Below are 141,486 nucleotides of genomic sequence, written 5' to 3'. Positions count from 1 at the left end.
AAAGTGATAACTCTACAGAAAAAAAAGCCTAATGTGTTTCAGCTTCTCTGCCTTGGTGAGCTGGAGCCCTCCCTTCTCCTCTGCTTGCAGGATCTTGGCTGCCAGCTGCTCTCCAGCTTTCACCCCAAGGGGAGATGCATTCACCACAGCAATAGTCAGGAAGAGGAAAAGGGCCTCTGAGATCATCTGTACAGGAGGTGGGCACAGCTCAGGGGTCAGTGGCCTGTTAACAGCCCTGGAGCAGGGCAAATCTGGAGCAGCTTTCATTAGGGACATGAGTTCTCACATCCTTTCCACACATTCTCCCACCCATCCATGGAAATGCAGAAAGAGGTTGGCAGTACCAGCCCTGTGCTTTGACAGCAGTGCAGATTTGGGCAGCTTTTCCCACTAACCCCCAACACCTGCCCCCATGTCTCACTGCAGTGATATGGGAGGCCGTGCAGAGGATCATGCACTGGATCAGGATGGTGCTTCCTTTCTTCTTCTCCAGGTGCCAGGCTGATACCGCCTTGTAGCACAGTATCATGCTTTCCCAAGACAACAGCTTGCATGAAGCTAGCCTGGGTGTTTCTGCACCCTGCACCACTAAGGATGTGTCCTCAGCTCTAGTGCTGCAGGCAGCAAGAGATTATGCAATGCAATCAAGAGGTACCCATTTCTCACCATGGGGTGGAAGGCAGCATCTAAAAGAGAATGGGCAGCCTGTGACCCCAGGCAGAGCCAGGCTGGGATTCACTAACCTGTAGTCCTGCCAACTCTTCTAGTGAGCCTCATCCCCTTCATACAGGTGGGCAAAGGTTCTGGAGTCCTGCAACACAGGAAACCTCATGTGGTCACTGCTTAGGGAAAAATCCTGCCTCTTTGGTCCAAAGCAAAGCAAAAATGAGTTAATGTGGATTTTCCTGTAAACCGGTTCCAACCTGGCCCCTAAAAGTGACAACTGGAACATGTCATGGTCCTGCTGTCCTTCCCCAGAGCAATGCTGCAGCAGTTTGTGCTTTGCTCTTTCCTCTCCAAGGACATGCTCAACCCTGAGCATATTTTTTTCTCTGCTTTTTTTTTTTTTTTTTTTTTTGTATTAGCTGCCTGTGTTTCTGATCCATCGTTTCTGCAACAGTGATACTGTCTGTAATCAGCTCTCTGGGAGACAGACATGGCCACAGGGTGAAGATGCAGGAGCACCAGGGACTTGAGGATACACGTTATTAACATTTCCTGAAATATGGGCAAAACTCCTGAAGCCTTTGCTTGCTGGAGCCTCTCCAAATGACTCTGACCAAGACCTCCCCACCTGGGTGAAGATTCTCTGGCTTTATACAACCCCAGCACATGGACACACATATACTCCCGTGCCCACAAGACACAGATAGCTGTGCATATGCAAGCACACATGGCCATGCACACACTTGTACATACACACACACACACACCTTCCTGTGAAGGCACACTGCCATGCGTATACAAAAACAGAAAAGCAGAGGTGGTCAGTTGGTGATATGAAGCATTTCACGGTGATAAGCCCGGAGTCTGACCCCTCCACACATCCCCTTTCCCCAGGCAGAGGCAGCGCCCCAGCCCCTCTACATCAGGCGGGTGAATGGATGCTTAAGAGCCCTGCAAAGGGCGAGTCCCCAGCACCGAGACCAGCAGCTGCACAGGTGCAGCACACCACAGGCAGAGGCAGCAGTGACTGCGACGGACAGCCGCCAGTAAGCAGGTATCACCGCCTGAGGGGTCACTGGCTTTTCTCCTGCAGGCACAGGCAGACCTGTGTCCCGCAGCCCTCGCTGCCGCTCACTCTCCCACCAGCAGCCAGACTTGGTGCTGCTCTTGTCATGGCCAGGCACAGACCCGTTCCTTCTGAGGCTGTCTAGAAGACATGTTTCTTCTACAGCAAATTTCAAGCAAATAATGACACTTGGTTTGAGATATTTTTCTTTCAGCAGCAAAAACGTTCAGAGCAAATATGTTTTTAATAAACATTTTGACTGAAATTGAGCTCTTCCCCTGCAGCAATTTGATTTTTGGCATAATTGCATTTTTCAATAGGAAAAATGAGTGTTTGGTCAAGTGACTCAGATATCAATGAGCATCTCATTTTGGGTAGCCAGGCCCTGTAGGTGTGAGCAAAAGCTCTGGGCTGACACCAGTGCCTGCCCAGCACAGGCTGGCAAGGGGGGGTGCAGGGCGTGGCTTTACTGCTTGCTGGCTCCTGAATTCCAGATCTGCAGGTAAGCACAAGGGCAGGCCACCACCCTGGCTCCCTGGGCGCTGCTGCTGCCTGCATCCCTGCTTGCCCTGCTTGCTGTGTGGTGGGAGGCTGCGTGCCCGGCCATGTCCCGTGCCTGGCCATGTCCCTTGCAGTGAGCAGGGTCCTGCTCTCTGTACAACCTCTGGCAAGTTGCACACCTGCCTGTGATTGGCCTCCACCTCTTATCTCTGGAGCTGATAATATCAGTCCTGGTGTTAAGCAGAGCTTGCTGAGCTGTGGTGCTGCTGGGGCTGGGACACCTGGGCTGGCCACAGCCTGGACCAAAGTCCCCACAGTACCTGTCATTGCTCTACATCAAAAGCTGCTGGCATGAAAATGGCTGGCATTTCTCTTGGGGCCATGCAGGCTGAAGGCAGTCCAGATCTTTCCTGGTCCCTGTGTTTTCCAAACAGGCTGCTGTCCCTTCCTTTGGTTTTCTCTCTCCTCCCAAATGCAGCAGTTTCTTCTCCTTCCCCAGCCACATTCAGTCTGTGCAGGCTGCACTGAGGCAGAGCATGTGGCCTTCGTGTCCTGGGAGGGATGTTGGGGCTCCGCTGCTTCGCTCTTCCCTGGTCCTGGAGAAAGCAGCCTCACGCGATGCTCAGGCTGGCTGGTAGCTCAGAGGCCTGATGGTAATAAATGAGTCAGGAGCACATCTGCACGCAGCGGAGACGCTCCCTGCCAAGTCGCTGCACTGCAGGACCACTCTCATCTGTCTCTCTTTAACAGGAACAAATGGAAATGAGCGAATCAATTAACACAGCACATTAGCAAAATGTCAGAGCCTCCCAATCGCACTTAACCCTTCCCTCTGCCAGCCTGTGCCAGCAGCCCAGCAGGGGCTGAGTCAGCAGCGTGGGTTGTCCCAGCCAGCCCCTGGCCACAGTGGCTGCAGCCAGCAGGACCTCTCCCCACCTGCCCAGGGAGCAGAGGCCGTGCTGAGGCCCCCGCGGGGACCACCTCGCTTGGGGACGGCACAGAGGTGGGGAGCTGCCCAGCTGGGCAGTGGCTGGCTGCCAGGTGGGCTGCAGCGTGGCACAGCTGGCCTGCGGCTCCCGCTGGCCCGTGGCTGTGGGGAGGCAGCTGGGGGCAAGTGTCCTCTGATCAGGGCCAGGAGAGGGAGGTGTCTGGGTGCCAGTTCCTTTATGTCCCCCAGGCTCAGCCTTGCTTGGAGAAACCCCTGTGCGAGTGTGATGTGGCCAAGGCATCTTACAAGTGCTGAAGAGGAATGAAGGAGAAGGGTGCTGAGCTGGGCTAAGCCAGGCCAGCAAACCCGCACAGGGCTGGGCTTTCCCACTGTAGGATGCAGTACAGCTCTGAGCCCCTGTGCCAGCCTGGGACAAGGGCTCACCAGCTCTGCACATCGCTTGTTGCTGCACAGCAGCACTTGCACATGTGTGCGCAACAGGAGCATCAAGCCCTCTCCCCTCCTCATAAGCAACAGGAGAGCTGTACTAAGACATAATAAACCCTCATCAGCTAATTAATAATTAGAGACACTTATGCCTGAAAGCCTGTCTCCATTGGTGGGATGATGCACCTCAGCTCTCCTGCGAGGCACAAGCAACAGGATAGCCAAACCATGCTAGACTTCTGACATATGCCCAGGGTGCCAGTGGTCCCAGTCTGCAGGACACCGAGGGCTCCTGTCTCCTAGACTCTACCACAGGGGACAAGGCATCTCTCACTTGCTCCTCCCAGGACATGTTTAGGTACAAACCCCGCTATGCCAGGGCCTGGGTGCCCATGGTCAGGATGCAGGCAGGGTCTCACCTCACCCAGGGGAAACAGGGCATGGCCATGTGGCTGGCTGAAGTCCTTATACCGGGTGGGAAGCGCAGCCAGAATTGCAAACTAGTCCCTCCATCCTATGGGATGGAAACAAGGCTCCAAGGTCCCAAACTGGGTTGAAATGGAGATTCCCCATGTGATGGCCCAACAGAGCTCTGGCCTGCAAACAGGAGATCTGACAGGAGCAGCTGTGCTTGGCATCTGCATTCACTAGCTGCATTCGTGAGCTTGAGATTTTCTCAACAGAAGTCTTGGGCAGGGGGTGGAAATAAAAGAAAACTTGCAACATCCATAAAAGAAAACCACAGATGTTGTGAGCAATGGCTGATCCTTCAGCAGGTGTCTCTGAGCACATCTCCATTGTCACCCCATCTCCCCGTGAAGGCACCGATGCACTCGCACACCGACGTGTGTACACAGACCCACGCTGCCAAGTGGCTTGTCACCCACCTCTGCGCGCAGGCACGGGCACGCACAGGCTCTTGAACAGCACTGCCAAGTGCTGCGTCTCCCGTCTGAAACGGAGATGGAAACTTTCTGAGAGCCACTCAGAAACACTGGGAAAAATGCTGTAAATAGCCCGAGGTTCAGCACACTTGGAGGAGGAGAGAGAGCAGAGCTGTCTTTGGATAAGAGCTGTCATCTCACACACCCAGGAGCACCTGCAATGGCAGGATGCTCTGGGAGGGAGGTGGGGATCTGGGGAACAGCCTCTGTATTCTGGCGTCTGCTTGCCTGGGTCTGCCTGTCCTCTCCTGCCTGGGAAATCAAGGCAAAGCTGTGATAAGCCCCAGAAAGCCAACACAAGGGCTATGAATGACTAGGACACCTCTCCAGCTCTGCACCACCCACCAGCCATCACCACCTCTGCCCAGCCTAATGGCCAAGGGTCACCTATACAGACCTGCCACACCTCCCTCTCCCCATAGACACAGGTGTAGAGCTCTCTGCACCTGGGGCTGGATCAAGCCAGATCCTTTCAGAATTATTTTGCCTGCTTCGGAGCTTGGTCCAGGGATAGCCCAAAGACAGTGCAGGATGTCTTCCGTCATGCTCATGGGGACGCTTTGAAATGCTCCAAAAGAAAAAAGCAAGGAAGAGCCCTTCTGAGCAGATGCTGCAAAGCAATCCCGCCAGCCAAATTCCTGCATTGTGGTGCGGGGTGATTACCCGCCATCAATGGCCTCTAATCCACTGCCATCGATTCCCACAGGAGCGCCTGGCTCCATGCTCCCTGCTGCATACAAATCCTGCCTGCAGAATAGGGATGGATTGTCAAGGCATCACCTCGATTATGCGACATGGCCCTGATAGCTCAGGGGACTTTGTGTCCAAGGCTCCCCAGGCCCTGGAGAGCATGAGGTGTGAGAACAGCGATGCAAAGCCAAGGGCACTGAAACAATCATTACCATGAATTAATGTTCTGCATGTCTATGGGCTCTTCCAGCTGGAGATTTCAAAGCACTTTGCAGGCACTACTGAGGAGGAGCTGGGTGGACACAGCATGGAAAGAGGTATCCAAGCTCAGAGTGCTGCAAGGCAGTGATGCCTGGGGATGCCACAGTCCTTTGCCTGGTCCCTCCCAGTTCTGGGATGCTCTGTAGGGGCTGTGCATGACTTACTGGGGGCATCCATAATTTGTGCCTGTGATCCCCATTTCAGCCCTGTCATGCTCCTCTGCAGGGGCTGTCAGGGCTCAGGGCCGATCCGCATCAGCGCTGTCATTAATGGGCATAGCAGGGGCCCGGCTGTGCTGACTGACACATCAGACATCAAAGCTGTGTGAAACCTGGCAGCACAGTCACGGAGCTGTGTCCAGCCCTCCCCGCAGCCCCGTCCTGGGCAGAAGTTGCCTCCTCCTTCTCCTGTAATTTCTGGGCACATGAGACTGGTATCAGTAATGGATACCAGTCAGAACTGGTCCAGGCTGACTGAACTCTTGAGTGCTGCCTTACTCCTCCCTGTGTGTGCTCCTGCCAGCTGCCTGCAGCACCCCTGTGCACCCCTATCCAGCACGAAGAGCCCAAGGGGCACCTGGGTCAGCCTGAGACCAGGGATGAGGCACTGGCCTCTGTGCCTGTTGCCTTTGGCTCCAGCCCTGCCTGGCCTTCAGCCACCCAGGTCACGCAAGCAGGGACAGCTTGGGCTCCAGGGCAGCCTGCTTTAGAACCCAGAGCCATTGCTGCAGTTCAGGGTCTGACCCTTCTCTCCCAGTGGGCTTGAACTACGTCCTGAGATGCCCACAATCGTCTCACACCTTCAGACAAGAAAACAAAACACACCAGCCCTACAGATCCATGCTTGGCATGTTTTGGCTGCAAACCTGCAGGGAGCCTCCCCACGCAGTGCAGGGTGCATGCCTGCCCACTCTCTCCACACCTTGCTCCCCTCCTGGCAGAAAACATGCAGGCAGAGCAAGAGGAGGGCAAATAAAGTCAGGAGAGGAGATGGGGCTGTGAATATCAGTCCCACAGGTATCCATGGTGGACTGGCTGGCTGGTGGCGCCTCCTTGCTGATATGGGGCAACCAACCCTATCCAGGGCCACATCAGGTTCCGTGCTCTGCAAGTGATTATGCACAATCATTTATATATATATATATATATATATATATATATAAAATAATATTTATATATATATAAAATCATATTTTATATATTTTTATATATATATATATATAAAAACCCCATGGTAAGATTCTTATTTCCAAGCATGTTCTTAATCCTTGACTAATCTGTTTCTCCCCTCATATTTTTTATCTATCCATCTATCCATCTTTCTATCCTTCCCCCCTCCCTCCAGTGCTTCACCCTACCTCTCTCCACAAAGATTTTTCCCCACATCCAGTACGTCTGTATGTAGCCATCTGTTTGTCTGTCTCTCTAGCCATCTGGGTGTCTGCCTACAGTGTTTGCTGTGTCTCTAAAGTATATACAGGCTGCATGTATAGATCTATCAATTGGAGGTCTACTTGCCAGTCTCTTTAAACTGTGTTCTGTGGGCTTCATTAACATGCAAATTAGCAAGATCTGACTGGCTCACTTAGCTGCTACTTCTCTTAGACAGCCATGCAACAATGCAAATACTAATGAGACTCTGGAAATGGCACTTGCTCTATTGCTAAGCAAGCATGCACACAGAGCAGGCTTTGGCAGTTTCAGGCATGCCATCCATCCTTACACCTGCTGGAGGACTCAGGACAGAAGGGATGGGTGATGGATGGATGATTAGGGGCACTGGTGCGGAAAAAGAGGAGAGAATTCCTGCTCCGATAGGGATGCCAGCGCTCTCAGCCCCAGGATCCTTGTCTCCAAGATCCCTTTGTCCTCGTTGCTACATGCTACTGCTCTGGACCCCAGCCACCGATGGGATCCCCCTGCTCAGGAGCACATTGGCCCCAGCATCCCAGCCAACACAGATCCTCATGGCACTGTACCCGCTTCCCACCACGCCAGCATGCTGGGTTGTACTTTCAGTCTCTCTTGGGTTTGAAGGCTCTGATGTACTTGGGTTATATATCTCTCCTCCACGCTGTGCTCCCTTTCCCCAGATGGGAGATGGGGAGCTGGAAAGCTGTGGCATCACTGTTCTTGCAAACTGCCAGACCTGTCCCCCAGCATGGAGAAGACAGAAAAGCTCTTGGGTAGCTGGGTGCAGCCAGACTCTGCGGCAGGGCTCAGGAGTTGCTCCTGGCTCCTGGTCCCCTGGTCAAGAGCCATGCCAGCTCCTGTGCTCTCCTGCTTTTCTCCCTGCAAGCAGTAACATGAGTCCAGGTCACCATGGGGGAAGTTTGCTGTTACTCTTCAGCTCCATCACCTCCTCTAATGATAATTCAACCATACACCTCCTTGTAAAACATCTAAAATGATCAAACGCTGTGCAGTGAGATGAAGGCACCTCATCTAAGGAACCTGGTTTCTGTATTCCTTTTTATCCTGGAGATAAAATAAAGAGCCATTTGCTCTGGCTGCCACTGCGGTCTCTTGCCTTTCCTCACCCACACCGCTACCCAGCCCCTTGGGAAGTAACATTGCAACAAACCCAGGCTGCTTCACCCCCCAGTCCTTTTCATCTCGACCCCGACTGCTGTCGCAGGAGAAGCACAGACCGGCTCTTGCAAGTGCTCACCAGTGCCCAGAGGGATGTCCCTGTCTCTTCTCTGACAAGGTGATGTGGTTGCGTAGGTTCCTACAGCTGCTCATTGGTGGCAAAGCCAGAGCAACCACTGCGTACATCCTCCCCTTCCTAAGGACAGCACTCTACTCCCACACCAAAAGATGTTCACCACTGCATTGTGTACTGCCATGAGGGAGGAAAAACATCCTGGGATGAGGGGGGTGGGGGATTTTAAGGAGACAGAGCTGAGGCCAGGGCAGATGCTCTGGGGCTTGGAGATGAAGCACACATGGGAAGCAGATGGCTGAATGGGGAGCATGACAAACCCCGGGCAGGAAGGGCGTTCCAGAGAGCACCGTGGTCCATGGGAAGAGCCACGTTTCGGTTTGGGAGGGGATGAGGTTCACTGGGTCTAGAGCTGGCCCAGTTCATCACAGACTCAAAAGAAGCCCACAGCATTTTGGTGACTCTGTGCTGTGGTTTCTAGGGTTCTTTCTCCCTCCAGAAATGGTCTTACAGAAATCTTCTCCATGGAGTTCACCTCTGCCTAGCAGTCAGACCTGCTAAGGTAAAAGTTTAAATACAGCCCAGGAGGCAGATTTTCCTCCTGGCTTATGGACAAGTGCCTGAGTTTAGGCAGCGCATTTGTGGTGGAAGAGGGAGGCCAGGAGCTGCTGCTCTTGTTGTGCAAATTGAATTGGACAGATACAGGCTTTCTGTGCTGAGCTAGCTCTGCAAATGTCTCTGCTTCCACTTCTGCAGCCTGCACCTGGGCACAGCTGGGGCACTAAAGTCTAGCAGGTAACAGGGCTGTTTTCTGCTGGATGCCAGCTAGGTCGTGCCAATGCAAATGCTACAAAGGCCCCTGGCAATTCTGGCTCTTCTGCAGCTTGGAATGACCCACCCATTGCAAATAAAGTTTTCAGACTAGGGTCCACATTCCCTGCTCAGGGAATTCCGTGGGATACTGGCCACACATGCAATGCATGTTTGCAAAGCCTGGCTGTGTGGGGAGCTCCATGGATCGGGCACAGGCAGTTTCAGATTCACCTGTCTGAGGAATATCTTGGATTGCTTCTCCTGGCAGGAGAATCCCACTGCAATGCAAGGCAATAGGGAGGAGCTGTTCTCCATCAGTTGTCTCTGCTCTGTCCCTAGCTTGGCAGTGCCCGTTGCTCCGCTAATGCATCCATGGAAGGGAGGGATCCATTTTCCAGTCCTAGACTTTGTAAACTTAGTGCTTCTACCCTGAGAAATACCATTAATCTGTCAAGAAACTGTGGAAGCCTGCTGTGGGGGGAATCTGTAGCAGGATAAATCTATCTGGTGAAATTGCTGTGCTCCAGGGACATCGGCATAATAGCACCCTGTGCTTGGCTGCACTCTGTGTTTGCACATCACTACCCTTAGCAGTTATCCAGGTCTCTCCCCGCTCAAGTGTGGCCTCCAGCACTGGGCTGGTCTCCTCGTCACGATGGGCTGATGCTCATGGAGAGACTGGGCCTTCAGTGAAACGTGCCCCGTTGGAGAGTGTGTAATGAATACTCCCAAAGTGAGATATTCCCTTGCTGCTCTAAGCTTCACGCTCCCACCCCAGCCCCCTGATGCTTGGTTGCCCCTTGGCTTGGTTCTAGTACAGCAGCCATGTCTCTGGCTTGGCCTGAGGCTGCCTGGCTGCAGAGATGTGTCCTGAGGCTTTGTGGATGTTCATGAAAGGACAGAAATAGCTTCTACATTTTGTGATTTCAGAGCAGCTTGTTAACAGATTTTAAGCCTGCATAAGGCCCAAATGTCCCCACATTGCCACTGCAGTCCGGCTTTCAATCAGCCCCTGGCTGGAGATGCAGAGCTCCCTGTCTCCTATGCCAAACAAAAGCTTGGACCAGACTCCTCTCAGGTCAGACCTGCATTACAGCCAAGAGAGATCCCTGCTCACTGTAAAAGGCAGGAACCCACCCTAGAAAATTGGTTTACTGTGGCCAGAAACTAGCCTTGATGCTCTTGCCTTGCTCCTACCTTTCATTCTCCTCATTTTGCCTTTAGTCCAGTGTCTAGGATCTGACAGGTTCCCAGTGTACCCAGCTGACTCCTCACTGTGTCCCATGAACTTTCCTTTATCATTGCTCAGCATGGTTATCATCCCTTCCTGGGGACTGCGAACACCCCACTTGCTGGCAGAATGAACAGCCTATAAAGGGCCATGGCATTTGGCAAGGTTGACAGTCAGTGGAGACCCTGTTGGGTGGAGAAAGGTCAGTGCAGCCCAGTTGGGTTGGTAAGAGCCAACTCAAGGCATTTGGGTTGGGGAAGAGCCAGGACAAGCCTTGTTGGGTCAGGCAGGCAGGAGCCCCACGGTGTATTTCAGCTGGCTGCTGTCCCCAGGCATCTCACCAGAGGCTGAGGCTGAGATGAGCTACTCCAGCACTGGAGGCAGAGTCATTGCAGCAGGGACCTGAGCCATCTGGCACCGGGAGTGTCGGCTTTTGACTTGACCAGGTTTAGGGCAGTGTGACCACACTGCATGGCATGGCAAAGTATCACCCAGCAGTGGCAGCAATTTGGAGATAAACACATTCACCTGCCTAGGAGCCTGGAGAAGAGGTGGGGGGCACTGGTAACCCCCCTTTGTACAGCTCCTCCTAACTGTAGCACACACTCACATGCACACTGCACACCCCGGGCTGGAGCCGGACAGATTCTGCCTTGAGACAAAACAGCCAAGAAGCTCGCCAGTCATCTACAGGCTGTAAAATAATAAGGGAGGAAGGAAAGCAAGTGACACCTTCATTTCAGCTTCTGTCGGTCTTGCGCTCCAATCTCTGACAGACGGAGAAGGGGCAGAATAAAACATCTGCTTAATTTGACCTGTCGACTCTTCAGGGAGAATTGCTCGCATCCGCCTATGCGAAGGTCACCTCATTAAGAGGAGCGAGAGCCAAGTCCCGCACCTGGGGGAGGCTGGGTGACTCCAGCCTGCTGAAGGGTGACCTTTTCTCCAGGCGTGTGCGGTGTGGGAGGAGACGGATCCTGGCACGCGTGCTCCGACCCAAATGGCAGTTAGTTTCGCAGACACTTACACGTCCCGAGCACTGGTTTTGAACTTTTCATTCTCACAAGCTTGTCAGCTCTTGAAAGCTGTAAGTGCCTGCGGTGTGTCTTGCTCGCTGATGGGGTGAGCATGACGCTGGTGCAAAAACACTCCCTCCCTCACTGGCAGGGCTCAGGAAAAGCAGGATCAGTCCCAAGGTTCCCACCCACAGGAAGGCAGGAAGGTCTGGGTGCATCTTGGGCCCACCAGAGACAGACCTTTCTTTCTGCAGCGTGTCTAAGCAGGGCTGTGCCCCAGTTCCCCAGAAAACAGCCTGGCTGTGCCCCAGGCACAGTCGATGAGTGGCCTGTGGGGAGGCAGCATGTGTGCACGACCCTCCAAAATAGCCCAGCATGTGGTGCAGAGCGAACAAGGGAGTGCAAGCCCCATGGGATGCCTGATGGGACCCTGAATACAAGCCCTGCTCCCACCGCCAGTGCTGCTCCTCGTCCCAGTTGTGTCCCCACTGCTTGCGAAGCCCCAGCCACCCGCGCCCCACAGGCAGGGGGGCACTGCAAGGCCAGCAGCAGCAACTGCGCTGCAGGAAAGCAAATGATGCCTGGCTTCCCCCGCTGCCTCAGAGGGGATTTTTTTTGCCGTTCATGTTATCACCGAGCTGGGGAAGGAGAACATCAACTTTCCTTGCCAGCAAGCGTGGCGTTCAGAGTGCCACACTCCTCCGGCAGCTCAGCAGAGCGTGCTGGACTGCAGACCTCCCTGGAGAGCTGCCCTTCCACCCCTTCCCAGAGCAGGAGAGGAGAGGCATGCCCGCCTCCTCCCTTGCACTGCCCTCCACAGACCTTAATTCTTTCTCCTCTGATGTTAATCTTGGAGGTGGTGCACAGGTCAAATTTAATATGCTATCCTGGGGGAGTTTCATTTAGATCCAGTGAGAGGGAGACCGGAGATTCAATTAGGGTTTCCCATGTAGTCCGAGAGCATCACCACCTTCAAAAGGCAGCAGGCTCTGCTCAGCAAATGCCAGTGGAGGAAGTTTCCCACAGACCTGGCTTTTACCCTTGGCTGTTCTTGCCCATACCTGCTGCCTCTCTGCCCCACACCGCTGTGCCCAGCACAAGCCCCCAACACAGCCACCATGCTATTGCCCATGGCCACTCTTAGATGCTGTTCCTGCCCCACATGCCTGCCCATGCATGCCTCCTGGCTCATGTGCACATGTGTGCCAGCATCCAACCCTGCACACTAGGGTAAGAGCAGGTGGCAATGGCAACGGCATGTCCACCTGCTCCCCCCTCTACCTCAGTTTCCCAGTCTGCTGAGTAGCACTTAAAAGACATAGGGGAGTACTTATGGATAGTTCTCCTATAAGATCTATGGGAGGGATGCACAGAGACCCCATTGGCACAGGGGTATCCATCTGAAGTATTTGTTGGGGGTGTCAGAGGTATGCTGATGATGCCAGGTAGACAGGTCCCCCCGTGACGACTGAGAGGTCTCATCCCCATCCACTGCTTGGGCATGTGGCAGCAGCACCACCCATAATGCGAAAGGACAGGCAGTAAAAGACTGTGATGGGGATCATAAACATCCATTAAACCAGCTTTTAATCTATCCTGCTAACAACAGGGATGCCGGTGAGCGAGAGACAGGAGCCTGGCAGGCTGCATGCAGGGAGCAGGTGGCAGGCAGATAGCAGGGCACTCCGGCACGCTGCTGCAGGCTCTCGCTGCCCAAGGAGAGAGCAAGCCATCTCTGCAGAGCCTGGAGCCAGGGACAGTGCCCGGCGATGGGAGGGCATGCTGCCACACCGGCTCCTCTAGGGAAGGAGCTCCAGCCCAGCACACAGCCCTGGCACCAGCTGGACCAGACCCAACGTGACACTGATTTACCAGGGGGAAATACAGTCTGTGTCCAGACAAGAAGGTGAAGCCACAGCCCCTCTTCCACCAGCGTTGCTCCAGCAAAGCAGAAAGCTGCTTTCTGCCTTCCCTGGGTTGCTGGGGAGCAGAGCCACATCCTAGCCCTCAGAGGCTGGTGGTTCATGAAGGAAAAAACCTGGCCTCTCTCCACCGTTGCCCAAACAAAACCCCCATGTAAAGCCCCCTTGTGTTGCCACTCATGCCCTGGTGTATGGATGGAGCTTTTGCATCCAGCTTGTCCTGCTCTGCAGGGGCAACAGACTTCTTGCAGCTCCTCTGGGTAACAAAGTCATCCTCTTTCCTAACTCCTGTTGATGAGTTTCTCTCCACTTAGCGTGCAATGTCTTCATCTTCCTCCCTGCCAGCACCACCACTATTTACAGCTGTATAGCATGGAGCAGGTCACACGTGGTGTCCTTCCTCTGTTTCAGCATATGACAAAGTGCCCCTGGATTGCTGCTGCCTCTGCCATGATGCTCTTTACTGGAGCCAGAGCCAGCTGCAAGATGGCAACTCCCTCCCCTGGGAACCTGGGGTCTTCCCAATGCAGGCTTTTCCACAACGTACATGTTTGGGGGTGGGAAATTCCACCCAGAAATATCAAAATGTTTAGCTGGGTTTTGATGCTGCTGAATCATTAAACAGTAAAATGCTAGATAGAATAGAAATGTATATTTGAAGTAATATGATAATAGAAAAGCCCAAATGGCATGAAACCAAATGATAATGTCAAATTGAAATGTTCTTCTCTCATTGGAAAGAATCCTTTTGACGTTATTGAAACAAAATGTGAAAGTTGAAATAATTTGATTTGACACTTCTCCATAGAAAAAAAAAATCATCAGGATCGACATGTTCCCAGGAGATGTTCAGATTTTAAAAGCTGCTCTGCTGGAAAAATGTTGCCAGACAGAAATAAGACAGAGCAAAGGAGCCAGTTTCTCCCTCTGCCCCTCTCCGAGCCAGTGGTTTGACACAGAGGGAAGATTAAATGCAAGGGATGTTCAAAAGGGAAGAGCAGGTTCTGCCCTCGACTCCACTCGTTCCTCCCCTGCGCCCCGGGAGAGCGGCCGGCCGGCAGCCTGACCCCGCACCGGCCCTGCCAGGGCCACCCAGCCAGGGACTTGTATTTCACCCTGCGCCTCCTGCCGTTCCCTGTTCCTTCTGGGCGGCAAGTGCTGCGGCCGCAGCGCCCTGGCTCATGTGGGAGGTTATTCTGCAGCAGCCAGGCTGGTGCTCTAGGATTTCATAGCGCATTGACTTGCCCAGTCCTGCCTCTCAACATTTTTATATTTTTTCGTGACCCCTCTTGAGTCCGGCACACCTGCCAGAGCAAGACTTGCTCTGAGATGCTGACCTGGGTGGTTTGCACCCTTCCAGCACTTTCTGGCTTGCCCAGTGGGGAGGGGAGTGGTGAGGGGTGCTCAAAGGCAGTGATGGTGAGATCCACCCCTGACTGCACAGGCTTGATAACCTGGTATCAGCCCTCAGAAAATGGTGCCCTTGGGGCGTGCAGAGCCCCAGCCAGGATCACTGCCCCCAACCCCCATCCAGCTGGCTTGAGCCCCCTGCCCACCCCGCTGCATTACTGGGTCTCCAGGGCATTCCTGGGAAGGCAGGAACCCCGGCAGTGCCAGCGCAGCTCAGGCAGCAGGTGCCTGCAGCAGAGCTCAGCTCGTGGCACAGCGGCAGAGCAACCCTTGCAGCCCGCCTGCCCTGCAGCGGGGTGGGCGCCCACAAAACCCAGCAGCAGCCAGGTTTTCTGCCTGTGCTGGGTGAGAGCAGGACGCAGCCGGGGCCAAACCTCCCTACTGCCTTGCTCCCACCTCCCCAGGCTGCAGAGCTCGCCATGGCCGGCGCTGGTGCTAATGAAGATTTCCTGGAGCGCTTGCTTAGCAGAAAATGATTGGTTACACCCGAGCTCGTAATTAAAAAAAAAAGAGAGCGAGTGCACTAATGGGTATTTATTTGACTGTTACCTTGTCATGTATTTATCGATGCAGATAAATTCAAAATCATTAAATGCTTTACGGGGCCTGACAATTTACAGCCCCTGTCAGCACTCCGTGCCCTGCCTCTGCAGCAGCAAGCAGCTCCGTGCGGCGGCATGGCTGCGGGCAGGGGACAGATCCTGGCACCCCCTGCCTCGGCACGGGGGCAGGAGCCAGTGGGGGCAGGCAGAGGCAGGGAGCCAGCAGCCCAGGACTGTGTAGCATGTAAAAAACGTGCTGAGGCAATGCTGTGTCACGATCTGTGCTCCACAGGGACGTGTGGCAACAACAACAGGTCTCTGCTTGGGGCTGGAAGCGCAGCCAGGTTTGATGGGCACATTTGGTGCTACGTGGCGGGTAGGCAGTGATTTGAGCTGTATCCCCAGCTCCCCACAGCCCCCATCCCTGACTCAGACATCCCTCTGCAGATGACAGCCCCAGGCAGATGGGACTGGAGATTCCTCAGGGGCAAGGTGGGGCTGAAATAATTTGTCATCTCTATGTGCAAGTGGAAACCTTGAGCCAAGCACACAGGAGCTGTCTGGCATTGCTCAGAGGCCAAATATGAGCCAACATGAGCACAGCACAGGGGAACTCTTCTTCTGCCTTCTTCCCGGGGGTGGAAAACCCTTTCAATGCCTCCCCATCACAGCCGATGAAGACAGCAGTGGATGAAGCAGGGATGAACAGTTTTCTTGGCTCTGTAACAAGCAGCAGGGGCAGCCCAGAGTAGCCACAAATCTCAGGAGAGCATCTCTCTAGAGGCTGATCAGGTGTGCAAGGGGAGACAGGGGCATCTCCTGACTCAGTGTTTGCATAGCAACAAGGCCCTGCCTTCATGCTGATTATACAGCCCCTAATTACCTTATTATTCCCATTAGCTGAGGTGGGGACCCCCTCCTCTTGACATACTCACAGGCAGCCTGGGACTGGGCTTGAGTGTGGGTATCCCAGTGCTCCAGCTGCCTGTCACTAGCATTTTACAGACCCATGTAACAGAGCTCATGTGTGGCAGCATCTGAGCCAGCACACCTCCTGCCCCCTAACTCCAGCTCCAACATGCACCCATGGGTGCATACCTGCACAGCATGATCTGCCTGTGCACACGCCTGTGCATGTGCTGAGTGCGTGTGCATGCCTGTGCAGGCACTCTCCATGTGTCTCTGTGTGCATGGTGCAGCAGCCTTCCCCCTGTTTCCCTTGGGATTCTTCAGGGAGGTGGTTTTCCCCAGAGAAGCAATGCTCACTCTGCAGAGCAGCTGTTCCCCCCCAGGATCCCCACAGCATGGAGCCAGTATGCAGCAGCAGCCCTGATCTGGGGCAGAGACACAGCTGCTGTGGCACTCACCCTGCTGCCAGGCCACCGCGTCCCCATGGCCCAAACCTGTTCCCGGGACCGCATCCAAACAGCATCGCTTCCAATGCACACTCAGCACCTGCCTCTCCCCGACCTCTGTCTTGACACCGGTATAGCAGGGTGGACCCCAGCTCCCCAGCTCAGACCTGCTTCTCAAGTGCAGCAGGGGCCTCCGGGGGGGAACGTCTTCATCAGAGAAGAAACTCTGCAGTCTTTCAGTGTGGGGAAGGGTCAGGCTGGCATCAGCACGGGGGTGAGAACAGCTGGTGATGCTGCAGGCTGGCCCCAGGCACAACTGGGAGGCACCTCTGCCTGAGCACCCTGCCTCTGAGCAGGTTGAGCTGGCTGCCTCGCTGCCCTTGCTGTCTGCAGGCAGCCTGGGAGGCAGGGGCACAGGGCGCTCCTGCCTGAACTGCTCTCCCCTGTTCGCCAGCTGCAGTGGAGGGACTCCGTGCTAAGTGCTAACCGCAGGAGGACCGCCCTGGGCTGCATCCAGACCAGCTGGGGTGCTGAGCATCCTCCCAGCAGCTCAGCATCCACTGACAGCAGCAGATGCTGCATGGGCTCGGTGAAAGGCTCTGCGAGAGCCGCTCTCGTGCTCGGAGCACGCGGCATGGCAGCTTGGACGGCATCATTGTTCGGGAGAAAAAAGGCAAGAACTGGGGCTGTGTGCGTAAGTAGGTCACACGCGAGGCTGGAGACAAGGCCACGGGCACAGACTGCAAATGCAAGAGGGAGAAGAGAGGGAAAAGGGGGGTGGGGATGTCTGGAAATGGACAGTACGAGTGCTGTGGGGAGCTCACAGACAGACAGACAGACAGACAGACAGACATGCAGAACCATGTCCCTACCAGCTGTGCAAAGCCACAGAGGTCTCTACTTATTTCTTGCCATCAGCAGCATCCTCACTTTTTGCTCAGTTGCTGCCCTTGCAGTGTGGGAGACAAAGTCCTGTCCTGACCCCCTTGCCCAGCACAGCCCAGTATTGGAGCTCTTGCCTGCTGGCATCTGTGTAGGGAGGATGCTCACAGCTATGCAGCCTCTAGCTGTTCTCACTGCTGCGTGCATGACAGTCTTTATCTTCATGAAAGCTGCAAGTCAAAATTTTACTGTGACATGGAGTTGCACCAGGGCTGGGGGCAGAGAAGCAGCTCAGCCACCACGATTACAGGGAGCCACATCCCTCTGCCTCACAGGGGTGCTGGGCAGCCCTTGTGCCCCCATGTCGGGCTGGAGGGGCCAGTGTGACCCCAAGACACGCCACTGTGCTGGGAGTGCACGCAGGGGCTCCCCTCCCTCCACATCCCAGGGTGGTCCCGAGGCCATGAGTGGGTAATGGGTAATGAGCACACCCAGGACAGCGTGTCTGTGCGGGACCCACACCAGCAAATGCCTCATCTGACAGCAGGGTCAGAGAAATGCTCCCCTGCTGTCTCCCATCGCAGCACCTGATGCTTCAGCACATGGTTAAACCCTGCATCCTGCAACCTCACGGGTTGTGAAATGCTGAACACAGGCAGAAAATGCCTTCCTAGCCCCTGTGGCGATCAGCTGGTGCCCCTAGGCAGGAGGTGCAATTAACCTTCTCTTGACAAGAATAACTACCAATGTTGTTATTGATCATAAAATTATCTGGCACTTTTCAAGCCACAGCCACAGGACTGGAGTGGAGGTGGCGCGGCATGGGAACAGAGCATGCAGAAATGAAGACATAGCATTTGCAGCATCCCAACATGCTCGTGGTGCACGTGGAGGAGAGCTGGGAGACATCTCCACAGCACCCCACACCAGCCCTGCCTGCATGGACAGTGGGGCTGGCTTCAAAGTGCAAGCTGGGCTCAGGTGCTGCAGCTCCCCAGACCTTGCAATGGTCTGGCCGAGAGAGGTGCGTGAGTTGAGACACATTAAAAAACAGCAAGAATTGGGAAATTGCTAGGACCCTTGACAAAGCTTACAACTGAGTATGAAACAAAGCAAAGCCACAAAGCAAAGACATGAAAAAAATCCCTGGTCTAATCCACTGCTCTAATTACTGGGCAATGCAGCACAAAGGAAAGGTGAGGCTTCATCTTCCAGAAGCTGGGCTTGACCATAGGTTGTGCATCAGGCGTCGCAGCGAGTGAGAGATTAACAGGAAGTTTCCTAATTCCAAACCTGTCACCTCATACACATCTTACCCCATAGATGAACCAGGGACAGGTCACTTTGGGATGAATCAGAGTGAATCACATTGGACAGTCCTCGCCATACCCAGCCTGCGGAGAGCCACGGGGTGCCTGCATCCCTGCCTGGTCCAGCTGCGAGCGGGGCCATCCCAGACACCAGGGTCTGGCCCCTGGATCAGGGCAGGGTACAAGAACCAGAGGAGTGTAAAGGGGTAGGGTGTCGTGCTTTGGCATCTGGAGTGAAACCGCTGCAAACAGTTTAATCACTGTGTAATTATATCAAAGCATTGGTCGTTCACTGAGTGACTTCTGCAGAATGCTGATCTAGGGAAAATCTTTCCCTTTTTTGTAACAGAAACCAAGAACATGGAAATCATCAGGGTAAAAAATATTTCAGGTCTTGGTTAGGAAAATCAGGCTTTGGCCATTTCAAAGCCAGGCATTCTCACCATTTTCTGCCCTGACAGCTTTTGTTTAGTTTTTTTTATTTATGAAAGGAAAGGGTTTGGCAGGGAGGGGGGAATTTGATGGCAAGGCAGGGAAAATGGAGATAAAGAAGACTTCTTCACAAAATTTGCAGTGGAAAATAACCAGAGGCTTGGGTTGCTTTTTTTTTCTTTTTTTATCTGCCTCTTTTGAACTTCGTTGCTGGAGGGGGCCACTGCGGCCTGACACCTTCCACCCGGTGTGCTGGGGGCTGGTCTGCGGGGCAGCACACGGTGGGGATACTGCGCTCCCACCCCTTCCTCCCCACAGAGCCGGGGGCTGTCGGCAGCACAGCTGCCAGCGCTAACCCAGATTCCAGGGGCGTCATGCTGCCGCGGCTGCTAAATTGGCAGCATGTAAGAGACATGTCACCTGGGTGACAGGGTGTCTCTGACTGCGGGAGTGTTTGAATACACTGCGCCGTGTGCTAAATACTCCCATCATTACAACTGAGCCAGGGAGACAGAGTAGGAAAGTTCCCAGCGGTATTGGGAGCAGGGATGGAGGCTGGATTTGCAGAGTGCAAGGGGCAGTGAGCACCCCCCTTGCACTGGCACCCAGTGCCCTGCTGTCCCCATCCCCAAGCCCTCCTGGCAGAGAGGGTTACAGAGAGCTCTCAGTATCACTTTCTGGAGAGAGGTTGGGCATCTCTCCAGGAGCATGCCCTTGCTCTCTCTCCCATCTCCAAACTCCCAGAGGCTGGTGGAAGAGACAGTTATCTTCTGCTGAGGGCAAATAAGGGAGCAACTAATCACCCCTTTTGTTTAGAAATAGCTGAGAAACCACAGACAGAGGCTGGAGTCGGAGCCAGGCTATGTGGAGCCAGGCGATGTGGTCAGAGGGGTTTCCCTGGGGGAGCACAGATGGGAGGGCAGGGGGAGACACGTGTCCAGGCAAGTCAGACACAGATGGAGAAGGTAGCCGGGAAGCCGAGGAGGCAGCCACCATCGCCGGTAGCCTGACCCTGGGGGATGGTGCTTTGGGCAGCAGCAAGTCAGAGAAGCTGCTTCCCACCACCTGAGCCCCTTGCAGACGTGCTCTGGGAAAGCAGGTGTTGCAACAAAGAACCATGCATGGCGTGGGAGCCCCTTCCCCTCTGTAGCATGACAAGCCAGCAAAGGTCCATGTCGGCTGAGGCCGGGGCTCAGGAAGGGACAGTGCTGCAGAGGCTCGGCAGTCAGTGGCTGCTGGTGGGCTTCATGCACCAACAGCACCTCGTGGGCTTCTCCATGTGCACCTTCACTGGAGAGCTGGAGGCTTCCCGGCAGGGTGTAAGCACCCGTGTTGGCTGCACCAGCCCTGTGCTGCCTCTTCTTGAGAGAAACAGCACCCACCACTCCCCTTCTCCTCTCTTACACTGAAATCCTTCCAAGCCGCCGGCAGAGGCCTTTCCCCAACCTTCCTGCAGAAGGGTGGTCATTCGTCATGCTTGTGAAGACCTCCCTGCAGTGGATCCACCACAGCCCCCTCCTCTCTACCAGGCGAGCAGAAGAGCCCAGCACCCAGCCCCTTGCCCATGTTCCCAGCCCCACTGCACACAGGTCAGGCAGCTGAGTTGCCTGTGTCAGAGAAGTGACCCACACTGCAGGACAGGAGATCTGCAGGGCTTCAGGGGGACAGGCGGTGGCATCCCAAGTGGCCAGAACCCCACACGGCAGCAGCACCACCAAAGCCAGTGACTCCCCTGGGCAATCAGGTTTCCAGCCTCAGCACAGACACTGCTGCTGGACAGCAGGCAGCCTCCATGTGTGCTCGGGGGCTTCAGCCACACTCCTCAGGATCCCACAAACATCAGCAGGTCCTAGGTCTGCTCCCTCTGCAGCCGAGCTCCAGCCCCTCGCCCAGCTAAAGGTTGTAGCTGAAGGAGAGAGACCGAGCAAGAGGCTCACAGATGTGTATTCTGCTCATTGCTCACAAATACTAATGGCCCAGAGTTATTAATATTGCCACTGTAGTCATATCTGGGTAATTACTGCCATTAACCACCAGCAGAACTATTGAGTTCCCCTAATCAGTGCATTATAATAATTGGGACCAAGTGTTTTATAGATCCGGTCACTAATTCCTTCCTAGCACCTCTCCCTCCCTGGGAGCCGTTGTTCCTCCCTGCTCGGCTGCCAGCCACCTCCCAGCCCAGGGGCTGCTCCCTGTGCTGGCTGCTGGGGCACCGCAGGTGGCCCCCAGGCCATGGGGTAGATGGCAACTTGTGCAGGGATGTCCCATGCCTCTATCCAATGGGAAATCACGGCTGTAGGAGATTTGGGTGTCTAGGTGCTCTCTGCTCGGGGCTGACCTCTGCGCTTGGTCTGTCACTAACAGACCCATCAAGCTGTGAAGGTGGAGGTGGGTCTGCAGGCAGGGCTGGCAGGAGGGAGGATGGGTCCAGGACATGTTGTCCAGCAGTACTGCAGCTCCCTGGCACTGGGAGGCAGCGGGACTGGAGGGAGTGCTTTGGCTGTTCCCATTCTGCTGGGACAGAAATCTGCTGTGGGTGAAATTAATTGCACAGTCTGCTATTTACACAGATTTCCTCTTGCTCTGGAAAGCTCTTCACTACTGCAGCCATCTGGACCTTGGAGCCCAAATCCCCCTTGGCCCGGAGCGGATGGCTGTTCAGGTAGTGATTCAACGGGTTGCATAAGATGAGCATCTTCTCCTCCACAGTCCCGGATGCACCGAGCTGAGTGGGCAGCTGCCTTCACATCGCCACTGCCTGCCACCAGTGCGGGCAGGAGCCCTCCTGCCTGCCCCCGCATTCTGTGAGGGAGGTCAGCCCCTTTCCCAGCCACCGAGCTGAGTGGGCAGCTGCCTTCACATCGCCACTGCCTGCCACCAGTGCAGGCAGGAGCCCTCCTGCCTGCCCCCGCATTCTGGGAGGGAGGTCAGCCCCTTTCCCAGCTCTGCTCAATCTGCACCAGCAAGCCCTTATTCTCCCCAGGTGGTGCCAGGGGCAGGCAGAGCCAGCCTGGCTCCAAAATCAGCAGAGGCACCTGCCACACACCTTTGGGCTGGATCAGACGGAACCCTGGCAGGGAGGGCTGGCATATGCGGGCAGAGCGGGTCTGCAGCCCCAAAGGCACCTCTGTCAGGGCAACAGACCTGTGGCTCACTCGTGGTTGGGAAAGCAAAACCATATGTAATTTAGAGCTGGACTGCAAACGAAAATCCCTGGAAATGCAAATAAATAAAAAAACCGGGGGGGGGGGGGGGGGGGGGGGGGGGGATGGATTCCTGGGAGGGGAGTAAACAAAAGGTTTTGTTGTAACCAAGCCAATGCATTTTCCTCCAACCACAGCTATTTCACAGAATTTTTTTGATGTTTAGAAAAACAAAATTAAGGGAAACTTTGAAACAAAGTCATTTGGAAGAGGAAAAAAATCAAAACATTTCACTCTGAAAAAACTGAAATGAAATGTTTTGAGTGGGGGTGGGGGGTGGGGGTGGGGGGGTAGGGGGGGCGGGCGTGTGTGTGTGTTTCCCTCCAAACAAACCATTCAGTAGAACTGATGTACTCTTCCAGAACATTTTGGTGTTGTCAAATCTAAATTTTTATGGATTTTTACAAAATAAAAGCACCGTCTCATCTCTAGTCAGCCGGAGAGGTGAGCTCCTAGCAGGCAAAGAGATGTGCTCTGTCCTTGGTGGGAGCTCCCTGTGTTTTTGGGGCGGCAGGTGTCCCCATACATGGCTGTGGGTCCTGGGCAGAGAGGGCGGCCCCTGCAGAGCAGAGAGCAGCGCAGGAGCTGCGCTGCAGAGCCGAGCTCACCCTCCTGCGCTCTCGCCCCGACGGGCGATGACGGGCCAAGGGACGGTGCTGTGAAAGGGAGCACACGGCCCTGTCACCCTGGGAGGGACGAGCCAGGTAAGAGCCCCTTCCCAGGTCCCCCAGGATCGGGCAGGTGAGAGAATACAGCGATGCAATCAATAGTGCTAATTGCAAAGGCAATGTCTAGCAGAAATAAGATGGTTATTCTGCATCACTGGACACTCTTACAATCAAATTGTCCACAGACAATTAGCTGAGCAGGAGAAAAAGGAATTAGATTTCTAATTATTCTGCTGGTGAAAGGCATTTCAAAGCACTGGAGGACTGGAGGAGGGAAAGGTTTGCGTCTTTGCTGGACTGCAGGAGCTGCCATCCCTGCTGTCATTCCCAGAGGGTTAACTGAGCCAGGGAATGGGGATTGCAGCTGGGAAGTACAGACGGTTTCTTGGGAGGCTTTGGCCAGTGCTTATTTTTCACGGCTGGGTTATTTATTTCTTTTATTCAGCTGCCTGCATGACTGAGCAGGAAGCGCTCTGTGCTTCTCTCCAGGCACTCACATGCTGGCAGTGCGCTCCTGCAGACCCTTGGGCATCACCCAGCCCCATCCTGGGCTGAGGGCATCTCCCACCCATCTATCGCCCACCCTGCTGAAGGACCACCTGATCCCCCAGCATGTTCCCAATAGCACCGTGCCATGCAACGAGGCAGTGGGGCAGGTGAGCAGGACCTGAGCTCCTGGCCCTGAACTCCCATCCTACGACTCCTTGGCAAGCCCACGTCCTGCTAGATGGCACATTGAGGAAGGCAGGGGAGGAAGCACTAGGATTTCTCTGCTGTTATTAATGTTCATGTTGACTCACACTAGTGGGTGTCAGACGACTCAAGGGAGCCTCCTGATGCTGCAGCTCCTGGGGCTGCATCGTGAGGACAATGGGAAGTCCTCCCGCCTCTGCTCCCTGAGCTGATGGGGAGCATCCATGGCATCCCTGGCACCTACAGGGTCTGGCTGCTTTGGAGGGTGTTCTTGGACCATAGAGGTCCATACACCCACTTCAACGTGCTGGTTGCCCTTCAGTCACATTCTCATTCAGCAGGTGGGTACGGTGTAGCTGCAGCATCCCAGGAGGGCCATAACCCTCCCTCAGGTGTAATATCTGCATCAATGCTGATGGCAACACACTGTCCTTGTGCAGGAAAAGCTGTGGGATGAGGGGAAAAACACTTTTTTGGGTTTTGGTACCCACCAGTGCAGAGAGCAAAGAGATCTCGGAGCAGTTTCCCTTTCTTCCATCTCTCAGCGTAAGTTCATCATCCAGCTGCTGATCACTGCAGAGAGGAGGGTCCTGAGCAGTGCCAAGGGGACTTTCTGAGAGGCTTTCCCTGCCTGTTTTTCCATATCCCCGCAGCCTGCTGGAGGGTGCTGGGCTCAGAGCACCCTGTCCCTGCCAGGAGAGCAGGGCTGGCCATGGGAACAGTGCAGCTCAGCAGGACACCCCACAGGGACCCTTCTCTCCTGACCACACTGGTACTTTTGGATCCAGCATCCTCACGGTTACAAAGATAACTCCAGCCGCTCTCCCTCATGATGCCACAGACAGCAGAGCCACCAGCATCCCTTTCCTGGACCCCAGGCAGGACCCACAGCAAGAGCTGAAGCATCAGTCGTCTACAGAGGCCATGTGGGTCTCTCCAGCCTCACCACTGGAGAGGTGCTATCCCAGGGTACGAAGACCTGGAGCAGCCTGCAGCAAAACACTGGCAGTGAGATTTAGTGGTCTGGTGATCTGCTGCTATTGCTCCTCTGAGCACAGCTGGTCCCTGCTGCAACCTAGAGCTGAACACTTCCACCTGAGCAGCCTAACCATAAAAACAAAAGGGGAAGCAAAGTCACCTGAAAGACTGTGTGTCTGCAAGTTAGCACACTCATACTATCCACCAGCGTGGACTCAGTGGAGACCACCATGGTTTTCTCATGCTGAAGGCTGGATGTCCCGTATCCTCACACAAGCTGCCCCGCACCTCGGACGTGCCGACACGCTGCCCATGGCTGGGCTCACTGCGCAGGGGCTGCAGCGTGGGTGCAGGCAGCATGGTGAAGGCTCCCTGCCTGCCATGGCAGAGACGAGGGCAGCCTTGTCTCGTGTTTTCAAAAGGATCAGCCCCAGGTGCTGAGGCTGCCGTGGGAGTACAGTCAAATATAGCCACACATATGCATATTCTCATGCACGCGCGCACACACATACACATATATGACTTCCCTTTGCCTTTGAGTCACCAGTGTTAGAAACCTTCTCTGCCAGGAATCTTCTGAGAAATATTCCCTCTCTCTTTGTCTGTTTTTCCCTTTCTCTCTCTTGCATATGGGCTAATTTTATCTCCTGTCTTTCATCTGCCTCTGTATCTACGACTCCTGACAAAAAAGAGGTTTTCACAGATTTTGCTAGCGCTCACCAGCTCTAAAAGCTTTCATCTCCCTCCGACAATGAGTGCATGTCATCTGCTCGCTCCAAATTACAGCGGAGGCCTTCACACTCAATCGGAGCATTTTCTGCCTAATTTCCCAGGCAGAAAGATTAAGTGTGGGCTCGAGGCTTCTCTGGTGTGATCCACAGAGCAACCCGCCTCCCAGCTCCCAGGGCTGGCCCCAGGGAAGCCAGGAGCACACTTCACCTTGCCTTCTCCAATGCGCAGTCTTGAAAGAAGATGTGCAAAAGCGGTATCTCCAGAAAGAAATTCCTGACTCCACATGCTGGAGGGGGATGCATGAGCAGGGGGGTGCCTGAGCAGGGGGTCTGCCAATGTGCACAGAGCCCTGAGGTCTGCCTGTCCAAACGAGGGGCCAGGTGTAAGAGCAGCTCTGAGCTTTGTGGGTTCAGAAAGCCTGTCTGCACCAAACCCACCCTGGCAGAGGCTGGTGGAAATCCAGGTGGCGACTGCAGCTTTTCTGTGCAATGCTCAGGCTGTCTGCAGGAGCAGCAGAGAGAGGAGCAGCAGGTGAGGGGCTAGCTCCCCGTCGCCACTGTAGCGTTTTCATGGGGCACAGCTGAATCAGCAGGTCCCAGGTGGGAGTTAAGTGCCATCCTGCCCTCACCGCAGAGTTCCCTCCGGGCATCTCCTCTCTGCAAGGCTGTATCAGGAGGAACACAGGCTGAAAACAGGATGAACTGGGCAAGCAGAACCCTGAGCAGGGATCAGACAGTACCCAGGGCATCATTTCGGGTCCCCAAATCCCTGCATCTCTTTCCCACTCCTGGCAGGCATCCCACACTGCAGGGAGCTACCAGGCCAGTGCCTGCGGCACTCCCTGCAGCACCGCAGAGCATCTCCCCAGTGCAGGCACACTGCTGGCCCAGGCCTGGCCTCCCCTGGCAAAGCACACTGTCCCTGGGCACCAGAGCAGGCAGTTCACATGGTCCCACCACCAAGCAGGAAGGATGCTGTGCTCAGCATGTCCAGTCTTTTTTGGCAGAGGGGGCGGGATAGGTTTGAGGGGCATTCATCAATGTTTATGGCACACAAAGATGCGCCAAGATCTTATTATAACAAAATTTCACTGGGGCACTGGCTGCAAGGGCAGCTGAGGACCACGAGGACTAAGACCTTTCGCCCTCCCCCTGCAGTGAACCGCACATGGCCAAGGTCTGACTTTCCTCCCTCTGTCCCCATGGTCAGGAGGCTGAATCTGGGCACCCCTTTGCAGTGCCAGGACATTTCAGCTCGCCACCTCCCTGCCTCTCCCAGCACTCCCTGTCCAGTCAACTGAAACTGAGGTGAAATGACCCATTTATGTTTTGCAGCCTCCCCTCCATTCAGCTGTGCCATTGGCAGACACCTCGCACAGGCAAGGAGTTTGGCCCAAATCCCCATTGTCTGACACAGCCAGTTTTGACAGCCGTTTCCAGGCTGTTGATGTTGTCTCTGGGTGCTTTGCAGCCACATCTCTGCTCTGGTTACTGCCAGGGTGAGAGCTGTGCTGTCCACACCAGGACCTCCCAGGACCAGCCCCTTCCCAACAGCCATCCCACTTCACGCAGGCAGGTGCCACCCAAGCATGCTGGTGAGGCACACTTTGTTCCTTGACAGTGATGCTGGTTCTGAGGACGGCAAAAAAGCCAGCACAGGGATGTCAGGTAACACGGTCGGGTTGCTCCAGTCCAGGGACAGCCCAGCCCCCTGACCATACCAGCCACCCACCCCTCACAATTTCCCACCCAGCATCTTTGTCCTGCCCCATGGGTGAGACAGTCAGATCCCATCCCCTTAGCACTTCTGCATCTGCTCCCAAAGCACATGTATGTGGCTGCAAGAGAAGTGTTATGTGCTGCTGGAGTGAGGGCACACACCTAGTGCCGACTGGGGACTCCCAGGCAAGGAGCCCTCTCCCACCATGGTCAGGGTGGTGTGGGGAGCCAGCAGCCCCTCCCTTGGCTCCCCGGCAGGCAGAGCACGAGCTGAGATGGAGTGAGGAGCAGGCGGCACAATTAGCTCTGCTCAAAAAGGTCAAAACACTTATCAGACACGAACAGCAAAGCTAAAAATACACTTGGCACCTCCCTGGCAATTCTCTCCCGAGGAAGTGACAGCCGTGGCTGGTGGGGAAGGAGCTGTGGGATGTGAACAGGGCTGCTGTGCTCCTGGATGGGTGCCTGGATCTGCAAGGGGAGTGTGTTCCCTTTCTCCCATCCCTCTGTGTGAGGAGGGAAGAGCAGAGTGACACCACCACCAGAGGCATTAGAGGTGCTCCAGGGTGAATGGGATGGTGGAATAAGGCAGGAGTGGGCTGGTGCTGCAGCCTGGAAAGCCAGGCTGAATGTCAGGCTGTGGAGGAGGTGGGGGGTGGGGGGGTGGGGGGGTGGGGAATGCACGGGAGCTGAGACATCAGAGACCAACAGGACAGAGGGAAGAGCAAGGAGGCAGCAAGATGCGACAGATGATACAGGTGGGAGCTGGAGACACGAGACACACTCCCTTAGCAAAGAGCTGGTGTGATTGCCCCACCTCACCCTGCTCCTCTTGCTCTCAGGGACCCTTCGCAGGTAGCCAGGCTGCAGGATGTTCAGGCAGTGCATTTTCCTTTGATGCTCCCAGACACACTCAGCCAGCCAGGAGACGTGCCCCCATGGCCCCGTGTTGGGAGGAACCACACAGCATGGCACGCAGCCCTGCCGGGGCATGAGGACTTGTGCAGCCAACAGAACTGCAGAGTATCCCACCCCCTCCTGGGGACAAAGCTCCTGGAGAAGAGGTCACAATCAGCACAAGGAACTACTCACATGCCTTAAGACAGGCACCATCTGCCCCAAGCCCCTTGGATGTGAGTTTTTTGTTTTCCATCATGGTGCAGCAATACATCTACTAACACCTCTGGAGCTGCCCTGCCTTTGCAGTGCTCAAAGCTATGATGGGAAGAAAATTCTCGATGTTGCAACTCTTGGTCCTGTCAGTGGCTTGAGGTAGGAGCATGCTTGTTCACACCCCTCTGAGCACAGCTCTTTCCACCTCAGCTCCTCCCTCATCCCAGCACTACAGCCTGGGAAGAGCTCCAGAAATGAATGGCTCCTCTGACACCCTTGAGCAACTTGGCCTCCCAGTCCTAGCAAAGAGGGTGTGCAACCTGCTGGCCTCACAGGCAAAATTCAGTTGTGCCTCTTGGATTTCATAGTTAAGGCTTTATTGCTGGCAGAGGCTGAGAAGAGGCGGTGGAGGCTGTGGTCAGAGGGCTCGGGGGTTGCTCTGGGCTAGCACGCTACTCCCTGGCTCCTGTGGTCAACAGGGAGCCCAGCCCAAGGCTCAAGGCCATCCCTCCACCATCAGTTCCCATGACAGAGATGCCTTGGGTGGGACTGAGGGATGAGAAAGTGGTACTTTCCAACCAAAATTGTTCCAGTCTGGTGCGTGGGAACACACAGTGTAGGAAAGCCCTGGGACACCGGTGTGTCTGGGGATGGGGACCCTACCGGGATGTGAGCAGCTCCCTGCATGAATCAGGGATGCACAGTCTGTGGTGACAGTGAAGAGAAATGACTGTGCCAGTCTGCAGCAGGGCTCCCGAACGCTGTCACTGCCAATCGCTGTCACCTCATAGCCTTGAAGACCTCACCTGGGCGATGGTTAAGCTCCTGGTCTCCTTGTCTCATTAAGAAAGGTTACCATCATTATCACTGCATTTACTCCTCCCCTGCACTGTGCAGGCAAACACTGGCCCTGCAGCAGCCAGCACTGCCCCTGCCGGGACAAGATGCCAGTGGAGACCAGCTGCACGCGCAGGGTCTCCAGCCGAAGGGTCTCCAGCCTTCTCAGGATTTCCTGGGGTGCCCAGGTGGCTGGGACCAGCCCTAACAGCTCTTGGATATCCTGGGCTACAATACAGCGAAAAGGGGCCAGCTGCCCCCATCAAGGCAAGCGCTCACCCTGCTCTCCTCCACCCTGGCACCCAGTGCATCAGTTCCTCTGGTGCGCAGCCTGGGTTACATGTGTCTCATGGAGCACAGTGCAGCCTGCCTCCACATTCCACTGACATGGGGCTACCTCGTGCCCCTGAGAGTGCAGCCTGGGCTGCCTGTGTCCCTGCCACTGAGCCCTGTCCAGCTGCAGACCTGCAGCAGGGAGGTGGGCTTCCCCGCTCCCTGCTCCATCAAGCATTGCTGTCTTCTGGGAGCTGCGGAATGCTGGTTATGCCCGGGGCAGGAGGGGCTGCGAAAGGCACTCCCCAGGGACAGAAGCCACCCAAGCCCCTCTGTCCCCCAGGACCAGTTCTTGTGCCCTTGTGCCCTAGAATAGATCTTGTTCCCTTGTACACCCACCACTCTCCCTGTGCCCTGGTTGTGCAGGGGACACAAGGACCTCACCATGTCATCCCTCTGCTCGTCTCCAGGAAGAAAGGCAGGAGGGAAGAAGTACTTACTGCTTCACCTCCACTTTACCCTTCCTTTAGGTGAGGGCTTTCAATTTCCTTTTAGGTCCAGAGCAGCAAACACTAAATGATGTCAGATCCCTCGGTGCAAAGCCAGGGGATCCCCCAGCCTCTGGCTAAGCCCTGTTTGAGCGACAGCCCAGTACCTGCAGGTCAGAGACCTCCCTGGTGCCGCTGACAGCTCTGCTAAAAGCTCTTTGTTCCTCAACCCCTAAGGCCCCACTAAGTGGCAAACAGCACAGAGAGCATCTGCAGAGCCCATTGGGAGGGCGTCTGGGCAGAGGGACACTCTCTGGGCTGTTTTCCCTGCTCCTCTCAGCAGTGAGGGGCCACAGGCAGCATCAGGGCTCACCCTGCCTGCTTGGTGGGGTGGTGGGTTTACCCACAAGCAGGCTGAGCCCTTAGATCAGGAGGGCTGGCTCCTCTCCCGTGGGTGTGATGCTTTCCATGGATGTGCATGCAGAGGGGAAGGTGCCATCTCTGCTGGCAGTCCCTGCCACCCCTCGCCCCACGTCGGCTCCCCTGCTCACTCCCCTGCACCTCTCCCATTAGCTCCGTGCAACAGAACCTGTTGATTACAGATGTGAGTGCTACAGTTTGCTCTCCCTAATCACTCACTTGGTGCTTTCCCTTGTGGAAGAGCCACTGGAGAGCAGATGTGATTAGCCACCGAGCCAGGGCTCCTTTGGTGGGCGCCTACACCTTTAAATCAGGGAGGGGAAAAAAAAAAAATCCTTAGCCTAGAGGGCAGTGGAACAATTTTGACTTTAAAAAGAGAGCTAGACAGAGAGAGCGAAGTGAGCGTTAACAACTCCTGATCCAGTCCCTGGGCATTCATTAATGTTTCATGGCGCTTTCAATTATTGCCTCCTCTGCCACTGCCATCATCTGTCTCTTCAAATCGACGGTATAATAACCACTCAAGCAGAAATCCACTCTGCTGTCTGCCCGCCGCTCCCCTCCCAGCCTCCACAACTCCCTCTCTCCAAGCTTTTCATCTGCACCTCACACAGCTCACTCTGGAAATGTCTTTGCCCCTTCCCCACATGTCGCGGGTGGCCGCGGCAGAGGACACGCTGGGGGGGACACGCAGGAGGCCAGGGATGTGTCGCACCCTCCTGTTTCAGAGCCAGGCTTTTATCAAGCAGATCCCACCCCACAGCAAGGGGTTTGAGCAGCTGGTTTGGACACACACTCTGGGACACGGGGGGGATCTGACACCCTCACTGGGGTGACTGAGCCCCCCAGCCTGCGTGCACCCCACGGCACCCACCCCACGTGCAGGACATATCCCACCCACCCCATGTTCCTGGTCAGGTGGCACACAAGGGCATGCAGGCAGCGCATGTACCGCACACCCCTGCACACACCCCTCCTGCTGCACCCACACACACGTGAGCACACGTGAGCCACGGAGCAACACGGCTCTGCCCGCACAGGCAGCGACGGGCAGGCTGCCTGCCTGCTGCACGTACAGCCCCGAGCTCAAACCCCAGCACAGGCTTGCACCCCAACAGCTGTGTCCCAAATCCATCCCTCCCCTGCAAACTGTCCCCACGTTGCTACCTGAGCCCTTCCAGGACGTGGGAGAGCCCCAAGGCAAGCGTGGGCTCCATGGGCTCCATGGCCTGGGAGCCTCTGGGTGCCGAAGGCAGGGGAGGAGCAGTGCTGGGGGAGGCTGACAGAGGCCAGGAAGCCAAGTCTGTCCTTGCGTTTCCCTGCAAGATGTCCTGGCTCAGCCAAGGGAGGTCTGAAGAGGGTTAGAGGTGGGTGAGGAGCAGCTGAAGCACCTACGGCAGCTGTAGGTTGTGTGTCTTGCCCAGCAGTGAAATCACACAGCTCAGCCTTTCAGTGCCTGGATAGTCTCGGGTCTGCCAACACCAAGGCTGCAAAACTTACACAAGCCACATAAAACTTGTATTTGCCTTGCCCAGTCTTCAGTGTCACAAATACAGTGTCCCTGGGGCTTATTGCCTCGGGGTGAAGGAGCCAGACCCTTCAGCTTGGGGCAAGGATTTGTGAAGGACCAAAACGTGGTTCTGCTCATCATCCCCCAGCCTGTCTGGACACATCATTGCTATCTGGGGTGGGAGGAAGGGCTTGTGGCTTCCACCACAGACTGCGATGAACTCAGAACACCCCATTTTGTTTTCAGTGTTTCTGCTCAGGAAGACAAAAGCATTTTGCTTAGATGAAGTCATGTCCTTCAATCCCACCCCTGTATTCACACCTCACGGAGGTGTTGGGACTTTTTAACATTTACTATTTTCTCAGAATGGAAATAGTGTTGAAATGTCAAAATTTCCAGTGGGACATTCCCTATTTAACTGTCCTCTCTGGGCTTGGATTTACTGCTGACAACTGAATCACCCACATCTTGTTGCTATTACCATAAAGCTCTTCTTGCTGCTGGGGTCCTCCCCAGCTCTGGCATCCAAGTGCTGTCCAAGAAGAAGAGGATGCTTGGAGATATACCAAGACCCTCTGAGAGATCTGGTGACAGGCAGACATGCAGAGGCTGGGCAGCATAAGGATGGAGCAGCACCCCACACCCCTTTCTGACCATCTCAGTGGCCAGGCTCTGCTGCTTGTCAGAGCCGGCTTGTGCTGCTGCTCCTCCCCAGGACAGGTTTCCAAAGCAGGGTCCCAGCCCCCTCACTGGTCTCCTGCCACCAGCACTCCCAGCTGCTCCCAGCAACTCCAGCTTTGCCTGCTGCTGGGAGGCTGGAGGCACAGAGCTCCTTGCAACCCCTCACTGCTTCTCCCTTCCTCCCCCTTACCCCACCGTGCTGGTTTTCCTTTTCAATCTTGCTTCTCCCTTTCCTGGAACTTTTCTGGCTGGAGAACGGCTGGAAGGAAGCGAGCAGGTACTTGGCCCCGGGTAGCGGCTGGACTCAGCGTGAGGTGCTGCGATGCACAGGAATGCCCCAGCAGGATTTTTACTCTCTCTTTTCTTTTGCTCTTCTAAAGATATTTTGGAGTTCTTCTGATGGGAGCCAGATGTGCCCCAGATGTTTCTGCTTAGCAGAGTGCTGGCCTGCATTCTGCACACTCTTGAAGTATGTGCATGTGTTTTGGTGACATCGCCACAGCCCTGTTCACCACGGTGCTCCCACGCACTCGCACCGCTCACCTCGAGTGCGTGCAGAGCTGCTAGGGGTGCAGCACACACAGGCAACCACAAACAGGCAGGGGCACACATGCATACCCTGGTTTTACCTGTGCACATCCTTGCACATGCTCTCACATGTATGTTGCATGGGAAGCGTTCAGGTGCACGTGTGTGCCTGCACATGCCCCTGGGCTTGCACCTCCAGATACCTTCTCTGTGTGGCTGCAGGCCACAGTTCTGGGCATGGGCAGATGCTGCACGGGCTGCCCAGCAGCTGTCACTCGAAGCAGAAGTTTTCAAGCTGTGATGGAGCCTTGCCCCTCTCCAGCCCATCACACTGCAGCACGGCGCTGTGGCCTGAGCAGGTGGGCAGGGGGGTGGCCACCAGCTTGTTCTGGCAGAGGCTTCGCCTGACAAGTGTGGGCAAGCGCCATCCCTCCAGAGGCACGTGGCAGAGCCGTGTCTCCCACTCCCTGGCGGGGCCCGGCAGGAGCCGAGCTCACTTGTCTTTCTCCGTGCGATCCCTCAGAACAAGAGCAGGCAAAAATCCCCTGTCAGTGACAGCCCCTGCGATGCCTGGCATCTTCTGTGGAGTAATTAGCTACAGACACTTTCCTCCATCATTCACCTGCCTCTGAGCAGCTTCCAGCCCACCCTCCCTCCAGACACACACATGTGCACACAAGATGTATGTCATTGCAGTATTTCCCCCACGTGCTTTCAGAGATGGCCTCCTGCATGCCCTGGGAGGGGGGGTCCCAGAGGGACGCAGCCTGCTCAGGACCAGCCTGGTCCCAGAGCTTCCAGCACTCACTGGGATGGGCCATTCAGCCCTGGGCTTCCCCACCCCCACCCCCCCACCCCCACCCCCATGCAGCAGTTGGGCTGGCTGGAGAGGGGTGAGGATGGGGTTTCATGGTCCCAGCGCATTGGGGTCCATGACTGACAGGTGCTGGGGGATGTTTCCTGGCTGGACCCACAGTATCACAGGAGGGAGGCCTCGGTGCCTGGGGACCAGCCCTGCCACGGTCAGCATCCAGACCCAGGACCAGTCTCCTTGTCCCAGCTCCAGTTTTCTTTCCCATTTATGGACTTGTGTTGCAGTTCGCAGTTCATTGTGCAGCATAAATCTCAGCGATGCCAGATGACATTTAAGAGCAGGCAGGTGGGGATGGGGGGGACAGCAGTGTGGCGGGAGTTGGGGGAGCCAGCCCATCACAGCCAGTGATGCTAAACCTCAGATGAACCTGGAGCAATGCGCCTGCTCCTGGAGCTCAGTAGTGACCTTCCACATGCCAAGCCAGAGAGCCAGTGCCGATACCTGGGAGCAGGTGGGAGTGCCAGGCTGGGCACCCCAGCACAGAGCTGTGTGCATGGAGGGGTTGGCAGTGCCTCTCCCTCACCACCCCCTCTGCTGCCTCCCCCACTGCTCACACTCCCCCTCTCTCTCCTAATCCCCACAAATGCTAAGATATTTAAATGTGGTATTTTCAAATCTAATCAGCGTTCCAAAGCTGTGCTGCCGCCACTCAAATTTAATTTGATCCATTTACCAGCTTTGTGGTGCATCTAATCAAAGAGAGGGAACAATTAGGTTAATGTCAGGGGTCACCTCGCAGCCTCCTGCGCCACTCAGCAACAGGAGGCATCCACAGCGAGGCTGGTCAGAGGAACAAAAGCAGGACCCAGGGGTCTCTGGGGCCCAGGCTGGAGATGGCCAACAGAGTTGGAAGGTGTCCTGGGCCATGCACATCACAGGGGTGGCTCAGAGGAAGCCAGCCTGGCCAGGGAGGGTAGGATGATGTGTCCCACTTAGCTTCAGTGTGAGCAGAGATGTGGACTATTCAGGCCAGTCTTGCATGAGGGTGTGCATCCTGCTCCAGCCATCACTTGAACCTGTCCCTCCCTAGAAGAGTCTGTCCCATGATGTGCTTAACCAAGGACTACTACTGCTACTATTTCAGCTTGGTGCACAATAATCTGGATAATATGAACTTCGAGCCTCTCCCAGCATCCACACCTGGGCTCTAAGGTAGGGTTGGTAGAAGTTCAGGTAGCAAAACCTCAGCCAAACTGTCTCCTAGTTTAACCAAAGCTGTAGTGCCATATCATGCCTGGGGTGAGATCACCTGGATGAGAGTGGCCATCACGTTTGCCAGTCGGTGTTGGACAAACCAGATTTAATGAGAAGGACCAGACAGGGTCTCAGTGCAGACAAACCAGACAAGCCTGGTGACCAGGCAGTGCCACCAAGCCCGGGCAGAGCAAGGAGCCCCTTGGGGCTGTGTATCTTTCCCCTGCCTTACAAGGGGTCATAGCTTTAAACATGGAACTTCTCCACCATCACACAGTTCATCTCACAGGCTCTCTGTGCTCTTCACTCAGCCCGCTGGGAAGGGTCACTGGAAGGAGCAAGGGATGTGGCATTTGCCCTCCTGGGGTACAGACTCCCAGCTGGTGCTGGGCAGCTCTGAAAGTGCTGCACGTTCCTGGGCCCAGACAGTCAGGAGGGGATGAAGGTGAAGGATAAGTGTCTCTGGTGCCACGTTTTGTAGCCCCAGTAAGGGCAGAGCAAGGGAACCCTCCCTCCTCCCTGGCACTGAGCAGCACACTTTACCTTGCCCTGCCCCTGAAGCCTCAGCCCACACCTCACCCGTGGAGGTGTTCTGGGCTTGTTGGACTCAATTTACCCCCAGTCCCCAAGCCCTGATCCTGTTGCAGGTTCTTGGTGGTGTGGACATGAGGGGCCAGGGTGGGGAGCGGGGATGCTGGGGATGCTGCAAGGGGCAGAGTCAGGGCAGCAAGACCCCCAGTCACAGCACTGGGAGAGGGACAGAAAGAAATGGGGGGAGAAAGAATTAACAAACTTTGGGTAGATTTCATGTTTCTTTTTTTTTTCTTAATACATTCTTTGAAAGAGTGGAAGAAGTGCAGGGGAGGTAGGTGTGGGGAAAGAGCACACGTGATGCCTGCTGTCCCCTCTCCCTGCCACAGACCTGAGCCCAGAGGGGCCCACGCTGGAGTGGAAGCATCCCAGGAGATGTCAGGTGGGTTCTGGGCACTCTTGGGGTGCAGGGGTGGCATCCCAACAAGTTTCTGCACCCATAGTCCTCACCGACACCAGCACCTCTGAATACCCAGTAGACGTGCATGGCCCTCCTGCTGCAGCTTTGGTGAAGTCCCTGGTCTGAACTGGGGTGGAGGTTTAGGAGCATTTAACTTGAAATGCACTGAATTGAAAAATAAGCTTTTTTCCCACCACCCATGAAATTCCTAACCCAAACTTTAATTGCTGTTGTAGAAAAGCCTCAATCCCTCAAAACCACAAGAGGGGGGGGGTGGGGAAAAAAGGAACAAATACACAAACAGAAGCTGTGAAAAGCTGGGGCAGAAAACAAAACCTACAGAAAATGGAAATAAAACCCACCCAACTTTTATTACTACAAAATACGTTACTTTTTCAGGATTTTCATTTTCACCAGAAGAAATCCTCTGCTAGTCCATGAGTGGCCCCAGCACCCTGATACATTCCCCATGCCTGGGCTTCCTAGCGTCCCCTTCCCCAAGCCACAGCCACAGAATTCCCACTGCACTGCTCCGTGCCAAAGAGAGCCATGACCCTGGCAATGGGCTCACACCAGCTGGTTTGGCATTGTACCTCCAACTTGGCACTGAAAGGATGCTGAGAGGGACAGCAGAATTAGGAGGTGGTACTGGAGAGGGGGCCAGCCCTGTGATAGCAGTCCCAAGCAGATATGTCATCCCTGGGGAAGGAAGGCAGCACAGGCAACGTGTTCCCACTGAGCCCCAAGGTGCAGAGCGCAGATCCAGCACTGCCTGTGGTGGTGGGGCTGAGGGCATGTACATACGCATCTGGCTGCACCCCCGCATGCTTTGTGCATTTCCAGTGCTTGCTGTGGGCATAACACTCCCGTAGCACTACCTATTGCTCCTACAGGACCAAGCTCACTGGGATGGAGAGCAGAAGGGGAGTCAGAGTGGAGGCACAGGGCTTTAGCACTGTCCCCCATGACTTTCCAATCCCCCCATGTCCCAAGGACCCAGATGGATACTTCCAGGCCTGAAGCATGCTCATGTGCTCTCCTGGCTCCATCCCACATGCCCTCTCTCCCCACTGCTCTAAAATCCCTTTTCCCTGTGCATCTCCAGGAGTGGGGCACACATGTCATCAGCCATGGCCCAGGTCTCACATCACCGCTGACCTCTCGGAGCCCACGCTCCCTAGGACAGCAGTGTAGCACCTCACTAAGCCATGTCCCAAGCCGCGGTGGCTTTTCATTCCCCAAACGGGTGGTAAGGATGTTTCTGCACTGTGTGATTTCAATACACATGCTTTGCAATCTGTTGCAGAGTAGGGGTACTTGGCAAGGCTCCCCTGACCAGACTGTTCAGGGACTCTTGGGCTCAGACACAGCTGGGGTTTCCCAATACAGAGTGGGCTTAACACAAGGGAGCAAGGGGATACAGGGATGCTGGTCCCATGGCCCCTGCATGCTCAGCTGGGTGAGGTTCTGCCCAGCACCCCCTCACAAACCTCCTGCCTCTTCCCGGCTTGCGGGTGCCCAGCAGTGTTTGATACCTAACCCCGCACCCAGCAAGCTGTGCCCTGCTGGGGTTTGAAAGGCAAAGGACGGAGCCACCAGATAGCAAAGGGGATAAAAGAAGGCTACAGGGAAGGAGAAAAAGCCTGCCTGAAGTACAGGTGGCCCCAGAGGCTTTTAAGCTTCATGTTTCCCCATTCCCTGCAATGACAAGACTCCAGCTCCACCGCGGTCCATAGGGAAATGGGCAGCTCCATGCTGCCATGCCCTGCACGTGCAGAATGGGCTGAAGATCCAGGTCTGGTTACCAGCCTGGGTCTGCTGTGCCTGGGGCTGTGTGGACCCACATTGCTGAGGGGCAGCTCTGGTTAGGGACGGAGAGGCTTTCTGGAGAAAGTGAGCTGATAAATGCAACAGCACTCGTCTGTGTCTGACCCAAGGCTGCAGTCTGCCTCCCATTTCCCACATCCCCTTCCCCACCATGAGGGTGCTTCTCCCACAGCACATATCACACCCCTGAAGCCAGTGGGTGCTTTCTAGGTCTGTCCAGGGAGCATTTTCTGGCAGGAGGATGGGAAGGAAAGCAGCCAAGGGGCTGGAGAGACAAAACTACCCAGGGGCTGGAGAGATTTTCAGGGATAGGCAGCCACTGCGGTGACTCCCTGATGGGATCTGATGGAGCTGGGGAGCTGGGAGAAGGTAGCATGCACTGGCAGAACAGGGGACCCTCTTCTTTTGTGTCTCAGTCCTCTTCTCATCCTCCTCCATGCCCTCTCCCTGCTTTTTTCCTGCACGCATCCCTCCATCATCCCCTTCCCTCTCCCATCTCCCTGGCTGCCCCCCTCTTCCCTGCAGGGGCATGCAGCCTGCTCCCACCCCTGCGGGGACCCGGCTGGGCTGCAGTGACAAGGAGCGTGCGCCGGAGCCTGCGTGTGTGCGCTGAGGACATGGGAACAGCATCAGAGAGACGACGCCAGGGAAGCGAGGAACACAGAAAGAGTTTAAAAAGCCTGCCCCCCTGTTTGATTGCAAGGAGTTAATACTGTGATCTGTTGCGTGAGTTCTGATGAGAAGCTAGTTGACATGCAGTGCTGGAATAATGAAACGTAATACACATTAATAGGACCTCCCTCTGCGTGATTGCTTCTGCTCCACTAGCCCCATTGAAGATTTCACTTTTCTTTTAACAGTCAGAATAACAGAATGTGACATTAAGTCTTTTACATGCAGCAATTTATTTTAAAATATTGGGGCACTCAAAACAGTATCCAGAATGTTAAATAAGATATGCATGAGATGGAAATCAGAGCAGCACTGCAGTAAGGAGACAGGAGTCAGACAGAGCCTTTCGCAGGCAAAGGCAGCTCCACTTTTAATCTTAATTGGTGTTTAAGGCACAAAGAAATAGCCAAGTTAGAGAGAGCTCTGAGGTACAGAGCACCTGATCCTTTTATCTCACAGGTCCAGATGGAAATCAACGGCCAGCATGGGTCCCACCTTCCCACCCATCCCCAAGGTCAGGCAGATGACACAAGCAGCCTGGCAAGCTGCTCCTTGTCCAGGAGGCCACAGCCTGGCCCAGCGCTCAGCGAGCCCATGGTGGGTCCTGTGCTGCTGGGAGCCTGTGTTTCAATTGTACTTGTACTGAGAGAGCCTGGATCCCTCCTGCTTTACAGAACACACCTCTTTTGCTTCATCCATCCTGTCACAGGTGCCATGCTGGGCTAAGCCTCTCGCTGATTCACCACTATGTGTAACGTCCACCTGCCAGGCAGTAGCTGTTCATGGGGATGGTGACTCGTGTCAGCCGTGCCCAGCCCTTGCTCTCAGCCGGAGCTTTGTGCACCCTCCTGCAGTCCCCAGCTGGGCAGGGGCCACGCTGGGCTTAGCCCCTCATTAAGGATTCAGCCACTGCCTTGGCCTGGCTGCTCTTGTAGCCCATTTATTTGCCCCGGAGCAGCTGCCAGAGCATCTCCAGATCACAGACGCAGGAGACTGCGAACTGCAGCTACCAGCATCTCCCCCAGCATCACTGGTTCCCAGTGCAGGTGCTAAGGGCATGGGAAGGCAGAGCTCACATAGCCTTGTGCATTCTTCAAAGGACACGTTCTTCAAAAGTCTCACTGGCTTCTGACATTTCTGCCACATTTTCAGGTTTTTCTCTGGGAGTTTTGAGCATCACGAAAAATATTCACCCATCCCCTGCCTCCAGAAAGGCTCTGGGCAGATTCTCCAAAGCATGACAGCCCATTGTGACTCTATATGCCACCAGAGGAAGGGCAGCTTCAGGAGCTTAGGGGTTTCTCTGCTTTTTTCAGGCTGTACATACGCAGTAAAATCATTTTAAGTAATAGCCTTGAAGGGCCCATGATTTCAACTTCAGGTTTGCACATCCTCCGAACCCCGCCATGGGGTACTCATTGATTTCTGCAAGGATCACAGGGGCAATGTTGTGCCCTGTTACACCAGGCATCCAATTTCCCTAATCCAATTCCAGAAAAACGACTACATCCCTAAAGCAGCCAGCAATTTGCTTGTCATCACCTGGCACTACCCCGATGACAGGGGTTGGTGTCGCTGGTGACTGAGTGGCAGGCTCCCCCCCACTCCCGAGCTGCTCCATCTGCCCTGCACACAGCATCCGGGATGGCAGTGCCTGCTGCCGTGGGTGACGATGGCTTGTTGGCTTCTCTTCCAACGCTGAAATGTTTCCATGGGGAAAACTGCCTGCTGATTTATTTTTCTCTCAAGGGGGGCAAGATTGCAATGATACTGCCCGGTCTCTGCCTCCAGGGACCTGGCCCCCCTCCCTGTGCACGCCAAGGTCTTTGTTCTGCCAGGCTGGAATTTCCCCAGAAATCTTTTCCTGCCAAAACCCTCATGTTTTGCATTCGTCCTCACTTGGACTGAACCATGCTTCAAAGCCAGGGCATTTTTCCGGGGAGGGGACTGGTGCTCTGCAGCTGGCTCTCATCTCCTGTGAGAGCTGGGGGTCCTGCAGTGCCACCCCAGGGTGGCAGGACCCCGTGGTGAGCCAGCTGCAAACCCTCTGCTGCTCCTGGAGCCCACCCAGCACTCATTTGCTCCTGACCTTTGTGGTCCCTCAGCCACTGTCCAGATGCAGCCTTTCAAGGCATCTTACCTGGCTGTGCATGGTGGCATCACCAGTGTGACACTCTCCAAAACAATTAGGGGGCTCCTGAGGGGAACCACAGGCACCCAGAACCCTGTGTTAGGGTCGGACTCTGCTCTGCTCCCACCCCAGTGCATTGCACTGGCACCGCTGTAGCAGGGACTTACCCCTACACATCTCTGCCTGCTCCTGCCTCCCTGCCAGCCGGAGCAGCAGAGCCGGCTGCATGGCTCCAGCCATGGCAGAGCCCTTCTGAGCATGTTTGGTTTGTGTTAACGTGCATCCCCACTGTCACGCTGCGCCTGTGGCCCTGCTTTTGGGGCGCAGGTCCGATGGGCGCTGCTCATCCTGTTGGTTGTGTGCAAGGGGCCAGGCAGCATCCTAAGTGCCCCGTGTCATTGCAGAGGCAATGACAGAGTGTGACAGCCACCATCCAGCCTTTCTCGGGGCCACAGTGTGGCTCCAAGCAGGACGCCCAGCACGTGGAAGGAAAGGGGGGAAACAGATGTATTTCACGTAACAGCTAAAACCAGAAAGATCTGGATACACTCTCCCTTGCACTGGAGGCAGGCACTGCAGGGACTCTCAGACCTTCTCAAACCACAAGCCAAACTCCATTTCTCCCAAAACTCCTCTGTCAAGCCCTGAGGCTGCAGGACAGAGGCCTGAAGCAAAGCTGAGTGGCTGAGGACAGAGCGGGTGAGCCCTGCCCACAGCATCCTCTTCACAAGGGGGGTGGTCAGCTTTGCCCCTCTGATCTGGGGAGACACCCCTGCTTGGCTCCAAATCCCACAGATCCCGATGCCAGGCAGCACCTCCCCATGTGAAGAGCTGTCCCCCCATGCCCTTTGCTGGCGTAAAGCACCGCTGGAGACATAGATTGTCCCCAGGCCAGATCCCCCCACTTGGATGTCACGCAGGGCACTGCTGAGATGTGAGCCTTCGCCTGCTGTGCCAGCCGCTCACCCCAGGCAGCAGGAGCACCCCCTCTCTGCAGCACTCACACACACACATTGCAAGGGGTAGGTGGGCAGGTACGGTGTTTGGAGGAGGATCTGCCCCTCCGCGGTGCCTGGAGAACTCGGTGCAATCCCAGCTCGTGCCCATCAGGTTTCAGCCCTCTCAAAGTGGGGGAAAAAAAGCCACCACCTTGTGGGAGAGCTGCCACAAGGCTCCAGAGTAAGAGCCACTTCTGCTGGCACTAGCACCCTCCCCGCCTGCAAGCAGGCAGCCCGCACTTGGGAGCAGGCAGCTGCCCTTGGGCTGCACACCTGGGAGAGGGGCTGGGGGATGCTGAGCCACGCAGCAGGGCTCAGCCATGCCACAGCCCTGACCTCTGTCCCCTGGCTCTAGAGACCTGGAGCCTCTTCATCCCCAAGAAAGCCTGACCCACCGCTGTGAAAGGGGCCTGGGAATTTGTTGGTGTCCTTCCTGCCTCCCCCGCAGCGCCAGGCTTGTCCCCATGCCAGCTTCACTTCAGTATTATTCTAATTTAGGGAACTGATGCAAAAGGCTGTCCTGGCAGTCCAACTTGGCTTGGACCAGGGTTATTTTGGTTTAGCTTCAGTCATCTGAGGACAGGTCATGCTCTAAGCAAGCCTATCCCCCTGCAGCAAGGGCTTGTAGGGGGTCGCAGCCATCCATGCCGCAGGTTAAGGAAAGCTTGCTGCTGCAGCCCAGCAGCTTTTGGGGTTCACAAGGCTCCTGAGGTCCAGAAAAATTGCATAGGGCTTCAGCTGCGGTTTCAGAATATCCTCAGCCCTGCACGGACACCCATGCTCCCCTGGGGATGCTCTAAAGCATGTTCCTGAGCTGGGAACAAGCTGACACGAGCCCAGCTGGTGACAGTCTTGTCCTAAGCTGTGGTCATAGTCAGCTGCCCACCCGTAATGCTGGGCTATTGCAACTCCTCTGCGAGTGCTGTTTTTATTCCCCTAAACCTTGGCAGGTCTCCGCAGCCTTGCTGGGGGAGGATTGCCTTCCAGAAGGGCTGCAGGGACCTCACCCTCTCCCATCCCTGCGGCTGGGTGCGGCTGGCACCGGCGTGTCTGCCCTCCTCTGCTGCTGCCACCCACTCGCCCCCCAGCACATGCACAGCTCCAGGTTAAATGGGGAGCGCTGGGGTGGGATGAGGGCTGCAGCATCTGGGAGCATCATCACAGAGGTGGTAACAGTCCCCTCTGGCACTGAGCTGCCCAAAAGTGGGGCTGGGGAGGACATGTGGCTGCAGGGCTGTGCATGGCACGGCATGGCATGCAGGTTTGCCGTGGGCTCCTGGCACTCACCTCCGGCACATCCTGGCACAGCCCCGGTTTGACAAGCCCAGCCTCGTTGCTTCGGGGTCAGACACAGGGCTTAACCCCTCTCAGCTGTGTCTACGTGGTAAATTCAAAATGCTCAGGGATGTTGCTGCAGACTGAGGCCAGGGAAACCAACATAAGTCCCCACAATGTCCAGAGAATCCCCGTAGCCTCCAAAGCAGGATGCTGAGTCCAACCCTCCACCTGGGAATGGTCTCGTGCTGTGTCTCCATGCCCACACTGCATCTCCTCTGAGCCCGAGAGCTGACTATCTCAGGACAAAGTTGTGCCGATGACTGAGTGCCTGTGCATGGGATCACGTGGGTTGCTTGCCCAGCATAAAACAGTCTCTTCTGCACAGCTGGAACTACAGCACGCAGTGGAAATGCCAGTCCCGTGCTGGGGAAGCACCTGAGCCAGGCGCAGAGTGGAGCTGCCCAAATCCACAGCACAGGGGCCAAAGGACCCCGAGTGTGATGTGCCACTGCTGGGCAGCTGCAAGGGAATCAGCACTCAGTCCCAAGAAACATGCTTTTCCCTTGGATTTGAGCACGAGGGAGCTTTCTTCACACACTGTCATGTCACGTGGGAGCAGGCAGCCTCACTGAGCCCTGGTTTTTATTTGGCTGAAGCCACAGTTCCCTGCCAATCCTGGGATCTCAGGCACATGCACTCTGCAGAAAGGCAAAGGGGCTGCCAGGGCCTGGCACCTGCACCCTCCCATTTGGTTCAGGGAGACCCTTGAGGAGGTGTAATGGCAGGACAAGTTTCTTGTCTGAGGGAAAGAGTAATAGCAATGCCATCACATCTGGAACAAAGCTGCAAAGTGTCCGGGAGCTGTGCACACTGTGGTCTCCTGCAAACTAAAATTGCACCCACGTCTGCAAGCTTCCAGGCAGGAGCTGATGTTGAATAGGGACAGCTTGTCGAAGTAGAGACTGAAGCTGCCTGAGGGGACAGAAATGTCCCTGCATAATCCTCCAAGGGCCCAGCACTGAACAGAGATCATTAACAACTGGCTGAAGATGGACAGCACCACGTTCCTTCCACCTTAAGGACCACAGAGCCCAGGACTGCTCCCAGGGTTAACACTGCCCATGTGCGTGTGGTGCATTTTGCAAAGCTCTTCTCTAAAAGCCCAGGAAACCTGGGACCAAAGATAAGAAAGTCCCTTAGTACCCCACTGGTGAATAGGGAGCTTGGGGGCAACTGGGAGCCAGGGAGGGGACAGCATCCTACAGAGACCTCCTGGAGGTGGTAAGCCTGGTGCTCACACTGCTGTCAGACATGTGGCATCCCCTGACTGCAGGCTGGGCATGCAACCCAGCTGACAGAGCCCATTGGCATGGGCCTGGTGGCTGTGCTTCTGGTCCACCACACCCAAGCAGAGCTGAGGTCCAGCTCGGGATCCCAGCAGATGCTGATGGTGCACAGACAGCAGCCTAAAAAGGAGCCTCAGCCTAGTGCAGCTTGTTTTGCTGGAGCCGGGTGATGGCAGGTCTCCATCGCTCCGTGCCTGCATGGGGCACGTCTGGCCAGCCCTGCTTGGCCATGCCCCACAAAAGCAATTTTGACCCTTAGCAAACACTGCAGTCATCACAGCTTTGCAGGGTGGCTTGCACCAACAAACAAGACCAAAGAGGTGCTGTGCCCCCTCCACCTGCCCTCCCTGGCATGGGGAATTGCTAGCCTGTACAGCCTTTAGCCTAGGCTGGAAGCCCTTTCTCCTACTCTTTGTGCAGGAACGTGTTGCCCCCAGGACTCAGGTGGCTGATGCGGGCATCGCACTCTGTGTGTGTGTGTGTGTCCCCTGACTGCTTTAAATGCCTGCTCTGTGCAGTCATTAGATGATATTTATGGTCCTTATTAAACAGCAAGGGGAAAAAAATCTGATACGTGCAGTGAGAACTTGAACTCACTTGGATATGCAGACAGCAGGCGCCATCCGAACACGGATCCTCGACGCCCGCAGCAGCCCCGCGAGGGCCGAGCTCTGTGTCTTTAACAGCCGCGCAGGACGGCAGTGGGAGCAGGCTGGGAATGTTCCTGGCAGGGCTGCACAGACCAGCAGTGCGCAGCAGAGCAGTGACAGGGATAAAGCACAGTCTTGTTTAGCTGACGGAGAAAATGCCTCTTTCTGTGCTTATTTACCACGTCCAGTGTCAGGGTCCACAGCAGGGGAAGAGCACGTGTTCCCATCTCAAAGGGCTCTCCTTGATTCGGTGCCACACAGCCCCTGAGCTGCTGGAGGGGCTGCTGCCTGTGAGCCGTGCGTGCAACACATCTTGTGTCCGGGCATTGCCTGCTCCAGACCGGCCGAGGGCCAGGAAACCAAGCCCCAAAGGTGCTGTGCCTCCCCAAGGTCATGAGGAGGACTGGGGAAGAGCCAGGAGCAATGCTCAGTCCCACGGCTCTTAGAAAAATCCCTCTCTTCTCTACAGCCGCATGCAATCTAGCAACGTGGTCTGCCATGCCTTGTCTGCTGGCAGCAGCACAAGCACTGAGGTGGCACAGTCCTCCTCCCTCTGGGAGCCCTTGCAGTGGGGGGCAGACATAGCCTCCCCCAGGTCCTGGTGCTGGGGTCCTCGGAGCTGGCTGCAGCCCCCTTGCTTTTGGTCCTGTTGTCCCTTGAGTCACGGTGTTGCCGTGCAGCGTGTGCAAGAGACCTCCCTGCGCGGCTGTGACTTTGTAGCTGTGGATTTGTAGCCTGGCTGCTTCCTAGCTCAGCATGGAAGACACTCTACAATTTTTAATTTGCCAAAAAAGTCCTCTTTTTAGTTTACAGGGACAGAAGGGGGACTTTTATGTGCAATCTGTACAGCTCTCCAGAAAGCACTTACATTTATGATGTTCATGAAATTTATAGCCAGTTGGCAGTGCTGCTCTCTCCTCTCCTCTCCACCAGCCACCCTGGCAGGATGGCAGACTATAATAAGCAAGCCACACATTCAAGTGGCATAAAAGGCATTTCTACAAGTTAGCCTCCTGCCCAGTCTTATAAACTCTAACAAGTCTCTAACAAGTAGGCAGGATCTCTTTATACCCAGGGAGAAAAACCCCTTTCAGAAATGGCCTTTTCACAAAGCCCACACCTTTCTTCTAATTAAGGTTAAATAGCTCCATGTTTTCTGGCCAATTTCATTCTTTCCCCTTATTCCCCTCTTAACAAGGCAGCCTTTAAAAAGACATCACTAATTGGTGTCTGCTTCTCACATACCATGCGTGCTTTGATAGTCAGTTAGAAAGCCTTCCCCATCGATCAAACTTCCACTGAAAGGCTGCTAATGTGCTCCATGTGTCTGCCACAAGACAAAGCCAAGTGGCGGGTCCCCAGCTCCCTGCTCCTCCTGTTCCCATACTCCCCCCCGGGACCGGGGGTCCGCAGCCAGGTCTGCCCCGCGGCACCCCCGGCACCGGCCTCCCTGGGAAGAGCCCGGCCCGGTATTGAGAGCAGCAGCGCAGGCAAGAAATGACTCCGCGATGTGTGTGGCAATTCGGAAATTAATGGGGAGTGGTTAAATGTTAAGGGTAGGATCTAAACCAGAGCAGGCAGAGAGCAATTGTCATGCTGATGAGGCTGGAGGAAGGCCAGTGAGCTTTCCTGTGAATCTGTCTCCCCAGTGCTTTCTGGGCTATTAAGTGAAATCTTCCTGGGGAGGGGGTGCTGCCATGGCAGGGGGGGGGAGGTGTTGGGAAGGAGGGAGCAGGGCTCCGGGGCGTGTTGTCCCCCCTTCCCTGCGCCCTTGCCCCTTGCTGCATCTGCAAGTGGTGCAGCCCGCAGCGGTCAGCCGCGCTCCAGCCGCGGGTCAGAGCCGCCGCAGGGCCCTGCAGGAAGCGCCACACGAGGTGGCTGTTGTTAGGGGAGTGCTGCAGCCCAGACCCTCCCCAGATCCCTGCCCCCTCCGGCCTCAGCTGCCTGGCCCTGCTCCTCACCTCCACCCGCCGCCCCAGGGAAGATGCTCTGCCATGTGCCATGGCCCCGTGCCACTGCGCTGTCACCACTGTCACCACGGCGTGCTGGACTCCCAGCCTGTTCTGTGCTGCTCTGTGGGGTCTCAAAGCACCAATGGCTTAACTATGGGTGGCTGCAGGAGATGCCACCCAGCTGTGTTCCCAAGCAGTGGGCTGATATCTGGAGTGGGAGAGACCCAGTGCCTTTTTGGAGGGGATGGCAGTGACATGCACTGGGAAGGAGCCCTTGTCATCAACACAGGCACCTCTCCCCGGTGAGGGGATCAAAGCAAGCACTTGAGAGAGGGGGAGGCTGGGGCAGACCTGCCTGGAGGAGTCTGGGCATGCAAGATCACACCAGGGCTTTGCTATGGTGCTGTTCTGACTGCAAACATCTCTCTGTTCCCCCCATCTAATAAATACCTTTTCTTAAAAAAAAAAAAAAAAGAAAAGAAAATTTACTTTTCCCAGCTGTAATTCACTTCTGGTTGCCATACCTTGTCCTACAGTGAAGTCTTCACCCTGCAGGTTTAGAGGTCCTTGGCGGGGCTCTTAAGCTTGAAAGTGTTGTCTTCCAGTCTGGTCACAAGGCCTTTTTCCTGGGGTAGGAGCCAAGGATTCCCAGAGGAGGCTTATGAGGGTAGCAGCCAAAACCAGGCATCTCTTTGGCATCACTGTGTGACAGGCACATGCTTGGCACAAGATGCTTTACAGAGCAGCAACCTATGACCATACCACAGTGACAAGGTGACAGGGTATCCCCAGCGGACATATGCACACATACCAAGTATTTTTTAGCGGCAGTTTGCAACCCTGTATGCTGCTGGAGCCAAGGAGGAGAGAGATGGTCGGCAGCCAGACACTGGCTCCCTCCCAATGCTCAGTGGGGCTTGTCAACACCATAGGTTGTGCAGATGGAGACCTGCCAGGAAACGGCATCCCCAAACCTCCCAGGCAGGCTGGCAGGTGGCTTCCCAGCTCAGCGGCCAGGGACATAGCTGGTGACACATGCAGAGCCTTGACGTGGTTTTGGAAAGCATCCTGCATGCTTGTGACCCTGCCATTCCTCCCCAGCCCACTGCGAGCTGGGCAAATTGAGGGATTACTTGGGTTTTTACAGCTCCATCTCCATTTTTCTGCTGTAAGACAGCACAGGAGCAGGATCTTCTCTCTCTACCGAGCTTGCCATTGAACTCGCTCCTCTGGAGGGCATGGCCACCCAGCAGCTCCTGGGCACGGCAGCCCTTCCCTGGGCTGGTACACCAGGGCTGAGGGCATCTCCCAGCTCCCCTCTGCAGCCAGCTGAGATGATGCAGCCACTTCCATGGGAAGACTGCCAGGGCAGAGATGCAGTGCGTGCGTTTCGGTGATTCCAGACAATGGATAAATGGCACACCTGCCTGTGCAAGGTTCATTTAAATGGCACTCCTGGTGCTGCTGGCAGCTTCTCACAGCGGTTAACAGGTGTGAACTGGTATCTACGAGTGCACATTTTCCGCTGCACAGCCCTTTGTTCAGCTCCTGCTGCTTCCCTGGCTCCATTCTGGCTGCTAAGCACACAAATCTTCCCTTAGCAGAGAAAGTTAAAGTCTTTCCAGCATTTAGCTTTCTCAAACTGCATAGTCCCACAACTCACATGAGCCCTCCCATACCAGCTGGGATCTCTGGTGGCAAGAACAGAAATGGGATTGGCTGGTTGCTCGGTCCCCTAAAGCACAGCCAGCTTGACTAGCCTCCCTTGCACCGTCCACAGAGGCTGGCACCTTCGTTTGCCCCTTTCAGGCAGCAGCAGCTCCTTCAGAGGAGATGAAGCCATGGCTGGGCTGAAGGCTGTGTCTAACGAGGGCAGGCAGCACGCATGGCCTCCGCCTTCAACTCCCTGCACTGCTGCAGCACTGGGGAGGACAGGAGCAGCCAGGTCCCATGGTCCTCGGGGACATGGTGCTTGGATAAGCAGCACAAGGGGCTGTTTTGGGATGCCTGGTGCCCTCACAATGATGAACAGCTCTGGAGGACTTTCCCAAGCCTGGTCCTGCTAATCAGGAAAACCAGCCTCCCACAGAGCTACCCAGGATGCTGGCAGGACATCCTACATCAGGGCTGGGGTTGCCTTTTCCTCCTACATCCCGCTGATGCAAAAGTGCTTCAGGCGTTAATGGATCTGGACCTTCACCCTGCCAACCCCATTTTCACAGCAGTGCCTGACCCACAGGAACCCTGCAGGGCTGAGACCCCCAAGTCACTCACAGGGGACAGGGCTACCTGAGTACTTAGGCACCTCATTACGTGACTGAACTGATCCTTCAGTATCAGATGTACTACCCAAACATCTGTGCTTTAATGCGAAGTGGCCACACTTGTGATACGTGCACTGCATTGCACCAGCTCTCTGGAGGCCAGAGGGAGCCTACCAGGGGCTTTGGATCAGAGCAGGCTTCGTGTTGGGCTGTTATAATGAAGTGCCTGGGGAGAGGTACATGAAACACGGTGTAGCTCATCTGAGCAGTGCTGGGAGTGTCTATGCAGAATAATTATGCTGCTGATAGCAGGGCTTTCAAATGAGGGGTGTAACTCTGCCACTCAGCAGAGGTGCCTGGTGCAATTCAAGAAGCTCTGGGGGACCTGAGACATCTCCACGGGGCTGGCAGATGTGACAGAGGATCTACAAGAAACCTGTGCCCTTCTGGTGTGACAGATGGTGGCCAGGTGGGCTACCCCAGGGTGTCTCAGATGGCACTGGGTGTCAGCAGCACGATGCTGAGGGACACACCTAAATACACAGATACCCGATAGGTATGGGCAGATACCCCACCCTCCCAAACCCACGTGCATGTGTTTTAGACATCTGCCCCACTGAGCCCCAGTTTCCCCATCTGTGGCTTGGGGCCACACTGCCTTGTCACCACTGCTCTGACCCCCCCATACGGAGAGCCAGTCCCTTGCCCTCCAACCCCTCTGCACTCCCCTGCCGGTGGTGTCCGACCCTGGCCCGAGTCTCCCCTGGGCACTCGATCCCCTCTCTGTGCCTCCATTAACCATGTGCCTCCTTTCTAAATATAACTCCCATGGCTTCTGCTTCCAGCTGCTGGTTCTTGGTCTGTCTTTCACAGACAGATTAAAGAGCCCTTTAGTACCTGGTATTTTATCCCCATGAAGGCACTTACATGCTGCAATCAAAACACTTCTCAGTCTTGCCTCTGATAAGCTGAGCAGACCGGGCGCTGTATGTCTCGCTGCAAGGCTTTCTCCTGCCCTCCGACTGCATGTGGACTTCCTTCAGTCCAGTACAGGTCAGCCCCAGTGATGTGTTTGCCCATGCTCTGGAGTGATGGCTCTGTTGCTGTGTGCATTTCTGTGCAGCTAATGGACCTCCCTGTCTTCCCTCCACTTCTTCAGCATCCAGTTCCTTGGTCACATGAAAATGCATATTGCAGCTCTTCCTGGTACAAGGACTTCACGGGTAAAGGTACCTATGGGTCCACCACCCTGTTCCCTTGGAACAGCTCATTGCCCACGTCATGCAGATGGGGAAAGTGAGGCGTGAGGACCAAAGGGTTGCCAATAAGCTTATTGCAAAGCTGAGAAGACCCCCTGGTGCCCTAGAGCCCTTGCAGAGTCAGGGCAAGCTGCTTTCACCTTGTAGTGGAATGAAGCTGGGTTAATTAGCATCGATAATATACAACTGTAGGTTGGCTTCAGGGGTGGTGGGTTGGCTGATGCAGATAACGTGCAAGTGTGGCTGAGAGCCAATGAAGAGAGAGCGGGAGAGGAAGAAGCAGAGAGAGAATGCTCACCCTGGATGAGGCAAGATGAGGAGAAGGCAGCAGAGGGACTGTATGAAGAGTATGCTGGTATGAGATGGTAAAAGACCTTGTTGCAGCTTGAGAGTTTGGAGAGTGCTGTGACAGCACCTCATTTGCAGAGTTTGCCGAGGTGGAAGCAGGGGGTCACCCCACTCCAGTCCTGCATCAAAGCCCCCAGGACATCCCGGCATCTCTCCAGCTCTGAGCACAGGGGGTCTGCAGTGCTGCTGAGGCTGGGCTGCTTCCTGGTAATGATCCAGGGCCAGGCAAAATGCACATCCAAATGGCATGGCTGAGCACCTAGATGGGGAAAAAAAAATCCATCAAGGGCAGCAAATGCAGGGGGAGATGGACCTGAAGTTCAGCATTCATATGTGTCCTGGGCTTGTACTCAGGGAAGGAGAGCTGGGACTTCCCTACCAGTCAGCTTAACTCTGATTGCCCAAAAAGCACTGGAACAATTAATCAAACAAGCTGTTGCAAGCCTGTAGTAGATAACAAGGAAATGAGTAACAACCAGCCTGAGTTTGTCAGGAGCAAAGTGTGTTGCACAATCTAATTTCCTTGTACAGCGGAGCAGCAGGCCTGGGGGAGGGGGAGGCAGAAGGTGTCACGTACCCAGATATGTGCAAAGCTTTTGACAGGGTTCCTCAAGATATTCTCCCAGGCAAGTTCCAGAAATGTGGATGGGAGAGGAGTCAGGCAGTACACAGTGTTCAGGAAGCTCTCCAGGAGATGCATTAGTTCTTTACCTAGCAGCAGGACTCGGCTGCCCGTGGGACTGAGGGGTTCTCCTGGCTCCGGTATGATTTCCTCTTCATTAACAGCCTGGGAATGAAACAGGGAAGGGCTCACGTGAAGGTAAATGCAACAGTGAGCTGAAGCAATCCTAAGGACAGCATGGCCAAGCATTTCCTGGGATGTGCTTGCAGGAGAACAGCCTGCGAGACGCACCAGCTCTGCCCCGGGTTCTGCTGGGGAAGCCATCAGCTTGGCGTGCCACATGTCAAGGAAACAGTGGCCTAAATGGACTGAGCCCAAAAAAGAAGGGGAAGAGGATGATGTTGTGAGCAGTGGATGGACCAGCCTCGCCGTCCCACCTGAGACAGCACACTCGAATGGCCACTTTAGGGGCTGCTGCTCGTCACTCTGCACCCAGGATCACCCACCAGACCAACCTCTGGGTCTGTCCTGGGCCTGGACACTGGTGGCTATTTCTCCTCCAGCCAGGGAGAGGCTGGATTTACCCCTGCACAACAGCAGGAAAGCAGGTGCTTACGCAGGGGCTGCTGGGCTAAAGCAAGGCTCCCATGCAGACCTCCAGACACTCCTAAAATAGCATTTTTCTCTGCCTGAACACCTTCATTTTTAAGCTGTGACTGCATGAGGTGGAAAGGAGCACATCTCTACCCCATCATGCTGTTATGAGCATTGGGCTTTCAGCTCTTCCACAGAGAAAACAAGACTTTTTTAGAGACTCAAATGGATGTTCTTATTTTGTCACTGCACCAATAAGCAAATATTCAAATACAGTTTTCTTGGAGGAGGGAGAGACTCACCAGCCAGGGAGCGTCTGTCTCTGCCAGATGCAAGCCCAGGAAAAGGGACAGGCAATAACGGAGGCTGTCTCTAGCTGAAGGAGGGGATGCTGGCCAGACCCAGGAGGACAGGACAGGGCTGGGAGGAGGCAGCCGCCCCTCAGCCCTCCCCATCCCAACAGGGCTAAGGGAGCAGACCTCCTTCCCTCCCCCAGCTCACTCCAGGCTCTGCGGGAGGGCAGCTGTCACCCACCTTGTCAGATACATTTCAGTGCCTCTTCCTCCCTGTTCTGGTGAAGGGTGCCTTGTACACGGCCGCATGATTGACTTTAAATGTAAGAAGGCAAAACAACTGAAGGCCACACATGGAAAGCCACGTGCCAGCTCCTGACAGCATGCACATCCTCCTCCCAGCTCATCAGCATGGCACGGCTCCCCCTGACATGACACTTCTCTTTCTCTGTCAGCTGGCGGAAGTCATCTCACGAGGTCCTCGATGGGGAGGGGGACCAGGATGCAAACGAGTTTGTGCTGCCCCAGGTTGCTGCTTCGCAGATGAGCATCTCGCTGGATCAGGCTGGCTGCTTCCAAACAGCAGCAGAGGGGAGTGTGCCCCTGAGGAGAGCGTGCACCAGTGTCTCAGCATTTGATGGGTGGCTGGGGATGAGCCACCTCTGATGGAGACATGAGAGTGTGTGCTGCTGTCACACAGGGGAGAGAAGCATGTGAGACGAGGGAGCAAGGCTGTCTCCTGTACGAGCATCCCATGGGGCTGCAGACTGCCAGGAAGGAATGCAGTGAGGGCAGAGAGCTGGGAGGGGGTCTTGCAGGGATCTTCAGGTTTGGTGATGCTGGAGGTTGAAGTGTGGGGACAGGGAAGCAGTGGGAAGCCAGGATGTATTGACAGGGTGAAACCCACTGCTTCTGGAAAGGGGGATTGTTTCATTCAAACCCAAGTGGTGACCTTAGCTCTACCCCTGGCTGCTGTGGCACAGCCATGGTTACGTGGCTGGTCGCCCATAAGACCATGGTCACACTCACAGTGACAGCAGAAATCCACAGCAGAGCCACAGGGGCCAGTTGTGACGAGAGCGTGTCTGTGTGGTGCTGTACCACAGGTGTCCCCGCTGGGCATGAAAGTGATGGTTTTCACCGAGAACAGGGAAACAGGAGTTGATGGGCATCACTGAACTTACATCTGCTGATGCCCCCAGCCCTTGGACAGCAAAGTGCCTCTGCCTAGCTGGTCACCTCACCCAGTGGACCTGGAGGACTCAAGCAGGCATGCTGGACACAGCAGCAGGCTTTCTGCCCCAGGGACATCCCCCACCTCCCCAAACAGCTCTTCCCCTTGCAGTTTGCTGAAGCAACTGGGGCTTGTAGGGTGGCATCAGAACAGCTGAGCTCCTGGGGTCTCACCCAGGCCAGGATGAGCATCCAGTATCCAACTAGAGCAGGACATGGGCAATATTGCTGGGTGAGCAGAAGGTTCTGCAGGAACAGGGAGGACCTGTGCCTGCTGTCTGCAGAGAGGAGGTCTTGCTTTGGCTGCAGGTTCTTCTGGATGGTTATCCCTGGCCATCTCCTGGGTCTGGCCAGCATAGGGTTCCATGGGGTCTTCTGTGCCATGGGCAGAGGTTCATTCTTGTCTCAAGCACTTGCAGATCAGACTGTAGAAATAATGGTGGAGCAATTACTGTGACAAGACACCTACCAGACACGTGGCAGGCAGAGATCTGTGTGCCCTGTTTGCAGCCTCACAGAAACCAGGGCAAAGGAAGGAGCAGCTATTCATGGCAGCTTTTAAAGAAAAGTTTGGATGTGCTGGAGCATGCTCAGCAGCTCCTCCACAGATTATTCTTTATTCTTCTTCTGCATCAGCCATGGCAGAGGGCTGTCAAGGAGGGGGTGGCTATTTCAAAGGATCTGTGAGGTGCAGTTTTCACCCTCTGAAGGCACAGAGGAAACAGCCAGCATCTTCAGAGATCTCTCAAAGCAAGGAGTACTCACCTGAGAAAGCACAGTACCCAGGACCAAGAGCTTTCACAGCCTTTTGAGCATAGTCATGGACTGAGAAGCATCCAGGACCCACCATCTTCACCTCATCTGGCAAAACAGCACGAGAAGAGCGTGCCCATGGAGAACCAGGACTGCCCAACAAGAGAGGACAGACCTTGCTGGGGAAGGTGTTCAGCAATCAATCTCCTCCATGAGACTTTTATCTGGGAAACTCTTTGCAGATCAGCTGGAGTCTCCAGAAGGTTGGAGAGGCCACAGGCTTTAATGGCAGGGAACTGCAGGAGCACAAAGCAGAGCTGGGCACCCCTGGACCTCTGCAGGATGGGCTCCCCACCCATGTGCGGCCAGTGAACAAGGATCAGGGAGGCAGTCCCGGTCTCCTGGATCCCAGCTTGCTGCTCTGCACACTTGTGTCCTGGGCCAGCTTCTCGTCCTTCTGCTAAAACCCCAGCTTGAGTGAGGTCAAGACTCAGATGGCCACGTAAAGGAGGGGGAGACAGTCAGGGCTGTCGGAGGAGGTATTTCTGAGCTGCTCAAATGTGGGTAATTGAGTGTGCACCCTGAAAAGGCCCATCGGCTTCGGCTGGTAGGGGTTTATTACTTCCTATGTGTGTATACAAAGCAAATGTCAACGTAAGCAGGATTTAAAGATAAAATTGGTGTTAATAATAATGATTATGATAATGCTGCCACCAAGAATAACTATACAAACACTGACAGAGTGAGGGTAGGGAAATCCCCATTTCTAACAAATGCGTGTACTCTGAGAGCTGCAGCCGGCCGATGGTTTAGGCTGCGACTGTCTGGTGGGGTAACTGGGCTGCTGCTGCCTGGTATCTACAGTCCTGGAGGTTCCTGCATGCACATCGCAGCCATCCAGTTTTCACAGCACTTAGGCAAGGCTGGAAACGAGCAGAAATTATGTCAGCACCTCTGGAATTGATTTCAGGGTCTCAGTGCAGGTCCTGAACTGGAGATTGCGGCAAAGACAGGCATTGGGCTTGGTCACTCCTGGCCGTGAGGACTTATTTTCTCTTTGTGGTGGGGATGGGTGAGCACGTGCCTGGTGCCTGCATGTGTGTGCCAGTGGGGGCACAGAGGGGTCTCTATCCATTTCTTTTTCCTTGAACCACACCTGCACGGTTCCTCCCCATCATGGGTGATTGCTCTGCAGTCGTTTCCCTTCTATCTCCGCCTTATTACTACCCAGTGCAGGAGATGGAGGAATTTTGCCGTTGCCTCGGAGCAACTGTGCTCTTAAGTTTCTTCCAAGACTCACACCAGGGCTGCTTCTCTGCATGTGTGGTCTCTTGGACTGCGTAGCGCTCATAAATAAATAAGGGGAAAAGTTCTTAATCTTCATTCGAAAGCTCCTGGTATCACAATGCTGCTGCACAAAAGCCATCTTATTAGCCCCAAGTGCAAAATGCTGCCTTTTCTTGCAGAAGCTCATTAATTGCAGGTCACCATTCAACAAGAAAGATGAGGCACTTGAGTTCTTCAGGCTCTCATTAGCCACAGAGCTGAACAGTATGTGTGAAATTAACAGTCACCTGAGTACCTCTATAATTTCATAATTATTAGGCCTAATGGGTTAGTCTCTGCCAAATGGTTTTAACTCCTTCCTGGCCAAAGCAGGGAATCGCACGAGAAGCCAAGGCTGGCGTATTTCATGAGTTTTATAACCATTTAACAGCTTTCTTGTGGAAATAATAATAAGGAGAGAAAATTTCCAGGATCATGTACTGTTTGCATTTTTTAACATATGTTTAGCTTTTAATTATTCATATACAGTGCGCCAAGGAAGCAGATAGCCTGTATCCCAGAGAGTGGGTGAAAGAGCTTTCTCTGCAAAGGGATTTTAATTGGTTTTAAAATGTGTTCTGTGTGTGTGTTTATATTTGTGTGTGTGTGTGAGTTGAGCCTTTGGTTTCTCTTCTCCTTGATGATTACATTACATTATTTCCCGTCTCTTACATTTTTATTTATCTTAGGCTTAAAAAGCAAAATCAGAGCTGAGATTTCTGTCTCTGCTTTTGAACTCAAGGATCCTGGAAATGGCACTACCTTTTAATGGGGATTTTCTCCTACTTGAAACCAGCTTAGACGAGAAGCTGGAGGGGAAGGCTGCCTCTCACCTCCAAACAGCTAATTGTTTTTCTTGTGTTTCGTCTTGCAGTCCATAGTGTGGGTGCTTCATGCCAGGTGGGAATGTGCACAGACAGCATGCCCACCCTGATCTGGGGTGGTGAGGCGCTCTGTCCCCTTGGCCATCACGTTGCACCCCATGGGGAAAGCACCAGGCAAACCTCTCTACCTCCACAGCTTGGGGAAACATCCCCGTCCCTCCCTGGCACTGCCCACGCTGCTGGGACAACCCGCTCCCCTCCTTGTGTCCTTGCAAAGGCTGGGTCCAGCACAGGGCAGCCTCTCCCAAACACAGTGAATTGAAGCTGCTTCTTAAACCAGCTCTGCATCCACCTCAGAATGGGTTATACTGGGAATGCCGTGGTTTCCTCCAAGACCCAGGATGTAATCCCCTCTCCCACTGCTTTCAGCCTTGATTCAGTGATGTGGGGAAACAGGCTACGTGAGACCAACAGAGCCAGGAACACAGAGATATTTAAAATCCTCCCTGGTGCCTTGTTTTGCATGAGGTGACTCAGCTCTGAAGGCAGAAGGTCACGTCGGTGCTGCCCAGGACGGTTTCTCACTGCGGGGCGATGGTAGGACTAGTGAAGGAGCGCTTTGGCTGGAAGGGACCTGTCCCGCTGGGCTCAGGTGACCAAGTCCAACATGCTCTCGGCTATAGGGCTAAAAACCCCAAGAGCTCTCGGTGGTGAGAGACTATGGCGCCGGCAGCCGCTATGCTGTTCGCAGAGGATGGCTGAGCTCCGGCTGCTGCACCAACCCTGAGCTCTGCCCAGCCCCCAGCCCCCCTGCTTTTTAACTCCATCACATTTTATAGGTTTGGAGTTTGTTTCTTTTTTGGCTGATCCTGTCCTGACATCTGTTTTCATGGTGCAAGAGCTAAGGAAGGGGGACTTGGTGCCTGAAGACCCCCGGGACTGCAGTGAGGGTGAGCAGGTAACAGGTGCTCACAGCACCTGTGACAGCAAGTTCCTGGGGTGTCCCAGGGCTGGGCCAACCTCCTCCAGGAGCCCCAGTGCCCAGGGTGCTGGTGGCAGCAGGAGGGACCTGGAGCACCCGGCGGTGCTGGCCTCCAGTGAGAGCAGGGATGGGTTTCTTGGGACCCTTTTTAAGACGAGAACAGGCTGGCATACCTGCAGGCCATCGGAAAAGACAGAAGCTGGGAGCCAAGAACTTGGACAGCTACCAGAATCAGAGTCCATGAGCTAATGCCTTCGTGGCAGCGTTCAATTCCCTGCACTGCCTATGCCGGGAGATCAAGGCTGGGAGGAGGGAGGGTCTTTCTTCACTTAGGTGCTGGAGAAACGTCTCCTTCGACGATATTTCACCTTACCTCTCCTTGCCACATCTGTCAACTTCTGCTAATTACCGAGTTTGCTATCACCCTCCGCACTGATGTGAAGGGTAGGAAAAAGAGAAAAAGGAGGTTAAGGGATTCTACAATTATAAATGATGTCTGGCAGGCTAAGGTACCATATAATGCATTATAAGCACTTAAAAAGCTAACCCATTCTGTCTTCTTTCTTTGGCATAAATAATGGCTTTTTTATGAATAAATCATGCAGCCAAGGTCTCTGAAAATAGCAGGAACCTGGAGCAGAATGTCTCCATCCTCATTTTTGCTAGGACAGCAGAGAAGTCAGCAATCCACTCTATCACCACTGATAAACCAGGGCAAGCACAACTCCCAGTAATGAAATAGGGAGATAAAGTTTCGGGAGGGTGAGCGGGGCAGGGGGATATTTCTGCCAAAGCACCGATTGCACCCGGGCTCCAAATGAAACATAATGGACTCTGAGGAGATAAGCATTTTTTTCTGCTCCATGAATAAAGCAAGACCTCATAACTCATAGACAGGCAAAGCTGCCAGCAACTTAAAAGTGCTTCCTTCTGCTTCTGGTTTGTGTTTCCTTTTAATGAAGCTCCTCCAAAGCTGAAGGGGGGCTTAGAAGTGGGGCTGGAAGCAAGCCCTGCATTTGCGTGTGCGGAGTCCGGCTCGCCGCGGGCGGTGGTGAGGGCTGGCTGGGCGGTGGTAGCCACCCAGACCTCGGCACAAAAGGCTCGCAGTTGTGCTTTGTGCGGGGAGAGGCTGCCCCAGCAGAGAGGGAGGTCCTGCTGGCCTTCGAGGCAGGCATGAGGGCAGGGGGGAGGTCTGCCTCCCCCTGCCTGTGGTCTGAGGGGTCGGTGGGGGCACAGGGTCTCTGCCCTGCCCCGGCTACTTCTGCACCCTGCTTCCCTCTCCTCCGGTGGCTCTCCCTTCTCCGGGGAGGTCGACACCCGGCCGCCCCCCCGCAGAGGGTCCTTCCCAGCTCCCTGCTCTGGCTGGAGGTGCCCCGCTCTGGCCACCTGGAGGGACCGTGTCCAGGCATGGCTGCAGATTTGAGGCTGCCTCAATGGGCACACATGGTCTGAGCATCATGGGGTCACACTCCCCATGCACAGCTCCCTGCACCCCATCCCACCCCTAGTGGCTCTGCCAGCTGCAGCCCCCCTGCTCCAGGCACAGCCCATCCTCCTTCTTGTAAGAAGCCAGTGAGGAAAAGCTCATCCCCTTAAAAGCATTGCCCATGTGGCTGCAGGGGTAGGAGCCCCTTCCTGTACTCACCCTGCATCCCGCAAGGGGGTTAGGGTTCACATCCACCCCAGACACCCACGGATCTCCTGCACATCGGTGGGTGCAGACAAGGCCCAGGGTCTCAGCCCACAACCAGCAAGCTCCCTTGCACAAGCCAAGCCTGTCACAACCCATGAGGCATTTCTGGGCCAGGCAGACAGCCTCCAGGCCGCCCACATCTCCTGGCATCTCCTGAGCTGCAGCAGCAGGAGCCAGACCGTACAGCTCACGACATGCTCCCAGACAGCGGGGCTCTGGCACTGGCCCTGCCTTGTGGCCAGAGGAAAGCAACGCAGTGGGGAGTGGGTGCAGCCCCCAGGATGCTGGATGGGATGGGGACACCGGGTGTCACCTCCTCAGCTCCCACTCAGACAGGAGCAGCCCTTATTCCCTGATGGGACACAGTTTCACTGCAGTCTTCACTTTTCCAGGACCTAGGGACGTAGCACAGGGCACGGCAGGCGGCACAAGGAGAGCCAAGCAACCTCCGGCAAGAGGGGCTGGTGCTCGGCATGGAGAGGGGCTTTGTATTTACAGCAAGTGTTTGGCAGCTGCCAGGAATGTTTGTAAGCAGAGAGCTGAGCCATGGGTTGTGCACCAGAGCTGCAAACAGACCTGGGACCAAAAATCCAGTCGTGACAGCAACGAAGGTGTCTGCTACTGGGGACCTCCTCCTTGCCTGCCTGGCTGTGGTCCCACAGTTCCCCTCGGGTATGACTTCTGAGGGTTCAGCCCAGGGTGCTGGTGGGTTTGGGAATGAGGATGCATTGCCTCTGCTCAGAGCGCATCACCTGCTCAGCTCCCCGCAGTCCCAGCCAGTGCTCTCGGCAGCCCTGCATTAAAACCTCTGCAGCGGCAGCAGCGCAGGGCAGTCAGGAAGGCCAGGAGCCCGCAGACTCTCTGACTATTAATCAGCCGGCCACAAGCCCTGAAAACTTGCTCTTGGGGCTGTGGGTTAAATTATGGCTTCGTGAGGAGCTGCAGGGTCCAGGCTCTCCGAAGCCGAGGGGGTGCTGGGGCCGGGGCTGTGCAGGGGCAGCACTGCGCAATGCCAGCTGCAGCAGCCTGGCAAGGCACAGCTCCAGCCTGTCCTTGGACGAAGATTAAGGGTAGACAGAGGGGAAAACGAAGCTGAAGAAAAAAGGAAAAAAACCAGAAGTGATTAGAGCTGTACTGAGCAGGGCCAAACGCTGGGGCATGTTTGCACAGCAAAGCTCTGCGGCCATGCTCTGCGTCAGGGGCACGGCTGGCCTGTCCCCTGAGAGGGACACCGGGGAGGCAGCACTGTACCCTTGCACTGCCGGGGATCACCCGAGTGTCTGGTCTCTGAGGACCTGGTCTCTGGGGACATTATGCCATGCCATGGTCTGTCTCCCAGTGTGACAACCTCCCCATAGGGTAAATAACAGCTCCCTGTGCCTGCACGTGCCTGTGCACATACAAATGCGTGCACACACTGCTCAGAGATCCCTGGTCCGATTGTTTGGGGGGGGCAAGCTCAGTGAGAGCTCAGCACAAGTGGGCACAGCCCCAAAGCCAGCCCTGTGCACACCCTGGCTGTGGCACATGCAGTCACTGGCACCTGCGGCTGGAGCTTGATTCACTTTGAGCTGCCTCCTGTCCTGGCTGCTCAGCAAAACCCCCTCGGGGGGCTGCGAGACACAACACAGCTGATGCAAAAGCATCTGGGGTGTGTTAGTGTGGGTGCACGCTCACCCACACCCCATGCAAAATGTACAGCCCTCCTCCTGCAGCCACCTCCCCGGGGAAACACACGTTTGCACAATCGGTGCTGCTGCAACGTGCCAGCAGCACCCCAGCCCTGTGCACATGCATACACACACGGGGTCCTGTGCTGTGCTCAAGGGCTGTGGATGGAGGCTTTTTGCATTTTCCCAAGGTCCCCACCGTTTTCCCAGCAGACCCTTCCCGCTCTCTCCTCTTGCTTTTGCTGTAGGGAAATGAAGGTTTCTTGGGGACAACATGAAAGGGAGGGTCTTTGCTCCTCCTCCTTTAGGTCTCCCCAGCCTGCACACGCAGGTTATGAGCAGTGCAGCCCATACCGAGGAGGTATGGTGGAGGATGCAGAGCAGGGAAGCTCACACTGCCCTCGTGCTGTCTTATCCGTCCTGCCTGCACAGGCAGCCCCCAGGCCAGGTGGTTGGGTTGCTTCCTTGGGCTTAATTCAGCAAAAGCAGCTTGTGATGTTTCTCCTTCTCCCTGGGGTGGGCTGCTCATTTTTGCCCCATAAGACAATGCCCTCTATCAAAAACAAAGAAATTATAAAGTACATATGAACATATGGTAACATATATTCTAGGCTGCCTATGTGGCCAATTTTCTGTATGTTACCATATGGTGCCGCGTATTTAGCAAAAATATAACTTGACTGTTTCTCTTTCCATATGGGGATTCTTTTGCCTTAATTAATAACATTGAGCAAAAACTCTTTCTAAGGTTTCCAAGATTTCTGCAAGGGAATATCTTATGACAGACACATGCTCCTGAAGGCTTTCCTCCTTATTTGTCTATAGCCTTCTGTCCTTATCCTCTTCCGCATGCTCTGAGGGCGTCTGTGGGTACATCTGCCTGTGGGATTGCGGGGAGGGGGATGCTGTGCCCAGGCTTGGCTCCTGTCCCACCAGCACTCACAGGAGCTCCTGTCCCCTCCCCAGGACCTTCAGCTCCAGGGATAAAGTAGTGATACACCTGTGGGCTGGATCCCTCCAGGTCATCCAGGAGCCTTCAAACACAGGGGCAATGGGGAGGCCACTGGTGCAGTGGAGGGAGTATTCATGACCAGGCAGGGATTGCTGTCTTCAAAGCAGTAGAAAGTGGCACAGTTTTGCAGCTCCAATTAAGCCTTTCAAGTGCCAGTTATCACATATAATAGTAAAATATGTCAAAGTATCCTCTCAGGACAAGCCTGCAGCCAACGCCAGTGAGATGAAACTGGCCCTGGCTCTGTCGAGGCGAGATGGGGTGGGAAGGGTCAGAGGCACAGCCCCCAGCTGCTGGAGACCCTCCTGCTCTCCCAGCCACAGCCTGTAAATGGAGGAAAATCTCTGCATGACTCCAGATGTGCCTCTTCGCCCTGCAGGGACATCCCTGCCTCGCAGGCAGGCGAAGGCAGTGGGCAGAGCAGAGCTGGTGCAGGGCAGCAGAGCGGGGACAGCAGGGCACATGCTGGATTTCCACCTCTGCCTGTTCCCTGGTCTCGGTGGGGATGCTGAGCTCTCTTTCCTCCCCTGCATGCTCTGGGGGCGGGAAGGGACATGGCAGAGCACCTAGTACAGCCCCAGTGAAGGCATTTTTGTGGGCAGGATAAAGGCTCCTCACATCCCAGAGCTCCCCATACCAGAATGTTTCTCTCCTGAGGAGGTCACGAGGAGCACTGCCGAACCCCTACTGCCCCTGCCCCATCCGTTTCTTATCCTGCTCCCCTCTAAAACAGCCCACCTTCCCGCATCCCTCCCCTCAGCTCTGCCTGGGTGTGCAGGGGTCTACATGCATCTCCTGCTCTTTTGGAAGGCCTCCTCACCGAGATGTTTTGGACATCCTTTGGAGGACAGGTCTTGGGCAACACTCGCTAAAGAGCACCTCCTTCCCAGTGATACCAGTCAGTGCTCTCCAGGCTGCACAGGCATGGGCCAAGCCAGCCACCTTCTTCTGCCTTGCTGGCTTCATCCAGCTCACAGTGACGGCTGGGATGGGAAGGAAAAGCTCTCATGGACCACGGGCTTTGAGCAACTTCTCAAAGGGGTCCTTGGCCGGACAGGGTAGTCCTGTGTGAACCAGACAAATCAGCTGGTGGATTAGCTTTGATCTCTCAGCCTTGTTATGCATCCCCAGAGGTTTCCCCTTTGAGACCTGAGCTGAATTTGAGCCCAGGTCTCTGCCCAACTCACTGCCGTCTGGTATCCCCTTCACCCCCATCTGATGTGTGCCCTAGCTGAGGACCTCCACAGTGGATCCTTCCAGACTGGAGCACAAGGAGAGCTGACAGAGCGGTAGTTCTCAGTTCTCAGCTCAGGACGACACAGCTGCCATGAGGACCTGCACCACAGTTTCCTTCTGATGCCCAGAGCAGGACAAAGGGTGAGATACGTGCAGAGCAGTCCGCCTTTACAGTCAGATGGAAATCATCTATAGCTTGAGAGTCACACTGGGGAGTATATCTGGTTGATGGTTTATCCATTGGCATGGTGGCTTTGAGCTCATGACTAGGAAGGTATGTCCACAGACCAGGACACCAGGACATCACTGACACCCAAATCTGCATGATGAGCTCGCTGCATCCAGGGTATACATGCACCATGAATGAGGTATCAGTGGGATGCAATTCTTTACCCTGGTGTTGTGATGCTCATCTTCCTGTCTGGTGCAACAAGGCTGAGAAAGTGGCAGAAGGGAGGACTGCAGGGAAGAGCAGAAGGACATGGGAGCTGCCAGGGCACAGAGAGCTGGAGGCGGAGGCCAGCTCTGGGCAGACCTGGGAGACTGAGAGCACAGGGAGCAGCTGGAGCTGAGAACAAGAGCAAGGCTGAGCGCAAGGTCAAGGAAAGCTGGGAGAGGGGATGTTTGGGCTGAAATGACCACAGAAGAGCAGCCTGCTCCTTGGGAAGGGCGCTGCTGTGGAGGGGGTGAGGGTGTCACCACAGCAGGAGTGAGGTTGGGTGGGAAGTGAGCCAGGCTGCGTTCCCACTGCATTTCTGACTAGAACGGCCACTGACCCATCCTGTCCGAACTCTTGGCACAGCATCAAATCCCACCCTTGCAAGAGGCTGTAAGGTCGTGCTTGCAAAAGGGCTGTCAGTGCACCGAGAGCTGTGCGAAGGCTAAGCCTGCCGGGCTCCTGGTGATGGTGGTGGCATTAGGAGATGGCACTGGGAGAAGGTCAGTGCGTGCAGAGCAGGCAGAAGCTGTCAGCGCACAGCTCTACTGAGCATCTGGAAGGAGGACAACCTTGGGGAGCAAAACCAGGCTCTGCTCAGGAGCTCACAGGGATGTCTGGCACTGGGGGTTTGCTGTCTTCCAGGAGGGAAAACCACGGGCCAGGAGACTTGGCTGAAGCACATCCTGGAGCACTGCCATTGAGTTTTGGTATGGTGCAGAGCACACGGGAATTTCCAGGGCCCTGGGAGAAAAGTGGAGGTTGGCCTAATATTTTCAAAGGGGAAACAGGACGACATGGGTAATTTCAAGGCTGTCAGCCTGACATTGATCCCAGGCAAAGTAATGGAATGGCTGATATGGAATGCAATGAATAAAGAACCAGAAAGGTTGATATAATTAATGCCAATCAACAAGGATTTATGGAAAATAAATCCTGTCAAACCAACTTGACGTCTTTCTTCCTGTTGTTTTTCTTTTTCTCTTTTCTTTAAAACCAGGATTACAAGTTTCTCCGGTGAGGAGTGGGGTTTGCTGAGGACACAGAGAACAGCAACGATCACCTGGGCGCTGTGTGATGTTTTCTCACAAAAATGGGAAAACCCAACCTACCATGTGGGCTGGTTTAAGACCCATTTTGGAGATCATGGGGTTGGCTGCGCAGCAGCGGGCACAAACTGCTGTTGCAGGGCTCTGCAGGGCATTCTTCTCCCTGGCCCATCCCACCAGTGACAGGCAGGATGCGCCGGGCTGTCTGTGTCCCAGCAGCGCTCACTGTGAGGAGGGAGGTCCTGCTGCGGAGTCACCGGTGGGGGCAGGGGGTGGACATCGGCCTGATTTGCAGAGCAGGGAGAAGGGGAAGTTTCAGTCCAAAGAGCTCCAACAGCTGCTGAAAAAGGGGATTTCCAGGCCAGTGGCTGGGAGCTGCAGGCAGGGAACCTCACCAGGGAGCAAAGGGGCTTGGGGCAGCGGGTGCAGGGAATGAGCACCTCCGTGAGCCGGACACTGTCACTCACCACTGCACCAGGCAGCTGTGACACTGTGGCACGCCATCAGTCTCAGAAAATATTGGCAAATCTCAGTAAATACGTATATTTATAGACTGCCCAGGATGATGTCCAGATGGCTGTGTCCAGGTAGGACTTCACAGACACCTCCACAGCCCAACCGTCCCCATGCTGGGTGCAAGCTCAGCTCCACCAAACATCGCATCTTCTCCTTGGTGGCTCTCCCCAGGTGCCCCCAGCTTCACTGGTCCAGCAATGTCCTTCCTGTCAGCCCAGACACACATAAACATTGAAGGCAGCAGCCCTTCAATGTAATATTTAAAACAATTTTATTCATGAAAATATGCTGTACAATGCACTATACACAGTTCTTTACATTGCCACATACACAAACTCTAATAGCACAATCAAGAAAGTTACCATTGCCTACGATAGATGCGTGGTGAGAGATGACGCCTGTCAGAGACCCTCCCCCCCAGTCTGTACAGTTATAAATATGAGGGAAAGGACGGACCAAAAACCGCCGTATGAAGCAAACCGGTGGGGCCCCTCCAGTGTCCCCTTGACACCGGCTCTTTGCTCCGGGCAGGGCTGGGTCTGGGTGGGAGCAGGGCTGGGAGCGGAGGATGCTCCTTGTCCCCAGAGGCTGTCCTGTGAGGCGGGGAGGGCCAGGAGGGAGAGGAGGTGATGGGAGCGGGGAGGCTGAAGCTGAGCGAGGTGGGACGTGAGGTGGCCTGTGCTCAGGGAGATGTTTCCAGAGGGGGAACCTGGAGCCACCACCGGACAGTGAAATGAAGCCCTGGCTTCTCCTTCCCCATGCTCGCAGTGGGGCCAGCAGCAGGGCAGCAGGAGCCACAGGGGGCACAGGCATGCTGGCCACCCCCAGGACCTGCCTGCCCCACGGGCAAGAAGCACAGCCCCAACATCCCTGTGCCACCACCACCACCTCACCGCAGTCCGGGTACCCCCGGGGCCCTTGGCTCCATCCCCCTCTGCCGCGGCGGGGCCAGCCCGTCTTGCCTCCTGCTCCAACCACCCCCCTTCCCCGGGGTCCCAGCCACTGGGGGGGGGGGTGGGGGGGGTGTGGTGTCTCCGTGCCTGCCTCCCGCTGCCCGCCGTCCCTTGCACCGCACGACGACTGTACACACGACGCTTACCAACACGACTCCACCGCACACACGACAACCCCACGGTCACGAACCACAAAGACAGCTTCGCAAGGGGACGTGCCCCAGGGGTGGATGCCCGGGGGCTCCACGCAGTGGGGCAGGGGGAGGTGGGCGGGGGCAAGCGGGGCAGGCGCGGGACAAGGGGGGGCTTTTCTCTTACTGCTGGTGCGGCTTCCCCTCTGTGACAATGGTCAGCCCATATCTGTGACACCGAAGGGGTTTTTGCGGGTCCCTGTGCCCAAGCATCCCATCTGGAAATGCCCGGCTGCCAGGGTAAGCCCCAGCTGGCCCATGCTGCCCGGCATGCTGGTGTGCTGCTGGATGTGTGCCTGCAGGTCGGACGCCTGGAAGAGCCAGGACTCCTTCCCTTTCTCCCATGCTTGGGGGGCAGGGCCCCCCTTCTCTTCCAGGGCAGCCCCAGCTGCCCTCCCTGCCTCTCCTTGCGAGCAGTCCTTCACACCCCGTGTGCGGAGCTGGGGTGCTGGGTATTAAATAGCCATTTGCAATCGGTTTCCAACGATTTTAAATATGCCTGAAACGAGAGGTGGTGTATAAAACGAATGCAGTAATGATCCTGACCAAAGAATAATCCTTTTTAAAAAAGCATTCAAGAAAGATTATATATAATAGAATATATTAAATTCTGTACATGATCAAATAATGTAAACATAATTAATTAACTTGTAAGAATGTCTTTAGAGACTATGCCCACCATGTGCCCAGGGCGAAGGTGAAGGGTGGCACATGGGGCTCCTCTATCACGCTTTGCCACAGACTCGTGGGCCAGGAGGGGAGCAGGAGATGCCCCCGCATGGGTCCCATCCTGACCCAGCTCCGAGCGGCCACACTTCCCCTATGGCTCGGTGGGACCCAGCACCTGCACCCTGGTAGAGGAGGTGCTGGCGTGGGAAGGGAAGAGCTGGGCTGGGAAAGTGTGCTGGTTCAGTGCACCAGGGGTAGAGGATTCAGAGGAAGCCTGTGGTGCCCAGGAGGAAGACAGGCTGTGCAGAGCCCCTGAGACACAGCAGCAGCTCCCCCAGCCCCTCCTCCCAGCCCCCTCAGCTCCTCGGGACCAACCAACTCTGGCTGCCCATCATCCTGCCCAACTCCAAAAACCCCACTGCACCGAGGCTGAGCTGCTGCAGGGAGCCCCCACCGCTGGGCAGGATGGCAGTGGGACCCCAGCCCACTCCTGCCCCGCAGAGCAGTGGGGCTGGTCTGGGCTCCCAACAGAGACAGCAGCACCAGCTGTGAGTTGTGGTCCCCAGCCCCACGGAGCACCGGCCCTTGGCAGATGGGTGCACTAGGGCTGACCCCTCTTGCCGACAGCCGCCTGGACCATCCTGGGGATGGGCAGCAAGCCCTCCAGGACAGGCATGCTGCCTGCTAGCTAGAGACACTCCTGAAACCAGCAGTGGCCCCCCAGGAGCCCCCCAGCCCAGCTGTGAGCCCTGTGGCACCTCCCTGAGCAGCGTGGGTCACCCAGGCTTGGGGCTGGGTGGACCCCATGCTGGCTCTGGAGACCTGGTCACCACATCCCTATCCTCCTCACACGCACACACACCCTTCTCGAGGGTGACCCACATCACAGCCCCCCAGCTTCCACCCCATCATCCAACACCCAAAGCCATGGCCAAGCCAAGATGAGACGTGCAGTAGGGCACAGCCGTCGGCATTGCCCACGGCCTCTCTCCTCTCCCTAAGTTCAACCCTTTCTTCTTTCCAATGCAAAAACTCAATGGCAAAAGAGTGCATGAAATCAAATAAATACAGGCCCCCCCCCTCCCCGACCCTGTGAGCTCCCCCTGAGCCTCCGGCACAGGGGACCCAGGCCAGCAGCATGTCACACCCATCAGGACCACCCTGTGCAGGGCTGTGCACCACATGCAGGAGTGTGCCCACGCCTGCTCTGGGCAGGGTACCACAGCCTTCCTATGGGCAGGCATGACGTGGCACCCCCCGCCCCCAGTGAGCACGTGGGCTGCCAAGATGCTGTCACCAGGGCTGCAGATTGTGCACCCTTCCCTCCATTCCCAACCCCCCCTTCTCCCTGCTTGGTAGGAAAACCTGCCTGGACCCACACCAGGAAACCCCCTGTGGAGGTGGCCTGGGCATGTGGGCTTGACAGAGCTCATATCTCCACCAGGGTTTGGGGGTGAGGACCCCCCCCGGCCCTTGACCTGGGGCAGGGTCCCCACTCCTGACACTACTACTCAGAAGACTCATTTCCCAAGGTGACTCAGAGAAAAGGGTCCCTTTCCAGAGTGGGATGCCCACACAAGTGGTTCCCATGCCACCAGCTGTCACCGCTCCGTCACCCAGCCCAAGGACAAATCAAACTGGCACCATTGCAGTGGGGCACTGGGACCATCTGGAATGGTTTTCCCTTCCTGCTCCCCCTCTGGACCCGCCTGGCTTGGTCTGCCTCTCTGGCCCGTCTGCCCTGCGTCCTCCAGAGGATGCTCGCAGGAGGACCCAGTGGATTGGGCACATGTGTGGGCTGCGGGCTGGGGACCCTACCCCATCTCAGTATTTGACCCTACAGTTTGTGTTTTGTGTTCGATCTCAAGCTCAGATCGACAGCTCTAGCCCATCTTAACAAACAAAGGCAGAAGAGAAAGGAAAAAAAAAAGTTAGTCTCAGTGTTCCCCTCGTGGCTTCTCAGTGGCAAGCCCCCACCCTGGGGCAGGCGTCACCCGGGCACCCAGCTCTGGTTCGTGGGCTGTGGACCCCCGGGCAGCACGGGCACATTGAGCCCGTTCTGCGGCGGGAGAGCTGAGTCGAAGTTGAAGTCCATCTCGTCGCTGTCCATAAAGTCATTCAGGATGATGGACTCCACATCGCACTCCAGGCTCCCGTTGAACATGTCCAGGTCCAGGTCTGCTGGGAACCTGTCTTGGCCCAACACAGGGGGGTGGACAGCCCCCGGGTAGGGGCCCTGCAGCGAATCCAGCAAGCTCATGTGTGCCCCTTGGTTATTAGCATAGGAATGCAGATGCCCGTGGTGCGGCACGGCTGTCATGCTGCACGTGTCACTGGGCAAGCTCATAAGGCTGACAGGATTAGCTAAGGCACTGGTGTTGACCGCAGGGTGGTGACCGGCTGGTGACGGGTGGTACAAAGCGTTGCTCTTCATGAGAGAGCCCGAGTGGGACGGGTAGGAGGACAAACCCTGCTCCCCGCTCCCACACAGCAGCGGGTTGTGTCTGTGGCCACGGGCCGGCACCATGGGGCTGGCCTGCGGCAGGGGCAGGTCCCCCGGGACCATGCTCTCCTTGTGCGCGTAGGAGATGGAGGAAAGCAGGTCTTGCAGCGAGGCGTTCCTGTAGGAGCTGACAGGTGAGAAGGTGGCTTGCTTGTTCTCCTGGATGGTCTGCATGGGCAGGCGGCGCATGAGGCTCATGGCCGGCTGGCTGTAGATAGTCCCGCAGTAGGTGTTGGTGGCAGCCCCCATGGTGGAACACTTGGAGTTGAAGGTGAAACTGGAGCTGCGCTGCCGCAGGGCGGCTGGGGGGAGCTGCTGCGAAGGGCTCATGGTGTAGCCGTCCTGCAGGTCCTCCAGCATGCTCTCCCCGAGGCTCTCGTTCAGGCTGATGGTGCCAGTCAGGTCAGTCAGCCGAGGCAGCTCCACGGAGCAGCGGGCGTTGAGGGAAGGAGACATGGTGCTGGAGGGGCTGGGGTACATCAGCGGAGAGGAGGGGGTACCATCATCCTCCTCCAGCTCATCTGGCTCGTGGTTGGACATGATGGGCGAGAGGCGCCCACTCAGCGTGCTAGCCGTGGAGTTGGCCCGCGTCCTGAAGTCAGCCCAGGCATCGTACTCATCGCTGGCGTGCGACGTGGGGCTCTCCGACCACTTGGCTTGCTGGGAGGAAGGGCTGTCCTCCCCGCGCTCCTGCGTCACCTGCAGCTGCTTCTTCTTGCTGGCCTTCCCCTTGATCCGCAGGAACTTGCTGTTGTTGTCCATGGAGACCGCCCGCCGGCGGGGCGTCTTCCCCGTCTTGCCGCCCTCAGGGTTCAGCATCCACCAGGAGCTCTTGCCCGTGCCCTCATTCTGCACACGGATGAAGCGGGTGTGCAGGGAGAGGTTGTGCCGGATAGAGTTCTGCAGAGACAGCAAGGACAGAGGGGACGGTCAGCAGCGGCTCCAGCACCCCAGGCACAAGGGGATGCCTGCAGGGCTGGGGGGTACAAGGGGTATCAAGGGGAACCTGCGCTCCACCCCCCAGGATTCCATGGCTTTCTGAGCCAGAGGAGTCAGGGCTCAGCTGGAGGGTCTCTCCCACAGCACTGCCGGGCATTTCACCTCCAGGAGCCCATGGGTCATGGCCCTTTGCTGCGTCTGTCAGCTATTTATCGTTACTGCAATTACTGTCATGGCAGGGAGTGGGGCGGGGTCTTTAGCATGTGCTCCGGGGACCTGCACCAGGTCCCAGGGGACTCTTCTTCCCTGGAAGAAGTCTGGGGAGGGAAAAGGTGAGGAGGCAACAGAAGAAGAGGCAGGAGTCAGGGCTGTGCACAGGTCCAAGTCTTCTCCACCCCTCCCAGCTCCAGCCACCCACATGCCCAGCAGAGCCCACCAGGATGCTCCCAGCCCAGCCTTGCCCACGCACACCTCTGCATAGATCCCAGCCCTCTCTCCCCACCACCAGCCACCCCACCAGCTCCACAGGCAAAGGGACCCCCTTTGCCCACACACCGCCAGGCACCCAACCCTCTGGAGCTGGCTCCAAACAACTTTCCCTGCCCAGCATCATTCTGTGACTGCTCTCCTCCTCCCTCACCACTGGGGAGGCAGAAGCATGCCTTGTGCAGCATGCATCAGCACTGCCACAGCTCAAAGCACTGTGCCAGCACCATGTAAGCCAGATCTTGTCCCCAAAATGCCTGTCATCCCCTGCAGGCTGGCCCTGGTGGCAGGGCCCAGAAGGCAAGCACCCTGCCTGAGAGGCTCAGCTACCATAGCGCGGGGGGGGCTGCAAGCCAAACTACAACCCCCATTGCCCATGCAAGGTCTGGTTGCGGATGGTTTTCTCCCCAGATACTTCTGGCTCCAGCGCCCCAAGGGGCTTTCGTGTGGACAGCAATACTCCTGCCCTCTTGGCTCTTGCCTGGCGCTGTGGCTCTGAGCGGCTTGCTGGCCAGAGTGGGGATGCCCAGGGGCCACGTCCCAGCGCAAGCATCCCCAGCTGTCACTGCCCCGTGGGGTGCCAGTCTGGGGTGACCCTGGGGAGATGCCTTCAAAGCTCCAGCCAGGAGAAGAGAGGGGGTGAGGACATCTGCCTCTTGCTGCTGATCTTCTGCAGCTCATGGGATGCCACTCGGCTCCCTGCGCCTTGGTTTCCTCAGGGTCCAGAGGACAAAGGCAAGACGCAGAGGCCAGGGTAGAGCATCAGTCCACGGTGTAGAGACCCTTACTCCAGGGCTCAGGGCTCAGCAGGGGCTGCTGACGGGAGGCAGGCAGCTCCTCCTGCCCCTGCTGAGCTGCAGGAGGGGCAGAGGGACAGGGAGGGGGAAGAAACCAAGGTGCCAGGGAGAAAGTTTGGTGCTGTTGCCGGCGTACAGTGGAATACTAATGAAGAGGCGAGTGAGCTCCAGCCTCATCTATCATATTATGTAATGGCTTACTTCTCTGCACTTCATTTATTTGGAGATTGCTCCCAGGCTGGCTCCTCGCCAGCAGCCACCAAATCCAAGTCTACAGAAATCAATCTCGCGCTGACTGATTAAGCCGTGTTTAGAACTAATTGCTCCTTCGTGTGTGGGGAGAATAAATTACGGGCTTTAATTTCACATCTTTAAAATGCAACGGCAGGTATGGGCTAGCCGTTAACCCCTTCCTGCACATCCCTGTGCACAGCTGGAGGGGGGGCAGGCCACGGCTAGCATAGCTCAGGGAACAGGTTGGAACTCGCCCTGCCCTCCGCAGCGGTGGCTGCCCATGGCAATGCTCATCACCTTCAGGTAGAGCAAGCCAAGCCCTGGGCCAGCCTGCCTGGCAGGGAGAGCTATCCCTGACCCCTCAACACCCCCTCCTCGAGCCACAGGATGACCCAAGCTCCCATTCATGCGACTGAGCTGCGGTGCAAGTGGCAGGGGACAGAAGCAGAGCACATGGCCATCACCGCATTTGCAGAGCCAGAGCTACCAGCCAGCTCAGGCCCGCGATGCTGCCCTGCACACACACACAGGTGCCAGTGGGCTGGGGATGCCCAACCGCTGCTGAGCCCCTCGCAGGAGTGGGGACCCCCTGCACGGCCCAGTCCCTCACTGCCGGCGCTCCCCAGCTCTGCTCAGCCCAGGAGGCAGGAGATGCCACCACCCTCAGCAGCAGGGACTGAGCTGCAGTGCAGCGTACGGAGAGAGGGGCTGCGTTTGGGGGTTTGGGGAACACCATGGCTGGACAGGGGTGACATTCAGCACAATGCTAACCTCCTCCTCCTCTTCTGCTGCTGCCTGCCTCCCACTCTGCAGCCCCAGCACAGGGCACCCAGGCACCCAGCACCACCCACGGATCCAAGCTGGTGTCTAGCAGGGGACAGGGCTGGCGGGGGGGGGGGGAGGTTGGCGGGGTCAGGCTGCCCGAGGGAGAGGAGGGGAGGGGAGGCTGCTGCGCCTTCTGCATGGGAGCTTCATTAAGAGCCAAAAGACAGCAGCAATTAAATGTAAGGCGCAGGGAGCCTGGCTCTCTCCTCATTAGCACCCTGACGTGCTCGGCTGGCCGCTGCTCGGGGTGCACGGCACAGGGCAGCGGGCTGCACAGGGCGGGCCAGGAGCTTGTTATCACCACGAAGGCAGGGACCTGCTTCACCTGCCACCATCCCCGCAGCCCCACGAGCACCCAGCATCTCACAGCACCCAGCCCTGAGCTGGCAGGAAGCAGCACACGATCGTATGGCCCACAACGCGGGGCTCAGCTTCTGGTCAGCCCTTGGCAGTGTGGTGATGTGCAGGGGACATCAGGGCTGGCAAAACCTCCCTGACAGCAGCTGCCATGGCAGGGATGTGCACCAGTGCCTGGCAGATTTTGGTAGGGTGTAGGGAGAGCAGGCAAAGGCTGGGGCCAGTCCTGGGGTACTCACAACACCTCTGACACTGCTCTGCCCAGCGACCCAAAGCCCAGCACCACTGCTTGCAGCAGCCTGCAGCTCTGCAGGGCTGGCCGTGCCCTGCACCCTCGCTGTGTCTCCCTCCCCACGCCCATCTGCCCTATGTCACCCCTGCCTTGGACCGCCCTGCTCTGAACAGCTCAGGCCCCTCACCAAAGCAGAGACCCTCTCAGCATCCTGGCTTCACGCAGCACCGCAGCTCTGCAGTACCCAAACAGTGCAAAGCCAGGAGCATCAGTCCCCAGCGCACATCCAGACCATGCCATGGGATGATATCCACCATTTCAGGCACCAGCCCTCATCCTCACAGCTCTGCAGAGGGGCAGAGGATGCTCTGGGTAGCAGAGGCGAGAGCTGGAGGTGGCACCAGGGCTGCCAGGTGCCACAGGTGGACCCAAGCCCTGCTCAGCCCTGGCTGACACCCAGGGAGGATGAGGCTGGAGCCTGTGCCAACACCCGGCCACCAGTTGCTGGAGGCTTTGCCAACTGGGAAGACCCCGGTGCCATCCCAGTGCCCATCTGCTAGGGGCTGGCCCCGCTGCAGGGCCTGGTACAGGGATGGGGGCACCCGTGGGAGCTGGGGGCACCGACAGAGCCTCCTCACCCCCCCAGGAGCCCTTCTCTACGGAGCCTCATTGTCAGGGGAACAGCCAGTGTGAAATCGGTCTGATTAGCAATTAGTCCCATTGTAAAAGGATTAGCCGGACCCCATTGTTTGGATGAGTGACTTGACTATCAATTTGCATCTGGCAGGGCTGCTGCTGCTTCTAGGAGCGTTCCCCTGTCCTGACCAGACAGACACAGCGCCCAGCACCGGCGGGGCACCAGTGGACCCCCGAGATGGGCATCGATGCCGGGCAAAGCGATACCCTTCGCAACATCCCAAGCCCCCTGCCAAAACCCACCAGCAGCAGCACCCCAGTGGCATGGCCCGGGAGTCACTCCTCCAGCCTTGGGGTGCCCACGAGTCTTGGGGTGCAAGGGGGGGCTGGGCATCCACCTGTGTGCCCTGAGGAGAGCATGGGGTAGGGGAAACGAGTGCAATTTAAGCGAGAGCAGGACTGAACAAGGCCTGGGCCTGGCCAGAGCTGGGCAGAGCAAATGAGGGGGTCCCACTGACTAGCCCCCTGTCCCTGCCACTTCCCCTGTGCCCATTTGCTGTCTTCCATCGCTGTCCCTGGGCTGCCACCCCTCCCTGCTGTTCCCACATCACCTGGGGTTTTTCTGAGCAAAACCCCAAACCCCAGCCTCCTCCCCCTCCCAACAGCAGCCCAGCCCAGCCGTGCTCGCAGAGACCCCCATGCTCCCAGCGAGCCCCAGCCCCATGGCCAGAGTGCGACAGGGTGTGCAGGTCCATCAGCTGCCGGTCCATGCAGCTAATGAGCCCGTTACCTGGCGGAGATTTGCAGGCTGGTTAACAGGAGGAAGCAGTGACAGGGTCACTAACGAGCGCTCTGCCGGCTGCTCTCCAGCAGCACGAGGATGGCTCCAGGGGTTAATTGATGCTTATTTACTTCTCACACATAAAAATTGCCAGCATTGGAGGAAATATTCCAGGGGGCAGAGGCTGCCAACAGCCCCGATGGTGCCACATCCCAGGGGATGCCATGCAGGGGGTGGCAGTGGCATGGGACAGTGACCGGTCACGCCCCCAAAGACATCTTATTCACCCAAGAAATGGCACTGCACCAGCAGCTAAGTGCACGATGGCCATCACTGTGGCCTCCTGGCACGATCCCCCAGGGATGGCCAGCCCTGCTCCCTGCCACTGGTGTCACTGTCCTGCCTGAAGCAGCTGGTGGCTGTGCGCAGCCCACCAGCCCTGGCACCGAAGCACCGCATCCTGAGCAGGGCCCACGCCTGCCTGGCGAGCAGATGGCAGCTGGCACGCCATGGCAGCATGCCCCACGCACCAGAGTGATGCCAGGCACCCCAGATACTCGCAACGGGGACAGACACCCCATGCTGACAGCAGCCGGACCCCCGTGCCATGCCTAAGGCAGGGAGCAGGATGAGACCCCCACCACCTCCCATGGCTGCAGGCACACCAGCCCACCTCACAGCAGCCCTTGTGCATGGCGGGTGAACCCAGCACAGGCTCCAGGCAGGGGGAAGCGGCACAGAGGAGAAAGCTGGGGCAGGGCACTGGGTGGCTGTAAATCCAGCCTAACGTGCGACAAGGTTCTGCCAGCTTTGCATCGGGCTCCCCAAGGAGGGGACCAGCCCGGCACCAGCTGCATGCCGGGCTCAGGAGGGCTGTGAATCCCCACTGGCCTCTGTGCTGTGAGCAGCCCCCGTGATCTCCCCATCTCCCCACTGCCCCTGGGGCTGGGGCAGCACACGCCAGCTTGCTGGGAAGAAGCAACCCACAGTGCAGGGCTCGGCGGGGCAGTTTTCAGCAGCTGCCACGTGCCTGGGATGTCTGCTCCAAAACTACCACCTGCGCTCTGCACTGCCCCACAGCACGCCAGAGTATCACCGCCCCATAGCATCCCCCTGTACTGCCTGCTCCTGCCCCAGGCAGCCCTACAGTGCCTTGTAGCCACACAGCTGCCCCACAGCCAGCTCCCTGCACTGCCCCACGCTGTGCCCCATAGCGTCCTACAGCCAGCTCTCTGCAGCACCCTGCAGCATCCTACAGCCCGCCCCCCTGCAATGCCCCATAACCCCCCCAGCCCCTCGCACTGTCTCAGGCACCATGCAGCCAGCTCGCTGCACCCCAGCTGCTGCCCAGGTCCTGTCTGACATCTCCCTGCTGGGGACCTGGGGCTGTCGCCCTCCCCAGCTTGTCCTTCCCCGGGGCATCACTGCTGTAGCTGGGCAGGGGGGACCACATGGGCTGCGCGGCACCCCCAGAAAGGGCACGGTGGGGGCAGAGGGACGGTGCCTGCCTCCCCGCCGCAGGGGTCTCGCCGGCGGCTGCCGAGCGGAGGCAAGCGTATTCAGGTCAGTGCGTTGCCTGAGCAGAGCCGGTCTGACATGCTGCTAATTGAACCAAATGCCCATTAGAGGCGTGACTGGCCATGTCCATCCCGGGCCCTCCATCGCAGGTGGCTGACACGCAAGGAGCCTGAAGGCTGCTCAGCATGGCAGGGCCAGAGCATCTCCCGCCTCCTCACACATCACAGCCAGCTCAAAGACCAGCCGGCATCTCATTAGGAACGCTAATCAGCCCCTAGGCGTGCGCTGGGGTAGTGGGGAGAGAGGCAGCTGGGGCTTACAGGGGACCCCATGTTGCAGCCCCCCCTGCATAGCCCCCCATGGCCCCTCTCTGTGCCACCCCCTGGGACAGAGCAAGGGCAAAGCCTGGCAGGGACTGGGCAGGGGGGTCTAGCCATGCCCTGCCCCATAGATCCATGGTGCTGTGGGGCACAGTAAGGCTTGTGCTCTGTAGCTGAGAACCTGTGCTGTGAGGCCACGCTGTGACAGCCCGGGGCGGACACCTGCCTGCCCCCCTGCCCACATCCCTCTGCCGTTCCCCAGGGCCAGGTGATGGTGTGACTAAGATCAACCTCTCCTGAAGGAGAAGATCCAGGACTTGCCAGCCCCATCCCAATCCCCCAAATCCATAAGGAACCTGGCTGGATGGGTCCTCAGGGCAAAGCCCATCCCCTGCCTGGCCCTGTGCCAGTCCTGGCCCACCTCTGCTATACACCTTGTGTCTCACAGCGGGTCTGACCCGCAGTGCAGCCCCCCCAGAAAGACCAGCCGGCACAGCACTGCCCCACGCCACCCCTGCGGACTTGGCAGCTGAGTGTGTTCACAGTTGGCACAGTGCCTCCCTCCCCTTCCTGACCACAAGCTCTGCAAGTGATTCCCAAACCCACCGGAGAAGTGACTGATGCAAATCAAACCACACACCACTCCCCATGCCCCCCAGGCAGCCCCCCATGCCCAGCACTTGCTCTACTTGGCCAGGGATGCCCACGGGGACACCCCCACTCTGCAGCCTCCACGCGCCCTGGCTCAGCACAGGGAGCCCCAGGTGGGTGCCAAGCCATCAGTGGGTGCTTGGCTCAGCCCTTTCTGCACGCCAGGGCTGCACAAAGGGGTGAGTCCCCCTGCACAGCTCCCGGCCAGGATGGAGCTGGCAGAGGGCAGGTCAGTCACATCAGGAGACTCCTTATGCCTAGGCTGGAACCATCCCAGTGGTGGCAGGAGTGCCACTGAAGCAGAGGTGGCAGGCGCAGCCGAGCATCCCTCTCCCAGCCCTGGTTACTGCTGCTGCCAAACAGCTGGTTGCTACCAAGTTCTGCAATGGGAGTGTTGCCGTTGCCATGGCAGCCGGTTTATTTTAGCCAGCTGCCACCCCGCCATGTCCCCTTTAAAACCGAGAGCATCCTCCCTGCCTCAGCGGGTCCTCCCTTGTCCCCATCCCCGGGCAACTTGCTGAGACCCCAAGGAGCACCCATAACACCCATCCTCTGTGGCACAGCTTTTCCCCACTGTCGAGAGGGGACACACACAGCACCTACACCTTCCCCACTTCCCACCATGGCTGGTGGGGCTCACACCAGCTCAGCCACAGGGTCACAGTGAGGTGGATCAGGGGATGGGTCCCCCCGGCCCAGGGGGAAGGGAATGGGCATATGGGAACAGCATCAGGACTGGCACTGGGTGATTCCAGTGCCGGAGGGACACTTGGATGGTAAATTCAGCTCCCCCAGCCTGCTCAAAGACACTGCTCACTTTGGTTTGCTCCTCTCTTGGCCAAAGCCTTGGGCTTCCCCTGATGGGGCCATCACAGCCCCAAAACCTGCTGTGAATTTGCTGGGCTCCGTGTGACACCTCCTCCTCCATCCATGGCCATTTCCAAGATGGTTCAGGACAGGAGGGGCCAGAAGAGCCGGTCCCCAGTATGGCTGGAGGGGGAGAGGTCCCTTCACTCCAGTGTGTCCCAAGCCCTGTCCTGCCAGGCAGCCCCAGTCATCACCCCAGGGGGTCCTTCCCAGCCCTGGGACCCTCCATCCTTAGCACTACCAGGCCTTGCCAGTGGGGTGCGGGGGCCAAGGAGGAGCCCCTGGGTGATATGTAACACAGTGACACCTCTGTGGCTCCATGAATAGCCCCAGCACTGCCTGTCCTGCCCTACGTGCTTCCCAAAGGGCTCATTAGATCACACCAGGGTAGCTGAAGATAACGAGCAGGCATGCTCACCTCCTGGGGAAGCGGGCAGAGAGCAGGCAGAGAGCAGGCAGGGCCAGGGAGCTTGGGGATCCTCCTATGGGAGCCCGGGGGCTCAGCAGGCATGGTGTCACTGTCCCCGCAGTCCTCCTTGCTAACAGCACAGGCTGCACTTTTGGGGTGCAGAGCACAGGGCTGAGCCCAGCAAGGGACATTTTGGGGGAGCCCAGCCTTTCCCAGCCCCCTGCAAGCAGGCAGGAGTTGCACGGGTGCAATCATGCAGCAGTGGGTGCATGGAGCCCAGCTGCAGGCTCACCTCAGCACCAGGTGCCACCAAGGGACATGGCCCAGGCAGAGCTTGGCTGGTGCTGCAGCATGCCCCAAGGCCAAGGTGATGGGCTGGCTCCACATGCTCTCTGGCTATGGGGTCCAGGCCTGCAGGCGGCACACCGGTGCTAGTGCGGGACTGGGGGGAGGCAGGGTACAGCCAGGAGCCTGCTGCCCCCAGCCCCACATGTGCCCTGTATCCCTGTCCTGTGATGGGACGCCAAAAGAAGGAAGGGGGGTTATGGACCAGATGAGCCGTGGCCATGTGTCGTGCATCTCCGAGCCAGCTGGCCCTGGCACGGCCACCCTCACGCCTTCAGGCTGCGGCAGAGCTGGAGGCTGCTGGGCCACCTGCCCTGGCCAGATGGCAGGGGGACCTTGCGGTGCTGCTGGGCATGGCACTGCTCAGGGGACCAGTGCCAGGCCCTGCTGCTCACCCTGCTCATACCCAGCCCCAGTAGCAGGGGATTGGTGAGCATGGGGTCAGACTCTGCCCCCTTCACAGCACCCCATGAGGGCTCCAGGCAGCACCTGCCCTCCCAGTCCAGCACCGTGTCCAGCCAGCCCCAGCATCCCAGGTCACAGCACCTAATGCTCACAGCTGCAAGCCACGTCCTCTCCCAGCTTCCCAGAAAACGCCACGGCACCAAGCCATGTGCTGAGAAATCCCCCCAGCACAGTTTTCCGGCAAGACTGAGCCCCTTTGGCACACCCCTTTGCCCAAGAGACCCACACAGCATGGCTGTGCTGTTGTTCCCCCTGCCCCCCCCCCCCCCCCCCCCCCGCCAAACCACCCCAGAGCTGGGTAAGACCTGGAGCCTCCCTCGAGAGTCCCAAGGGTGCCGGCAAGCTGCAATGCAAGGTGCCTGCATCCAGCTGAGATATCAAGCCTCCTTGCCTTTTGGGACAAAACACACCCCCACCCAGCTCCTGTCCCAGCCCGCTTGGACCCCTCTCCAACATGTGAGACCAGGTGATATGCCTCAGAAAGACCCTCTCCACCATCAGCCACTTATCCAGTAATACTCTAATTACACCCCAGAGTTGGCCACCAAAATAGCTGCCGTAAATCACTCAGAGCTGCCATGTAATTTTTGCATGAAATTACAGTATTTTTTCCCCTGGGTTCAATTTCCTCCACACCAAGTTCTCACCGCAGCCAAATAATTAAAGCAGCCACACTCCCTTTTCCTCGGGTACCGCTTTAACTCCCTGCTGGCTGCCCCGCCGCTGCCCAGTACCAGGACTGTGGCTGGCTGGGGACAGCATGTGCCCCAACACCTGCAGGCAGCCCTGCCTGCACCCACGCTGAGCACACCCAGAGCACAACAGCAGAGCTGCTCCAGACCCAAAGGCAAGGCAGATCGAACCACATCAAGAGACGCCGGGGAGACCCAGCGCCCATGAGGGATGCAGAAGGCACCCCAAGCAGGATGCCAAGCCCCCATGGGGGGGTCCAAACCCCACCAGGCAAAGGAGCTGACTATTCCCAGGAGAGAAACCACCTGCCTCCTTTTCATCACCTGCAGCCTGCAGGAAGATGATGAGGGAAGCAGCGAGGCTCAGCCTGTACCATCCTGCTTCACGCAGCGATGCTTGGGCACCCGTGGGAGATGACTATCCTGTGGGGTACCATGAAATGCTGTCTTTAGGTCACTTGGCTGCCTGGGAGAGATGCGGGTCCCAGCCATGCGTCACCCTCATACCACTGTCCTGTCCAAATGTACAACCACGTGCAGCATCACGCTGACCTGAGCAGCAGCAGAAACCCCAGACCCCAGAGGGTTTTGCATTCAGCCCTGTCCTCTCCCATCTGTTCGGTCAAGGCTGCCCTGCTTTTCAGCCTGAGATCTACATCAGAGTTGGATTGTACCCAAAAAAGCACAGAAAGCTGGGCACGCAGCCATGCATGGGGGCACACGTGTCCCCCGAGGACTTGCTCTGCTTCAGGTCTTCCCCGCCTGCCCTGTGGCCCCATGCCATCCCTGGGGACCAGCTCCACAGGGACGCTCAGAGGAGCAGTGAGTCCCTCTGTACTGTGCCCTCCAGCCCCGGCCATGGGTCCTTCAAGGGGCCCAGGGAGCAAAGCCAAACCCTTTCCAATACGCTGTGTCCCATCCAGGACCCCAGCAGGTTTGTGCTGGCTGCTAGAGCAGAGACAGGCTCCCTGTGGTCTGCAAACTCCCTGGCAAAGGCAGCAAACCCTGGGCAGATGCATGGAGATGCATCCCAGGGCAGCCCCTGGAGATGAGGGGCTGGTTTGGTTGTGCATGGAAAGGTGAGGTTTGCTTTTCAAATACCTGCAAGGGATTTCATCCTGCCACCAGCAAGCGCAGATGGCAAAGACTTGGGAGCACTGGGGCTCTCAACCTCGAGGTGGGTGGGGACCAGATGGGTTGCCAGGACAGTGGGGACATCCCTGCCACCAAATGCTCTTGGCTGAAAGATTTTTCATAGAGCAGTTTCATTCTGATAAAAAAATCCCAGTTGTTCAAGCAAACAAGCATTTGTACTAGTTTCCAGGTTTTAGGGTTTTAGGTCCCACAGGTGGGGCAGGGAAGGGTTCAGTGATGCAATGCCTCTGGGTGAGAGGCAAAAATATTCGTCATGGGGACCTGCTGTACAGTGCAGAAATGTTGCAAGCAGCACTATTTAAAACACACCTGTGAAAATAATGAGCCATTTCCAGCCAACAGTAGTGTTGGGTCCACCTATTCTGGTCGAGCACAGGGCACCCCTGCCTGTCCTGGCCGGCTCCCACGTGATCCCTGCTGTCCCCAGGCTGCTGTCCCTCTTGCAGGACGCTGCTCCACACCTCAGCCCACAGCGATGCCTGCCATGGGCTGGCTCCAGCCACCCCTCCTCATTCAGCCTTGTGAGATTGCACATCCCTCAGCACCACCGGTGCTGGCTGGGGGTTGTGTCCAGCCCCGTCCCCTCCACCAGCACCAGTTGGCCCCACACCAGCCCTTCCAGCCCACGCACCCCACACCAGTGCACACTGCAGCACAGAAACCCTCCAAAACCCACACAACTCCCTTTTTTTTCTATTTTCAACTTCAATTGTTTTGTGTGCATGCACAGGAGATAGGGGGCACAAAGCCCCGTGCCACCAGCACAGCCCACCCAGGACAGGCAGGAACCGGCCACTGCAGGAAGCAGAGGCCCCCGTGGTCGCCCACCTAGTAGGGGCGAATGCACCACGCCTGGAGCTGGCACCCTGTGAGAATGGGGACAGGGAGGCAGTGGCACGAGCCACAGTCACAGCTGTCACCATGCCCCTGCACGGCCAGAAACACAGTGGGAAACGGCCTCACGCTGATGTCCCTCCTGGCCAAGGCAAGCCCAAAGGCACTGGGTCCTGATCCATCGCCACATCCTCCCCAAGGGAAAGGCTGCCCGGAGATGCCAGCACAGCTGAGACACCACCGAGAGTGGTACCCTCTGCTGTCGGGACCTGAGGGACATCAAGCACCTCTGAAACAGCCCCTGGAAAGCCACCCTGTTCCCCAGGTCGCACCAGCAGGTGGGCGCTGGTAACAACAGCAGGCGAACTGCTACCTGCTCATCCCACGCAGGCAGGGAGGCTCAGCCACCTGCCCGCTGTGTGCTCACACTCACGCACGCACACGCGGACCCCGGGGCGAGAGGCATCGGAACAGGAGCTCCCGGCAGGGCTCAGCCCCGTGCCCACAGTGTCGCTCAGGCAGCCGAAAGCCCCGGCCTGTGCCCGGGGCTGCACTGCGCAGTCCCCAGCTGCACGCAGACCCTGTTGGGAGAGACGGCGAGACACCGGGGGGGCAGCCAGGGACCCCTTGCCCCGAGCATCCTGCACAACACACTCATCACATCTTGAAGCCCCTCCAGCACGCGCTCGGCAAGCCAAAGTCATGCAAGCAGAGCAAGGTCACCACAGCCCCCAGGGACGTTTCTGCAGCTCCAGCCCCCGTTGGCTGCAGGGAAGAGGGATGCTGCCCCCACCCACACAGCCCGGGACTGCCTGCAGTCAAGGGAAACTGAGGCACAGAGGGGGCTGTGGCAGAGGGAGCTGCTGGCAGAGCTGCTCCATGGCCAGAGCTCCAGGCATCAGCCCTCCCCGGACATCTGCTATGCCCCAGAGCCCCAGCTGTCCCCAGGGCCAGCCCAGCCCTCCCCAGACCTCATGCCCTGCCGCCTGCTCACAGCTTGCAGAACCCACGGAGATGGCCAGGGGGTGATGGTGCCCTGTGGGTCTCCCCGAGGGGGAGGCTCTTATGGGTCACTGTCACAGCGTGTAGGGCAAGGGGCTCAGAGCTGGGGGTGGCTCCTGAGCAAGAAAAGGTCCTGGAGGTGAAGATGGATGGGGGGGTCCCATCCCTGCTCTGCCCTGCATAGCCCCGAGGAGCACCCATTGCAGTGTCTCACCGTGGCAGCCAGCGAGCTCCCCCGGGGCTCCCAGCCCCCACTTGATGCTGGACAGGAGCCAAAACCAAATGTGCTCTCAAGAGGGGAGATGGAAAAAGCTTCATTTCCCGGGGGGGGGGGGAGTTGAAAGGACAGCCACCGACCGAGGGCTGGAGGAGCTCCAGTCAGTCGCACAGCCCTGCCCACGATGTCACCAGCCTGCAGCGGGGTGTCACACACCTCTCTCAGTCACATACACAGGGGTACAGCATGCACTCACCTCGCACTTGTATACCCCCAGCCCCACCACACGCACCCCTTGCACCCACCACACAGCCCCCCAGCCCCAGCACCCACCCGGTGCCTCACAGCACCCATGCCCGCCCGCCCAGGCACGTGTCCCGGCATGCATGCCGGCTGTGCAGTGACTCAGCTGACCCGACCAGCAGCAGCTTGCTTTGCACCTGCTAATTATGCCCCCCCTCCCCGCCCCCACCCCCACAGCTCCTCGTGCCGGGGTCTCGCCAGCCTGCACTTACTCACAGCGCAGGGAGCCAGGAGGAGGGCAGGCCTCCCCCACGCACATCAGCTTGTGTGCTTGTGCACAGGTGGGCTTGCAACCCCGCCATGCCTCAGCAAGTGCAGGGGCTTGTGCCATTCATGGCAGGGCAGGGTAAAACCCTTCGGGGAGGGAGGCTCCGGCAGCCTGATGCTCCCCACCCACAGGGTGCAGAGGCAGCGCCAGCATCCTGCAGCCTCCAGGTGCCCGCTGAGCCCTTTTTCGGGTCACTGGGCTTCCTGCACAGCCCCTCAACAGCTGAGCAAGGCACGGGGCAGCCTACACACTCCTGGCATCACCCCACGCTGACACGATGCAGGGTTGCGCCAATGTGCTTGCACCCTGCTGTGAGCACAGCCCCACTGGTGGGTTTGGCAAGGGGGGACCCCCTTGGGACATCCCCCTGCTTTGAGGGCTCGGCAGGACAGGGCAGCACAGGCAAGGGCACAGCGAGCCAGTCCTGCCTGAGGTGATGCACCCAAGCAGGGGCCATGCAGGAGAGGAGCTGGCTGCCAGCAGGGCCGTGGCTCCCCCAAAAAAAGACCCAGCAAACAGCCCCTGCTTGTGCTCACCTCCACGGCCACAGTGAGTGGGGAAAAGCACAGGATCCATGGGGAAATCCTGGCGACAGCTGCGCTGCAGGCTCCGATTTCATCCAAATACAAAATCCCCCCGCAGCCTCAGCACCCAGGCTGGGGCCCCTGCAGCTGGCCCAGCCGGGACTGAGGACCGTTGCATCAGCAAGGGAATTTCTAGGCTCCTGATCTGCTGCTGGAGAAAGCACCTGGGGCTGCCACCATCCCAGGGTGCTCTCCCAGCCAGTAGCTGGGGGCTCCCCCCCTCCCCTGCTCCAGGACCCAGTGCTTAAACCTGCTGCAATGGGGTTTAGCCGGGCTTCTTCTGGTCTCTTGGAGGCTTGAACTGGGCGCAGGGGGATTTGCCACTTGGGATGGGATGAAGCAAAGCCGTCGGGGATGAGCAGCAAAGCTGTTTATAGAGCCAGGGGGGCAACGCCAGCTGCCAGGACACTTTCTGCTCAGTACGTTCACCCCAGGACAAGCTCACAGCATGAAGGGCATCACCTGGAGGAAAACAGCCCCAGCACACAGTGGGATGCTCAACATGCCTCACCAGTGCCCTCGTGGAGGTTTAACACCTCCTGCCAAGACCAGTTGTTCAAAGGTGACCAGGAAAGGGAGTTACTGGCTGTCTTGGAAAATTTCCAACCTCTCTTGCCTGTTCTTCCCTTGGGAACACCAACTCTCCACAAGCCTAGCCACAGCCCCTAGCCTCCCTGAGCCGTGCTTCTCCACCCACCCCAAAGCTGCCCATTCATGGGGCTCCCCAGCACCAGGCAGACCCATCAGGCATCTTCAGGTAGCAAAGCATGGCCTGGGCTGTGTGCCTGACAGGCAGGGCTGCCTGCTCCCCCAAAGCTGCTGGGTCATTTGCCTTATCTTCCCATCCCTGGGTCTGGAAAGAGCGACCCTGGGGCCTGCCAGCCTGTCCCCACCACCCAGCCACAGCCACCCAAGGCGACCACAGGCCACCACACAGGCATGGCTCTTCCACCAGCACTCTGCTTTAGGGTGGCAAACAGCTGGGTGCAGCAGAAGGCAACGGTTAGGCTGAGGTCCTCTACCTGCCTGCTGGAGCCAGCTCCCGGATGCTGGGTTACCCGGGAAACCGCAGATGACATCGCAGGGGAGGCAGGGAAACTCTGCCTGAGGTGTTCGGGATGCCATCTCCGTTGCCAGGGAAACGGCGGGCGACATCCCGCAGGTAAGCTAGGGTGATGCACCACAGCCTCATCTACCTTCTCCTCCTCCAAGGGGGTCCCTGCCCTGTGCCAGACAGGCACATGCCCTGGGGTGGGCAATGGCTTGATCCCCACCTTGCCACCCCCCGGGGTACTTGGCAGGGTGATGAGGAAGGGATTTTCCCCCTGGGGACATTGCCACCTCACCTGGGGCTGCTGGGGCTGGGCTGGTGGCAGCAGGCAGAGAGGAGCTGCTGTGCCCCAGCACTGGCTGAGCACTGTGCTGCCTGCTACCCTCCCCCTGCTGCTGCCTGCTTGCTTTGTCCCCCTGCAGCAATGCCCAGGGACATGTTCCCCTGCCTGCAGCTCCCCAGCATCAGACCATCCTTCAGGGGGTTGCCAGGGGGCTGGCAGCAATCCCACCCCAGGGATCCAACAGCACTCCCGGGTTGCCTTTGGATTAATCACAGTCTCTGTTTTTCTCTCCAATGCCTCAGAAGCACGGGGAACGCCCCAAGATTTCCTCCAATGCCCCAAACTTTCCTGGCTGTAAATCTCAGCTGCTTGCCCCCACTGGGGATGCATCATTACCCTGGGCAGGGTGCCCCCCTCTCCAAGCCCTACGTGATCACACAGGGTGGCAGGAAAGCCACAGCCGCAGCCCACCATGGTGGTCTCTGGGCTGCACTTGCACACACGCTGGCCGTAGGCAACAGGCAGCAGTGGGCTGCAGGGATGCTTCCAGCCCAGGTACTAAACCAGCAGGACCAGGGGTAACAAGTCAGCAGAGCCACCACGGGGGCTGCCGGTGGGAGGAAAATGCACAGTGTGGCCCCTGGCCCCCCAGCACAGCTCTGAAAATGAATCAGCAATGACACACAGCCCAAGCAGGAGGCAGACACACCTGGGGAGGCAGCGGGGCTCCCTGTAGGATGCTGCAAAGCAACAGGATCACAACAATCCCCCTTCTGTCTGTCTCAGAGGAGTTTGCCCCCCGAGGCAGAGCAGTTTTACCTGTAATGGTAAAAATTACATCAGCCAGAGCCTGCCGGAGCAGCTGGTCCCGGTGCCGCTCGAGGGAGGAGCTGGATCCACCCCAGCACTGCCAGAGCCCCGCAGGGCCACTGACCCTGAGCGATGGGCGCTGCAAGCAGGGCTGGGAGGCGGCTGGAACGCTCCAGGTCAGGCCATGCAGCATCCTTGGGGCTGGTTTCTAGCGCTGATGAGTCTCTCCGGAGCAAGAGACCCTGAAATCCTGCCCTGCCTGCACAATTGCTGCCCACCACTGCAGGCTCTTGTGGCCCTGGGACCCTCCTCGGGTCCATGCTGCCAATCAGGGTCTTGTCTTTCAGTTGGAGAAATGAGACACTTGGAAACAAAGCCACCAAAAAAATGATGTCTGGGGGGTGTGTGTCACAAAATGTCCAGAAAGGGGCAGGAGGAACCCGTGCCCAGACCACCAGGTGGGGAGACAATGCCCAGCACCTGAACTGCAGGGGTCTGAACCCCATCCACAGCCACCTGGTCATTAATTTTAGGTGTCTCCTGCGGGGGTGAGGGAATGGGGACTGCAGCAGGACTGGGGTGCAGTGCCTGGGAGGGGGGTGGAGGATGCTGGGGCACAAGGAGATGTGGAAGCGACAGGAAGCCACACGGCGCTGCAGTTGGGCTACTCCCGACTCCCATCTCCTGGAAGCCCATTCTGAGGGGTCTGTGTGGCCCCAGCTCAGTACCTCCTAATTGGGGGTGACACCTCCACGGGGTCCCTGGGCTGTGGGCACCTGCCAGCAGTGCCAGCCTGGGTAGGACCCCATGACCAGCATGCCACCTCTCCCAGTGGAAGCTGTGGGGGACAGGACATCCCCATCCCGCTGCCGCCCAGGCTGTTTCCTGGGGGACCTGGCAGCCCTTCAGACGGGCGCCTTCCCCGTGGGGCCCCCACCCAGCTCCCACGCGCTGCCGGCCTCCCAGCTTCGTGACACTGAGCTTTAATTGAATTAGACGCTGCTGCCTGGGCAGCACAGCCTGCAAACCATCCTCGAATTCCTGGGCACGACGCCCGATCGCTGTCTGCAAGCCAGCACCCCCCCAGCGCCTCCTCCCCCAGCACTGACCCAGAACCAAGGAGCCTCCAGTCCCCCCGAGCAAGCTGGGGGGAGCGGGGGTCCGGCTGGCCTCAGCGGGGCTCGTTACACAATTAGCCCCAGCGAGCGATGGGGTCGCAGGGTGCAGCCCGCAGGGGGGAGCCCCCCGTGCCTCTCCCCGCCCGGGTCAGCTGCGCCGCGGCAGCCGAGCCAGCCCGTCCCCGCGCCAGCTTCCTCCGCTACAGAATGTACCGAGCCCCGGCGGCCCCAGCCAGGGACACGATGTGCTCCCACTCCAGGCCCTGTTTTTCCTGGCCAAGCTCCTGCTCTGCTGGCGGCGGGGCGGCCGGGCGCTGTCACTCAATGCAGCTTTTGTTCGGTCCCCGCTCGCCTGCCTTCACACCTCCTACCCACCCCTTCAGCCCCTCCGTGAGCCCCCCATGACTGTCCCCAGCCGTGACCGTCCCCTGGCCTCTCCCGTGGCTCCACCACCACTTTGATGGCCCTTTCCTTCCCCACAAATGCGGCCAGGGCTGCTGGCAGCGGTGGAGGCAATGCTGTCCTGCTGGCAGGGCAGCCCAGCATCTGTGAAACCGCAGGCAGCGCCAGGCACCCTCCAGATCACCCACTCCCAAATGCCACCCCCCCACAGGGAGGAGGACATTGTGCCCTTTCTCCTGCCCACAGCCTCGTCCTGCTGCGTGCACAGACTTGCAGCCTGTGGTTAACAGGTCAATCTATACCTCACCCGTGTGTGTTCCATGGGGTGCAGGGTACAGACCACAGGACATCTCCCCCTTGCAGGGCTCAGCACATCATGCCAGCCCTATTGCTCCCCATGCTGATGCTGTCCCAGCTCTACAGCACTGCTGCCCTCCCGGGACCCCGCAGGATCCCCATCCCCACTGCCACAGGGGAGAAACCCACACACAACAGGCAGCTGGTGAGGGCAGCACACAGGACTGCCCACGCAGGAGAGCCGAGCGCATCCTCCAAGTCCTGACACCCACTGGAAAATGGGTATTTGAGGTCCAGTACAGCAGCTTATTTCAGCTTCCTGGTCTTTAAACATTTCCTATAGTAAAAGCAAAGTAATTGCTAAGAACCAGAACTGCCAATATATTGTTTAACCCCCAGAGGATCTGGCTCCTGGCTGCCCAACGCTGCCAGTTCTCCTGTCTTCCCCTTTCAGCCAATTTTGCTATCTGGGCCAGCTGACCCAAATTTGCTATGCTTTTGTCGAAGAAAAAATCCCCACCAGCCAACAACCCCAAATGGTATGAAACCCAGCTCCCCACCCCCCAAAACCTTCACTGACCCCAAAAGCCATCCCCACACCCACTGGCTTGGCACAGCATGGCTGGCACTGGGATCCCAGCACCGCGCATGCTGGGAACGGGTACAAGTACACATCAAGATAAAGCCCAAATGCTCAGGCACAGCTGGGCATGAGGCTGGTCCTCCTGCCCCACAAACCCAGGCCATGGGGCCATGCAGGATGAAGAGGAATAGGAATCGCATCCCCAAGAGCATCCCTACAGCCACATGTGCCACCACTACCTTCCCAGCCCAGGGAGGGTGCATCCTGCTCCCAGGGCTTGGCAGGGAGGCAGAAGGGACACACTCGCCCAAGCAGAGCCACTCTGGACCCTTGTCACCCCCAAAATCACCGGTGGGCCTGGCTGCTGAGCGGTATGTCCTCACACGGAGCTGCACGTGTGGCCCTGCACTGGTGCAGTCCGCCACTGTGCTGGGAGCCCCCAGACCTGCAGGTCTGGGGAGCCATCAACGATACAAACCCTCCCCATAACAGCACCCCCCACACGCCCTGGCATCACGGCAATCACCCAGCAATGCTCCCCCCACCCCTCCATCCCTGCCCATACCCTAGGAACAGTGCTCCCACCCTCAGCACCCCACAGATTAAGCTTGGTGGCATGGCTCCTGTGACCCAAAGCCCCTCTTTTTTTGGTCCCCTTTTTTTGTGGCTGCCTTCCTCCCTGGCAGCAGGAGGGGGGGTCTTTCCTGCATCCGTCTGGCAGCTAAGCCCCTGTAGCCACGGCGGCATTAGCACCAGAGCTGCAGGGAGCTCCCCGGGGAGAAGTAAGTGGATCAAAGGGTTTTAGCAGCAGACGGCTCCCAGACAAATCTGGATCGTCTTCAAGGCGGCCACTTGCGGCTACAAATGCACTTTCTGCCTGCAGCTCCCCAGCCAAAAGTTTCACATCAGCTTTATTGCATTTAACCCCTCACTGCTCCCGGACTCGCAGCCACCCAGGGCCAGGAGCTCCTGGACCCACAGCCAGATCCTGGCTGGATGGGGTCTTGACTCCCCCCTGGGGCAAATCCAGCCCCGCAGAAATGGCTGGAAGGATCAGGGTGCTGTGTGCTTGTGCAGAGACACCCCCCCTTAAAAGAGGGGGTGTCCTGAGCCAGGCAGTGATACAAACTGCTGGCCAGTCCAGCTCACCCCAGCATCCCTGGCACCGTGACAAGGAGGAAACTGAGGCACACAGCATGGGGGAGCAGTGCGGAAGATGGTGAAGCCCCCAGGGCCATGCACCCCAACCCACCCCTCCATACCCTGCCTGTGCTGCCCACCAACGCTTGGCAGCAGGTGGCAGGTGACAGACACCCCTCTGTCCCACCCCGGCCAGCCTGCCCCCCCCCCCCCCTTTATAGCACCCCCAAAGCCAGCCACTGCTTGCCAGGCGGTGTGGCAGGGAGCCGGGACAGGGAGCAGCTTTGTTGGAGTAATGCTGCTGTGAATTATTCAGAGTGCGATGATAATTATAGGCGCCCCCTGGTTCTACTCGCTCTCTGCAGGCAGGAGCAGGATTCATGCCATGGAGAGGGGCTGGGGCAGGAGAGGAGTCCTGGGGACCAAGGCTATTGCCAGCCCCGTCTCCCTGGGGCTGTGCCACTGTGGGGGTGCCCCAGCGAGGCAGAAGACCCTGGGCATCCTGCCCCCCTGCTGAGGAGCCACCTGTAGGTCTTGGCTGGGGGGCCATGGGGCCCTGCCCCAGACCCCCACAGCTGGGTACCTTGCTGGGGCCTTGCTGGTTAAACTGGGAGCTTTGGGAAGCCAGGATGGGCCCACTGCAAGCACTGCGCACACCGTGTCTCCCCTTGCTGCTCCATGTCTCCTCTTGCTGCCCTGTGGCAGCTGCAGCACCCCACATGTCCCAGCCCTGCGCCCCACATTGCACAGTCCCACACCCCAAATCTCCCCACACTGCATCTCAGCCTTTCCACGGCACTGTACCCCATGTCTTCCCACTTCACCCCCCAAATCCCAGCTGTGGGGTCACACCCCGCACCCTGCACGGGTATGAGGACGTGTCCCTGCCTCCTGGGGATGGGCAGCAGGACGGGCACAGAGGTACCTGCCAGGGCCCCACCACGCATCCCGGGGTTCCCCCCGCATCCCCCCATGCCAGGTCCCCGCCTCAAAGCCCGCAGCCACCACCGCGAGCCAAGCGCAGGGCTGCCACTGCCATAAACCCCACGGCCTCGCAGCCGGCTCGGGGGCCTGGCAGACAGCCTCCGCACAGCCGCTCCTTGGCTGGCGCACTCAGGCTCCAGGATGGAGGGAAAACAAGAGAGGGTCAGCCAAAAAATACGCATGGAGGGCGAGCAGATCCTACCACCGGGATCCCAGCACTGCCTGCCCATGAATGGGGTGCTGGAAACCTCAGCCAGATGGTCCTGACGCATGGAGGACAACTAAGGACATGCCGCTCGGAAGATGGGGATGCTGTGCGGGTACCAGTAGCCACGCTGGGGCCGTGCCCGGTGCCACCTGCCAGCGCGGGGTAGGGGGGCACGTGTGTGCCTTGTGGGGCTGTCCCAGCAGCAGCGGGGAGGTAGCCAGACCACCTCTGCATGAGCATCTCCCCTGCACGGCATGCAAGGAAGGGCTCAGCCCGCAGCTCCAGAGGGGTGTGAGGCAGCACCTCCTCACCCCATCGCCAGGTGAGCCAGACCCCACAGTGCGGCTGGGTTCACTCCCCTCGGCCTGGCAGCTGACGCACCCGTCTGGCATTTTCTCATTACACTGAGGCTGCTGTCTTGCTGCATGCGTTTGCCACAGCATTGTCAGTGATGGCAAAAAACCTATTTTGCAGGCTCGGCAGCACTTGGGGGAAAGCCAGGTGAGTGGCAGCACTCTCCAAACACCCATCACACCAGCGTGCCCCAGGACACAGAGGTGTGCTAGGGACCCCCACCCCATCACAGCAGAATGGTGCCCAAGGGATGGCACTGCACTCCCAGTCCCATGATCCAAACTGCTTGTGCTGGCGTGCCATGGGGCGAGGGGGGACAGGGGTCACCCCCTCAGCTGACACACTTTGCAGTGACACCCGTAACCCACAGAGCACAGAGGGGTCGGGGAGGCAGAGCTGAGTACACCAGGGCTTGAGGGCATTGTCACCCATGCACAGTGGCCCAGCAAGATGGAGCTTCCCAGTGCCCAGGGTGCACTGGGCCAACTGGGAATCCCACTGAAGAGTAGGTGAGAGTGCCCAAGCTGTGACTCCAAGGTGTGGACCCCACTAAGGGCAAGACGTGTGGGGCAGAGGTCAGGGAGCCAACAGCTCTGGTGAAAGCCAAGCCCATGGTGCAGTGTGTGAGGGCAGCCCCCCTGCCTGCACCCCCACCCAGCCCCAGCAGCCCCAGGTTAGCAGGGTGGGTAGGGGGGCTCCAGGTATGGGGTGGGCTGGGTGGGAGTAGGAGGGCAGTGGGATGTGGATATGGGGTGTCCAGCAAGCACAGGTGGGTTTCTGGGTGTGCAGGTTCAGGGTACGGGGTGCACAGTGGGACTGGGTACAGGTTTGCGTTAAGCAATGTCTGGGTGGGAGTCTGGGCAGGTGGGGTGCAGGGTGTGAGGTACAGCGTGCAGGTTTCGGGGTGCAGGGTTGGGCATGCAGGGCATGAGGTACAGGACACAGGGAGATGAGTTTGGGGAGCACAATGGAGGGTGGAGGGTGCAGGTTCTGGGGTGCAGAGTGCAGGGTTCGGGGCACAGGGTGCAGGATCAGGCTTTGGGGGGCAGAATCCGGGGTGTGCAGTGAGGGGAGCAGGGTGCAGGATACAGGTGCAGGCTTTGGGGAGCAGAGTGAGGGGTGCAGGCTGCAGGTTTTGGGGTGCGGAGAGCCGGGTGGTGGCCTGGCACGGTGCAGCACTGCAGGGAGGCTGATCCCGCATGCCTCAGGCTGACATTCCTGCCGCTCCCACCTACACCCAGCAGCACCCCACACCCCAGCCTCCCTGTCCCACCTCGACGTTCCTCGGGGCCGCAGCTGACCAGGCCTGCCCCAGCCGTGCCTGGGCAGGCTGCGTTCCCCCTGCCAACCCTGCCGGCCACGTGCCAAGCCTGGCGCAACTCCCCATCGCCGCTGCACCACTCCAGCGCCGTGCGCGGAGCCCAGGCGTGTCTCCAGCTGCCTGGCATCACGCCCTCCCCCAGCCCCTGCCTGGCCCCACCTGCCTCTGCTCTCAGGGCGGCGTGTTCAGCCCCGCTGCCTGCTGGAGCCCGGCGGGCTGCAGGCAGCTGCCCAAAAGCAAGGCACGCCAGGCACAACTGCAACGATGTGCTGGGTCACAGGGCTGGCACGGCACTGGGTGGATGATGGCTGGTCCCCAGGCGTGGGCAGAGGCACTATTCAGCATCCGCACCAGGGCCAGGGGCAGCACAGGGAGGAAATCCAGCACCCTCCATCCCGCGCTTGGTACCCTGATAAGAAAGGTATCAGCAGGGGACCACCATCGTGATTCTTGTATTTGCCTTAAAGATATGAAATCCAGCAAGAAGCGGAGGAGCCTCGCAGTCCCCATCACTCCCCATCGTGGGCAGCCAAGGCCCTGCTTTTCGCCCATGCATAGGTGAGCACAGATGAGTCGCGCTGAGCCGCCACGCACACGCGTTCACCACCCAGCATCCTGCAAGAAATTGAACGGACGGGTCCTGCAATTAATAACTGTGATACAATAGAGTTGATTATAATAATTGGCACAATAATTGTGTTACACCTAGGGAAGGGTGTAAGCAAAAAGCCCTGCAAAAGAGACTCTTTGTCTTTGCTTTTTTGTTTTCTCTCCAGCTCGCAGGTAATACCCAGGAATGGGCAAACCCTCTTTTAATGGACTCTTAATAATGCTGTAATTTCCCTTTGCAGGGAAAGTTTTCCAAACAGTCAAAGATTCAAAACAAAGCAATGATTGTTCCTATTAGCATTAAATTCTACTCTGGGAGAGAGAATAAATCAAGCAAGGGGATTCAATTCAAAACAGAACTATAAAAAATCCAATAATGATTTTTTAATATTAATAAGAAAAATATATTGTTATGCACCCTTAGCATTTAAACTTCTAATCCAATCAGCGCAAAGTGCAGAGATAAATCACAGCCACAGAGGAGAAGGGAACAACCATCAAGCAGGCAGCAATAAAATGCTGTCTTACATCCCTGGGACAGGCATAGGTTTGACAGTCTCAAAAAAAAAAGCCAAAATTTATGAGCCTGTCGCTCCTCACGCTTGTTAATCCCTTCCCTGCATCTCTGCATGCGCCCTCCACCTGGGGCAGGGAGGGTGCACAGGCCGGCTGCGGGACAGGCAGGTTGCAGGCAGGAGGTGACACAGCCTGGCTGCCCGAACCCGCCGGTGGGCCATCGCGGAGCCGGGGACTTGCCCTTCATCCTGCTTAGACCTGCTCCTGGCAACCGCCAGCCCTCCGAAGGGCCGACCGGCCACACAGCGGGATGGGATGGCTCCTGGTGCCTGGCACCTGCCGGGGAAGGAGCCAGCGCACCCGCTGCTGAGGGAGGACACAAGCATGGTCCCAAGCCAGCGCTGTCCCAAGCGTGGCCCCCAGCATGGTCCCAGTTGCGGTAATCCCAGCTCTCCCATCCTCAGAGGCCGCACCAGGCATTTCCGATCCCACGCTACCAAACACACCCAAGAGCCCAGGGAAGGCTCCAGGGATGCTCAAAACTTCAGTGCACACTGACACGGTGCCCGCTGCCACCAGCACCAAAGGCCACCAGTATGGAGCCAATGGTACCCACAGGGTCCCCCCATCTGCCTCCGTTCCCATCCCCCATGCAGACGGGATGGCAGGCAGCCCTTCCCGCCCCACAGGTCCACCCCAGTGGAGCGGCAAAGCCACGTGCGTGGCCATGAAACCCCCCTGCGGAGCCAGCCACCCCGGTGGGCTAGGAGATGTCCCCTGCTTTGCCAGGGTTCCAGTCCAGCGATAACCCTGGCAAGGCTCCCCCCGCGGCTCCCGCCGTGCCACCCTTGTTGAACTCATTACAGATAACGGCTCCACAATTCACCGCTGACGCAGCCGGGCTATTCCCCCTGATTTATTGGCTCCAGCAGATGATGCGCTGCCACAGGGGCCAGCGATGAGCTTGGGTGTGCAGCGGAACACCAGGAAACGTGGCCAGCAGCTCTCAGGTCCCCTCAGGTGCCCCCAGACCTCGGTGCTCCTGCTGAAAGCAGCTACATCCAAGGGGAGGAAAATGCTGAACCATGGCAGCGGGAAGGAGCAGGGAAGCACTTGCGGCCGCAGTCCCGGCCATGCGATGGCCGAGGACAAAAGACATCTCAGCCACGCAGGGAGTTCCTGGCCATCTGGCAAACTGCTGATGCCACCAACCAGGGCAAGAGGGCATTTGGGGACAGGGGGACGCTCCCTGGGGCTTTGCTCCTGCTGGCTCCCAGCTGCTGAACTCCTGGGGGAGGCTGGGGTGTGTGCGTGTGTGGGGGTGTGTGTGTGCAAAGGATTAATTACAGTTATTACAGGTCCAAACCTGACATGGTGTGGAGCGTTTCTGCTCCACTTTTGCTTCAGATGGTTTGGGCAGAGGGTTGGGGGAGCAGGTACCAGGCTCGTCCCCATGCTCCCTAGCTTGGGACCTCGTTTGGGTCCCATGCAGCCAGTGACATCCCATCTCAGGGTAGCAGAGCTGCTCCCCGAGGAGCGGAGGGCACCCAAGCCCTCCTGGTACTTTCCGGTATGTTTTAAGGGCGGAAAAAAAAGAGCTGACACATCCCTGCACCTGGCTTTTGGGCTCTCCCACTGCCAGCAGCCAGGACTGAGGTAGCTGCACAGTCCTTCACGTGGAATAAGCAGCGGCACTGGGAGCACAAGGCTCCCTGGCTGGTCTACCCAGACAGGTGGCCCAGAGGCTCAGCCCTCCACCGAGGGGATGCCCAGCGAGCCCAAGGAGGAGGGAACCTGCATCCCACTATCCCTGCACTGCCCTGCCACCCCTGCAGCTGAAGGAGATGCCAGCGCTCCCTGGGGCAGCGTGGACACCAGCACATGGGACCGTGGCTGCAGAGTGCTTGGGGACCTTGGAGCGTGAGCAATGCCACCGCTCAGCGTTGCAAGGCTTTCCCGCTGGCTCTGAGCAGGAGCTGGCACCCTGGCATGCAGCACCCATCCCCGATACCATCCCCCGGGGCCCTCAGCAGAGCAAAGGCTGGGCCCGGAGCTGCCACAGCCTCGTGAGCGCCTGTCTGCTTCATACCCCGGTGCTGGCCCCTGCGGCAGCCTCCTCCCAGTCCCACAGGAGCAGAGCCAGACTCCCCGGGAGACACAAAGGCTGCCCTGGGGAGGGCGAGAGCTCTGGCAGGGCCAAGTTGCCCAGTCATGAGGCCACAGGCAAGGGGATGCTCCTCCCCGGGGGGCACCCAGAGCCCAGCTGAGGGGTACCGCCATGGGGTGGGTGCGCAGACCGGGGTTTGGGGTGAGGGGGATGTGAACTTTTGAACCAGCAGGCAGGAGATCAGTGCATTACCTTAACACAAGTTAAAAATAACCGTCTCGTCTCTTGAAATGAGCCTGTCTGCAATTACAGCTTGGCATGTCTGCTCCAGAGCGTCCCTGGGCTGGCACTGCGCCAGGTGGCAGGCAGCTCCAAACAACCCTCGCCTTTCTTCTCTTTCTTGGGGTTGGCTTCCCCCCCTCCCTTCCCAGTAAATCCAAGGTGGCTGCTCAGCACCCCAGCTCAGGCTCCCCACCACACACTGACCCAGTGTCATATTTTCCAAAGCACCCAGCCCCTGCAGTACCCACCGCCCCATGGCAAGGCCATGTCACCCCTCCCTGGTCCCCAAGGACAGGGGGATGCTGCCATCAGCCCATGCTCCCAGTAGGGCCGTGCAGTGGTGCAAGCCAGCCCAAGGTGGGCTCAAGGCTCCTTCCCCACACTGCCCTTGCACACCTGATGCACATCTGACTACAACGTGCAGGTGTGAGCACACACAGCAGTGCACGTGGCAAGCCCAGCACACGAGTCATGTGTGCACATGCCCTGCCCCAAATGCACACGCACAAGTGTGCAAGGGAACACGGGCAAATTCAGACATGTGCACAGGCAGTGGATGCCCTGCGGCATTGCTGCCTGCAGCTCCCTGTGCTCTGCCCTGCTCTGTGGGCAGGCACAGAGCAGGGTTTGCCTGCACCAGGGTATCAAGGTGGCGGAGCAATCGCCCCACATACCCCCATTGCCAGCAGCCAGGGCTGTCTGGGAAACCTCTTCTGCCCCCCAGGCTCCAGGAGAGCAGTGAGCCACGCTGCATTGCTGCTGCATCCCTGGCTCATTGGGTGCAAAGTGCTCTCAAGCCTGGCACCCATGTCCAGAGGGCCAACAAAGCCCAGGAACCTCCCTGCTGCCAAGCCCCGGCACAGGGCATAGCCCCGATGGGCACAGCTGGACGCACAGGGTGCCAGTGGGGTGCTGGGGATGGGAAGGGTAAGCCCACTCTTGAAAAAGCAGGCATCAGCCATGCACACCCCAACATCACCCCATCCTGCTGCTAACACCCCTGGGGCAGCCCCCCACCCCACAGAAGAGCAGTGGTCCTGGCAGGGCTGGACACCCCATGGCCAGTCCCATAGCAGACAGCAGCTCAGGGATGTTCCAGAATGCTGGAGCACCATCACTGGGAGGGAAGGGACCAGCCTGCTTTGGGGGGTCCCCATACCCCCTCCCAACATCGGCTCCCTCCTCCTCTCTGCAGCGGGTGAAAGCAAGCTTTGTGCTGGGGCTTTCAGTTCTCCTGGCTGGCGCCCAGCCAAGGCACCACATAATAATGAACAGATGCTGTCCAAAATGAGCTTCAGCAGCAGACAGGCGAGCCTTTCCGCGTGTCCTTCTGTAACCCAAAGTGCCTTTCACCTCGGCACTAATCAGGCACCTTCAGCAGGAGAGAGGAGCCAACGGGAAGTGTCAGGCTAATTATAAGTAATGCGATCGGGGAGTGGTGAGCCCACCACCATGGGCACAGGAGGGCTGTGGAGTGGCAGGACGAGGGGGAGACCCCACACCCAGCTCCAGGGCATCCCCACGTGAGACCCAGGGGCAGTGGGGCTTGGGGTGGACCTCGGGGATGGAGGGGGCAGCCTGTGGCTGGCAGTCCGACCGTGCCCAGACCCTGCTGCAGCAGTGGAGAGATTCATCCCCCTCCAGTGTGCTTCTGCGAGGACACGGTGGTGACAGGTGTCCAACCCGCTCCCTAAGCCCAGGGGACCTCCCACAGCTGGCAGCATCCCGGTGAGGATCCCACCGGGATGGGAAGCCGGGCCAAGGATCTCCAGCTCACTCCTGTATCACACCTGGCCTGACCCACTGGGGGCACAGCCCCCCTGCAAAATATTTGAGTTTTTTTAAGCACAATGCCAAACACCAGGAAATTCGTTTCCCAGCCCAGGATGCTGGTCCTCCCATCACAGCACCCAGCAAGCAGGAGGGAGGGATACACACAGGGAGCTGTGCGTGGGGACGGACGGAGATAATGCCGGGCTGCGAGCGCTATTCTAGTCCATAGGATCTTAACTGTAGTTTATATTCCAGCAGTTATTAAAAATAAAGGGGGGAGAGTGGGGGGGAAAGCTAAGATCAGAGCAAGCTGTTCATTTGGAGCCTTTCCCTTGGGTTTAATAAAGCCCCACTCACTGCTGTAGTATCATTTTTATGCTATCATAAAGCCGGACCATTTAGCAGGTTTGTGTTACTTCAGCAGTTAGCGCTGCATGAAAAGTGATTCCAGAAGAATGGGGGGGGGGTGGGTGTGGGGTGCGGGAATTAGAATGAAGATGAAAATCTCCAAAAGGAGAGAGAAAAATGAGGCAGGAAGGAGGAGAGGAGCCTGGGGGATTCCTCACAGACATGCCGCCAGCAGCACCAGAGCACATCACAGCAGCTTGGAGCAGGGAGTGAGTGGGCTCCCCTGTCCCTATGCAAAGCTGGAGACAAGTGTGGAGTCCCCTGCTCCAGCCCTGGGATGCTGAAGGGTCGGGTACCCCAGCTGAGCATCCCGGGGCACCCTGCCTGTGCTGTGGGAAAGGGCCGGAGGGGTCCCCTTACATCAGGGGGACCTTCAGGGGCATCTCACTTGTGGGGACTGGAGAGCCGGGGTGGCTTATCCAGGGGCTCTTTGGGGGATGAAGCAGAGGGCTTCTCCTGAGGTGAAGAAGCCAGCAGCTCCTCCCAGCCCTGCTCACCCCTGGGACGGCCGGGCTCTCCCAGCCCCTCTGCTCCGGGCCATGGGCAGCTCTCCGGGAGCATCGGGCTCTCCATGCTGCTGGAAAAATCTCCATATATGGAGAGGATGGGGATGACGAGCCGAGCCAAACCGCCCCACAATGAGCCCTGGCTGGGCAGCCCCCATGCAGACCCCCACGAGACCCCCCAGGGCTAGGTGGCACATGCTGCTCATCCCAGTGTGGCCAGGAGCAAGCCTGCTGTGTGCCCCCAGAGCCACATGACCCCAACTGCCCCATAACTGCCCCCTTCGCCGCTGTGCCATCCCCCCGCGGCACCGCTGGCACCCGGGCTGCCCTCCGCAAGGGGGAAGTTGTCCCCATTAGTCCCAGGTGCTGGTTTTGAGCCTCTCCAGCCACACCAGGCAACATTCCAGGCAGAAGCATTAGCCACCATCTAAGAGGGGAAGGGCAGGGGGTGGCAGCAGGGACAGAGCACGCACAGCCAGGAGCAGCTCCCCTGAAGGATGCTCTTGCCATGCCCTGTGGGGTCGTGCTCCCGGACAGAGCTATGGCTCTGCCCCCCTGGGGTCTCCATGCCCAGCAAGGAGGTGAAGCACCCCAGTACACACCAAACCCTTGGGCAGCGCAGGGCACTCAGACCACGCTCCTACCCAAACACTCTTTCCACCCCTTTTTTTCCCTAGCTCAGTTCCATCCTGCCCTGCAAGGGGTCAAGGACACTTGGGGGTGGTGGCAGGGTGTCTGCATGGCAGCCCCCAGCACCAAGCACACAGTGCTCCCAGCTCCCACAGGCCAGCAGGAGCCAGCAGCTCCGGTCCCCCATGCTGGGAACAGCCGCCACGCTTCCGACCCAGCAATATAAAGGAGGAGGAGGTGTAGGGGAGGGCTGGAAAATTAAGGTTTTCAGCACTGTCAGAGCCACATCAAACAGGCATCCACCAGCTGATTGCTTGATTGTTATATTTTGGATGTCAAACCGGAGCAAGCAGAAACCTTTAAAATGCATCAGTGCTGCTGCCTTTTTGACGAAGGGTGTTGGTTTCCCATTAACAAGTGGAAAGCGTGAGCTGGAGCAGAAAACTTCAAGCGCTTTGGAATTGATAAAATAACAACTCCCTAATTAAGCAGAACTGTCAGTCAACGGGTGCCTGCTGCCCTGCATCGGGAAGCATCAGCATCAGCTCCCAGTGCACGAGTCCAACATGCCGACCCAGCCCACCACGGCACAGGAGCACAGAGGGATGGGTATCCCAGCGGCCACAGCATTCCCCCCTCCCCGTTAAGACAGAGCTGGGTCCTGGTCGAGCACGGCTGAGGCTTTCAGATACTGTGCCTCAGTCTACCTCGCCATAAAACCATGCGATGCAACTGGCAGCTTGGCAAGGAAGCAGAGGCCTGACCCCAGAAGGCACCTCGTGCCAGCATCCCTCCCCTCTGAGCGGTAACTAACGAGCCTGGGGGAATGTATCACCAATGGGCACATTGGACACCGCAGCCAGGTGCGGGTGCAACACCCCCACAGCCACTGGATGCAGGAAGGGGTCCTGCTAGGAAAGTCCCCCCAGTGCTGGAGCAGGGCAGGGAGGGTCCTGCCACACCAGCAGCAGCACAGCCTGTGCCCGTGGGGATGCCGTGCCCTCGGCTGGCCTCCCAGACCTCCATCATCCCCGCTCTCCGAGGCATGGGGAGGCTGTGAAGGAGCTAATTAAAGGAGCAGCAGTCCATTACCCGAGACCCCCCTTCCACACTGCTGTGCTGGGTAATGAAATGCTTTAAATCCACCACGCTTCTCCCAGGCCTGGGGCAGGAAGGACGTGGCATCTCCAGGGGCTCTTTCATAAGCCACCAGCAGCTTGTTACCACAAAATTGACTGCCCAGCACTCTGGGAGCTCCCTCAGCACCAGCAGCTGCCAGCCTGCCCTGGTGAGGGGTGCACAGGGGTCACCCAGGGGTCCAGAACAGGGGACAGCCAGGAGAGACATGGGGCTGTCAGGAGGGCATTTAAACCCTGACATGCTGGTGTCGAACAAGACCACCAAGCAAAGGGGGAACACCCCTGCATCTTCTTGCCCCGGGCTCTTGCCAGCCCTCGTACTGCCAGCCCAGGCTGTGGATCAGGCACCTGCAGCACCAGGAAAGGCCCCAGGGCGCCCACCCCAGTGGGTAGGCGGGGCAGGCAGGGCATTCTGCTGGGCAGCCCCAGCCCTCCCGTCTGCCTTGTGACCAGCCGAGCGCTGGGCTGGGAGGTTTAAGCCACAGACAATGTGGGGCAAGGGGCTGCCAGGAGGGAGCAGGCAGCAGCAGTGCAGCCCAGAGGACACAGGCAGAGCCACGGCGTAGCTGCTCCGACCGGCGACGGGCCAGGAGGGCAGAGAGCATCCCACCCCAGGGTGCACCCAGGCAAACAACCCACCCGAGTGAGCAGCCCCTGCCAATGCCCCTTCGGGTCCAACAGCAGCTCGACACCAAAGCTGTCCTCCCTGTTTGCACATCACACACCACAAAGCCTCCAGGGACGCAGTCCCCCTCGAGAAAGCCACCAAACCCCGCACCAGGTGATGGGACTCCATTGGTGGCACCTCAGGCAGTGCCGGTGTGGGGACGCAGACCAGGCATTGTTGCTACAACTGGGGACACCAGGACAGCGTGGGGGGCAAGGGACAGGTTGCTCCCACACGCTCCCTGGTGGAGGCTCTGCCAAGGAGAAGGTGTTGGCCCTCCCGTGGGTCTGGGACGCATCGGGACCCCCGGGTGACAGCTGCCGCGGGGGAAGGCCACTCCAGCTCTCCAGGGAGGATGCCCTCGAGGGTTGCCTCTCCAGGGCTGATGCGGGCACGCAATGCTGCTGCTGTCACAGCCTGTCCTTGCCCAGGGGCCAAAAGCCGGTGCTGGTGTAGGCGGGACGGGAAGCCTGTGCCACCTTGCACACCCGCACAGACACACCCATGCATTGCCACTGTCCCCTGTGCAAGCCCTGGCACGCCCAGGGAGGACACGGCTCGCTCCTCTGTCCCGTGCAAGCCGTGGCTGGATCAACCCCCAGCACAGGCCGCGACAAGGATGGCTGCTGTCCCCGCTGTCCCCAGCCAGGGTCCTTCCCGCCCAGGGAGGGCTTTGCTCCATGGCTTTGGCTCGTGTGCCAGCACTGGGAGACACGAGCAGCCCCCTTCCCCGTCCTGCCCGGCCGCAGCTGGGCACACAGACCCTGTTCACGGCCCCATGCCCTCGCCCTCACTCACCCGGGCTGCCCTTCAGGGACACCCGCCTGGGGGGATCCCCAAACATCCCAGACCCCAGTGACAGGCACAGCTGCCTGGGACTCCCTTCACTCCTCATCCCAGCCCTCCTGGCCACCAGTCCAGAGCCCAAATCAAACCTCCCCAGCATGTCCCCAGACCCCATCAGTGCGTGCTGCCCGCTGTCCCTGCTGGGTGCAAGACTTGGGGGGACCCTTCTCCCCCCATGCACACCCACAGCCATGCAGGTCTCACCCCAGGTGGATGTTTTAGAGACCCCCACGCAACTGCCACCTCCTGCCACCTCCACAGCCCCCGACACCATGCCCCAGTGAACGTCTGCCATGGGGGGACACCGGCTGCCCCCTGCCCACCCCTCCCAAGTGAGGCAAGGTGGAGAGGATGCCCAGCGTCCACACAACGCCAGCTCCCACGGCCTGGCCACAGGTGCCACAGACAGACAGAGTCCGGCCTCCCTGCCCCAAAAGGGCCCCGTCTGCACCCCAAAAGGACCCCCCAAGGCAGGCCAGAGTCTGGCCGCCTCCGCCGGAGCCAGGGCATGCCTGCCAGGACCGCAGGCTGGTATCGGAGCCCCTGAAGCCTCGTTACACACTAATCACACTGGAGGTGACAGGGCTTAGGGGAGGGCTTAAGAGAAACCGTCTCCTTTTTACTGACACCATCTGGACACAGGCAATTGCTTCCCCCTTCCCAGCGCAAAGCCAGCCGAGCGTCAGCCGGAGGGGCACGGGCTGGTGTGACCCCCCCCCCAAGCACCTGACACCCTCCGTGCCCTCACCCAGTGCTCCGGGGAGGTGGGTACGATGTATCGCCTGCTCGCCCCAAGCGTGGGGGGGATTACTGCCCGCACCAGGGATTTCTCACAAGCCCACAGTGCCACCCGGGAGCAGAGCCCAGGGATGCCGGTGTGGAACCTTGGGGGCCGCATGCTGCCTGCGTGGCCCCCCGGGGAGGGGGACACAGCCCTGTGGAAGGCAGGGCAGCCAAGCTGGATAAAAGCCAGCCTGGAGACACCTGTTTTGGGGGACAGCCCTCCCTCGGGCCGCCCCCCAGGCACACCACTGCTGCTCTGGGACCTGGCACGCCTGGGGTCCCCGCAGGCAGGGCCGTGGCAGCGAGGTTGTCACCACCATACCCCGGTGCTCACGCGGCAGAGGAGAGCGGGCACGACCCCCTTGCCTGCTGCCACCCCCCTGCCCCTGCCGTGCCGGGGGGGCTGGCGGCATGGTGCTCCAGGCTCTGCTCCCGGCCAGCAGGCCACACTCACCCCGCTTCCAACGGGCAAATACCCCAAAACTTAACCGAGCCCTTACCCCCCCACACACCCCCTAGACCGTGAGGAAAGCGGGGATCCCCCAAACCTCCCAGCCCACGGGAAGCATCCAAGCCCCGGTGCGCCTGCGGGAGTGGGGCGGGGGGGGGGGGGGGGGGGGGAAGTTGAGCCGGGGGGTCGCGTCGGGGGGGTCGGGTACCTTCCAGCCGGCCGAGCTGTTGCTGTCTCCTTTATCCTTAAAGTAGGGGACGTATCGCACCATCCAGTCGTAGATCTGCGAGAGGGTGAGGCGCTTCTCCGGCGAGCTCTCGATGGCTTTGGTGATGAGGTCGGCATAGGAGAGGTTGCCCCAGGCGTTCCGCCGGGAGGTCTTGGCCTTGCGGAGCTGCCCGACGTCCGCGCCGGGGGGCGGCAGGGGGGCGGCGGCGGGTCTGCGCTCCGCCGGGGCCGCCGCGTTCTCGGCTCCCTCCCCGCCGCCGGCCGCCAGCGCCGGGGGTCCCCCCGCCGCGCCCCCATCCTCCTCCTCCGCCGCGAAGTCGGGGTGGGGGAGAGGCCAAGTGCAGGACCGGGGCCGGCTCTGCGGCTCGAAATCCGGGTCGATCTCCACCTGATGCGCCTGGAGCTTTTCTTCCATGGTCCCCTCCCCGCCTCTCCCGCCCCCCCCCCCCCCCCCCCCCCCGACAACCCCCTCCCCGGAGTTACGGTCGGTTTCCACCCAAAAAAAGAAAAGGAAAAAAAAAAAAACACAAAAAAAAACACCAAAAACACGAGAGGGAGAGGAGTGCGAAGAAGGGCTCCAAGCTCGGATGGAGCGGGAGAAGGGGAGGAGGAGCCGCTCCGTGCGCCGGGTCCTGGCGGGCGCAGCCCGAAGTCCGGCGGAGCTCTAGGAGGCGGCTGTGCCCGGCTCCGCGCCGGGAAGCGTGAGGCTAACGGGAGACGAGCCGGGGAGGATGCTGCATATTCGTCGGTCGCCTCTCAAGCCCCGGGCGAGACGGGGGGGGTGGATTTTGGTTTGGTTTTTGTTTTTTGTTTTGTTTTGTTTTTGTTTTTGTTTTACCGGCCGCGGAGCTCCGGAGTTGTTCCCGGCACGTTGGCCAGCGGGGCGGCTGCGGGCGGGCAGGGCGCGGGGGCTGCCGCATCCATCGGCGGAGGCTGCACCGGGCTGACGGCGCGGTCAGGCAGCAACAGATGAACCGGAGAGACCGGCGGCGGGCGGCATCCTCGGCCGGGGGACCGGCGTGCTCCGGCGCCGGGGCACCTGGGCGGGAAGAAGCGGGATGGAGGTGGGCAGGGAGCCTCCGGCACGGCGGCCGCGCAGCCTCCCCCCCGGGGCGGCTGGGGGCCGCGGCGGGCGGCCCGGCGCTAAGTCCGGCGGCGCGGCGGAGCCATGCTGGCGGGGCGGCACGCACCTGACAGCGCCGGGCGAGGGCGGCGGCGGGCGGGCGGCGGGCGGCTCCCCGCCCCTACGCCCCCCCGCTCCGTTTCAGCGGCCGCGCACCTGCCCGCCGCCGCCGCCGCCGCCGCGCTGCCGCCACGGCGCGGGCGGGCCACATTGCCGGGGCGGCCGCCGTTCGCTTGCTCCCTCCCTCCCTCCGCCGTGCCCGGCCCCGAATGCGGCCGCCGCCGTGACACAGGGGGAGGGCCCGGAGGGGCGGGGGAGGGCGGGGGAGGGGAGTGCCCCGGCGCCGGGCGGGACGGAGCGGAGCGGGGGAGCCCCAGCCCCGGCCCCCGCCCCGGCCCCGCCACCGCCGCCGGCCCCACGTGCGCCCCGGGCGCCCCCCATTGTTGCCCCGAGCCGCCGCCGTCGCCTCATTGGCGGGAGGTGCCCGGCGGACACGCCCCCCCCGCCCGCCTATTGGCGCGGCGCCGGCGGGACGCTCGGCGGAGGGGGGGGATTGGAGAGGGCGGGTGACGTCAGGGGTGCCGGCTGCATCCGCGCGTCACCCCGGGCAACGCCGCCGCCGCGGCCGCGCGGAGGAACACGCCCCTTTACTACGGGCCACGCCCCCGATCCCACGCCCCCCGCTGACAGACCACGCCCTCGGAGGCACGCCCCCGAGCCCCTCCCCTTCATTGGTCCCGGCGGGGCCGGTGACTCCCCGTGACGTCACTGCGGGGGCATGTGATGACCATGAGGTCAGAGCCACGAAGCACACCCGGGGCCGGGGTGGAGGCCCGCAGCCCCCCCAGCTCCCCGCCGCCCCCCCAGCTCCCCGCCAGGCCCAGCAGGGCAGGGGGCAGCCCCTGGCACCGCAGCCCACCTTACCCCGCCCGCGGGCCGCTGCCCTGCCTGTGCCCTGGCACCCCCTGCTCCTGCCCTCGCACCCGCCTCTGCCGCTGCACCCGCTGGGGACACACTCGTGACCCCTGCCTGCACCCACCTGGCCGCCTGCCCCTCGGCGTGCATCCCCCCGGGACGCACACCCACCCCAGCACCCACTGGGGACACATGCCTCACTGCACCCACCGGGGACAGGGGTGTCAGCAGCTGTGTCCCCCCTTGCCCCCTCCCCACGCAGCCTGTCTCCCCTGTGTGTCCCCAGGGGCTGCTGCCTGCCTGCCTGCCCCACACTGCCCACTCCGACTGCCCGCCTGCCCCAATGGCCCTGGGGACGCTGTCACCCAGCGCCCTGGGTCGCTCCGGGGCTTTGTCACCCTGCTGCCACCAGCCATGCCTCTGATGGAGTCTTCAGTGCCAGTGTCACACATGGCGCTGTCCCTGCGGTGCCCGGGGCCGGGCCAAGGCTCCCCAGGCAGCGCGGCTGCAGGCAGCTCCGCTAGCCTCAAGGCTCTGGTCCGGTGGTCCGGCGTGGAAGGGACCCCGAGGGTACAATGACAGGGTCAATACGATACAATACCCAGGAGAGGCTGCACACGTGCCCCGTTCCGCACTGCCGGCCAAGGGGCAGCGGTGTCTCTGGGTGCCCCCGCTGTCCCCCCGGCTGGGGGCTGGGGTGTTGTGCTCCCTGACCCCTGGCCACACCGGGGGACCTGCTGACCCAGCCCCGTGGCGACTGGTTCAGCTGGTGCAGGCGGGCTGAGCCGGGCCAGCCCCAGCCATGCCCACCTGGCCACGCACCCCCGACTCCACAGACCCCAGGGTGCATGAGCCTCCACACCTCGTTCTGCCTCCCTCCTTCCCGGAACGTTTCTCCTGGGATCTCTCCCAAATTTCCCTTGCTATGGTTTACACCCACAGTCTCCTTCCCCTGCCGCGAGGGCCCAGAAGCAGGATCGTTCCCGCCTCTCTCAGCAGCCTTTTGCCCACTTGGAGCCTGGCGGAGTTTCTTACCTTGCTCTTGCCTTTATTAGCCGAAACCCTCCCACATTTCTTACCTGCTCCTCCAAGCCTTGATTTTCCAGCCCAGGCTCAGCTCCCCAGTGCCAAGCCGAGCAGGAGGGTCCCAGCCCGCACAGCCCTGCCCATACTGCTCCTGCCGGTGCCTCTCCCTGCCCGGTGCTGCTCAGTTTCTCCCGCAGCATTTCTTCTCCTCCACTGCAGCAGATGCATCGCCCTACGGTCACCCTAAGCCACCTCATCCCTTGGGCAATGGCACTGAGACCTCCCTGCCCACGCTGCCAGGTCTCCCCAGTGCTTGATCAATAACGCTGCAGAAACGTGCTGGTCTTGCTCACCTGCCACCTCAGTTTCCCCACCTGTAAAGCAGCATTTACCTTTGCAGACAGGGGTGGCTGCTGGTGGCAAAGGTCACAGGCAGGCAGTGGATGGCTTCATGGCTCCTCACACCTGACAGTGACCAGAGCTGCCTGGCACTCCCATCCCTGCCTTGCCCAGGGTCTCATCCCTGGCTTCCTTGCCCAGCCCCGAGGGTGCAGAGCAGCAAGTTTCTGGGTGCACATGGCCTCAGCACAGGCACCCGCAGGGCTGGGGTGCACAGAGGTGGGGGTTCAGCTCTCTACCCCGCAGCAGCAGCAGCGTGGGGCTGGCTTCCAGCATCACCTTCCCAAGCACCTGGTTAATTATCACTTAACTGCCTGGCACCAGGCAGGAGCATCTCTATTAAGCCAGCTGCACGCTGCCACCGTCCCTGTTAAGCAGCAGGCCCTGCTGCTCATCCACCGCTTTATGGTAAGTCTCAGGAGCAGAGCTGGCGGGCACCGGGCTGCCACGTCTCTCCCGCACACCCCGGAGCGCTCCCTTGTCCCAGATGCCCCAACCCAGGTGCCAGGCACTCGCCACACTGCATGGGCTGTTTTGAAGCCCCCATCTCCTTCACCATCCCTGCTTGGGGGTGCCCAGCAGCACCGGGGTCCAGAGCAGAGCCCCGTGGGTGGTGATGGGGCTGCAGGAGCAGAGGAGGGACCACGCTGGAGGCAGACGGGGCTACCTGCCCATGCAAAAAATCAGTGGCAGGCTCCAAGGACTGCATTTGTGACTGATTTGTCTTGCCACCAAGGAAAAATCCAGTTTTCAGCATCACAACATGGAGTACCCTGCTGCAAGGGAGCTCCCCTGGCACTGCAGCCTGGCAGGGTGAGAGGGGAGCGGGCAGCAGCCAGGAGGAGGGGAGCACATCCTGGGTGCCCATCTCACCCCACGGCCCATCACCCTCACCTCAGGCCACCCCACCAGCCCCCTGATCCCAACAGGAATCAGCAGACAGGTTCTCCCACAGATGTCTGCACAGAGCTGAGGGGGCAAGTACCAAGCAAACCCCAGCAGCGGGCACAGTGTCTGCTCCGCGTTGGGAGGCAAAGCCACACGTGCAGCATGTCCTGTGAAATGAAAATTCGCCCGAATGCTAATTCAGGCCTTTGAAACACCGCGTGTGATGATCCAGCGTTGTCTCCTCGCAGAGTGCCTGGATGTCGCAGCGCAAAAGGATCTCAAGCGGCACGTATTAAAAAATACTTTCATGGAACATAAAGTGGAAGTAAGCGAATGAAATGATAAAGTCAAAATGAAATATTTTTACTTTCCTGAAATGAACTTGGTGTTTTGACATGATCGGAATAAACATTTTGACACTGCTGAAACAAGAAAGTCAAAGTGATTCTGCTAGACTTCTTCCTGGAGAAAATGGCAGCAAAATTGACAAGTTCCCAGGGAAAGATCTGATTCCAATAAAACCCTGTTCCCTGATGGAAAACCATTCCAGGCAACATTCTCCTTCAGCCCTGTGCAGAGGGCAGGTTTCCAGGAGATCCCCGGGTCACCAGCTTGCCAGGCACCCGAGTCATTTCCCAGAGCTGCAGTGGGCAGGGAAAGCTGCCGTCGTCCTGCCTGGGGAAGGGGGGGCGGACGCACCCCTGCACGCCGCAGGGTTGGATTCTCCAGTGTCTCGTGCTGAATCCTTAGTCTGTGAAAGGGGCACAGGCAGTCCAACAGCAGCAGGGCTTGTCCCCTCCTTCATGTCCATGTTCACACTCACATCATGTCAAACCAAGTGCATTACAGCGGGACTAAATTTTCATACTTTTATTTGGAGAAATTTCAAGAATGAGTGTTTTTAGTTGAAAACCAAAATCATTGTGTCCAGAAGGATGTAGTTTTGCTGAAAACCCCAGCAGACACTTTAGGAATAGGCCCATGTAGCTGACAGCTCCATTTCTTATGTGATACGACTCAGGTGGAAAATTTCTGACCGATCTTCGTGGTATGCTATAGGTATTAAATTTTGCTCCAGAACAACATTTAGGGGAAAATCTGTTCTTTAATGATAGTAATGCCTAATAATATTTTTCAATGTTAATTGTTGGTAGCAATTCCATGTGATTAAATATACCTTTGCTCAATAGAAAATGGTGTATGCCATGCAACAAGTTCACGAACCCTCTAATCTCACCTTCTGGCATAGGTACTGTGGCCAGACACGAAGGCGGTAAAATCTCTCCAGCCCAGCACCCTGTTCCGTCTCCACACTGAAAGGCTGCATCAGCTCTCCTGGGCTCACACCACCCTGCCATCTCAGTCTCCCCAGTCTCCCCAGGCAGAGCCCCCATCATCTAAGTGAGGACCGTTTTGGCAAGAGACCTTACTGCGATGTGGTCAACTCCTCCCACCGGTGTCCTACAGGTGAGGGCATGAAACCCTTGCCAGAGACTCCTTTTTTGTGTGGATACATCACTACGCCATTAGCACCCACGAGGTCGTCAGCAGGGCTGTGCGAGCCCCATGGGGAAGCATTTACTGGCAGCTGAGCTCCTTCAGGGAGCCCCCTCCGGCTCCCCATCCATACTGGGGAGCATGCCCCACCTCCCTGCACCCAGCTGTGCCATCCGGGCCCTGCTGACCTGGAGGAAATCACCAGCATCAGCCACCTCCCCAGTGTGTCTCCTTGTGGGTGCTGCTGGTGGCCGACATGGAGGTGAGCAAGAGGGCACCCCAGCCCCAGCACCCCTCCAGGCACCGCACCGGGGAGGTCCCAACATCCCTGTTGGGCTTCACCCTGCATGATGGCATCTGCACCAGCGGCTTGGTTACCCCTGAATTTGCAAGACTGATTCCTCAGGCTGAGATCAGTCACAGCCTCTTCAATAGCTTCAACCTCTATTTGCATTTAGAGGCAAAAACATTCCTCTTGGAGGTTGCATGCTAATGCAGCATCCAGGAATCCCTGCATGATTGCTGCCTAGTTAGTCTCATCTGCCTGAGTGCACTGAAAACTGTTAAACACATTGAGTGTGTCAGACCAGATATTATCAGAAATAAGACTACCTTTCGCTGGCACCCACGGCTTGCAGACACACTGCAAAGAGTTATTTAAATCTTTTCCAGCTGTCTCCCATGTTTCCACAGAGGCTCAGCTCTGACAGGTCTTTTAACCCTTCCCTTCTGTTAGGTGATGTTCTTTTGGTTTTCTCTTTTCTCTCCCGGGCTTCAGGAGCCACCGCTGGCCTTGCCCAGCTTCCTGTGGTCCAGCCACCCCTGGGGGCTCCTCTCCACCAGCAGCAGAGATGTCTCCCACCACCCTCCACCTCGCTCACACCCCCAGCAGCCTCTTCAGCTGGAGCTGGCACTGGCAGCCCTGGACACCTGCACCCAGTTCCCTCCCCTCCACTTTTGTATCCCCCTGAATGAAACTGCTTCACATTTCCCTTAAAACCCCAAAGCCCCTCGGCCACCAGCCCGCAGCTGCGTGGTCCCCCTGTCCCCAGCTTGGCGCTCTCCCTGCTGCCTCCTCCTTGGAGCAGGGCTGCGTGGCTGCCTTCCCAGAGCACATACTGAATCCGCTGTTTCGAGAGCCTGCCTTGGAGCAGGAGCAAGAATCAAGAGTAAAACCCCAGTTTGCACGGCCAGCGTGTTAAAGAAGGGCCATCTGGCTGGGCTCACAGTCCAAGCTGAATTTGCTGGATAGTTTTGAAGGTCACTGAGCAGGGACTCAACACTCTTCCATATTTTCACATATAAATAACTGCATTTCCAAGGGAGAGAGCAGGAGCATGTGTCTTTAGGAAGGGTCTGGGGGCTATGCATGCCCTGCCTGTCAAAAGGGGAGGTGGGCAGGGCCCCAGAGAAAAGAAACAGGGCTGTAGGAACATGGGCATACACACTCATACAGACACTTGCTGAGACATCTGCATGTTCAATCTCATGTGCACACACATGCATGCCACATGCACACATCCATACACATGTGCCCACACCCATGTACATGTCCATGCATGTGCGTGCACGCGCACGCACACACACACATATGCATGCATGCATGCATGTGCACTGTGCAAACACACACACACACCTGCCCAGAGGTTCTGGTTCTTCCAGCTGGGACAGGCTCCAGCCCCAAGCCAGGCTGCTCAGGCTGCTCTGGCAGCAGAGGTGTGCCCCCTTGTGAAGCAGAGCCCTTGTGTCCACGGGCTCTGGAGGGCCCCTGTGTCTGCCAGGAGGAGAACAGGAATGACCCAAGATCCTCAAGACCCTTGAAGACCCCATGCTCTTCCACAGCCATCCAGCCTTGTCCTACACCACATAGACTGGGATCCAGCACGCAGCACCCAGCTGCAGCGTTCAGGACCTTCTCCCAGCCATGCTGACCTCTGCATGAGGACAGCCAGCTCTGTGCCACTCAGACAGGACCAAGGTTCTCCGTTCCTTTCCTGGAGAGCCCTGGAGGAATGCTCTGGGCTGCCACTGCTCCTCCGTGGTGGCCACGTGCCCACACCACACCAGCCACACAGCCCAGCCATCTCCCTGTCCCTCAGAGAGCGAACACTCCAGGCAGGCGCCTGGTCACCAGCCAGGAGCGAAGCATCCCTTGAGTGTGTGGGGCAGGAAGCCAGCGCCCAGGGGGTGGAGGCAGCAGTGCTGCTGGTCACGGTGGTGGGGAATATGGTTTTATCAGCACGCGCCACAAGGTGTAGGGGGCATGGTGTGTGGACAAGCGTGAGCACAGGTCAGCATCCAGCCCGACGGGAGCATTTCAGGGTATGGCCAGCTGATACTTTGCTGGGCTTCGCTGCCAGCACCACCCTGTGAGGGGGAGGCTACCTCCACCAAAGGCACACACCTGGCTCTTACAGTGACAGTGGGAGTCCCGTCCCATCACAGCACCAGACCCAGGTGGGTCCTGCATCCCCAAGGTCACAGGGAGCTGAAAGCGTCGCTGTACCAGCACTGCACTGATTTTGGGAAGCTGGATGGGAGATTTGCCAGGACCTTGCACTCCTGGGTCTCTGCAATGGTCTTATACCCATGCCCACTCCCACTGCCCCCCAGCTGGTGCTGAGGATCCTGCCTCCCCTAGGCAGCCCTGCTTTGGGGTGCAAGGAGAGCAGGAGGACCTAGCAGGACAGGGCATGCGTGGGAGAGCCCATCCAGAGGCAACAATGCAGCTGGTGATGCCACAGCCCCAGGCAGGGCTGCAGAGGAGATGAGGCTGAGCTGGGGAGGCAGGGGAGGGCCAAATGCTGGAGGGCTGGGTGTCTCCCAGTACCGCAGGACCCTCTTCGACCATGCCTGGGTGAGGTGGAGGGCTGTGCTCCATGGCAGGGACATGCACACCCTCCCCAGGCACCCCTGTGGCTCTGCCCTCCAGTCAGTGCTTGCAGCCTGGGGCTGGTTGCCTAGTGGATGTCTGCTAAGTGGGGTGGTCCCCAGGGCTGCCTCCAGCTCACCAAATGGGGCCATCCTGCACCCAGAGCCTGGTCCCCCCAGCCTTGTCCCAGTCCATCTGCACCCAGTGCCTGATCCCCATGGGGCTTTTCCCTGGGGCTGTGCTCTCCCCCACCCCCCCCCCCCACCCCCCACCCCCCCCGTGCTGAGCTGATGCTTCCCCTCCTCTTCCCAGTTGGGCGGGCAGCTTGGGGAGTTTCTCACCCATAGCCCCCAGTGCCATGAAACCCAGCCAGAGCTTTAGCAAGCAGAAGTGGTGCTGACAGAGTGGTGCTGACAGGCATTTCTCACCTCCAGACCATGCACCTGGGCTTGAGGCTCATGCCAGGGAGCATCCTTCCCCTACCAAAGCCCCGGCCAGGCTCAGGCAGCCCCCTCCTGCCAGGCACCCATGGAAGCCCTTTCCCATGGGAGCGTGGCTGCCTGCCGGGCAGTACCCGCACCTGCGTGGGAGGGAGGCGAGATGCCGAGCACCAGCACAGGCAGTGCCAGCACTGGGAGCAGCCCCAGCAGAACACAGCCGGTGCGAGGCGGGAGGAGGGTGCGGCTGAGCGGGTCAGCGCAGGACCCACTCCCTGCTCGGCCGTGCCAGAGACTTGCCGGGAAGACTTAGGCGGGTGCTCGCATCGTTACGAGCCTCACCCTGCGAGGCCTGGCTGGGCAGGCAGCGTCCCTCCTCCCGCCGCAGCTGCCCGGCTCAGCCCCCTTGCAAAGGCGTTGTGGAGGGGCTGCACTGGCTGCAAACCCCGTGGTGCTGGGCAAGGCACTCAGCACAGTCCTGGTGCAGGGAGGCCAAATAATATGCCTCCATCCTGTGGAAAATTACAGATGCCTTTTTTTTTTTTTTTTTTTTTTTTTTAAAAAGGTTCGGTGGGTTGGTTTTTTTCCCGTGTTTGTGCAGGTATTTGTCAGAGGATATTTTTAAATGAGCGCAGCACTTGAGCTGAAGTTAACCAGCACAGCATCCAAACGGCCTGTGCTCCAGCATTCCTCCAGCTCGGGCCAGCGGGGACCTGCTGACCCGGCAGGAGGGGTCAGCGGGAGAGGACGTGCAGTTCCCTGCTCTGCGCGTGGGGAGGAAGGAACGCTGGCCTTCCCAAGAGCCGGAGAGCTCAGCTCCTGCGACACCCCAAGCAGGGTGCGTCTGCTGCTGCACTTGCCCAGCCACGCACCAGGCACCCGTCCCAAGACATCCCGAGAGGCGAACACGTCCAGCAGCAGCCCTGGCCTCCCCCGCCCTGGCTGATGCGTGGGCCAAAACCCGGGGCCGTGCTCACCCGCCAGCCCCTCTCCAGCCACTTTGCAAATAAACAGCACAGCCTTGGCCCGCGGGTCCTGGCGTGGGAGGGCCCACCCTGCAAGAGGAGCCTGATGGACATGGTCACCTGCTCCCTGGCTGCCCTGAGGACAGCCAGGTCAATTCGTGCTGTTTGCTTTTTGCTTCCAGCCTGCAGCACTGCAAATCCTCTGCCTTCCCCAGCCTTTCCTGCCTGCCTCAGTTTGCCCCACCCTGGCGCAGCTTGCACGAGAAGTGCTGTGCAAGGGGCTGTGCATAAGGCAGGCATTGCTGCGGCACAGAGGGGTGACAGGTGAGCTCCTGGACAAGGGCAGGAGGGGATGGACCTCTGAGACCTCATCCTCACTCCACACGTGCACCAACACATACCAACTCTGACCCACTCAACCCCTCATCAAACCTGGCGTGCCCTCAGCACCAAGCCAGGTGGAGAGGTGCACTACACACAGGGGAGGTGCAGCAAGGGGGGGTCAAGCATCTCATAGCCCAGGAAAGGGTCAGGGTGGCCCAGGCTCCTGACCCCACCCTTGGGAAGCACCATCTCCAGCCAGCCCGGGATGGGAGTCCCTCCTGCTGGATTTGAGGCCATGTTCTGCCCTCCACCCATCCCTCCCCCACGCAGAGGGCTGGTGGCCAGTTAACTTCTGGGGTTATGGGCTACAGCCAAGGACCAGGAAAAGTGGGTGGCATGGGCACCATGGCCTGCCCAGCCTGGGGCTCCTTGCTGGGGGTGCAGCTATGGAGAAAGCCTTCCTGGTGCTGGTGGAGTAACTGCCCTGGTGAGGTGGCCATGATGTGCCTAGCACAGGCCCTGGTGAAGCAGGACATTTGCTGTCAGCTCTGGCCAGACCAGCACCACAAAAGATGCCGTGGGCGTTTGGCAGCATGAGGGAGGTGAGCTGGGAGCCAGGAGCCCGTGCCTCCCGCAGCCAGCTTGGCTACCTGGCCTGGCTGGGGGCTGGTGCTTTGGAGATGCGCTGTGGGTCAGGGGAGCCCAGCTACTTCTCCTGGGAGGGGACTGAATTTAGGGGGATGTGTGTCATTTTGTGCCTGTTTTTCCACAAACAATGCTGGAAACCCAGAATTCCTCAGCGGCTGGGCTTGACACACTGTGCTCTTGGGGCTTTGCCTCTCTCCAAGGCTCAGTGTGACGGCTGCGCTTCCCTGAGGCTGCTCCCCCTGCCCGCGGGGGCTCGGCTGGCTTCGCTGAGCAGCTGGGGAGTCTGTGTCAAAGCCTGTTCTTGTCAGCAGACCTGGATGAATTATCTGATCTTCTGCAGGCCTACAACAAAACGTACATCTTGAGCCTCTGAGCCTCCAGCGCACTGCAGACATGCCAATGGCTCTGCAATTAGCTGCTTAAAAGCTGGACAATCTACAGAACTCTTTAAGCACCAGCAACTATGAGATGAGGCGTTTGAGTGCCAGGCAATCTGCATTTAAATACTGCGTGCACCACTACCCTGGGATGAGAAGGTAGGACCTGGACTTCTGTGGACAAACTGGTTGAGCAATGCATGTGAGATGGGAAGCTGGCAGTGACAGCATGCGCCAAAACACTTGCCCCAGCACTGAGCATCCACTTCAGCCTTTCCTGCAGCCCACGGCCCTCCCCAGCCCCCCTCAGGGCCCAGCAGCACCCAGCCCCTGCTCAGCTGCCAGCCTTGCCCTGGACCAAGCGTGGCAACATCCCCACTCCTCTCAACAGCGTATGGGCTGAACCGTTCCTCCACCACGTGTGCCTCTGCCCTGACACCCACCTGGTCCCTTACTTGTGTCAAAAGACTTCAGGATGGGAGCCCACAGGAAAATCCTCGTCCATGAGGAGGACTGATGTGAACTATGTCCTCATCGGGAACCAACTATGAGCCCAGGCAGGGGCAGCTCCCAGTTGGTGGCACAGCTCAAGAGGTCAGCCAGTCCATCAGTGGAGATCTGACATATTTTCCTTATAAAAGGCAAAGCAAAAGACTACCCATTTCCCTGTTTATTGTAATGAAACATGCCTGACAGTGCCAATGCAACCTTGTTTGTGGTTAGCTAAGTGGGCCGAGGAGGAACTCAACACCATGCGATTGCTGTCCCTTTCCCCTTGCAAGCCATATCACACCTATGTGATGTCCAAACACAGCAGGACCTGCCCCACTCCCAGGAGATCCCAGCACATGGCAAAAGCCAGCTGATGGGTGAAAACAGAAATGGGGAGTACTGGGACCAAGGAATCCTCCAGATCATCTGCTTCACTGTGCTGAGGGTTACAGGAGGCACAGAGACAGACAGGGGCCTGGAAGAGAGCAATGGGAAAGCTCAGCAGATACTTACAGGCCTTCAGCAAGTGGGGGTGACACCAGAGAGGAAGACACCAATGGGCTATATCTGTTGAAGGTGGCATGCAACCCCCTAGACAGGGACAGTGACAGTACTGCATGGTATTCCATCCTGCAGGCATGGGGAGAGCTCTGTACAGACCCCCTGTCCCCTGCCATCTGCAGCGCAGCTGCCATCAGCCTCCCAGGTGTTTCCCCACACATTAAACAGAATTACAGGAACTCCAGTTTGAACTGGTTTAGGGGGACATTGTCATTGTTGTTCCCATAACCCATGGATATGGTGCACTGGGGTGGGAGTTAAGCACTTCATCCCACAAAGCCACTTTTGAAATCTCAACATTTGCTATAAATTCACACCAAAGGCCATTCATCGACACCTCAGATCATCCCATTACCGCTGGGGCAAGCACAGCTGTGTGAGTACCTGAGGAATTACATAGCAAGCACTGCTCAAAGCGTATATATATTTGGATTTGGGGAGTCCACAGCCAAATGGTGGGCACAGTCCCTTTGGTGCAGTGGTGCACACATCCACGCAAGCGGATGCCTCCAGGGAGGCACGAAAGGGCTGAGAAGCTCTTCAAATGTTTTCAACAATGTTCCTGCAGTAAATGCTGTGCACCTCATGCACGGGAAGCTCTGCCTGCCTGTGCAGAGACACGTTGGCCCTGTGCCCTGGCAGGGTGGTGCTGCACTTTCTCTCTTCCACGGAGCGGCCACAGTCAGGCTGATTTCCCCTCACTGAGCATCTCCACCCTGGCTGGTGTCATCTCCTTGCACTTCCCTGGGGAGCCTTTTGGAGGGATGGCAGGTGCTGTGGTTTTGATGCTGTCCCAGAGGGTACAAATTGTCTCCCTGGACTGTCTCCTCCTTTGGAAATGGCATTGACATCTTTGGTTGCTGGTCTGTGCAGCCAGCCTCCAGGATGGTGCTTTTAGCCCTCTGCTACCAGGGTTTTCACAGGTTGTCCTCAAGATCTCCCTTGCAGCCCTCTGTGGCCACCTCCTGACATGCACACCTCTGTCCTGAGGGGAGAGGGCATGCCTGGAGATGTAGACCACACGGCTGGAGTTGCTTACGAAGGAGCTGAGGCATTTGGATCTCCCTCTACTCGACACTCATTAGAGTGCATCTAAGTGCCTCATCTGGTTCTGGGTCTGCCAGTGGGCATCAGTAAGGCAGAGTGAGTTTAGAGGAGGCTACCAAGATGGTCCTGGGGCTGGAGCATGTGCCATTGTGGGAAGAGGCTGAGGGAACAAGGTTTGTTCAGCCTGAGGATGAGAACGCTTCAACAGGGGGGGATCTTCAAAGCCATCTACAAGGAGGTCACTGAGAAGGCACAGACCCTGGATCTTCACTACTGCTCACAGTAGGAGGATGAAAGACAACAGACACGAACTGAAACAAGTTTGGACTGGATATAGGGGAAAATTTTTTCACCATGGGGAAAGTCAAACACTGTAGCAGGTTGCCCAGAGTGGCTGTGCAGTCTCTGTCCTCGGATGCCTTCAAGACCTGACTGGTCTTGAAAAAAAATCCCTGAGCAACCTGGTCTGACCCTGCTTGGAGCAGAATGTTGAACAACAGACCTCCAGAGTCCCTTCCACCCTGAATTTTCCTATGATACTGTGTTGCTGCAGGTGGTGGGCTTTTCTTTTTCTGTACAGCTTTTCCCTTATTACATCTTCTGTCTGGATTCTTTAAAAAGCCATTTCACTGTTGGAAGGAATGTCTTGGGAATGGCTTTCTGCTTTCACTTCAGGAGCGTTCAAGATTGTTTCCATTTTCTGGTGGCTTGGGGGATTTTTCATACCCATGATTGATAGTGTGCCACATACAGCAAGCCCTACATGAGCACTTAAGTTGCAAAGCAAAGCAACTCCAACCCACAGAAATGCCACAAGTGAGATAGTCCATGAAACCGTAACTGTGTATTCTTATACATATTCAGGCTGCAGGGTGTTTAATTACGAGATCCCAGATTATTAGCACGCGCTCCTGCCTTGTTCGGTGAAGGAGGAATGATGTGTCTGGAATGACAAAGCTGCTCAATACTTTCCTTTCCTTGGTGCTCATTCAGTGAATCACAGGCTTGTTCGCATCCAACCCTTGCGCGGAGCCAGGCAGAAGGGGCCTGTGTCACTCCCGGCGTGAGCAAGACCGGAACCACCAGCAATGCATTAACAAGGGAAACCGTCAAATGCAGCAGAGTTATTTCCACCTTCCTCCGTCCAACCACCTCTGATTATCTCACCTCCACTCCACCTACCCTCCTCCCTCTAGAAAATTATCCTCTAATCCTGGGGGTAGGTCCTGGGAAGCTCCTTTGTGAGTATTTGCAGAGAGGGACAGGGCTGCAGGGCAGCCCCGCGCAGAGGGTCTGGCTGTGTGGGCAGGAGGGGTGCAGCCCCCCAAGGCAGCCTGTGCCAGGGCATCACTGGACAGAACGGAGGTTGCCGGCGCCTGTGCAACCTGGCACCAGCATCTCGTTCAAGGTGCTGCTCCTTGGGCAGAGCCTGGGCTCTGGGCTTGCAGGAGGGCACCCCCCGAGGCAACCTGCAGCCAAGGCTCTGAGCCAGACGCTGCTCCTTCCTCTGTGGGTGGACCAGTGCCTGTCCGAGGCTGGGATTTCCAGCGCAGCCCTGCTCCCGCTCTGGATGCCGGGTTGGAGCCAGCAGCCGTGCCAGCTCTCTGCAGCTGCGTGGGCACCCGCTCGCTGTGCGAGCATGCGTGAGAGCGTGGGACCCACGTCCTGCCTGCTTGGCAGTCAGCCTGGGAGGCCAGCTCAGGGCAGGAGCCAGCTGTCTGCTCCGAGCAAGGAGCAGGCAGGGAGCTGGCCTCGCTCTGCTCAGCAGAGAGCAATTTAAAAACTGCTGGAAGGCTTCCACTGAAGGAAAAAAAAAGGTGTCAGTGAAAACTTGCTTAGCCAAGTGGGCTTCCCTGGCACAGGGACCAGTGCTGGGCAGCTCCCTGCACTGCTGTGGTCCTTAGCCCCTGCCAGGCGGGCAGGCACAGGCAGGGAGTAGAGTGGAGCTGGTAGCAGGCAGAGCCACAGGATCAGCACTCGGGGTGGTGCAGGGGATGGGGGACCCACAGGCCAGCCTGGCTGTGCCACAGGTTGCAGGTGTCTTCTAGAGCTCAGTGTCCTCCCAGCAGCAAAGCTGGAGGGAGAAAGGTCCTTCTAGAGAGCTTGCATCCCTTGAGTTTCTCCCCCTCCTGCCCACATACTGCCTATCCCACCTGCCCTATCCTGCAGGCAGCCACCCATCCTGGTCCTGCCCACCTGGCAGCCCCAGCCGAGGGGCTTTCCAGCACTGCCATGAACCCCAGCACTCGCTGCTGACCCAGCTGGGCCCCCAGAACCACACACACCACCACTCTGATGCCTGGCTGGAGGACAGATCCTTCCCTGGGGACAAAGTTCTGCACCCAGGGGTGGCCTTTCAGACACAAGGACATCTCTGGCTCCTCTGTGCTGCTCCGTGTGGCTCAGAGCCAGCCCAGCCCTTTGGGCTGCTCAGGCCTGGATTTAAATCCTTCCCTAGGCTGTTGGTGGGTTGGTACCGACAAACAGCTGGGGTGTTTCCTTCCATGTAGGACCCACTGGGCTTTTTCTTTGCTGGGGGTCTCCTACCCATCTCCACAGCCTCTTGTGCTGGACACCATGTCCCAGTGATGTTCCTACTCAAGGCACTCAGGTGCCTTCTGAGGTCTGGAAAAGCACCGGTGCTTTTGTAGCCCAATACATCCGTCCTACCCTGGGTTGTGTTCTGATAACTCCAGGCTGTGCTTCATCCTCCTCTCCAGATCTGCAGATCACCAGGGAGGGCCTCCTTGCTAAAAATGCCAGCTGCTTTGCTGGTAAAAGGAACAGCTGGTCAGCTGGAGCCCTTGCCTCCCTGCATCCCCTGCTTCAAGGAGGTCTCCCACTCTGCTCTGTGACCCCCATCGGCATGCAATGCTGTCAGTGAGGAGAGCTTCCCTGCAGACAGAGTAACTTACAGCATCTCCTGCTTGCACCAGCCTAGCTGCCACTCCCGCCCCAGGGCAGCGGTCCAACCCGCCCGGGAGGACGGGCAGACCCTGAATCAGCTGAACAGATGGGCTTGGATGCAGGCAGCCAAGAGGCCATGTAAATACATGTCATGTTTGGAGGACAGGGTTCCCATCAGTGAGTATCTGGCTGGCTGGCTGTGCACGTTTTGTAGGCAGGGGAATGCTCAGCTGCTAATCCACGTAATCCTGCTCTAGGCTGGATTCATTTTAAAAAATAAATAAGTGGCTGAGAGCAGTTTTTGGTCCCTCTGACTCAAGTACTGGGCTCCAATGGGGAGAGGCAGAACCACAGGAGCCTTATTTACATTGATTTTCACTGAATATGCTGCTTGGATCAAGGAATTAAAAGAGCTACAAGGCAAGAGTAACCTGCAAATCAGGTGAGGGCATCCCAGCCGGCACACGGGATGTAAAGATCTGATTAGCCACTTGCCTGTACTTTAACCCCTGTTCAGTGCACCATTTTCATTTTCAAATCCAGTGCCCAGACATGCATACAAATGAAACAGGCTGCTGTGCGTAATTTTTGAAGTTTTGGTCGAAGAGCAGAGTGACACTGGAGTGAAACACCCAAACCATACCCCAGCACAGGACAGAGAGCAGAAGGAAGACCCTCCGTCAGGCTGTTTTTCCCACGGTTATGGTGTTGCAGCCCTGGGGGCTCAGCAAACCTGCTCGGTGCTGGAGCACGCCACCAGGACAGCAGGCTCCCCACCAGAACAGCCATCAGGTGGGTGCCAGGGAAGGTCTGGCTCACCCCAGCAGCTGGAGAGCGTTGCATGGGCGCTGCAGTGACCTGGGCAGCAGCCTGCAGAGGTGTCTGCTCCACTCAGCTGGGGCAGCACCTGCCTCTGTACCACACAGACCATGGCCCAGCTGCTGACACAGCTTTGGTCAACTGCTTCCTCACCCCAGGAAAACCTTGTGAAGGGCAGCACTTAGTCTTGCATTAAACAAAGTAATGCATCATCTCCAAAGCAGCTTTTGCTTTGCTCCCAGGAGAGGGGCAGCCGTGACCCTCCAGTGGTGTGCCAGGAGGAGCCAGGGCCTGAAGGGACTTGCACCCACTGTGCACCAGACACCTTCAGTTAAGAGCCAAGTTTCTGTGATGATCTCAGGGCCAGATTCACAACTGCAGCTGCTCTCAGCCAGCAGAGACACACACCCCAGCCTGCTGAAACTGGCAGGAGACAGAAGCCAAAAGGCCCTTCGCAAAAATTCACTTGTGGTTGTCGCAGCCAGAGACAATCTGGCTGCTCTGCCTCGTGTCTCCAGGTTCCCTGGTACGGTGCCGATGCCCGCGTCCACCCATCCCCAGTGTGGGAAATGCCTGACCCAGATTCCAGGCTCATTAACAAGTCAAGTTCCTCATGAAAAGCAGGTTCTTGATGCTGCATCTGACCATGAGTAACATGGTTGCACAATAGCTGCTTGTGCCATCTCGCTTCCCTTTCCATCCTGATGAAATCTGAAGCCCAGGCATCACCCTCAGTTGGTGCTGGCAGGTCCCCACGGCACGTGGATAATGCTGTACTCAAGACACCTGCAGGACTGGGGCCACCAGGTTTCCCAGGCCAGGAAAGCCTGTTTCCCAGGTGGAATATCTTTAGCTTGAAAAGAGGGAGGGCCTGACTCTAAATAGCTTTAGACCCCAGCTAGAGACAAAATTGGCAGCCCTTGCTTGGTCTCTCTTTGCAGGCTAACTTCTCACCACAGCACACAGAGAAGCCTCAGAGCTGTTTTGCTGCAGGTCGGTCCCTGGGCTGTGGCCGTCCCACACCCCGCAGGTGTCAGCAGGGGTCGGAGACACTGGAGAAGGACAAGGCAGCATTGGAATGCACATCGTGTCTGGCACGTGGGAAGTCGTGTTGGGGGGGTGATGGAAGATGGAGAACCTGCCCCACTGGGAGTTTTCCCTGAATCCTGGCCAAAGAAAACCCCACAGGAATTAGCCACGTCTGTGCGAGAGGTAAAAACATCCGTGCTTGCTTTGGACAGCTCTGACTGTCCCGCAAAGCAAAGTCCCAGCAGAAGCAAGCTGTCCTGAGCCTGACAGGCAGCAGGCAATGCCTGGCTGGCAGGACAGGCAGCAGGGACAGGCAGCCCTAAGGATGTGCTGATGGACACAGTGTGGGGTTTGCTCCCCACCACCCTGACAGTGCATGCAGACATCTACAAGCCCCATCTTGTTGGTCTGATGCCTCCTGTTTGTTAGGCTGGCATGAACCGCCAGGTCTACATCCCCTTATTAACGAAGCATCCACTGTATTGCCACGAGGTTCAATAATTTTCATCAATTACCCCCAGCAAGTCCAACAACCACCTATGCAGAGCCAGCAACATGCAGGCACACACTGCACTTGCGGCCTTCGGTGCATCGACCAAGGTGACCACCACGCATTCATATCGGGCTCTGAGTGCCCCAAGCATGGCCGTGCCCCTTGAGGCATCCTGCATATCTCTTTGGGACTCCTGTGGTCTACATCTTCTGAAGGCAATGGAAGATACTGTAGATGCCCACGGGGCCCCGGGGCACCTCTCTTTATATAAGGGGCAGCCAGGGTAATGGTCCAGTGTCACACAGGGAGGCACGGAGTGCAGCATGCCCTGTGCTCAGACACAGGGGGTGAAGGCAGGGTGTGGGAACTCCCATAAGCATCCCTCCAAGGCCACCCAAGTCCTTGTCAAACAGTGCCAAGTAAGGAAAGTTTGCAAGATACTCAGGGAAAAAGATTTTTGTTGGTCCATCTTGTAGATGAAGCTTGACAGGAGTGTCTTGCTTAGAGTCTTGCAGCAGGTGAGTAGCCAGGCACAACAGCTTCCTTCACCTTGTCTTTGCTGGACTGAGGCCTCATCACCACTGGCTGAGATCAGACCGCATGCCCGTGGGAGCGCAGAGCGATACTTCCATCTTGTGCAGAACCACCTCACCACACAAGCATGGGTGTCCCAAGCCACCGGGCCTCAGCAGGCACTTCCCCATAACCAGCCAGTGCCCTGGAAAACACCCACCACCTGACGTGGATGTGCTGGATCAGATTCTCAGGGCAGTTCTCACTTCAGGGCCCCCAAAAGGCTGCAGCAGCCTGGTCCTCCCGACACCCCCAGCAGCGGAGAAAGGCAATCCCCCTCGCATTGTGTGCCGCCTGGCAGACTGGACACCTTGCAAGAGAATTCTATTTCCTTGCACGGCAGTGCCTGTCGACTGGAAGCCTTTCACTGCCTAGTGATTTAGCTTCCCTTGTGCTTCAAATTAGGGAATAAAAACCAAAAGTTTTAATGTAATAGAAGTCAGTGCATTGGCCTTGCAAGTTGTTAAAATTTAAAAAGGCAACAATAAATCTCCTGAGCTGAGAAGAGCTCTCAAAAAAAAAGGGATAGATTTGTTTTCTCTTTATTATCTTCCAGGTGATTTTCAAGGCTCACTGGTATTTTATTTCTTGTTAATTGTTCTCCTTTCTGAATTAAGAGCTGTCACCTTCCAGACCCTCAGCCAAGCACGAACAACTGGCAGGGCAATAGTAGCAAGGTGAGATTTAATACCATACCTGCCTTCCTCAGGGGAGGCTCAGCCTGGTGCTGGGTCAGACGTCTTTTCTTACCTTCTTCCTTTCCCCAGATCAAATCAAAATGTTCAAGGTCATGCGTCTCTAAGAAGGGAGATCCACATATCACAGAAATGCAGATTTTCAAGCCGTTATCAGTGGCTGGTCTAAACCTCGACCTTTCCTGCTGCTGCAGAGCAGTGGAGGACTGCACAGCTCGCCTGTTTCTTTCTTTGAGGGTTTGTGGAGCTGAGCACGCCTGAGAAGACCTGAGCACCTCAGATCCCGCTGATCGTGGGGTCTTCCTGCTGCCTGAGCCAGGCAGGACTCAGCCCCGATGAAGCATAGGAAGCAGTGGGCAGGATGGGTGCCCTGGTGTGGGTAGTCCCCTAGCAGGACGGTGCCGTCTTGTCTCAGATCCCCTCATCCCACCCCTTACTCCTCCAGTCCTGCACATGGTGGTTCCCCATGAGCCAGGGAAGGGGACAGCTGGTGGGAAGAGGCTCAGGCTCTGTTTGGGATCTCACCCAAAGCAGGAGAAGCAGGAGGTAGCAAAGCAAGCTGGGAAGAGAAGAGTGATGCTGAAGGCTGTAGTCACATCCATCTCCTCCTAGGAATATCCCATTCATCCAGCACAGCTATTTACTACTCCCTGAGCCCTGACGGCAGAAGCTGGAGCATAACATGCAGTAGCAAGCTGGCAAAGAGCACAGACCACCAGATCCCAGAGAGCAGGTCCAGAACTGGTCACCTCAGCCCTGGAGAAAAAGAGTCACCTGCAACGCAGACACGGCTACAAAGGAGGGAGCAGCTTTGGAGGGGTGATGGAGGGGAGGCACAGTGCCTGGGGAGGAACATGTGTGGGGTCTCACCACCTTCTTTAGGACCAGGGAGACAATTAAAAGTTCACCGGAGATTGGAAACCAGGTGATTTCAGAGTCTGCATTAGTCTGGGGCCAAAATTAGGAGTTTTCAGGAGGAAACTGGCCAAAAAGGCACAGGAAGTAACAATCCCATGTGGGTGCGATTGCTCATGTGGCCTCCTGTGGATCAGGAGCTCTGGTCTCTAATGTCCCTTGCTCATGTGGCCTCCTGTGGATCAGGAGCTCTGGTCTCTAATGTCCCTTATTCCAATTGTCTGGCTGGAGGAGTGGTTGCTCACAGCGCTGCCCAGAACCAGCAGCTCCCACTGGAGTGCGCTGAGGTAGTCTTCATCTTGCTGGAGTCACCCATGTGAACCCCTGACAAGCAGTTAAATAACACCATGAAGAATTAATCACAACCCCAGGGATTTATGAGAGCTAAACTCACCACAGCACTGGCAGAAGCTGCCAGCAGCCCTGGATTTTCAATCCCAGGGAGCCCCAAGCACCAGCACAGCATGAGAGGGTGTTACTGGAGATGGCACGATTAGGCAGGAGCGAGTGGCTCCAAGTACGTGGCCCGTTTCCATCCCAATATTCCCCTATAAAAACACCCTCTGTGCAGGAGTCACCCAGGGAGGAGGGCGAGGTTCACACATGCTGTGGGAGGGGAAGAGCTGAGCACACCAGAGCCGCAGGGCAGAGCCGGGGAAGTGGCGTTGCTCCTGCAGAGAGGGAGGGCTCTGTACAAGCTTCTTCAGAGGATGCTGCCCACAGCCACCTGCATCTCTGGGCATTTGTGTCCGCAGGGTCCAGGCTGCTGCAGACAAAAGCGTCCCCTGTCGAAGATGCTGCAAGGCCAAGGCCAGGATCAGGATGGAGAGGAGAAGGTGCCACTTGACTGGCATGTGGCTGTGGGTTGTGGACCCCCATCAGGCTGAAGAGCTGTCTGGGCTAGAGAAAGAGGCAGGCAAGGCAAGAGGGAACAGGAGGTAAATCAGAGCTGGGGGTGGGAGGCACCATGGAAGTAGCCCTGCAGCAGTGGACCCCATCCCCTGGCCCAGCTGGCTGCCCTGCCTGGGAGCAACCTGATGAGCCAGCCTGTCTGTGCTCCTGCTGCTGCTGCTGCTGAGCGGCTGGGAGGCAATTCTGGGGGATGTCCTTGGGCAGCGATGATCTGGTGCCTGGTTGTGCCCAGAAACAAGGCTGGGATTCCCCAAAATATGGAAGGCAGAGTTTGGGGTGAGAAGGGGGAGATGGGAAAGGCAGAGGAACAGACAAGCATGCACCATCACAGGAGCCATCAGATCCTGGACAACTGCAGGCACTCCTGTGCACTGTGTGTCTTTGCAAAGCTAATCATCAAAAATAGTGCAGAGTACATGGTGATGCATGTGACTGAGGGCAAGGACGGCCAGTTTAGGAGCAGCTAATGCAGGGGTCATTGCATTACACGTGGGGTAGACCAGCGAGGAGGTTTCCTGCCGAGGACCAGGGGGCAAGACGTGCCATGACATTTTTAGTCTGCACATTAATAACCTGGGACTCCCAGTTTTCTCTTCTGCTGCCAGCCCAAGTCTGAGGATTATATAAAGACCCTGGCAAGCCTGAGCATTTAGTCACATCTCAGCACAAGCCAATCTATATTTTGATGTTCATATGAAAAATTGATCAGTTCCTTGCTAATACTGGAAAGTTAGATTCTAAGACTAAAAAGGGCACCAAATTTTGTTTTAAAGGGGTTATTTTCATTTGCCAGATGTGTCATTAGAGGCTTCAAAACCTGACAGTGAAACCCGGTAGCACCACAGCAGATAATATGCAGTCTGTACTGCTTGGAGGCAACTGTGCCTCTTAACTTGCTTTTCTCCAGATCTCACAGTGGTGTTATCTGAATTTCCCCCAGCCATTCAGTTATCTGATGAGAGAGTCCTGAAGCCGGTGCTGTTGACTGCTTAAATAATATCCAGAGCTGCTTATTGATTGTAATGTGCCCCCCACGCACACACTGAAGGACTTGGGTGTAATCAGTGGCTCTGTACAGTGTTGCACAAGTGCTGCTGAATGCCAGCAGCAGCTCCTGCCAGCCACCTGGCTCGAGCATCTTGTCATCAGCTCTCTGCATCCCGCTAACATCCAGATGAAACCCTGTGTCCAGCCCTCTCCCCCCACAAGCCTTTCTCCTCCCTCCACAGGGAGGATGCAGGGCATGGAGGGGAGAAGCTCGTTTCACTTGCACACCAAACCAGAACCATTTCCCCGGTGGTATGAAGGGGTCCCTCTGCCACCAGCGGGTGCTGAAGCCATCACCACTCTCTCCAGGCTGAAATGCTGCAGAGCTTCATCCACTGGTGCTGCCGGGGGATGCAGAGGGGCCTGAGGCCAGGGTGATGTGCCCCAGGCAGCCCAGCTGGGGTGGAAATGTGGGGCACAGGCACCCCATGTTCAGCAGCAGTGGCCTGGGAAGGGAAATGGCCTCTGGAAACCACCACCATGACCCACTTTCCAAAGATATGTGTAGACCACCCTGGACCCGTGAACAGGTCTGTATCAAGAAAAGCTGCACAAAACAGACTTTATTATGAAAAATCACTCAGCCACGCACAGCAGGGATGATCTGCCTGGAGAGCAAGAAGTGATTTTGCCCACAGCTGTGAAGCTGCAGTTGGTCCCACAATGCTCATGACCTTATAGGACATCCCAGCTGCCCAGGCAGGGACCTCTGATGCTGAGTCCTGCCAGTCTGTGACCCCCAGCCCAGGACACACCAGCATCCCTGGTGTCCCCTACCTCACCCAGGGGCACCAGGTCCCTGCACCGGCTTCGGGGCAGCTCCTGTCACATCCATCTTTGGGTCTCCCTGTTTCCTTTCTTGTTTCTGGGCTGGGAGAAGGTGACGTGAAAACTGAATTTGCCAGGGAGTTACCTGATTCCAAAAACTGAAGCTTTAAGCAAAGCACCAAATGCTGCAATAGAATGAACAGGTTTTGTCCATGTTTTCAGTCCAGGAATGCAAGAGCTCAGAGGATGTGGGGAAGATAGCAGTCACAGGAGGTGGGTTAGCTGAGACCAGCCTCCCCCAGCATGTGCACGTAATGGAGTGGCATGAAGGCAAGTGAGCTAAATATTAAACCCTGGCAGATCAAGCCAGGAAAGACTTGCAGAAGCAGCTTGCTAATGGTGCAAAAGCTGGTAATAAAAGCTTTTTCAAATACATCAGAAGCAAAGAGCCTGCCAAAAAGTCTGCAGGGCCAAGAGATGGTGAAGATGTAAGAGGAGCACTCTGCAAGGAAAAGGTCACACAGATGAATTATCTGCATCATCGTTCACAGGAAGAACTGCATGAAGTCCCTGTGCCAGAGCGGTTCTTTGGGGACGGGGGTCTGGGAAGCATTTCAAACTGAAACATCAATCAGAAACAGGAGCAAATCACCAGAAGCAGGTGGATTTAACTTGGGAGATCTGAGGAATCCGGTGGTGAAACCACTGAGCCACAGTTACCCCTGGTACCAAAGGAGTGGGGAGGGCAGATGTGGCGCCTTCTGAAAAGGGCTGGAGAGGCGATGCAGGCAGGCAGACCGGAGCCGGACTCTGTACTAGGTGGGAGTGCAAGGCTTGTGGGGGGAGGCAACACTATTTTATTAGACCGAATGACCATGGTGGGTAGAACCAGAAAAGTTTTCAGTACACAAAGCTGGAAATGTGCTCGCAGCACTGCAGGGCTGGTGCTCCCAGCACATTATCTGTTTCTCACACCTCCCCTGAGCCTGGTGTCTTGCTTCCAGACCTGTGAAGGGGAGGGGGAGAATGTGCTGCCAGCCACATACCCTGCTCTTCAGCCAGAGCAACCTCGACCCAAGCTGGTCATTAACCTTCAGCCGCTGGGGTGGCACAGCTGCCTGCCCTGCGGTAGGTGCTTCCCTCTGGGAGAGGCGAGCTGTGCCTTAGATGTGCTGCTCTCTCGCTCCCTCTTAGGGAAACCAAGATGGCCAGGGATCACGTATGCCACTGCAGTTTGGACAGATGAATCCAACTGTGACTACCTGTGAAATAAAACTGCAGATTAAATTCAGCACCAATGAATACAAGGCAATGGACATGGGAAACAAGGCTGCACAGATGTGTGGGAGGATGGCCTCCACATTAGCTCGTATTACTGAGGGAAGCAGGCAGAGCAGCACTGCAGAGAGTGCAACAAAACCATCGGTTCAACACTCAGTGTTGGTCCAAGAGACAAACTGAAAGAGACAGCAAACACCACACAGCATTTCACAACCATGTGATCCTGCAACTGATACACACAATGCATCCCTGCCATCAAAAAGGGGAATGCAAATGATGAGGGCACCAAAACACACTTGAGGATTAGGGTATGGAGTATCTTCACCCAGGTGGAAAGAAATCAAGTCCCCTGTGGTGTGGGGAAGGTGTGAACAAGAGAGGTCTGACAGCAGTTTGTAAAACCATCAGCAGCACCGGGAGGGGAGCACTGGTATTTCCCACGTTGCAGGAGCTGAGGTTACCCCATGGAAAGAACAGGTTAAAACAAACCACCGTAATCACCCCACAGGATGCATGGCCACCCAGTGCTGTGGAACTGAAAAAGCTCTTTGGGCTCAGACTGGGATTAGGAATCACAGAAACACAGGATCACAGGCAGATTTAGGCTGGAAGAGATACCTGGAGGTCTCTGGTCCAGCCTCCTGCTCCACGCAGGGCAGGCTTCAAAGCCACTGCAGGTTGCTCAAGTCCAATAAATTTTTACATCTCCAAAGGTGGAGACGCCATCTCCCTGGGGTGCCTGCTACAGGTCTGTACTGCTCTTGTGGTGAAGAATATTTTCCTCATGTCCACATGGAATTTCCCTTTTTGTAATTTGTGTCCCTTGCCTCTGGCCCTTTCCCTGCATGCCTGTGACATGATCCTGGCTCCATCCTCTCTAAGCCATCCCTTTCCAGCAGAAGACGACAGTAATTTGGTCCCTCCTCCTAAAGTTTTCTCTTCTGCGAGCTGAACCAGCCTGGTTCCCCCCAGATGAGCATTATGTGCTCAAGCCCCTGACCATCCTGATTGCCCTCTCCACCTCTCTTGTGCTGAGGGTCCAAAACAGGACTCCAGAAACCTCAGCACCAGGGCCAGACTGAGGGAAACAACAGCTTCCTTCAACCTGCTGGCTTTGTTCTTCCTCATGCAGCCCAATTCAACCTTCATTGCCGTAGGCCACAATGGGCAGGACAGGTCCATGCCACAGGATGGCCCAGATGCAACCACAGACTCAGAAAGTCCAGAAGCTGCTCCTAGAAGAGCGCAACAGAAAAGGTTCCTAAGTAGCCCAATTCTTTACCCGAGCACCAATCCATGGCTGTAATTTTCCAAATTGCAGCTCATGGCATATAAAGAGAGATCTAACATCTGCCCACACAGTGAGGGTCTGCAGCTGCAGGGGGAGAGGGCCAGGATCTCCAGTCAGATTACTCACCTGGGAGTCACAGAGGCTGATGAGCAAATTAAGCCACCTGAGTTCTTTGTTCTTCAGGCTCATTTTCTTGAGTGTTTCGAAGGACACTGAGACATTCGAGCCCTGCTCCAAGAGCTTGGACACACCATGCAGCAGAGTGCATGGGTGCAGGTTTGTGGCATGCTCAGGTTGTCCAGGCAGAAGCAATACGGTTTCTTAGGTGGGCTCTATGCCAGCAGGTGTGTGCTGAGCTCCAAAAACACACCAATGGATTTGGAGCCAGCACAGGGGCTCTGTGTTTATACTTACCCCTGTAAATCTGGGAGTCCAATCCCTCCCCTTTTCATAATTGCCAGACTCCAATATCTACAGACACAAGGAAATGGTGCAACTTGCAATACAATACCCAGAGGTGCCCACCTTGCTCACGGTGGCTTCATGCTGCCCAGGGCAGAGGCACCAGCCAGGAGCGCTTATCTCCGTGGGACATCAGGAAGATAAAGGCTGTTGCTGGCTCTCAGAGGGGTCTGGAGAAGTTCCTGGTCATAGATTAATCTCTGCAGATCTGCGTGGAAGGGTAAGAAGGGTGAGAGCAGCACTGGGGCTGTTTGTCCAGGTAGCCCAGGGACATCCCAGCCGTCTGGGAGCAGAGCGTGGAGGTCAGGACCATGGATGTAACTCAGAGCAAAGCCCTGAACCCAAGCTGCTATGCCAAATAGCTCAGCTGAAGGATAGTGAGCCTGTGCTTAGAGGCGCCAGTGCAAACCACAAGAAAGCCAGGCTGGGCATCTTTGTAGCACTACAAGCTTGACAATTAATGCGTGCAAGCCACTGAATTATAGGCTGGAGACACTGGGAGTCCAAATGGCAGCTAACGAATGCTGTTGATTGGCTTTCCGGAGGCCATGGAGACACAGACACTTATTCTTAGAGACATGGATCCCAGAGGGACCACGGCGGACACCAAAGTCTCTCTCCACAGCACTCACATCCTCTCTGTCCTGGCGCTGGCAGCAGTCACGCTTCCCCTCCATCGGATGGGGAGCCAGGCAAGGATGCAGGGAAAAGGTAGCAATCAGCTCTCACCCCCACTAGTTTGTTCAGCCTCAAACATCCCAACTAACTTCATCTCCTCTTTTCTACCATACATCTCCACCCTAAAGGGCGTAACTTGTCCTTACCAGGCATGGGCTGTGAGGCTGGCAGGTGCCAGTCCCCTAACAGCTGGGCAGAGCTCAAAGGATGCTCTTGTAGCAGTGGCTCTGAAAGTGCAAAGAGAGAAGGTGAGGTGGGACAGGTGAGTATCCTTAAGGCAGGTCAATGTTGCAGAAAAATAACCACAGTATCAAGAAATCATATGAAAGCATAACATCATCACTGCTGTGCAAACATGTCTGTGCTTCCAGACACATGATTCAGTGCCGGAACATTTTTACAGTCAGTGCATGCTTCCCATCACACTACCAATTAATTGCTGGAAGTATTTGAATCCTTGGTTTTCTCTCCATCTCGCCAGAACAGGGGCCGTGTCCTTCCTCTCATCTCTATGCTGGATTTTTCCTCCCTGAGTATTTCTGTGTTTATGCTCTCCAAGCACCAGCCAGGCATCAGCCTGGCACCTCCCACTGCAGGTCAGCTCCAGCACGGACTGGAGCAGCCAAGGGCGACCAGCTGGAAAATCACTCCCCAGATCCAGCACCATGGCTTCAAGGTCAAAGCAGCCCTGTCCAGGTCAGGTGTCTTGTGCTGGCGCGACTGCATCACCTTGGGAAGCTTGTCCGGTGCACACAGGATGAACTGGTTCAAACACTGGACCAGAGCAGACCCCCCTGGGACACAACTGGACAGCCCAGGGCACTTGTGTGGGCTCCTGCAGTGGCTGAGAGACAGATCTGGGACTCTCACAAAGGCATCGCTAGAGATGAAAAAGCATGTTTGTAGGGAAGGATTTATTCACCAATGCAAAAAGCAAACGCCCAAATCCCACCACTGAAATGCACGACTGGACATCTGAGAGTGGCCCCAAATTGGATGCTACATTTCTCAGTGCTGACAACACAGAGATAGGTGTTTAGGGCTGAAAAGGGTGGTTTCTGAGGCTCTCATCAGATTTTGGGGCAAGGAGGATGATGTTTGCACCTTTGGTGGCTCCCCAGCCAGGAGATGAATCTGTGTCCCTTGGACCCCTCACCCCAGCTCAGGTGCTGGTGGGAGACACAGCCTCCAGTCCCACCTCGGCTGGATACACAGCAAGGACTCCCCCCCTCCCCCAGCTCTTCGCAGCACTGACATCCTTGCCTGGCTGTAGCTCAGCGTTTCCAACTTTGCAGATGTCATTAAAAAATAGCAGTCTGAAACATGTGAAAGTGCAGTGAGTTTTTTGGTGGGGGGTTGTTTTCTTTTAAATTTCCTGGAAATTCAGATTCTGAGTGGGTGCTGATTTTCCAGGCACAACAGCAGAAAGTGGAGAATTCTCAAGGCTTCCTAGAGCTGAATCAAGTTGATCCTCAGGGTGAGGGCAGGAACGGGTTAGGTGCACCCAGCTGCCTGCACCTTGCCCTGCCAGCCCCCAGCTCTGCCCCCAGCTCGGACCTTGACCAGGCAGGCTCGTGCCAGGCTCGGTGATGGATGGTGGGGCAGGGACCACCCAGCCCCTGCTGCTCCCAGCGGTGACAAGACTCTGTTGTGCTCTTCACGCCCTTTGCCTTCCCAGCTTTTGTCTGGGCAGGTCAAAAGCCTCTGCGAGGAAATGCACACCCATGCACTTCGCTCCAGGGGGACCTCAAGGGGCAAATCTGCAGCACATGTGCATGCACGCATGTGTCTGTGCATGCTTGCATCAACAGAGGTTCAAGAGAACAGTATCTTAGAAAGCAAGAAAGTTATTCACTATCAAATGATGAACTTGAATGATGAATGATGGACTTGTTGCCTGTTGTCTCTGTGTAAGGTTGCCTCCCTGTTTTGTGTTACCAACAAGGTTGGTTACCACCGCTGCATATCACTAGTAAATGGCACAAGACAGCAGTGAAATTCATACAGTCCTTGTGGGGATGGACCCCACTGACTCAAAGGCAAGAGCTTCCCAGAAAGGTTTCACTGCCTTCCCAGCACAGCCGACCTGAGAGCTGTGGTACCGTTTTCTCTGGGTGCCTCTGAGAACAGCAGTTTTGTCCCAAGAAGTTTACAGTTACCTCTTATCAGAAATCCATCATTTCACAAAAAAACCCCATGGATGTGATTTTCTGATTTTCTTTAATTTCCATTTGTTGTTCAAATTATAATTTTCTGGGGTTTTTTCCCCATTTTCAGAGGCATTTAGCAGATTGCTGTTTTCCATAGCCTTTTGTCAGACTCTGGTTACCACAGGATGATCGGCATCAGCCTTGTTCCTTGGGGTTTTTTTTGCAATTTCCCACTTGCTAATGCCTAATTTTGCAAACTTCTTCATATTTAGAAAAGCTGCAAGAAGGAAGGTGGGTAAAGAATGACAGTGGAAAACTAAAATAAATGGAGAGTCCTTAATGAGCCAGGGTACCACACTTCTGGGGTGACTAGTAGCAAAATGAAAGAAATGGGGAAGGTGGGAAGAATGAACAGCCCAAATGTCTTCCAGGTCATGGCTGTTTTAATCAAGTAATTAAGACTTTCTTCCTGCTGGGGAAAGAACATAAGCTACAGACATCTGGGGCATTTCTTCCCCCATGCTGTTGCATTCCCTTCAATAAATTTCACCCCTAAGTGAGCCTGGCTGCCAGGTTCTGGCAGATGTTTCTGAATGTCCCAGAGGCTGCGTTGATTTGCCCAGGATGGTGATTTTAGGAGGAATGCTGCAAGTGATGGAGAAGCCTGGGGGCTGGACTACGTGACCTTTGCAGGTCCCTTCCAACCCAAACTGTTCTGTGACTCTGTGACTCTGTGATTCTGTGAAGACACAGAGGGGTGAGGAGGGCATGAGCCCGTCCCACAGCCTGTCCCAGTGGGCAGCCCACAAAGGCTCTACTTCAGCAGCGTGGAGGGTGTTTGCGGAGCAAAACCACAACTTCGAGCCACCAGCCATGCAGCACCAGTTAGAAACAGTCTCGGCGATTGATGCAAAGCCATGAAGATCCTGGCTGGTGTGAGTCCAGGACCATCAGCAGAGCCAAGCACACACTCGCAGAAGTGAAGACCAGCAATGGCCGTGGTCAATGCAAAGTCAGGCGAGATCTTCCCTGGCCTCTACAGAAGCCACTCAACTCGGAGGGATCTCATGGGGTGACCCTCATCTATATGGTAGGTGGCCCTGGGGACAGAATCCTTTTTGTACACACGGTTGGACCCACCTAGTAAAGACATTTTTCTTCATTTTCATAACAAGAGGGAGGTTGTCCCCCACCACCTCCTGGGCACCTCCCTTCATGAACAACGTCTTGAGTGTGGCGTGCTGGTATTAGAAACCCATTACTTCTCCATATCAGGAGCAATCATCTCAAAAGCAATCTTTCCAAACTGCTTTGAGGTAATGATTAGATTATTTTGGGATGACAAACCTCCCTGGAAAAGTTACAGGGACAGTTCACTGGCACTTGGTCAAAGCTAAAAAGCACTGGATTCAGCAACGTGGATGAAGGAGAAAGATCCCAGCTAGCACGTATAAATCAGACACGACGGTTATTTCTAAGAAGATGTAATTCAGACAGCCTGACGTTACAGTATTTCTTGGGATAGGCAGACTGAAAGGAGTTCAGGAATCTGAAGTATGGGTGATGAGAAATTATCTTGGAACCAGCATATTCACTTTATTGAGAATAGTGGTAAGATGCCCATAAATCTTTCTAAGAGCATTTCAGGTACTTTTATGACTCTTGCATGGGATTTATTGCGTATTTTCAGGAAAAAAAATAATTTAAAAGGACATTGTCAAGCACTTTTTATAGCTTTTATTTATTTTTTAATCTCCATTGTTTGCAAAGCCCTCCTCAGAGCTGGAAAATGCAATTCTGCCCTTTTACATCTAGCAGACAATTATTTTCTCTTTCTCTCTGGTATGCTGAGCAGAGACAGAGGCGCCATGTCTTGGGTTCCAACCAGGCTGGGGCAGGTGGATTGGGTGTCCCTCTGGCAGAGCTAGAGGAGCACCAGCCATGCTTCAATGATGCCCTGCAGCCGGGCAGTCAGATTTTAGCACAGACAGTTGGCATGCTAGATTTTGCTGTGAGAGGGTAGCAGGTAGCTTTTCCGTTGTATTTAAAAGCCCATTTTTTCAGTGGTGGTGAAAGACCCCATGCAGCCCTGGCATATCTCAAAGGCTACCTTGGAAAATGGATAAGGACTGCTGCTGCTAGGGGATTTTCCTCAATTTTGTGCACAGCGCTTTGGGAGTAGACGGTCTGATTTTTAACTGATTCCACCAGGACTGCCTCTTACCAATGCTGAAACCAGACCCAAATCCTACCCAGGCTGGATGTTCCCCAGCGCCAGTGGAGATGCTTTCCAAACCGGCAGCGCTTCTGGCCAGAAATACAACACTGGAGCTCTGGCTCCTGCAGCCTTCTTTTGGAAAGCCTGAGTTTACTCAGCCTTCCCTGGCCTTCCTGTTGTTAATTGAAGTGCTTCTCTCGAGGCCAGTCACGTCGTGCTGGTGTCTCCTCTGCCTGCTACCACCTTACAGCGATCCAGGGCAGGGCTGGACCTGGTGCTCCCCGGAGCCACGCACCGAGGGCAAGCAGCGCCTGGTGGGGAAGAGCCCGGCAGCATGAGCGCCTGTGCTCTGCTGTGGGCAGCGGGGAAGTAGCTGCCTCAGGGGCTCCATCCTCCTGGCAGGGAGGAGAGATGCTGGGGCCAGAGGATGGAGTGGGAGGATGGACCAGAAAGCATCACTTCCAGCCTGGCTCCTTCAATGGACCTGGACAGTCCCTTCCAGCAACCCCTTCCTAATATCACCCCTTGGAGGCTCTGCAAAGAGGAAAAAGTTAAACACATTAATCAGGCAAGTCTGGCTCTTCTCCCCTTTCTTTGTCATCATCACTGACCCCTCCATTTTTGTGGGTTTTTTTCTTCCTTCTCTCTTCCATCAAATGCTTTTCATTCAGTGGCTGTTGTTCCTTTAAATACTTCATGAAAACTCATAAAACTATGTGGGAAACTAGCAGCAGTTTTCTTCTTAGAAAGAAACTTGTGCCAGCAAAGCAGAAAAAAAACCTTGCTCAAGTGATGCGGGGAAAAGGAAAGAATAAAGGAAGTAAGCAAGCGAGCAGAGAAGAAAGCAAGGAACGTTCATTTTCGTATGTCCAGAATATCTGCTCTGCCAGAGACAGACCATGAACATCATCCTTTTCAAGGCTTGTTCCAGAGAGCCCATGAAATCTAAATGACAAAAATCTTCCACCTCCAGCTGTCAATTACTAAAGACGTGGCATGCTCCAAGCTGAAGAGTGCAACATGGAAACCACCCCTCCTGTGCTCAGTACACTTCCTACAAGGTGCTTCAGCACAGAGTGATGGGGATGGAGGAGGAGGAGGTGCTGAGCCTTTAAGTGCAGCCCTGGAGGAGCCACCTGCCTGCTGCGATGCCTTTTTCAGCAGTTAAGCTTCAGGGGGGCTGAAGCGGCTCCCAGCTTTGCTGGCAACCTGGAGAGGTTGCTTTGGTCAGGATAGTTTGTTAGTCCTTGGTAGACATGGCTTGGGCCGCTGAGTTTTCTTGCCAAAGAGAGGGTTTCACCACCTCTCTCCCAGCCCTCAGGGACCATGAGTCAAATAAATAAATTGCACTAAGAAAATGCTCAAACTCCAGCCCGCAGATTTCTCCTTTCCCAGGGCAGAAGGCACCGAGCCTCACCGGCACTTTGGGGAGGGCATGCTGATGGGTTTTGAGCTGCAGGTGTTCAGCCCACTTATGCTGGTGTGAAGAAGAGGCCCTGATGCATTTTGTGTACGTGTGGTGTTCCTCAGCTTGGCCTTGCTCAATTCCTCCTGACAAAAGAGCCCAGGAGCTGGTGGCATCAATTTCCCAAGCAAGAGAAGTCTCTCCTTGGAGTAAAATCACAGCAGCTAAAAAGCTTCCTCTGCAGGTTCATGAGTTTGTTTATTTCTGTTGCCTTTTATCTAGTAACTGATCTATTTTCTTGCATTTTCCACAGTGTCATTGGAAGCTGAAGCTCACAGTGGGCTCAGCAATTAGTGGTAGCACAGAAATATAAGGCAAAAACAAGTATTGCTAATGAGCTGACACATTAAACAATGAGTCACACTTCCATAAGGAGCCCAAATCGAGTTATAACCCTAAATAAACAAGCTGTGAGAAACAGTTTACAAAATATGAATGTGTTACTTATTTAACTGCTGTTGAGAAGCTGTGATCTGAACCCTGAGATGTATTTAAATATCTGAAACAAATATTCAGTGTGTGGTTTATCAGACTGCCGCGGTGGAGGCTGGCATGGTGGGGTTGGGTGGACCCTGCAGCTGGACGTGGGTACTGGGCAACACGAGGGGCTGTGGGGTTGTGTCCTGCACCCGGCGTCCTGCCCCAATCTATGTGTGGACCAGGCAGGGGCTGCTCTGCACCAGGGGAGACAGCGAAGCCTGAGAGCCAAAAGATGCCACAGGTGGGAATTTTCCTCCTCATGGAGGTGTCCTGGGGCAATGTCAGCAATATGGGATATCCATGGGTAGAAAGTAACCACGGGGTCAGGCACAGTCCCATGACTTTTCATTTGGGGACTAAAAGGTAAAACTAAAGATAAATTGTTAGCCCTAAATCAAATGAGAAACTCCCTGTCTTTTTCCATGGTAATGGCACAATCAAACGTTCTCAGTTAACCTGAAATTACTTCCTCCACTCCACATAAAGTGGATTTTGGTTTTATATCTTTTCTCCTCTTAGTTTTCCTTTCACCCCCTCAACATGCTCAGTTTTAAAAGAAAAAGTCCTCTGCAGGTGTAAAATGGAAATCCTATTTTCCTCCCTGTGCCCCATTTTGCGTTCAGCCAAAATGATTTGTTGAAGTGCAGCCAAATTTCAGATCTTTCCCCCCAGAATGACACTGAAAATTTATTATCCATGGAAATGGTCCCTGCAGCTCTTGCAGTAATGGACCACAGGCTTTTGGTGGCAGTTTCTCACTGCTCAGCCATTCAACTTTGGCATTACCTGGATAATGTCCCACCCCAGGGGCAAATCCCTCTTCTGCTGAATCTCCACGTCCTAACGTTCCCAATGTGTGAGATATATCAGCAGCTGTTTGCAAGCTCACAGGAGTTCATACACGAGTGCCCTGCTGCCACTTGTGCCCTGGAGGAGATGGAGAACATCCTCTGGACATGGCAAGAAAGGAGCAGGGACAGGCATCCCAAAGTCAGCTGTGGCTCCCTCTCTCCATCTCTCCTCTTTTAAAGTCCCTGGAGGAGCATGGGGACAGGGCGGCCTGGGCGGGGGTGGCAATACCCCTGAGCGGGGGCAGTTTGTAGAGAAGAGATGGTATTTATCCCGGAGAGGGGACAGAGTATCTGCTGGAGAGGGGTGGTGTTTGCCTGCCCTCCAACCTGGCAGTCAGACCTCCCCCAAGGACAGCAGCTGGGAACCCCCAGCCTGTGGGTGCTGCCAGGGAGGAGAAGGGTGGCAGGGGCTGTGAGGTGGGGGTGCTTCAGCTGTGCCCCCTGAGCGGCAGTGGTGAAACCCTACCTTGCAGCACCCTGCTGCTCTGGGACATCCTCAGCAGAAACTGGGTGGGTGACCACACCAGCACAGCCCCCAGGTCCCCCCAAACTGCTAGTCCTCAGCCTCACCCCTTCTCTCTAAATTCAGTCTGCCAGTGCCACCAGAGCCAGCAGTGGGTTTTACAACACCCGCACCACAGCTGGCTCCAGCGTGCCCTCCAGGAGGAGCTCAGACGCATGGTCACAGCTCCCATCTTTCCCACACCCTTCTGGCACTCATCCCACCCTCCCATCCCCCTCCCCAGGCACTTCAGCCACTTGCACCACTCCAGCCCACTCCCCTGGCCAGGGAGTGACTGTCCTCAAGTCACCAGTGGCAAAAGCATTGGTACAAGCTCCTGGGCTGGCAAGGCGAAGAGATTTTAGAAGTATATTAGGAATAAAATAAATCCCAGTAATGGCAAAGGGTGCTACTACATAGAGATGGTAAAATTGCTTATAACAAGGGAGGAGAGGCAGACGTGATCAATGGGTATTTCTATTCTGTATATTTGGAAGGAAGCACTTGCAACACGCAAGGACAATGAAGGGCTCTTCAGCCTTTTTGTATCTAAGGAGAATGTCAAACAACATCTACATGGGACAAACATTTTCAAATCACCCTAAAAATAATAGTAATCTCAATAATCAGTCTAATTTCACATGTCAAGAGTCTGAAAAGAGCTGGTTGAGGGTTTCTGCAGCCCTCCAGTGTTAATGCTAAGTGATTTTGTGACCAGAGAAATGAGGTACGTCGTATCGGGCAGGTCCAGAGCTCACACTCTGCCTGGCTCCCATATGCATCAGAAGAGCACAGACAAGGTTCAGCAGCTGCTGGAGATGCAGGTGTGGTGAGTTACTCACTGAAGCTGGTGTCTGAGAGTCAGCTGCCTTTGTGGATGTCTGTCTCCTCCAGTTACCCATCATTCCTCCACTAGGTACCTTGATACTGGATTTGGTGGCTCCAGACCCTACGGACAACCAGAAAAGCTCACTGGGGAATGTCCACACCATGGGGGTCTGGAAGAGGTCAGTAGACATGGTACCAGCTTGGCTGCTGCTTTTACCCAGCTGCCTGGAAGTCGGGTTGATCTCCTGCATGCCATGGTGCTGAGGAACCAAGAGGGGAGAAGGTGATGGGGAGCCCTGCCTACCTCAGCACCTTCCATCTGCAGAGGGAGCTTGCAGGCCTGACCACGGCCCCTGCAGAAGGGATGTAGCTGAGGTTACCGTCCTCCTTTCTGGGAGGCAATGGGACAGCAAGGTGGTTCAGGATGGTGTTTCCTTGGGGCACGTCTTCCACACCTGCAGGTCAGCAGCAAGGGGATGAGCTGTTTACCCTGTTGCATGTGAGTAGCTCAGGAGAAGTTAATTCACGTCCTGGAAATGCCCTTTTGTTTCTGATGTCTGCAGAGGAGCCTGGGGGTGAGCAGCCCAAGAGAGCCACCTGCACAGGAGAAGCTGGTGTTTGACCATTCAGAGTCTTTTTCTTTCCACACACTCAGGGCTGTGCCTGTGCCGGACCCCAGCTTCATCTAAGCCCTGGGCCATCTCAACCAGGTCAGCAGCAGATGCTCAGAGGTGCAAGGCCAGCACTGAGCCATTCTTTCCCACGGTATCTTTCCTGACTTCTGACAGTCAATGAGTCAGGGACTCCCAGAGCTGCACGTAGTTTGGTCAGTCCAGCAGGTCCTGTGGCAGTCAGCGGTGGCCCCATCATCCAGGAATTTGTCTAACCTTCCTTGCCAGACATTTACATTTTTGGTCTTCATGACGTAGTGTGGCAATGAGTTTCACAGGTTAATTATACCCCACACCAAAAAGTGTTGATGAGGCATGTACCGGAATGCTGGATGTGGTTTTGGTGTCTGGATTTTCTAGAGGTTGTGGAAAGTTTGCAAATGCTGAGGAAAAAGCCACAGAAATGATACAAGGGCTGGGAAAAACACCTTGCGGGGGGACACTCGGGAAGCACAAGTCAACAGGAAGGACAGATGTGGTGTAAATTGGAAAGGGGTTAAATCCCAGGTCTGAAAGAGCGCTGCGGTCTGCAGAGGCAGAACTCATACCGAGTTAGACACCCAGCTAGAAGCATTTCTGTTGGAAACAAGACACATGTTTTCAGTGCAAGGCGGATTAACTACAGAAGGGGGGGCCTCCATCTCTTGATGCTTCTGCAAAGATATTTCACCTACAAGCTTTGGGCTCAAACTGCAAATCAGTGTAGGAAACCCTCGCACCTGGGAGCTGGTGGGGACCAGATCTTGCCATTTCCAGCCTATGTTAGTCAACGCCACAGGACCAGCCAGAAAGGTGCTCAAAGGCAAAGGAAGAGAGCTACAGCCTGCCAACAGGGCTTACATTGCCTGGCCAAGAACGTGCCTGGGGATGGCTCACACTAGAAAAAGCTGAAACCACCAGAGCCAGACAGCTCAATGGTTTATTCTGTTCTTTAAACTCAGTGAATCACAGGCCCTGCCCTGTGGCAAGCAGCACTTTCTTCTTCTCTGAGAGGTGTCCCATTAAACACAGCTTGCCAAGAGCCAGTGCCATGCGCTTCCGCATCGGGTCCAGGTTGTCATTGTCCCCAGCAATTCAGGCCATTATTGTGCACACAGTGGCCAAGATCTGTCTTCATGGTCCCAGGCTCAGTCCAAACCCCTGCTTCAGTGGCAGGTGGACATGCATGCAGCCTAACAGTGGGCACCCAACACACACACTGTC

The 141,486-nt window shown here is 57.0% G+C and overlaps 1 protein-coding gene across 1 annotated transcript; it reads right to left on the bottom strand.

The window, feature by feature from the left end:
• Window positions 1-65,202: 65,202 nt before the first annotated feature.
• Window positions 65,203-104,092, bottom strand: FOXO6 (forkhead box O6). Its single transcript, XM_037381842.1, has 2 exons — window positions 103,658-104,092; window positions 65,203-70,164 (listed from the first exon to the last, which is right to left on the bottom strand). Exons 1-2 carry the CDS (start codon window positions 104,090-104,092, stop codon window positions 68,752-68,754), a joined length of 1,848 nt encoding a protein of 615 aa, XP_037237739.1. The 3' UTR covers window positions 65,203-68,751.
• Window positions 104,093-141,486: the final 37,394 nt, after the last annotated feature.

Source organism: Falco rusticolus, chromosome 3 (assembly GCF_015220075.1).
Source record: "Falco rusticolus isolate bFalRus1 chromosome 3, bFalRus1.pri, whole genome shotgun sequence".
In the NCBI taxonomy this organism is placed as follows: Eukaryota; Metazoa; Chordata; class Aves; order Falconiformes; family Falconidae; genus Falco; species Falco rusticolus.
The sequence above is the reverse complement of the archived record's forward strand: the minus strand, read 5'-3'. Positions and strand labels throughout refer to the sequence as shown.

What these genes read in the sequence shown, in the direction of transcription:
- FOXO6 (XM_037381842.1), bottom strand. Translation starts at nt 104,092, where the DNA reads ATGGAAGAAAAGCTCCAGGCGCATCAGGTGGAGATCGACCCGGATTTC. An exon ending in ACAGCTCGGCCGGCTGGAAG is followed by an intron (nt 70,165 to 103,657) that starts GTACCCGACCCC and finishes CTGTCTCTGCAG; the next exon opens with AACTCTATCCGGCACAACCT.